We start from the raw sequence: 144,179 nt of genomic DNA, 5'->3' as shown, positions 1-144,179 counted from the left end.
TTATGGCCAGGTCCCAGTTTTGACTGTTCTTCTACAAAAAAATGATTATTCCGCTGTTTTTTTCTGACTACCTACTTCCAATTTCAATGTAGAAACTTCATTCAAACATTAAAATGTTCAGCTCAATTAGGATATGATTACTGTGACTTTTCATACTTATACACCTCATACTTAACAAAATGTTCAACATTTTACATAAAATTTTCCCCAGTCAAATGAATAGATAGAATATTTCTACTTTTTCCACACTATTTCAGTCATATTCAGTTCGTCACAACTCATTCGGTCTCACAGATAGAAACTAGATTCAAACATCAAAACATTCTACGTCTTTTATATATTTTCTGTTATATTCAACTTTTTATAGCAAAATATTAATCTTTCTTTGAACCTTAGTTGCTACTAAAATCCAGTCATCTTCAACCTCTTCCAATTCCTTCATACATTCATGTAGAAACTCCATTCAAACTTTAAAATGTTAGTGCTACTAGTACTACTACTACTACTACTACTACTACATACAGTAGAAACAAACATTGGGGCACACACAAACACACGCACATACCCCCAGATGGTAACAGGATGAGGCTGGATTTTCAGAATAAGACCTCAGATGTAACAAGAGCTTACCGTGGGAGGAGGGGGGCACAGACCAGGCTGGAACTTCAAATTAAGTAATTAATTTCAGAGATCTGTATTTTCAACAGTGTTTTTCAATTCATCCTTCGTCCATATGTTTTTCAGTCAACTAATGCTTCTGCACACTTCAGGCTAAGTAAGAAAATAAACTTTTACAATGTTGCAGTTTAGCTTCCAATGTTTCTAGCAAAGTATTTCAGCTCATAGCTTCTTTAGACTAAAAAAAAATCTCCTCTTCCTCTTACACCACTTTGAAACTCTACTACCTCAGCATACTTTTAGTTACAGAAACACTTAAATGTTATGCTTAGCTGTGCAATGCAATGCAGTTGAGCTCTCAGCTTTTCAGGCAAATTCATTTTGCATTGATGCATTTTAGATTTAGATTAGATTTACAATGTAAGGATGGAATGTTTAAATTGTCTTCAACTTATTCCACTTTTAAATGCTTCTGCTTCTTCATACTTTCAGCTACAGACTTCATTCAGCCTTTAAACAAGTGACAAGACATTGAACTATTAACCTTTGATTTACTTTTGTGAAATCTTTGATTTTGATTCTTTGATTGAGATCTACGGTTTTGAATGATCACAGCTAAGTCAGTTTATTGGTGTGTATTGTGCTGGCCAGAGTGGGTGATGTCATCAGTGATACTCTGTCAGTGATATCACCCACTAACTGCCTTTCTGCCGCTTCAAAAATTTTCTCACTTTAACCCTTTTAAACTTCCAGTGAAATCCAGAATAGAGTTTAAAATCCTTCTTCTCACCTACAAAGCTCTTAATGGTCAGGCTCCATCATATCTTAAAGAACTCATAGTACCGTACTACCCCAGTAGAGCACTGCGATCTCAGAATGCAGGCCTAACGGTGCTTCCTTAAGTCGTCAAAAGTAGTGCAGGAGCCAGAGCTTTAATGTCTGTTACTAACTTGGTATCTTCCCCAGAGCATTTTTGTGCTTTTCTCATCTCTCAGGTTCCTGTGGATCCTGGTCCTGGTTCTCCTGGCTGTGGTTCTCTGGTTTCATGAATCACTGCTGCGGATCGTCGGCCACCACCACTTTTTACTGATATTAGTTGTTCTATCATTATTCATATATTAACTATTGCCATGCTTTTCAATGTCACCATATTGCTAATTATTAGTCATATTCCTACAGTCAGTACTATTGTTGCTGTCAACATTTTGGTTGCTGTTTGTTTTGTCTCTCTCTCTCTCCCTTTGTCCAACATCCATCGACAGAAAGCTGCCCACCTCTGAGCCTGGTTCTGTTCAAGGTTTCTTTCCGTTAAAGGGGAGTTTTTCCTTGCCACTGTTGCTTAATATATATCTGATGCTTGCTCATGTGGGGATTCTTGAATGCTTAATTTTGAATTCCTGAATCGTTGGGTCTCTTAATTAAAGAGTTTGGTCTAGACCTGCTCTTTATAGAAAGTCTCTCGAGATAATGCTGTTGTGAATTGGCGCTGAATAAATAAAGATTGATTGAGATTGAAATCTGGGGTTTAATTTGCAATCCAATATTCCATTATTTTAATATTTTTGTCAATACAATGTAGTATATTTGGTGGACCCAGCACAAACTCAACCGAGGATATGGACTCCGGTTGTGGTGCAAAAACAAATACCTTACTTCTACATTAATGAATAAAGTGGTATACTGACCAGGTATAATGGGTGTAGATATTGATATATGTCAAGTGATACATGCTTACTGTATCCTAGCAACTATAGACTGAGATGTTATAAAGTGGTCATTCTTTACATTTCTTTACTGTTGTAAAAAGTTGTTAGTTGTTCTGGATGGTATGATGTGAATTACATTTGTTTGTGAACATCTTGCACACATTTAAGTCTGTGGAAACAGAAAGAAAGTTACCAACTATGGCAAAATGATTTCGTAAGAATCATACTTTAGTATTACTTTAGCTTTTGATTGTTTTGTTAATATATATAATTGGGTATACCACCTGGGGTTTTATTTAGTAAATACATACAGATGAGCAGAAGAAGTCATGGCAAAAATGGATTGGGTGGATGTTAAATGGAAATCATCATGGTAAGATGAGTGTTTGAAATGTAACCCTAAAAAAAACAAAAACAAATCTAGGTTTATCCCATTGTGTTCATTCCAATTTCTTCTCTGCATGCTTTTGTTTTCATCAACCCAATTTCCAATTTAGTAATAAACTATCTGAGTAAACTCTGGTATTACAAAATTTAATCTGGGTAAAATTTATGTGACTTACATCTGCGGCATTGTAACAGGCACTCTTGTATATATTGCAAATTATGATTGTATAGATGGCAAGGGCAGTGATGGAGGCCTCCAAAATTACATTCCTCCTGTATGAATGATGTGTGAATGGGTGAATGAGGATGTCATATAAAGCGCTTTGAGTAGTTGAAATAACTAGAAAGGCACTATACAAATACAGACCATTTACCTTCCTTCAATCCCTGAAGTTTGGGACAACAAAAAAGAACATGTCACTGAAAAGTGTGGCTCTTGAAACACTGAAGGCATCGTGTATTTGAGATTGTATGTAGCTTTACAGTATATGTTTTACATGTAGTATTTCCCCCTTAAGTGTTTGAAGCAGAAAGTAACAATGTGTGCAATGTGTTCTTTGGGAAGCCTCTAGGATTGGGGACTCCAATAACAGACTGTAGTATAAGGCTGTCGTGTATTACTTGTGTATCTACTTTGGGTGAGGAGACAATGACAAGTTTCCAAAGGAAACAGTTTACTTCTTTATTGAGTGAAATGAAATCCAGACAGGTGACCTTCAAGGTCAAATGATCACCAGAACACCACAACACCACAAACACTTGGCATTACAAGTTTGCATTCTTACTGTTATGTCCTTCTGCAAGACCCTGCACCAAGAGCTTTGGCAACTTCATCTGTTAACTGAAAATAAAATTTAAATGTAGCACAAAAATGTGGGATGAAAGTCAAACTGGTAAAGAATAGTTGTCAGTAATCTGTTTTTGTCTGTTCTAAAGCAGAAAGCTCAAACAGAGGGTGGGGAAAATGTAAACATTTCAACCTGGGTAAAAATCAGTTAATGTAGAATATTTAAATGACAACTTTCATGTCTGATCCATTCTTCTACCCACTACTGACAATCCTGCAAGGCCATCTGTTCCATCAACAACAGAAAAAAAACCTTGTTGCCTCATTTCTTTATGATGTTAATTTTGTTCAATTTTTAAGTGTACATCATCTCAGCCATGTGAGACATCTTCTTGGGGATGAAGAGATAATACTCCATGTAGCCAGAAAGGTCCTCTATTGTAATGTCGTCAACATAGGCCCGTGCCTGCTCCGAACAAGAGCGAGGGGAGCCTGATGGCAATGTTGCTGACGACGATGAAGGTGACAAAGCTGTGGCAGCATTACTGTTGGTGCTCAGAGTTCTGGGGCCATCCTTCTGGTTCGGCAGGCTCCTCTCGCACTCGGAGATGACACTGCGGAACCCAGTGAAGGAGTACACCTCCACGCCAGCCCAGCTCTGATGATTGGACTGGCACTGAGATTCAGCCCCCTGCTTGCTCTCTTCCTGAGAACTCTTTCTCCAGCCACAAGAGCAGGAAGTGGCGTGGGGGCCTTCGGCTGTGCTGTGGGTTAGGGTTAGCTTGGATAAAACTCGGAAGTCAGTGGCTTCTCCAGGTCCAGATATCTGAGGTGCTGCTTCTCCATCACAGGCACTTTTCTGTGGGCCACTCTCCTCGCTCAATTGGCCATTTCCAGAACTTCCTCTATCTCTGGGTGAAGTCGCGACTGTAGTAACAATAGTGGGGAGCTCTTGGGAGGGAACCACAGCTTCAGTATGTGTCTCGTTCCCAGCACGAGATCCAAAAACCAGTGGGGAAATGTGGCTGGGAGTACCTGAGGAAGAGAGCTCCTGGACATCTACAGAGGAAGGCTCCACAGGTTCTGGCATGGCCAAGCGTTGGTGCTTCAGGCAGCCGCATGGGGTAGACAGTGCAGAAGCTGAAGCTGTGCTGCAGTAGTTAAACTTTGAAGGGTGGAGGATGGGGGACTTGGATCTCCGGCGCCGCTGGGTTCTCGATGGTCCCCTAGAAGTTTTCTTCATACAGCTAAGGATGTAGGAAAGAAAGAGGAGGGCCAGAAGAGGAAAAATGGCAGGGAGAATGATGAGAAAAAGACAAAAAATAAATCTTCCAAGAAGCTAAATGACATGAAAGTGGCATCATGTGCATTATGTGTACCTTTAGAGAAATTTTATTCCATCTCAAGAGGCAGATCTTGCCAGGATGTGTCAGCAGCTGTGCCTGCTCATTAATAGTTCATGAGCCACTTTTTAAAGCATGTAAAAGCCTTTTAAAACAGCCTTTCATGGTACATACCCATGAATTATGAGTTAGTAATTACAAGTTGCTATATTAATCAGTAAGATGCTTAAACTGCACATAAAATGGTATTTTGATGACATTTTAATCACCATCTGTTTCTAAAATGTATTATGAGCCACTTGAAAATGTTCTATCAAACCACAACGTATCTAAGGTAAATAGTCTTGTATCCCCACTGTCAGAAAAGGACAGTCGGGTTTTAACATGCTCAAAACCTTAAATTATTATTTCACAGGGTTAGGGTTAACACAAAGAGGTTTTCAGTACATTAAATAGTATTTTCTGCTGACAAAGAAAATACCCATCTGGTCTATCCTGCTAAGTGAAACTAGTTTAAGCTCCCCCCACCATTTAGATTTAATTATTTTTCCAATACAAACAAAACAACATAAAAGATGAATACAAGGACATGGCCATAGTTCAAACAAGACAAAAATTGAGAGAAATGGATGGGAAGGGTTACAGTGTTGATTTATTTTATGCATGCGTTTCTAATCACCACTTTTGCGATTCACTAGATAAACATGCACGCACACAATACTTATACACAATCTCACATCATACAGCAGAGATGCAGCATCCTCCATGCTTGTGAGACTCAGAAAGTCCTCTAACCATCTATTTAAACTGGTTTTCTAACGTTTTGGTTCCAGAGCCATAGGGAGTGTACAAGCGTGCTGACTTTCCCACAACCATGCCAGCATAAGTCTGAGAGTGTTTGATTTGATATTTTTAAATCAAGAGGGGGTAATGTATGCATTGTGCAGTATTTTCAGTTGTATAATTCCAAATCTTACACACTGATGTTGACATGAGAGTGATGCTGAATACTTCCAAATTCTATCCCACTCAAGTGGTGTGGGTGAGATGCCCAAGTCTTCCTCCCATCTTTTCATGTGCTGTGACCTTGCATGAGTGTATTGTTCAAAGGGTTTCCACCTGCTGTGAATAGCAGATTTTTCCATAGTGGACATAAAGGGAAGGGAGTGCCTAATGTAGAAGTAAGGGGAATAGCGGATATGATATAAGCCACTTTTCAAGTTATCCCTAATAGTTCTTAACAAGCCTGGACCATTGGATCCAAAAATCTTGTTGATTAGTGGTCTGATGTTTATACCTTAATATCTCATTCCTTTGGTTTTCCAGACAAAAGTGGTGGAACCTAACCCTAAATGATTTAGTTACCTCAAACACCTTAGGTATGGAGGTAAGTGCATCAGTCAGAGTCAAAAGGATATCAAAGTATAAATTAATTTCAAACTGATGGACACCTTACTAAGATACCTATATCATATATAGCACATGCCAAGGGCTGAAGTACTAAAATACACTGCTCAAAAAAAAATTAAGGGAACACTTAATCATCACAGTATAACATCAAGTCAATTCAACTTGAGGGATACCAATCTGTCCAGTTAGGGAGTATAAGTGATTGTGAATCAACTTCACCTGTTTCGGTGCAAGTGAAAGTAAACAACAGGTACACTGGAGAGGTAACAGCAAGACAACCCCCCAAAAAGGAAATGCTCTCCTTATCCTTCCTGACTGATTCTTTAATTTTCCATTTTGCTGGTGTCCTTGTCACTACTGGTAGCATGAGGCAATACCTGCAGCCCATTCAGGTTGCACAGGAAATCCAGCTCCTCCAGGATGGAAAATCCATATGTGTTATCGCAAGAAGGTTTGCTGTGTCTCCCACCACAGTCTCAAGACCATGGAGGAAATACCAGGAGATAGTCTGTACACAAGGAGAACGGGACAGGGCCGTAGAAGGGCATCAACCCAGCAGCAGGACTGGTATCTGCTACCTTGTGCGTAGAGGACAGAACAGGAGGAGCACTGCCACGTTCACACTGAGCACGTGTGACAGAAGTGAACGAGTCTGGAGATGCTGTGGTGAACGTTAGGCAGCCTGCAACATCATCCAGCATGACCAGTTTGGCGGTGGGTCAGTGATGGTCTGGGGAGGTATATCCTTGGAGGGTCACATAGACCTCCATGTGCTAGCCTGACTGCTGTCAGGTACCAGGATGAAATCCTCAGAGCCATTGTCAGACCTTACGCTGATGCAGTGGGCCCTGGGTTCCTCCTGCAGGACAATGCCCGGGCATTTTTTTGAGCAGTGTAAATACTAAGGGGGATATTGGACACCCCTGCCTTGTCCCCCGGAATAAGTGAAAGGAATCAGAAAGAATGAGTTGCATCTAACTGAGGAGATGGGTTCATGATAAAGTATGTATGTAAGTTCTGAACCTTTATAATCATTGTTTAGAAGACTTAAAGGTCGGAAATTGCTCATGACTTGGTGACCCTTCCGCATTGTCAGTGGCATTGACTGATTTAACTACTCAGGTCATCTGCTTCAGCAGCTTCCTTAAGCCCAGTGAGTCTGATGTTGTTCCTTCTTCCTTTGCTCTCAAGATCAATAAGCTGTTCACGCACAAGTTACACTTCTTTAGAAAGATGTTTTGCCATGCTGTTCGAGCAGGGCCGCTGTCTTTTTCTTCTGTGGTTTTGCTGTCCGCCTTGTTTGATGTTTTTTGCCAATATTGGAAGACAAAATATGGATAAACTATTCAGGGAAAATAATATCGATTTAACAGGTTATTTTCTACAAACAAATTACGGTCTCGAGAGTGAGTAGCAATCACCTAGCACGCCATGTTCACCTGTCGTGTCATGAGTTTGATCGCTGAATGTGTGTTTAAGGTTTGAGATTGGCCAGTGAAGCAGAGAGTTTGAACACTTAGCTGAGTTCCACTCAGAGCCTGACCTGTATTTAGTTGACAGAAAATTGAAATTCAAATGACATACCAAAACCTCCCTCCTCTTCTCTGAGTTCATTAGTACATCAAAACAATAAGTCTCAATTTCTGTCAAAAAAGCACAATTAAAATAACAACAACTTGGTTTTATAACTCAGTGAAAGTGATCAACTCAACCTACCCATGCCAGTTGTCCTTTGGGCAGCTGAGTTTGGGCTTTGCTCCGTTGGTGTCAAGACAAGCACGAGACGCTACTCTGGGAGCCAATGCCTCCGAGACAATCACAGCTCCGGATAAACTGGAAAGAAAAGAAGAACTTGTGAGCTTTTTCTAATTTTTGAATTTTCTTTTAACTATTAACTTTTAACTCGCAGCAAGTGTGCCACTTACTAACCACAAAGTCCTCAGCCCTCATCGAAACACACATCGTCTTAACCTTTGTATTGTGTTCGGGTTTGTGGACCCGATTTAGTCCGTTTTCATGGTCTTTATCAAAAGAAAAATGATACGATTAATCATTAATCATCAAACTCAGAATATGAACCAAGGCCAATGAGTCTGAGTTTGAAAAAATAATTAATCTTATCATTTTGCTCTTGATAAAAAAATGAAAACGGGTCCCACAGACCCAAACACCATTAAAGGGTCAAAGCCTATATTTGAATATAAACTGACTGTTATGGGTCAATTGCAATTTTATTTTAATCTAAAGTTTACATGTACATGAAAGTGCTCTGTAGAGTAGCTAATTAAACCCAGCAGGAATTACTTGCTGGCTTATGATTTGAACCAACATAAACGTGGAATGGGAGCCTGGAAACATAACAAAGTACCTTGGTCTAGCAAGACAAGGGTGGCTGCTCACCATCAGCCCCATATTGGCACCTTGGTTGGTATGTAGAGGCGGCCAGTCAGCAAGCCACTCAGACAGAGATCAAAACACAATATTTATGAAACTAATATTGATTACAATGGGCAGAAGCTTGTGGTTTTTCCATAGTTGAATGCACAGAACAGAAATTATGTTGAATGCGTGTTAAATCTTGTTTAAAAATTTGAACTTTATTCTAAAGGCATAGGATGACTACTTTTAACATTTAGCCTGGTTCTACAGGATCTGTTGGACAGAAGTTTTTGGGTAAAATTCCTTCACATACAGGGCATGAATTTCAGTATGGGACCGCAGGTATTGCACATCCCTTATTTCCGCAAATCAAGCAACATCTAAAAATTTTTGCAGCTGTGGGGAATGTGTGTGTGCCATTCTCTACAAGGCTACTAGCCCCATCTGCTGTTGCATGCCCTGTTGCAATGACTCTTGCTATCAAATACAGACAAGTTTCAATTATATGAACCTGAAGGTATGCAAACATTGATTGCTGGCTAAGACATAAATCATCATCTGCAGTGAAACCCACTCAAGAAAAAAAGACACTGGAGCCTGAAAGGACTCGCTTTATTGGCAGTGCCACTGACATCAAGGTTCGTAACAGTAATCCTCACTATTCTCAGACAGGTATGGGTGACATTGCTATAGTAAAGCAGCAGTCCAAAGACAAGTTTCAGGCTAACTGACACAGAACATATCAGTGGCTCAAACTTAAAGGCATAATTTGCAGATTTCAACTGTTTTGTTGATAATCACCTAATCATTACAATATTGGTTAAAGTGTCCACCACATGACGCAACACAGTTAAGAATGTAATAATACAAAGCTTTATCAGTGGTGAAATGAGCTGCAGTAGCCGATGTTACAAAACTTTAAAGGTCCGATATTATGCTAAATGCACTTCTTCCCATGTCTTTTCAACATAAATGTGTGTCCCCATTTGTGTCTAGACACCCTCAAACTATAAGATTTTTCAGTAAATGTGAGTTGAAACATTTGGCTTCCCTTATAATGTCATAAGGGAATCTGTTAAACATGCAACCTCCTCCAGCCCTTCAGCGGGCAGTACCAACTCAATGAATTTTAGGCTTACATCAGGAAATCGTTCAGTGAAGAGATACGCTTTTAGTTTCATTTTTTAAATATTTAGAGAGCCGATTTCCTAAAAATCTGTAGCTAGCGTGTTCCATAGTTTGGGGGTATGATTGACAATGCATTGCTGATTTTCTTGCTGCCATTGCTGGGAACCTCCAAAAAAAACAGCATCAGATGATCACAGATAAGATGCATCTTATCTCTCTTATCCTATAAGTTAAGATCAGATATTCCTTAATCAGTCCCACAGTGGGAAAATTCACCGATGACGTTTGTCGGTTTATCTGTATTGGTTAGCACCTATCAAACAATGGTGTGCGTTCCTCCTCTCTCTCAACCACTAGTTCAGTCTTGCCTGAAACTAGTGAATAAAACCAAATGCTAACATGGACCAATAAATCAACCTAGGGAGTAATGTTGTAAGAGGCATTATATTTACTTGTGATGGCACGAGCCAACGTGAACAGCATGTGGCAACGACAAACTAATATTTCCAACAGACCACGTAAATGACAGAAAGTCAAGAAGCTGGGTTCTGTCAGTGGTGTAGTTCACTGTAATTTACCTCTCAGCATCAACTCTCAGCTTCTTAAATGCAGTCTGCAGTGTTTCCTCTTCACAATCCTTCCCTCCTGCCTCCATGGTGGAAGGAGGCTGCTCTGACCAGCCACCCAGCTAAAACACACAACAACTTTAATTTTTCACAGAAAATTGACTGATCATGCAGAGGCTTATAACTTAGTTTAAAATCTTTGCTGGAAAATCATACATCTTATATTACAGACATCCAATATTTTCAAAACTCACAGCTTTCCACAACACATTGCCAAAATATTAAGAAGCAGGTACTAGTCAATAAAGCCCAGATGGGAAGGCTTACAATGCAGACTCTACAATAACGATTGCTTAGTATATTAATACAGTGCTGCTCTCAGATTTATTCGTTGGTAATTTGCTCATGTATAATTGCTCAATGTGTATGCCAAATTCACTGCCAATTGTGTTTACCAGCATCACGTGAATGACAAGCTGGTGGTGCCACAGACACACAAGCTGACAGTTCTGATGTTGAAAGTTAAATCACATCTGTGTGGACTGTTTGAATTATGAAGCGTATTCATCAATCCCTCAGCAAAACCACAGCGACTACATTGCCTACTACTGCTTGTAAAAACGGGATTTCATACGCATTCCCACCATTTTGAAGCTATCAAGTTACTTTGGCTGCTAAGCTAACTAGCGAGCTTGCAGCAGAGCGTCGTTTAACACATTTTAGAAACATTTTAAAAAACACCGGAGGTGATACTCACGGTTCAGGATATCCTGGTCGCAGTGCAGAGAGATATGCCCAGGGCATTAAGGTGTTACAATCGCAACAGGCCCTTCAATGTTGACAAGCTAGCGACGCTGGCGAAAGCTAAGGCGAACTAAAAGGACTGACTGGCTAGTTGTTGCTAGCTTGAAAGGCTAGCTAGGTATTAGTCTTTCGGCGAAAACACGACTCGTGCCTCTACTAAGATAGATGGACTCCTACCACGAAATCACTCACTGGATATCGATTCTGAAAAACATCAGCAATCAACAGTGCAAGCAATGAGGGCTAGCTTAAATCGCGACTTTTCTTTCTCTTATCCCTGTTTACTGATGTACCAGTCGCAGTGACTCTGCAACAACACGCAGGGCTGGTGACGTAAACCGCCCCCATACTGACGTCACACTCTGTTGTTTTGACCGTTTAACGCTAGTAAGAAAATATCCAGATACACTTTTAGATGTCAGACAACAGCCAAACTAGACAAGGCTCGACTTAATGTCATATGAAAAAATAAGCTTTTCATATGAGTGTCTAAAATTTATAACCTAAGGACAGCAAGTCTGGTGTATTACATCACTGTTACATAACTGCCAAACCTGGCGTTAGAATGCATCCCCACATGCGTCTCGAGTGGCCATATGTGATCGGATGTCACGTCCCTGCTCTGTATGCAAATAAACATAATATATTTGCAAAGTTATTGGCAAAGTTTTGGTGATCTGGCATATGGAGAACGGATATGCGAGGCTTCAGATCCATGGAAGAGAGGCATTAAAGTCCAGTAAATGTGTTTTCAGTTTGTCATAACACAGACAGTTATTGAATTTGAATGATTTGAATGATGGTTTCAAAATCCTGAATAATTAAGCAGTGGTATTAGCAGAAAATAGAACACTGACTGATTTTTGCAAATGTGCACTTTATTTATTTGCTGTGGTTGTGCTCAGTACTCTGCATTACACAGTGGCACTAAAGTATGTTGGGCTTTGCACCATTTCTGGGGCAATTTGGCTATCAGAAATAATAATTAAAGATATTTAATAATTATATTAATTATTTTATTATATTTTAAAAAAGCCAATTTAACTGATTCAGTCTCATTAAAATAATAATAATAATTAATTATTTATTAATTATATATAATTCTAAATAATAATTTTTTAAACTCAATTTGGTATTAGGGCAGCATGGTGGTGCTGTGGTTAGCACTGTTGCCTCACAGCAAGAAGGTTCGGGGTTCAAATCCCGGTTTGAACTCAGGGTCTTTCTGTGTGGAGTTTGCATGTTCTCCCCATGCTAGCGTGGGTTCTCTCCGGGTACTCCGGCTTCCTCCCACAATCCAAAGACATGCACATTAGGTTAATTGGTAACTCTAAATTGCCCGTAGGTGTGAGTGTGAGAGTGAGTGGTTGTCTGTCTGTCTGTCTGTCTGTATGTGGCCCTGCGATTGGCTGGCGACCAGTCCAGGGTGTACCCCGCCTCTCGCCCGAAGTCAGCTGGGATAGGCTCCAGCTCCCCCCGCAACCCTGACGGATAAGCGGCATAGAAAATGGATGGATGGATGGATGGAATTTGGTATTATGATTAATAATTAACTTAATAACTAAAGTCAAAGTTACCACATTGATAGCTAGATAATGGATTTCGGAATTCTTGACAGAGTAAAGGTTGGCAGTATTCACTCTTGTACAATATTATAGCAGACAGCATGTGTATTAAAACATTTATTAAAACATAACAAGTCAAACATACAAACAATCTAACTAAATGTACCAAGCTAACAAGCAATAGGGAGAATATATGTGTGTGTGTGTTGTGAAGGGGTGTAACCAAATGGTTAGTTGCATGCAAGACTAGTGTCTGTGTGAGCAAACAAACATCAACTTATCTTTATGGCTATACAGCAAACTACAACACATCACAATAATCAAACTAAAGCCAGGGCTGTTTCTAGCTTTGTGGGGGCCCTATGCAAGATGTTATTTGGGGGCCCCTAGTTTGTCAAACTACGATGCAGAAATTCCTAACCCTTTAGATCAGGGGTGTCCAAACTTTTTTCCCTGAGGGCCACATACAGAAAAACATACAAAGGGCTGGGCCACTCACTAGAAGTAGGCTATATTGCTAATTTTAATCCACTAGTCTGTGCTAAAGCCCTGGTGCTCGAATCAACAGCCTTACCTTCACTTTCTTGCCCCTCGGCGGACACCGTAGATTCCTTTGCGCTCCTGTCCCAGCTGGAGCCCCATCTGTCGTACCTCCGCACAGCTCGTCCCATTTAACTCCGATCATGCCAAATGCACCTGGCACAGCTTCAAAAACATCCTCACCCATCATGATGCTCTTTAGACTGCTAACATCAAGCAGCTCCTCCGTGATGCAAAAGTCATCGTCATTAGTTATTAGCTGTGCTCTCATCGCACACCGCGTCTGAAACTTTCTACACTCGCTCTCTTACGTTTCCTTGATTCTGCCATTTTGGGTCATCTGTAGCAAATTTCTTCTTCGAGTACTCATTTTATAGAGAAGCTGCCTTGTTCAACACAGTTACTCCACCTAGCGGTGAGACTAAGAAGTACAATACAGTCCAGCACAAGTTCCATGTGTGGGCCGTATTACAATACATTTTTACAATGTCCTGTGGTCCAATGAAAATTGGACCACTGGCCGCACTTTGCCCGCGGGCCGTAGTTTGGATACCCCTGCTGATGATCTACGAAGATGCCACAATCTATTACACTTCACAAGCAAAACAGGCTACAGACATTATAATCTCTCATATTGAAATTAAACATCATAAATTGAGCCACTCAGGCAAGTTAAACTGATAAAAAACATGATACACGGAAAACAACAATCCTCTATACGTCAATAAAACAGATAGAGTGTTTTAAAAAAAAAAATAATAGTAATTCGAAAGCCTGGAGTTGAAATACAATAAACCAGCATCTATTTTAAGAATTAAGAATTTTCATTCAATCATCAATCTTTATTTATATAGCGCCAATTCACAACAGCGTTATCTCAAGACGCTTTACATGAAGAGCAGGTCTAGACCAAACTCTTTAATTAGAGAGAGACCCAACAATTCATGAATTCAAAATTAAGGATTCAAGAATTCCCACATGAGCAAGCATCAGGTATTATATTATATTGAGCAACAGTGGCAAGGAAAAACTCCCCTTTAATGGGAAGAAACCTCGAACAGACCCAGGCTCAATGTGGGCGGCTTCTGTAGGGGTCCGCGTTGGGTGGAGGTTGGACAGAGAAAGAGAGAGAGAAACAGAGAGAGAGAGAGAGACAACACAAACAGCAACCAACGTACTAGCAGTGACTATAGCACTAACAATAGGAATGTGATTAGCAGTATGATATTATTGACAAAATCCAGTATCTTTCTTCCTTGGCTCTTGACGAAGGTGGCCGCATTCTCCCCTCTCTCTCCTTCCCTTATCTTTTCCTGCTCTGCTCTCAGTCTTGTCTCGTCTAGGAGCCTCTCTCTGCACTGTTCTCTAAAACTCTAAACCTTAACCATGGAATTAGTGAACTGGTCTCTCCATGCAGTTGATAAAATTTTCAGCACCAGAAGAGCGGTGCCTGGGGAACCGGCATGCCCTCAAGGAACGTTTCCAGCTGGCTACATTGTCGACTCGTGGGATAAGTGGAGGACCATGTGCCTGGCGGACCTGTCCATTGAGGACGTGGAAGATGTTTATCTGTTTGGAACCATGATAATAGGTGTTCTGCTGATTGAATTATGCTTTGCACTGATGTATCGCCAAAACTGGAAGACGGTGGCAGCAGTCAAGGGCCCCACTCCGCTGCTGGCCATGATTGAGGGTTTAGGCAGGGCTCAGGCCGCGGCCGCGGTTCTCAACTGCATGGATAACATCTTGGAGAAGCTTTTGGCTCTGCAAAAAGGATTGGATCGATTGAGTGACCAGAATGGACAATAGAGTAAACCAAGTCCATTGAATACGGCTGTCTTGCTCTAACCCAAATAATCTAATCTGAATTGGCCTCCCCTAAGCAGTGGCCTTGGCCAAGGTCACTGCTGGAACAATCTCCCCTCTGAGTTCACTGCAGCTGAGACGCTCTTCCCCATCCCACCCCGATCCACCTGGTGCTTGTTGGCTTGTCTGGAACCAGACCAGGGACGTCTCCATGGCAACCGCCTCTTCCAATAGGCAATATAGGCAAATGCTAAGGGCACCGTGGCCTCCAGGGGGCACCACAAAAGGGGGGAAAAATACCTTAAATATAATTATATTAAAACTAGTTATTACTATTAACTCTTAAAATGGAAAAGCTCACATTGATTCAAATGTAAAGCAATGTGGGGGCGCCCCCTTCCCTCCCCTCCGGCTGATCGTTACCTGCTTGCTCTCTGTGGGGGGAGGGGCGAATTTATTGATGTGACCCCAGAGAACCTTATAAACATGTCAAAACGACCGAAACTGTCCGGAGCACAGGGAAGAAAAAAAAGAAAAGAAGAGGAAAAAATGGGAGAAAGAAAGAGGTAAAGTAAAGATCCAGTCATGACATGAAGCAGCATCAGGTGTAACAGTTATCACAGTGAGCATCAGGTGTAGCAGTTATCACAGCGAGCATTTAGCATTTAGCATTTAGCATTTAGCTGAATTTAGCAGCAGAAAGTTGCTGCTCATCCAGGACTTTATGTCCTTAAGGCAGATTTGAAGTTTAGCCAACTGATTGGATTCATCTGGCTTTATTGATAAATATAACTGTGTATCATCTGCATAACTGTGGAAATGAATGGAGTGCTTCCTGATAATATTACCCAGAGGAAGCATATATAAGCTAAAGAGTATTGGTCCAAGCACTGAACCTTGGATTCGTTGTTAACGTGTACAAACTGAAATCGATCTAATAAATAGGACTTAAACCAGCTTAATGCAGTTCCTTTTATACCAATGAACTGCTCCAGTCAGGTTTAACGATTGCTTAGCCATGTTTACAGTTATGTAAACATTTTCTGAGAGTACTCAGGAAGAACAACCTGGACACTTAACTGCTGCTGACTTTCTACCACTCGTCCATTGAGAGCCTGCTGACATACTGTATTGTAGTATGGCTCCCTGATAGACATTTACACCTCCCGCTGCCTCAGCAGAGCACAAAATATCATCAAGGACAGCTCACACCCTGGTTTCCACATGTTTGACATGTTGCCCTCAGGCAGGCGCTACGGGTGCATCAAGGCAAGAACAAGAAGCCATAACCACTCTGAACTCGCACATGCACTGACACAGACTAATCCCCTAACATTCACGCACTTCTTTCCCAGCTACTGTACAATATATCTATATATGGATACATTGAATAATAACAATAAAAACATTCTATTCTATTATATTCTTGCTGATTATAGGGGCTCGATGGGCAGGACATCTCCAGAAACATCTCTAAATGCACAATAGGGTGCAGATTATTTTATAACATCTTTTAGTTCTGACAATAAGTTAAGTTTTACCTTAATATTGGCCTCCGCTTAGAGGATGTCAGTTGAGTGGGCAGGCCTTCAGTGTGGCCTCGGACATATATACGCACAGAGGCCCAGACCACATCTGAATGTGGTCTGACCAATCTGGTCTTAATGCATCCTCAGTGCGTGAGTGCACTTTGTGAACGGACAACAAAAGACACATATTAATGCCAGGTATAAACACGCCTCTTCTCGATCCACGCCACTCTTCTGGAGGCGCTTTTCTGCCAACAGATTAAAACTAAAGTTTGATCTGTAAACATTAACAAGCCACAATAAATTGCCATAACTACAATAACTGTACCTAAGAACAATATTTCGATGCTCATGCCTTATTTCAGAATTTACATAGTAGCCTCTTTCCACTTTATACTACTCCATGTTTCACTCCAATAGATGTTTTTGTTAGCTGCTACCAGTTACTTTACAGACATAAATAGTAAATATAATTAATAAATACATTATGAGGTATCAATATAAATGTAGCTACCCAGTAGTAGGCCTATATGAAGTAATTAAAATTAGCTTCACCATTAAGTGAACACCATGAGTACTTTTTCTTTTCGTATTCGAAGCGTATTTTAAATCATAATTCTTTTGTACTTTTACATACGTTCAATTTTGACAAGAGAGAACTTTGACTTGTAACAGACCATTTCTACACTGTGGTCTTGCTATTTTTACTTAAGTAAAAGATGTGAGTACTTTTTCCACCTCTGGTAAACTGTAGGCTATGCTGTCAGAGAGTTTGTTTACTGTGATCAGTTTCTGCTCTGCTGAGTTCATTATTGCTGTTCTTCATGTGGAAATGAAACCTGATTTTTCATGGATGGATTACTGATCAGACCTACCAAGGGGTCATGAGGCACAATCAGCCTTGTATATAGATTAGTGGTAATACACCTGTTCTTCCAAAGGACTGAAACCAATAGATTTGAGGGTTAAAAGACACGTAACTTTCATGATAATTTGTTTCCTCCATTTGACTTGCTGAAATAAATACACAAATAAGGCAACACCGCCATCAAGTGACAATATGGGGAAAGAGCAATGGAGGAAACGAGGAAAAAATAAAAGAAATAGAAAGAAAAATATTAAGAAATGGGACGAGCAAGACAACAAGTCTTGATAAAAATGTGATAAACATTATAAATATAAATGGTTCTGGCAGATTTCTTATTCAAGGAGAGTGAGACAGTGTCCAACACAGCAGTGGGATGTTTTTTTCCAGTACATGTGAAATTTTCCACAATAAGTATTACTTTTATAAAGAAAACATGCTCATGATCTTTATTTTGAAAACAAAGGTTTAAATGTATTATGTCTGAAGGAAAGGTAAATGTCTTGCATCATGTTATGAAAGTCTCTCAAGGGTTAAGAGCGAGTCTTCAGGTTTTAGGCTTCAGTTTTAGGCTGCAATTCATAGAAAGAACACATAATATCAGCTTAGGTTTTTTACCTCTGAAGGAAAAGTATAATTTATCCTTTGTTTATCTTCCCCAATGTCAACAGGCCTGTCCTTTGTTTCGCTTTCCTACATGTTTACATTTCTTTTGGAATGCAGGGAATTGTTATTAGAGCCACAAGCCACAAGACCTATTGTAATTTAAAGAATCATAATTATCACTGGGGCCCGAGCATCAAGTGACACATTCGGTGAGGACCCATTGTAAATAGAAGAATTATTAGGGCCCGAGCACCGAAATGGAGTGAGGCCAACACGTACCAAATTTTGGAGGCATATGTATCTCCTCAAGACCTACAAAAAAGTCACTTGGTGTGATGACCTGAACCCTGCAAGACGTTGGCCATTTTGGCCATTTACTGTATTTTTGGCCATTTGGAGGGATTTTAAATTGACAAACTAGTCCAAAGAAGTTAATCAAATTGACCTCAAATTTGGTCATTGTGTGGAAAAGATCTTAATGATGGAAACTACCTCATGGTTTTGTATTGTAAAATAAATGGCTAAACGAAAAGTGGACTTTGAAAACAGAGACTTTCAAAGCAGGTGGGGGGCAGAATTTTACCTGTTTGTCGATACTGGAGGTAAACCTGTGTGTCTTGTTTGTGGAGCTGATGTGGCCATAATTAAAGAATATAAATATAAGATGACACTATGAGACAAAACATCAGGATAGTACAAAAAAGAAAAAAAATATTTAAAATTCAATTCATTTTATTGAGGAAAAGTTGTTGAAGTTTGGCTGTTTAAATTCATATTTCTGGATTATATATATATATAATTATTATATCATATTATATACTATAATAAAAGAGTCACTATTAGAGTCTTCACTAAATGTTGAGCCCGTTTGGCCCGCGACTTAGACCGTGTTTTAAATTTTGGCCCTTTCTTTGATTGAGTTTGACGCCCCTGCCTTAACCCTTTCATGCATAGAGGTCACTACAGCTATTCAAAAGCTTTTTGCTTTCTTGTATATGCATGAGTTTTGATGGCATAGTTGCACATCAGCCACTGCAGTGGATGCTACTGCATCATCTCATACACTGCTACCCAGTGGGAAGCCATTGCAAGTGAAAAAAAAAGAGTGAAACCAAGATGGTCGACAGACAGCCAGAAACACCAAGTTGCTCATTTTTTTCTGTTCAAACCTTCTATAAAAAGAGGCCCTTGCAGGTAAGAAAAATATGGTGACATCAAATAACATCTAAGGAGTCATGCAATTGCTAAAAGTATTGATTTTATATTGGGAGGAAATTATGATTAATCACATGCCCACTGAATTGTACATCATGCATCACTAGCTATATTTCAATTACTGGACATGTAAATATATCTTAATAAAATATGGGTTGAAAAAGATAAAGTTCAAACCTTGTTTTTCATTCCTAAAGATGAATAAAAACACTGGAAAAAATCCTGACTGAGGTTATCATAATTCATGCATGAAAGGGTTAATTTTGAATTATTTAATTGTTGGGTCTCTCTCTTAATTAAAGAGTTTGGTCTAGACCTGCTCTTTTTGGAAAGCGTCTTCAGATAACACTTAAATAAATAAAGATTGGTTGATATTTTCTGCAATTTTATGCGTCCTCTCTGTTTCTCCCTCTCTCTCTCTCTGTCCTCTTTTATACAGTTTAAGCAGTGTCATTGTCATTACAAACTGTAGGCTTTTGTTATTTCATTAAACAGAAAGAAAACGACCATTACAATGTGAAATTACATTGGTGTAACAGTAACATTTTTTAATCAAGTAGTTATTTTAGTACACGCAAGTACTTTTTGACCGCACGGGGCGGACATCCATGGATGTGGCCCAATGAGACGGCGCCAACTGGCCGTTGTTCCCGGAATGTTCTGACTTTGTCCAATCAGAGGGAACTGCGTGGAAGACAACAGGAAGAGTCGGGACTCTTCACCAATGAGGTGCCGGTGTTGAATCGCATGGCACCGGAAAGACTGTACAATCAGAAGCGTTTGCGTGCTGTCTTTACCGGCGTCTACACTTAAGCGTAAGTGACTCATGAGTACGATTCACATACATAGCCAAGTATTCTGTTCTAGCAGCGGTTAGAGATAAGTCCATCGGAGTTTTTCGTGCCGAAATGTTGTATTTAAGCGGGTTGTCGGCGGCTCTGGCGCTCGTTCTGGTGCTTGGTTCCACTGAAGCCCTGAAAGAAGGAGAGTGTGAAGGTAGGTTTGTCTGCTAGCGTCAGTTAGCTAACTAGCTAACTAACAACATCAGCTGAATAGCTGCTTGGCTTCACCAACTTACATCCTACCAGTGAAGGCAGAAATCTCCCATGAGCTTTCTCTTCAGTGTTGAAAAAGCTGGAAACAATGGGGAGGTTGTGTGAAGCGGATGTGTAACATTTCTCTACAGTGTTCTTAAAGGGAAAAACTACCAAAGCTGCCAGTTTGGCGCTTACAAAGAGCTTTTTGTCTTAAAATCCTGGGACTGGAAAAAACAAATCAGATTAGATGTAAAAAAAGAGATGCACAACCACCCATTTAGCCCATGTCACACTTCAATGAAGTTGTAAATAGTCATGTAATTTCTTAAATAAACCCATATCATTTACATATAATGTTACATCTGCAACTATCCCAACTTTCTACTATCAGATATGAGTATCAGATATACTACTAAGTAGCACTATAGTAGCAAAAGCTTACATTTGAGCTGATGGAGGCAGTGAATCTTCAGTGGCTTTTTTTCTGAACAAAGCCTGAAATTATATCGATTAATCAAAAGGAGTGCCAATTAATTTTTTTTTTTGATTAGCCAATCAACTAGTCACTTATTAGTTTCAGTTCTAAATTCTCTATTGATTCATCTCCCCATATGATCATTATGATCACATTCAAAGGTGGCTGACTGTTTAGTCACAGGGACAAACAGTCAGCAAATGGCATATGGTGGATATGCTGTGTTCAGTATGAGACAAGTCCTTAGTGACGAATCCTTAATGTCTCTTTTCCATGGATCCAACACCCTGCATCTCAGTTCGCCATATGTATACTCACAGAAACTTTGCTGTACACTCCAACAGAGTAGTTAACATCACTATTGTGATTTTAAAATGTGTTAATGAAAATGTTAAATGGTACATGATATGGCGATATTGTTGCACCAGGCATAGATACAGACTTTTAAAAGGGAGCCATTGTTTAAATAGAGACATGGCTATTAAATCAATTCTTTAAATTTTAAATAATTTTTTTAAAATGTTAAAACAAAGACAATGTTCACATTCTTTTTAGAAGTGTTTGTACAAATTATGCATGTACACATTTACAATCCAGGCAGGGTAGTGAGATCCCATCATAAGCAGTCAGTTGAGACCCATCAGGTCTAATCAGATGTACTCAGAGCTGTCTGGTTGTGATCGGATCACCCAACACACATTAATGCCAGGTCTGAACAACGCATTTGTCTGTTATTATTGAACAGTAACAGTTGTTGATCCACTTCAGGCACTCATTTCTATATATCTGGATGTAACTTTGTGCAGCCAGCTAACTTTAACGATAAGAAACTTAGAAACCATCCTTTACAACAGAAATCAATTTTGACTAATGGCTTGTGTTCTTTCTTTCACCATGTTTGTTAAGATGAAATTTCCAGTAGCTGCCTTTGGAAAGTTGATTAATATATATTTTCCTCTTATAGTGTGTGTGAACTTCCTTGGGAACTTTTACCAGTTACTAAAGGACAACAACGTAAACTTCAACAGTGCAGACATCGAGAAGGCCATCATAAAGAGCTGCAAAGATGCTAAAGGCAAAGAAAACCGCTTTGTAAGTAAATCACAGATTGAGATACTTTCAAACAAAAATTGTTAGTCCTCTGGTCCAGTGTTTCTGGACATTGGATGTGTAGAGAGTTAAGTTAAGTAGCTAGAGCTCGACAGTCTGTTCACTGTCGTGAACGTGCCTGGTCGTGCTTCGACGTATGTGTGTTTGATTGGAAAAATAATCACAATAAAAGTTCATGATTGGACAGAGCCTCAGTAACTTGCAGGCACCAGAATTTGAATTCCCTTCATGGCTCGATCACGAAAACTGTCCAATCAGTGAGGTTATTATTATGTTTCCTCCTCGTGATTTGTTTGAGAAAGGTCAGTCTGGACATTTACCGGACCAGATTTAAGGGCAACAATGGATCTGTTGCGGATAACTTGGTGTGGACCAAATGAACCAAACTACAGGTGTGAAAGTACCATAAGTCTCTTGTTGTAAAGCCTCAATATTCCTTGGTGGTGATATATACAGTATGAGTGAGTGAACAAATGAAACGGAGGGAAGATGAAAGGCACTGAGAAACCCTCATATATATTTTTTTATGATTTTTATAAAAAAAATTTTCTTTCCATTTCACATCTAGTGTTACTATATTGGTGCAACAAGTGATGCAGCCACCAAGATGATCAACGAAGTGTCCAAGCCTCTCAGCTACCATGTCCCAGTGGAGAAGATATGTGAGAAACTCAAGAGGAAGGACGGTCAGATCTGTGAACTGAAATACGGTAAGGAGGTTTTAAAAACACTTAACCAAAAAAAATAAATAATCCTTCAGTTGTGTTTTTACAAATTCAGTCATGAGTGCAAGTCATTATTAAACACAAAGTCATACAAACTGAGCCGGCAGCAAGAATATAAATTTCACTGCCCAAGTTCATAAGCATTGTGCATGAATAATGAAGGTAATGAGACATTTGCTGTGCTGTAGCATTAATGGAGGATGACAGAAATAAGCAAATGCATTAAAGGTGCCCTGTGGAGTTTTCCTGTAAACAATTCAATGTCCGTTTCCCTGAGGTAATCTCGTGAATGCATTTCTTTCCTCACAAAACATTTGCACCTCAACCGCAAACAAAACTGGGACTCACTAATAAAATAAACATTGGCTAACTCTCAAATTTGTTTATTTTCTTGTGTCCCACAAAGACAAACAGTTGGACCTAACCACGGTGGACCTCAAAAAGCTTAAAGTGAAGGACCTGAAGAAGATTCTGGAGGAATGGGGCGAGTCCTGCAAAGGCTGTGCTGAAAAGTCTGATTTCATCCGTAAAATCACAGACCTCATGCCCAAGTACGCCCCTGCAGCTGCAAAAGCACGGACAGATCTGTAAAGAGGAGCAAAAAACAAACAAACAAATAACCATACAATTTTGGACTTGACTTGGACCAGACCGCTATCCAGGGAGGAGGAGGAGGAGGAGGAGGAGGACTAGGAGAGGACAAGAGTGGGGGATTTTGTGTGACATGTTTGTCTTAATCTTTTGGGTATTGGTGGTGGACCCTCATCTGATAATCGTACACTGATCCAGAATTAGAAATATTAGTTTATACACATAGGCTGAAGTCCGGTACTATAATTTTGAATGAACAGTGTTTTGGTAGGGGGGGAATCAATTACACAGGAGCACTGCTTTTAAGGCAACAAATGAGCATTGGGAGCAGGTCTTACTATGTAGTGAATTTCACAGTATGTTGGCTAAATAAGTGACATTTGGCTATATTGCCCAGCAACAGTATAACCAATGTGACTCTGTGCTGAAGCACTTGAGAGTTGTGTGCTCAAATGCACCATAGCAGAGCATTTGTTAATCACTGTACAGCCTGGTGTTCACAAGTCCACTTCCAGCCTCTGAAACCAATGCCATCTGATAAGATATTAACAGCAATATGCTTTTTGGAAAGTCATCATGTTTTGAATGTTTACATTCTTGTAGTGTTCTTCAATCTTTATCCTAATTGCTATGATGAGGAGGGTAAGTGAACCAAGGGACTAGTGTCCCCGCTGCCGTCTTGTTCCATCCTATGCGCAGCTTCAAATCGTACTGGGAGCGTTTCAGAAGAAGAGTGTTTCACCTAGAAATGTAGCCTGCTATAGGCAAGCTAGATTTCTTATTTTCTTTTTTTTAAATTGTGTTTATTGTTGGTATTGTTTATGCAGTTTCTTAGTCTGCTTTCCTTCCCAGCTCATCTTCTCTGTGCTGCTTGACACAACCAGTCTGCTAGTTTCAGAGGAGTGTTGAACTGCTGCTGGAATGCTTTCTGAGCAGTATTTCTGGTGAAATTCAAAGCATTAACTAGAAGGGGTGAGATTAGCTCCAGTGGCTGTGACGCCTAGTGTGCTTACTTAAAAGCTGTCTTGAAACAATACTGACATGCCCACATTTAAATTTGATTAATTATCAGTAACTGCAATGATTCCACCTCTGTGCAAAAATGCATTTTGAAATTTAGTTTACTCAAATCAAGCAGATATCTTCCAAAGCCTAGCCTAAGAGCGTTTAAAGTAAGAAACTCCGTCACTTGCATGGTAATGTATGCTAAGTATGAACAAAAGGGAACAACCAAAAGAGATTTTGACATACATATGAACATGTGATTTGAAAAAAACCTATCCTTTAAAGCCTGATTTAATGTAAGCCCACAACTAGAGACTTTCAGATCTTTCAACCTCCTATTTAGTCTTTTTGTCTTAATTTACTGTTAACTAAGTCACCGATATCCCAACCTAGAGGCATATTAATTGTGCAGTTATAAAAATAAACTGCTTGTTTTTTGTTTTTTTATGGTACATGTTGAAGCTTTTTGCACCATGTGGCCTGGGCCCAAGGAATTTATTAAACATTTTTCTCAAATGTACTTTATAAAAGACATGAAGTATGGGTGAGTTATTTTAAAGTGCAATTTGCTGGCAGTACAGAAAGAAACATTTCGGTAAAGTTTATTTTTATTTTTTTAGATTTACCTTCTGTCATTTCCTGCTGTGTAAGTGTTCCTTTTTTCTGCTTTCTTATGAAGCTTTGTTCTGGTCCAACTGATTACATCCCAGATGATTTCTGTTGTGCTGCTAAATCTTGTCAACACTGTTATGAAAAACTCATGAAATGCGACTCTGCTCTCTGTGCCTCTAAGTCAAACTTTCAGTATGAGTACCAGGTATAAGATAAAATAAATCCGTGGAGGAAGATTGTTTGAATTTTAAGGAAAAAAATGTAATGCCATATAGTTGACGTGAGTATTTCAACTTCATTCTCAACTCTTTTTCTATTTCTCATGCCTGGCACTAATACTTTCCGTTTTACGGTTGTTCTCAACATTTTGACTTTATTCTCAAATTGCAAAAAAAAGAAGAATCCTCTCCTCACTTTGTTTTACTTATATCTTGCCCTAATTCTCATACAGCTCTCCTGTTGTCCACCTTCCACTTCAAAACAACGCTTTATATTTTCGTCTATATGTCGCACTGTCATGTGAAACTAAACTTGTTCTGCCCCCGCAACCTCCCTGGACTTTCACGTCTTTCAGAGGGGATATACATTTTGTTTGTAAGCAAATGGTGTGTACTTAAAAGTAAAATGTTTGATGCTTAATATTGGAAATGAAAACTTGATATGCTGTTGTTTCACAGTGACCTTTCATGTAAGGCCCAGGTATTTGTTACACCTGTACTACTTTTTCATTAAAATATCAAAAGTCCATCTGGAGTAGGGGATATTATGATTTCCTTAACATTTCAATTGTGTGACAAGGTGAAATTAATTTTGTGTTCTCAGTAAAACAAATATCCTCTTAACAAGTGATTCCAAATAGGTTTGAACTATATCCAAAAGGACAACCATTTAAATTGTGGAATCAATTTCTGTATTAAAATATTTTGAGATTTTCTTGTAAGGGCTGTGTAAAGCAGTAATAAATGTGTTCTGAGTTTGTCACACTCCATAAAAATGTCTTACTAACCAAATTTGCTGGGTGCTGAAAGTGCTGAACCAAGAAGACTGCCTTGAAACCACGGCCACCTTGAGTTCAACAAATTTGACAGCTATTTACTGTCTCCTTCCTCCTTTGTTTTAATTTGTTCATTCTCTGGTTTTCTTTCACAGTTCCACTGGAACTATATTGGTGCTAACTTTAACCCATCACTTTAGACAGGCTTTGGCGTTGGGAGCATCTTTGCCTTGTTAGCTCTCTTGTAGAGAGACATGTCCGTGAGCAGCTTCTCTCTATTAGCACTACATTATTATATTACAGGCTATCAATTTAGTTTGGAAGAAGATTTGGTAATGGTGAAGTTGGTGCATGTATGAGTATTTATGAGTCTGTGACATTACCTGCTGCAAGGAGGATAGACTAGTCATCACTACTCAACCCCAGGAATTTTGTTTAAAAAGTTAGTCAGCCAAATTCACATTCGAAAAGCATTCATAGGTTGATCAGCACACATGCCAACCTGCAGACATCTGTGCCTGAACAGGGAGACCACACCTACAACGGGGATCTGGGGAGCATTTAAGTGAATTGATGGATTAATTTTGTTGCCGAAATGTGTAATATGGAGGGCAGGGGAAGGGGCATGGAAAAATTGTTCTCAGGAGAATCTGAAGGATTGCTTTAGGTACATCTATAAATATCAACAGTGTATGAATGATAAATGAATGATAAATGAAAAACACATTGTTCAAAGACAGTGGATCCCCCAGGATAATTTTGTCAAGAAAACAAACAAAACTAGATTTTATTAAACTAGAGAGCCAATCTAGAAGCAGAAGAGAGGGAAAAAGATCTCAGGAGAACTGCTTCGCTTGGATTTGTCATGCTTTACTTACAGATTATATCAAAAGGTGCTTTTACACACATTTCCGGATAAGACCACAAAGGTAATTCATTGTCTGACACCTTGAAAGCCATATAACGTTACTAACCAATGGTGGACCTACTGTCTGAATAAGAGCTAGTGAAAATACCAATGCATGACACACTATTGCAGCATAATGTAATCATTAGATGATGGCCTGCCTGTCTGCTGGACTTTTAACTAGCCTAAACGGTTATTTTCAACAAATCACACATTTGCATGGCTGTTTAGATGTCAGTGGAACTGAACTATCCATCAAATCCATGTAAGATACTATGTTTTCCTTAAATGCTAAGGGCTGTATGTGCAAAGACTATAAACACACTGGGTTTGTCTTCCACTTCTTACATTAGATACATACAAACTAAAATTAATGGATTGTTGAATATAACATATGTGCAAACAAAAACAGGAAAATTGCCCACATCTACAGGGTCAATAAAAGGATGAAAGACACAAGAAACGGTTGAATGGCCAAAAATTGTTAAATTCAAATGCAATACCATTTTGAACTCCTAAATTAATTTACAGTACTGAACTGTATGAGCTGTACAGTATAAGTGAATCTCATTTGTGTTAAAGTTTGTATGGCATATTGCTTCAACTCTGATGCACTGTGTTGTAACTACTTATACCAGACAGACATCATGGCATTATCAGTGCATCTCTGAGAGATTCATCCATGACCCATACTGGAGAGGCAACTGCAGCAGCAGCTGCTGACAAGACTACACCAGTGCCAACAGGCCTGCTAAAAAGCATGCAGCTAAACTCAGTGGCATGCAAAAGTTTGGGCACCCCTGGTCAAAATTTCTGTTAATGTGAACAGTTAATCAAGTGGAAGATGAAATGATCTCCAAAAGACATAAAGTTACATATGACACATTCCCTTTATATTTTCAACAAAGTCATTTTTTTATTTTCATCTTTTACATTTTCAAAATAACAGAAAAGGAAAAGGGCTCGCAGCAAAAGTTTGGGCACCCTGCATAGTTAGTACCTAGTAGCACCCCCTTTAGCAAGTATCACAGCTTGTAAACGCTTGTTGTAGCCAGCCAAGCGTCTTTCCGTTCTTGTTTGAGGGATTTTCACCCAGTCTTCCAGTTCTGTGAGATCCCTGGGCCATCTTGCACACACTGCTCTTTTTAGACTGCGACTGAGGGCCATGGCAAAACCTTCAGCTTGCACCTCTTGATGTGTGGATTTTGAGGTATGTTTAGGATCATTATCCATTTGTAGAAGCCATCTTCTTTTCAACTTCAGCTTTTTTACAGATGGTGTTATGTTTGCTTCCAGAATTGGTTGGAATTTAATTGAATCCATTCTTCCCTCTACCAGTGAAATGCTCCGCATACCATTGGCTGCAACACAACCCCAAAGCATGATCCATCGACCCCCATGCTTAACAGTTGGACAGGTGTTCTTTTCATGAAATTCTGTGCCCTTTTTTCTCCAAACATACCTTTGCTCATTGCGGCCAAAGAGTTCTATTTTAACCTCATCGGTCCACAGGACTTGTTTCCAAAATGCATCAGGCTTCTCTGGATGTTCTTTTGCAGACCTCTGATGCTGAATTTTGTGGTGAGGATGCAGGAGAGGTTTTCTTCCAATGACTCTTCCATGAAGGCCATATTTGTGCAGGTGTCGCTGAACAGTGTACCACAATTCCAGAGTCTGCCAAATCTTCCTGGTGGACTTTTGCAGTCAAACGGGGGTTCTGACTTGCTTTTCTAGCAATCCTACAAGCAGTTCTCTCTTTTATTTTCTTTGGTCTTCCAGACCTTATCTTGACCTTCACTTTTCCTGTTAACTGCCATTTCTTAATTATATTCCAAACTGAGCTTTGCTAGCTTCTTATAGCCTTCTCCTGCTTTGTGGGCATCAATCATTTTCATTTTCAGAGTGCTAGGCAACTGCTTAGAGGAACCCATGGGTGCTGATTGTGGGGACAAGGTTAGAGGAGTCTGGGTATTTATAAAGCTTTGGAATTTGCATCACCTGGCCTTTCCTAACGATGATTGTGAGCAAGCCATGACCCTAATTAAGGTCTGATACCTTAGTCAAAGTTATCTGAGTGCTCAAATATCCTGGGGTTCCCATTCTTTTACAGGGTGCTGCTTTCCTTTTTTCACTCAAAAATTGTACAAAACAAAAATAATACACTGATATTGCTTAAAATATTGAAAAGATTGTTTCATGTTTAACTTTATGCCTTTTGGAGATCATTTCATCTTCCACTTACTTAACTGTTCACATGAACAGAAATTTTGACCAGGGGTGCCCAAACTTTTGCATGCCACTGTATCTGGAGATACCTGCCAATGCATACCCAATGGAGTATTGGCAAATGGCCCAAGTAAAATGTCTTTTACTTATTCTTCAATGCATAGCTCAAAATAAATAAAAAAAATACAAAATATACAACAAAAGTGATCAAAAGTCTAAAATCTAGTAAATAAAGTAAACTAAATATAACAAAAAAATAAATAAAGTGCAAACATTGTGAGAGAGTGTGAGAGTGCAAAATAGACCCATGCCTTAATGGGGCCCTAAGCAAAATTTGATTTGGTGGTCCTCCACTGCCTCGGAGCCACCAATAGAATTAAGATCAGAATTAGAATCAGAATCAGCTTGTATTTGACTGTAAATGTATCACACCCATTAGACTGTCTGATGTTAAATTGCACTTTGATATTCAAAGTGATACAATACCAAGTGGCATACTGAATGTGTACAACACCAAATACACACGTGGACAAAATTGTTGGTACCCCTCTGTTAATGAAAGAAAAACCCACAATGGTCACTGAAATCACTTGAAACTTACAAAAGTAACAATAAATAAAAATTTACTGGAAATTAACCATTGAAAATCAGCCATTACTTTTGAATTGTGGTTCAACAGAATTATTTAAAAAAACAAACTAATGAAACAGGCCTGGACAAAAATGATGGTACCTCTATAAAAGATTGAAAATAATTTGACCAGAGGGACATGTTTAACTCAGGTGTGTCCTTTAATTGGCATCACAGGTGTCTTCAAACTCATAATCAGTCAGTCTGCCTATTTAAAGGGTGACAAATAGTCACTGTGCTGTTTGGTGACATGGTGTGTACCACACTGAACATGGACCACAGAAAGCGAAGGAGAGAGTTGTCTCAGGAGATTAGAAAGAAAATTATAGACAAGCATGTTAAAGGTAAAGGCTATAAGACCATCTCCAAGCAGCTTGATGTTCCTGTGACAACAGTGGCACATGTTATTCAGAAGTTTAAGATCCATGGGACTGTAGCCAACCTCCCTGGACGTGGCCGCAAGAGGAAAACTGATGAGAAATTGAAGAGACGGATAGTTTGAATGGTATCCAAAGAGCCCAGAACAACCTCCAAAGAAATTAAAGGTGAACTCCAAGGCCAAGGTACATCAGTGTCAGATCGCACCATTCGTCGTTGTTTGAGTCAAAGTGGACTTCATGGGAGACGACCAAGGAGGACACCACTGTTGAAAGCAAATCATAAAAAAGTGAGACTGGAATTCGCGAAAATGCATATTGACAAGCCACAAAGCTTCTGGGAGAATGTCCTTTGGACAGATGAGACAAAACTGGAGCTTTTTGGTAAGGCACATCAACTCTATGTTCATAGACGCGAAAATGAAGCATACCAAGAAAAGAACACTGTCCCTACTGTGAAACATGGAGGAGGCTCGGTTATGTTCTGGGGCTGCTTTGCTGCATCTGGCACAGGGTGTCTTGAATCTGTGCAAGGTACAATGAAATCTCAAGACTATCAAGGCATTCTGGAGAGAAATGTGCTGCCTAGTGTCAGAAAGCTTGGTCTCAGTCACAGGTCATGGGTCTTCCAACAGAATAACGACCCAAAACACACAGCCAAAAACACCCAAGAATGGCTAAGAGAAAAGCATTGGACTATTCTGAAGTGGCCTTCTATGAGCCCAGATCTAAATCCCATTGAACATCTGTGGAAGGAGCTGAAACATGCCATCTGGAGAAGACACCCTTCAAACCTGAGACAACTGGAGCAGTTTGCTCACGAGGAGTGGGCCAAAATACCTGTTGACAGGTGCAGAAGTCTCATTGACAGTTACAGAAATCGTTTGATTGCAGTGATTGCCTCAAAAGGTTGTGCAACAAAATATTAAGTTGTGGGTACCATCATTTTTGTCCAGGCCTGTTTCATTAGTTTGTTTTTTTTAAATAATTCTGTTGAACAACAATTCAAAAGTAATGGCTGATTTTGATTGTTTAATTTTCAATAAATTTTTATTTATTGTTACTTTTGTAAGTTTCAAGTGATTTCAGTGACCATTGTGGGTTTTTCTTTCATTAACAGAGGGGTACCAACAATTTTGTCCACGTGTGTAACAGGCTAACAGTTACTCTCATTTTCTAAATCCTACAAAAACTGAAAAAACTGAATTCAGACCCATATTATTGTTCCCCTGATTGATTAGAATAGCTGAATCAAAGGATGGACCCAGCCTGTTTCCCAGCAGTTTACAATGAAACTTTATAAACAGACTCTGTCACAAGACTTCAGGGCTGAAACGAGTGTCCATTAGATTCCGTCTGCGAACTGTGCTGTTGTTCTTTCCACAGGGTGCCATGCATGACATGTATAGGTAATTCACTGGTTGCCAGTTTTGGATCAAACAAACGTGAGATCCTCCGCTTGTTGACCTATCATAGAAGGCTGAGATTGACATTACATTAGCAACAAGAAGTACCAATGCATTTTAGATAGGTAGGGTTGCCAGGTCAGCTGTTCGGTCAATTCAGCGAACGAAACCGAGAAACCCATTGAATTTGTACCACTAAAGGTGTGTCGAAGATGCAAATAGATGCAAGATGACGCAAAATTGTCGTGGGCTGTGCAAAAGACACAAGTGCCGCAAATTTGTGTACCGCCCACATAAATCACTTGGGCAATACATCATCTAGACTAGGCTCTCAGCACCACGTCCCCATAACCCTTCACAATGAGGCCATAGAACTACAAGATTTCTCCAAGCCAATCAGCAACAATCAGGCTACATGACAAACTGGCAAGAAACCATATATGGTAACTTCATTGACCTTGATTTTCACCATAATTTGTTTGTTTTTTTTGAAAAACTCACAAAAATAAAAAAGTCTTGTAATAACCACCAATTATGGTCTAGGGTTGAAATTTTTAATTTCTAAGTATTTCAATGAGTGCCCTATAAAGGATTAAGGAGGAAAACAATCCATTGTTGCACATAGGTAACAGCATCCGCACTTAAAAACAAGTGAATTTAAATTAATAATGATATGTCAAAGAGATGTTGTGGAGTTGATTGCACCAAGATGACCTACATCGCCAATCACTGCTCGATTCCACATTCTAACATTATATGCTTATGTGTTAGCAGCTGCGCTGCTCATCTGCCAGTGTGGATCACCTGTGTTTCTTGATCCTACACCAGCTTAGCTTATTTTAGGTGCACAGAGCCAAACCAATTTTATTTTCACAAATTTAATATTAACAACTGTAGACTATTGTGACACGCACAGAACCATAGCACATGCAGTTTTCTTTATTAGTGTGAATGCTGAAAGCATTCATTTTGGTTGCTGTTTGTTTTCTCTCTCTCTCTGTCAAACCTCCACCCAACATGGACCCCGACAGAAAGCCATGCTGTAAAGCGTCTTGAGATAACGCTGTTATGAATTGGTGCTATATAAATAAAGATTGATTGATTGATGCAGTGGCAGAGAGCCTGTGGGCCAGGGCCGGCTCTTCCAATAGGCAATATAGGCAAATGCTAAGCGCGCCGTGGCCTCCAGGGGGCGCCACAAAAGGGGGGAAAAATACCTTAAATATAATTATATTAAAACTAGTTATTAGTATTAACTCTTAAAATGGAAAAGCTCACATTGATTCAAATGTAAAGCAATGCGGGGGCGCCCCCCTTCCCTCCCCTCCGGCTGATCGTTACCTGCACGCTCTCTGTGGGGGGAGGGGCGAATTTATTGATGTGACCCCAGAGAACCTTATAAACATGTCAAAACGACCGAAACTGTCCGGAGCACAGGGAAGAAAAAAAAGAAAAGAAGAGGAAAAACGGGAGAAAGAAAGAGGTAAAGTAAAGATCCAGTCATGACATGAAGCAGCATCAGGTGTAACAGTTATCACAGTGAGCATCAGGTGTAGCAGTTATCACAGCGAGCATCAGGTGTAGCAGTTATCACAGTGGAACAGCAGGTTGTTCACTTGCTTCTGAGCAATCAGCCTCAACATCGTATGCTAATCAGTAAATAAGCAGTTTTATATTTCTGTAGCTGAGCGGCATGGAGAGGTCTTTACTGTTAGGGATCATTTGTATAGATTAAACCTACTCAGTAGGTGTCTACATTGGCCTAATCTATGCTTGTTTTATTTACATCTGGCATTCTGGCTAGCTAACGTTTTTCCTGCTTTTAATAGTCAGTCAAAATGCAATTCCATTTTCAACCCTTCATGGATCTGATTTTTAACTTGTGTTACAGTTCATATTATCTAAAGCATGTTAATTGTTTTAAACTTTAATAATGTGTTAAAGTACACATTATTATTATTATTATTCTTTATTCACTTATTTACAGGTTTTTATTTTGTGGTAAGAGTATTTATATTGTATTTCAGATTTTTTTGTATTAATTTGTGATTTGTGATTTACAGTATGTAAATTTGGTGACATGTTACCTTACAAATTAAAGACAATGGTAACAATGCTATTCGATTTCTTTTGTAAGTGCATGTAAATCACCGATGGAGGGGGGCGCCATCTAAAATCTCGCCTAGGGCGCCACATTGGGTAGAGCCGGCTCTGCTGTGGGCAGTCATCCTCTTTGCAGAATCAAAGTAGCTAATAGTTGCATAAAATTTCATAGCCTGTTTAACCCTTTAACGCCAAATATATCGTATTTGATACATGAGTTTTTGAGACCTCTACATCATCAGTGTGATATTTTTTGGTTTTTTGTATCTTATCTGTGTTTTATATGTTTTTGTTTGTTTAAGATGACCAAACTGTGAGCAATAAATTGCACAAAAATGCAGGATGTAGCAAAAACAATACAAATTAAGACTTTTTAAACTTAATTTTTTTTTTGTAATTTGTCAGAAGGTTCAATAAACACTCCAGTTTCAAAGAAATTTGAATTTTCTGGCAAGTTTTTCATGGTTCAGGCATTAAAGGGTTAAGTATAGATTGTAATTGGACCTGTGTTCTTTGTGTGGCTACAAACAGTTAACTACTAGTTGGAGCTCAGGCTACACTGACTGGGCTAAGATAGGTTAACCTTTACTCATATGCTATAAGATAACATTAGCTAGGTCAGCTGAGTACAGTGCTGTTGCTGGCTCGCATACTGATGGTAGAGCAGGACTGAAAAGTAAAATGTATCATTGGTAAATTGCTAACCTGAAGACTCAATAAAGTAAAAACAGGTGTCTGGGTAGGAGACCTCTGGCTACTGAGTGGAGTTGACGGACCTTAAAACACCAGCCTGATGCTGGAGAATGAAGGAACATGACTGAAAGTGGATCAAATTAATCTTTTCTGGGTATCTTGAGCTTTCTAGGTCAAGCAGAGTGTAAGTATAAGATAAGAGATAAGATAAGAGAGACTTTATTTATCCCACACCAGGGAAATTTACTTGTTACAGTGACAGAGGAGACAGAAAAGGTGCTGAAATAAAGTGTCGGTAGCAGAATTAGTGCAAAAGCAAGATATATTACAAAATATAAAAATAAATGCAAATATAGACATATGAGAGAAAAAATAAATATATATGAAATACATACATGTGTGTATTGCACATGATATTGAAAGTTGAGGTTATTATTCACTTTTTAGGTGAAGATTTTACATGAACACACCTGTAACACTTGGGGCCCCTTGTCACATTTCAGATGTCTATGAATTGTGAGTGGTTGACATTTCCCCTCCAAGCTTCTCATACGGTTTTATTCAAATAACAGTTTCAGTCTCAAAGAGGTAAAATTATCCAACATTTCACAAAAAACAGTATAAATTTGTGTATCAGAACTTTGTTTCTTATTGTTTCCTCTCACATTATTATTATCTTACAACCCCTCAGATTTATCTAGTGACACCGTATAGGGGCCCAACCTCAAGGTTGGGATCCACTGGACAGCACTAACTGTGTATAATAGTTGAAAATAGCTCCATCTTGAGGTGCTATGACAGTAAAATGCTGCTCACACATCAAAGCATCAGTATTAAGAATGTCAGGTAGAATCATTTATCCGTCCCATAAGACACTTTACTGCAGAACCAGAACTTTTGATACTTTAAGTACATTTTGCTGATAATACTTCTCTTACTTTCAAGAGCAGGATTTTCAGTGCAGGACTTTTACTTGTAGTTGAGTATTTTGTTCTATGCTATCAGTAGGCCTACTTCTACTTAAGTAAATGGTCTGAATACTTCTTCCTACACTGACATTAATAATTTTGTTAGTGAGTATAATGCAGTTGTGACAGTACACCCTCATGGAAAAAATATTACCTTAAGAAACAATAGCAAATGGTTTGCCGTGATACCATCAGATAGCCTTTGGTATCGTTTTCTACAAAATTAGCCTCCAAGGTGATATATTTCCAGTGGTGAAAAGTAGCTAAATACATTTAGTCAAGTACCATACTTGACTACAATTTTAAGGTACTTCATTATTTCAATTTCATGCTACTTTATAATATTGCACCTCTCATCTCTGCTAAATTTACAATTAATATTTACATACAATTCTTCTAAAATACAAAACATTGCATAGAATAATGAATATAGAATATAAAATGGTTGGTTCATACATTCAGACAATGTCACACAAAAAAGGAAAGGAAAAGAAAGGGAAGAATATTTTAGTTTAAAAAGGGATTTCGTGGTTTTTTGACTTGTTTGTGCTTGTAGTGCTCCATCTCAAGTCTCATCTGACTCTTGGGTTTTCTTTGGCATAAAACCTGGCATTTTTTCTCTTTCTTGTAAATGACTGTTGGACCCACACAGAATTTAGAATAAATGCTCCACATCAATCCACAGTGTTTCACATAAATAGAGTGACAAAATATTTTTTCCCTTTGTCTGTAATTGGCGAGCTGTCTTAACATGGCAGTTTAATAGTTAATAGCTAGACTGGATGTATATTGGATATATATTGTTAATATATAATTCTTCCTTGTCAAAAAGAACATCCAAAGACATTCGTCCTATTCTTCCTAGGAAAAATGATGTCACTTTTGCTATTCACGTATATTGGGCTTTCAATTTCAGTTATCCACAATTGCAATCTTGATATCAAGAATGATATTACACTAGTGCAATAATTTTACTAGTCATAAATGAAGTGAGCCAGTTTGGCATTTACTTTTTCTCTCCAGTAAAAATAATGTCAACAGACATCCACAACACATTAGTAGATATCTGCAAATGCATTGCAAATGCAATAGAAATATCTGCAGATATCCACAAAACATTTGGAGATAACAAACTCTAACAAAGCACTGAAAAACATTTAGATATTAGAAGAAAATGAAGTTAGCAGGTTCAATCATCCCAAGGTAGATTGTGGTTTTGATGCTGCTATGTAACATTACAATTATCCACAGCTGCAAGCCTAATGGCTTGGTTAATGTTACAGTTAGGGGGCTAAACTATTAGCATCATTCAACATAGCCGCTCATTGCCTGTTTTCACGGTAAATCTAGGCACACAACACATGTATAAGAATGTAATGTAACATTACATTAATGACACCAAAGCTATGCTTCAGGAGCAACTTGGGGTTCAGTGTCTTACTCAAGGACACTTCAACATGTGGACTGGAGGAGTGAACAGCTGATCTTACCTGCTCTACCTCTGGCTGAAAACAGATTTTTTTGGGGTATCCGCAAATGGCCTACCCTCAATGCCCCTGCCCCCATATAACCCTACACTAGAAAGAGAATAAATATAAGAATGTGAACATAAAATAATTTAAATTTGTTTTAAATTCATAGCTCACAGTAACAAATCATACAAAATATATTTATTTAGGCCTAATTTATTAATGTAGCTATTACTAATCTAATGATGGCTATATAATGATATATCAAAGTATATAGATATATAAAGTATATAGTGACTATTTTACTTGGTTTAAGAAAAAAAATTAGGACTCTTGATAGAAAGACTCAGATGGAGAGCTTTTGCAGCATAGAGATAACATTTGTGGATATATGGTATCAAAATGATCACATAGGTGAGATGTGTAGGGATGTCTCCAATTCATTTGGAAGCATATTTCTTGATGGGTCCTGTTTCATCAACATTGGAGTGGAGGGCTTGAGCGAGCGCAGTGTCAAGTGATGCTCTTTGTGAGGAGTGGTGACAGGTAGGGTGCATGTGCATCTACATTTGTAGAGCAGCTCATAGGAACGCCCTCCCTCTGAAAGGACCTGAAATGGGCCAAAGTCTAGAAGACTAAGGACTAGATTCTCATAAGCCTGAAAACAGCCAAGAGGAGGCACAGAAGTCTAGTTTTCTCTCAGATCGCCTCCATGGCAATATGCTGAAAGGGTTTTTAAACACACCAAAAATAAACTGTCTTTAAAAAGATCCATAAAAAAACGTGACACGTCATTACGGCCGTCCAGATGCGTCACCGCAGTGTCCGCCCACCAAAGAGAAAGCGCACATTCCTATTGTCCAAGATGGCGACGTAGGTGCAGATCCTCTGATGCTGACATGTTTTTAAACGAGTTTATCCTTTCATTTCGATATATATTTAAGTATTCAGCGCTCAAAGTTGTAGGGTTTCTTTGCTGAAATTCTCGTCAGCCGCGTTATTTTGGCTAGCACCCTTGGAATTCGCTTCCCAGGCTGGATTCCCGTTGCAGGCAAAGAAAAGTTTGAGCTCCATCATCCTTTGAAAATGAAGAGGCAGGCCGGGAGAGAGACTAGTCCGTCCAGGTCCGTCGTTAAACGGATACGGGAAAGGGAACGAGAGAGTTCGCGGAGAGAGGAGCTCCCACCGCCGCCGCTGGCTCTGCTCCTGGCTGAGAGCCGGGGATATCACCGACGCAGTCGAAGCAGGGAGCGAGAGAAGACGCGGATCCGGGAGGAGCGGGCGGCTGCCTTGGAGCTCCACCACCGACATGAGCTTAGTCTCCTTGGTCGTCCGCCACTACGGACCACGGCGGCGGAGCTTCCCGCCGCCAGGCCGGGAACTCTGGAGTACAAAACACTGCTCATCAGCAACCTCGGCTCCCAGGTCGCGGACGAGGACGTGGAGGACGCACTGTTTCATGAGTTCAAAAAGTTCGGAGACGTCAGCGTGAAATTGTCGCACACGCCGGAGCTGGGCCGGATCGCCTACGTGAATTTTCGGCATCCGGAGGACGCCAAGGAGGCCAGGCACGCCAAATCCTCCAGATTAGTTTTGGGTGACCGACAGCTTAAAATTGAACCCATGTATGTTAGGAGGCGGAGTGTCACGCCGCCAGACGTTGGTTATTTGCCCCTACACGCACCGTACCCCTACAGACAGCGCTCCCTCTCCCCTCCGGGCCCTGGTGTGAACATTCGAGACCTCAGAGCGAGACATTATGCCTTAGAGACCCTGGGTCTTAGCAGAGAGAGGGAGAGGCTGCTGGATTATTATGGCATGTTGGATGAGAGGGGCCGGCCCTATGGATTTCCTCCTATGCCAGTTGTGGAGGACTTAAAACCTGAGGATGATCAGAGGGCGACCAGTAACCTTTTTATTGGAAATCTGGATGGTAATGTTACAGAAGCAGAACTAAGGAGGGGTTTTGACAAGTATGGCATCATTGAGGATGTTGTAATTAAACGCCCAGCTCGCGGACAGGGTGGGGCATATGCCTTTGTGAAGTTTCAGAACCTAGACATGGCCCACAGGGCCAAAGTGGCCATGCAGGGACGGTTGATTGGTGGCAATCCAATAAAAATTGGCTATGGCAAAGCTAATCCAACCACACGCCTCTGGGTGGGTGGTCTTGGGCCTGGTAACTCCCTTGCTGCCCTTGCTCGGGAATTTGACCGCTTTGGAAGTATAAGGAATATTGACTATGTTAAGGGGGACAGTTTTGCTTACATTCAATATGAAAGTTTGGATGCTGCTCAGGCTGCCTGTGGCCAAATGAGGGGGTTCCCGTTAGGTGGGCCTGAGCGGCGTCTGAGAGTTGACTTTGCTAAAGTTGAGGAGACCCCTTCTCGACCTTTTCCTCCTGGTTACCAGCCCCCTGTCGCACCCCCTTCTCACTATGACCTCCTTGGTGAGACCTACAGCCGCCATCACAGCCTGGAACGAGAGCTGAGGGGAGCCAGAGATCGCTCATCGCCGCCCTCCCACAGCCTTCTCTCCCAGAGGGATAGAGAGCGGGCCCTGCTTGAGAGAGACTTCCCAACCAGCCCCACCCGTAGTTTAGAGAGGAGAGCAGGGGGAGTGGAGGCTTTTGGTAGGAGTGGGAGAACAGTAAGGAGCCGCAGCAGGAGCAGGGAGCGGTGGCTGAAAGAGAGGGAGGAGAGGAGGAGTAGGAGGAGGAGCAGGAGCAGGAGTCTATCCACTGACAGGCAGACTGAGGAGAGGGAGAAGGAGAGGGGAAGGTCAAGGGTTCGAGGTCCGGGTGGAGCTGTGTCTCCCGATGTGAGCCCAGACAGAGCACGGGTTCGAGCTCCCGACTCCACCACAGAACCAAGACACCACTCCCCTGACAGTGGTGCAGGGGGGCGCCACCCTATCATCAACGAAGAAGATCCAGCATCTGGCCGCCATCATAGCAAGAGGTGCTCCAGTGAGCATCTCAACAATCATCACCATCGAAATAATGAGGTCATTGCCATCAGCTCTCCTGTGATCCACATGGACACACACACGTCATCCTCACCGAGCACACTGTTGGAGTTCTCCCAGGCCTCACTTTCCAAAATGTGGCAGGGATTCTTTGCTCTGAAGAACAGCAGTTTTCCCACAGACCTATACATGCTGGAGGGCAGCTCCTCATTCTTTAACACTGTGATGAAGGACAGCCTGAAGCTGCAGAGTCAGAACCATCCCAGTCAGCTGAAGATTGCCCAGAGGCTTCGCATGGATCAGACCCGACTTGATGAGGTGGCGCGTCGTGTAAAACTCGGACGACCTGATGGGTTTGCCATCCTGTTGGCTCTTCAGGGCCCCATCGACCGCCAGGCCCCTGCCCCTGAGCCAGGGCTGCAGGTGCGCTTGCTTCGCCACTTGGTGACCTACCTGCGGAACAAGGAAGCAGCTGGAGTCGTGAGCCTCCCTGCTGCAAAAGAAGGGGGTCCTGGGGCGATGCTGTATGCCTTTCCTCCTGGAGACTTCTCACAACAGTACCTGCAGGCTGCCAAAAGGACTGTGGGTAATCTGGAGGAGGAGCACATGGTTATTGTAATTGTCACTGACACTAATTGATTACACTGAACAGTACATGTATGTACACTTAAAGGCACACACTAACAAAGAGTGAGCTGAGAGGAAACCTGCTTTGTGACTACAAATACTTCCATGTTGTTTTTATTGTTTTATTCAGTATCTTTTAAATGAAACAGAAAAGTACACTAATTCTCTCTGTACACTATTCCTCATTTATTACTCCCTCCCTCTCTCTGATGTGCAATTGGTTGTCACATTCATAAGGCAGATAACAATTTTACATCAAGGGTTTCTGGGGAGTGGAGTGTTCAAATGACCTGTGATAACAAACAGGAGAGAGGATGTAAATGTATAGGTCTGCTGCACATACAGGCAGTACTGTCACTTTTGTTCTATAAGCTGTAACAAACAACACTAAATCTGAGGGATTTTACTCACATTTATTTTTGTTTTCCTTTATTGGAATTTAGAAAGTTGTTCTTGTATATCCATTATACCTTGGACTGATAGGCTTTATACAAAGTCATTGTACTGTATACTCAATGGATAAGTGATGCCAGCAGAGTCTTGTTCAGGCTACTCCTATACTGGCCACAACTTGCAGGTTGAGACTGTTGTGATGCATTGTAATGTTGAAAGCACCAGTAGACACAAAAGTGAATTTCCTGACCCGTCCCTGCAATTGTATATTTTACATAGTGTTTTATCAGTCATTCCAGTTTCTTTAAAGGGTGTGTGTCTGTTATTGCATGCAAGAAAATGAAAAAAGGTATATTTTGTCTGTCTAAAAATGTATGCTTCCCTGTCAGTAAACTTGTCGTTACTTGAGATGTTTGAGTTTACTAGCGATACATGTTCAGTTGTCATACTGGTATGAGGTCTGACCACAGTACTGGTTTTAAACTGTTTACCAACTTTATTTCAATTTAAATACATCAGTCCATCCCTCTTATCTATCCATGCATCTCTTCTTTTCATCTATCACTTTAAATTCAGATTGATCATCTCAGCCTTGCTTCTGTCTGTTAATGCAAACACTAGGAATTTTTAGTTGAATAAAACGATGAAGTATTTGGGAAATCAGAACTGATGAGCTTCAAGTAGATGCATCAACTCAAAATTTACCTCTAGAAATATACAACACGTGTGCGGTAATTTCATTCATTCTCACCTCAGGCATTTCCAAATTCTTTTTGAACATCTCAGAGATTTGTTTTCAGCACTAATCTCTTCGTGTTTACTGAACTGTCCCTGATTTAGGTTTTCTCACTTCGGTGTTCAGTGTACGTTTGTGCAAAGAGAATATTTTAGAAACAAGAACACTTACTTAAATTTTAATCTTTTTCTCACCTAGATGGTAATGAATGAAATATTAGAGTGTGAAATTAAAACGTGTTAATTTTTCTACTCACTAAAGGTTCATGAAAACGAGACTGAACACAGTAGCTGCTCAGTGAACATTGTTATTCATTCCAGCACGGTTACATGTATGTTAAGACGAGGGCTTCAGCTAATGATTTATTTTCATTGATTAATCTATTGATAATTTTCTCGATTAATCAATTAGCTGTGATGTCAGAAAATGATCAGAAATGTTGATCACTCTTTCCCAGAGCTGAAGGCAATTTCCTCAAATGTTTTGTTTTATAAGATAATCAGTTTACTGTCTGTACTAAAGAAACCAGAAAATATTCATATTTGAGAAGCTGAAATCAGAATTTGGACATCTTAAGAAATAACTAGAAACCAATTAATAGCTGACAACTAATTGATTAATTGACTAATGCAGCTTTGTAAAAGCTACAAAGTTTTTTCAAATTTAGCGGTAAACACTACTGAATGATTTGAGGACTAATCATGAATTAGGTGACATGTCAGACTGAAACTTAACGTATTTTAATTTCTACCCCTTCTACCATTACCACTTACAATTGAGTCAAGATGACTTGATGAAAACTACAGAGCTTTTAAGTTGTCTGCAGTTTACAACAGCAAAGCAACTCAAAGTGCACACAAAATAAACTAAAAAAAAGCAGAAGAATCCCAGTGCAGTGAAGTGCAAAAACTAAATGCTGTCTTTCCAGGTTTAGTTTGGACACTAGGGACCTGTCCCTAGATTCCAGCTGGCCTGATCTAGACCATCTTAATGTCTATGTTAAAACTTACATCTGAGTCTCAATTAATGGACTAATTGTTAAGATTTGACGAAGACTTGGCTCTTGTGTGGAGGCCCAAAGAAGTTCTATGCGTAATATACAGGAAAAAAGTAAATATGGAAGCAATACTATCTAGACGGAGACACTGAAATATTAATTTTCATTGTTTTATTCTGTTCTATCAAACAAATGTTAATACCACATGCTGTGTTAGTAACTACCAGTGGTGGAAAGTGGCCAAGTACAATTTTGGGATGTTTATATTTCACTTGAGTATTTACATTTTATGCTACGTAATACTTCTACCCAACTATATTTCAGAGGGAAATATTGTATTAGCATATTTAGCAATTTTTGTTACTGAAACACAGGATTAACCTGTAGAAACATTTATCTTTCAGTGAAAAAAATCAAGTAATTCTAGCCTGTAATTGTGTTTCAAGTTTTCCTTTGTAATAAAAAAGTGAGACATCTGCCACTGTAGTAGAAATATTTCAATCTGTTTTCAACATGCAGCAGCAACAGTGCAGCCTTATTCTTATTGTTTCTTGATTCAAGACACAGGCTCTCCTTTCTAGTTTCTTTAAAACAAGATGGCATTAAAACAGGTCGAAATATTTTCACTGCACTACAACATAAGGTTTTAGGACTCAGTGACAGACAGAAGTGCCTTGGTAAGATTTGTAAGGTTTTTACAGGGAAGAAGGGCTCGGTGCTTTAATCATTGAAATCAATTCCAACTGAACAAACTACAACAAAAATGCTACTCATGCATTAATACCTCACTGATTACAATGCTATATATAATAACTATGAAAGGAGCTCTCAAATGCAGTTGCTGTTAATACTTTCATACTGGTTCTTTTACTTAAGTTGAACGCAGAGTCCTGCATGTAATGCAGTAATTTTAAATGGTAAAGGATTTAAGTTCCACCACTAGTAGCTACTATTTTCACAGATGGCTTGACAAAATGGTCTGTTGCCACCCTACTTTTAAGACAGAAGGGTTCTTCTTTGTTGTTAATGCCACTGCATGAGTTATGGTGTTTTTTCTTAGTCTGAAAGTTGCTCAGTCCAACAGTTATGGATCCCTGGCATGAATGTTTATGATTTAATAAATTGTGAAAAGAGTTACGTTCTTAAGAAAACTGACGTGGAGAGGTTGTAACTGTGAGGATGGCTAGCCAGAGAAGCTTGTGCTCCTAAATCCCAGTCAGAGAGCCACTTAAAAAGATATTATGTAACACGTAAACTGTTGCTGAATGTTCATCATGACCAATCATATAAGTATACTAGTGTTCCAAAGAAAATCAAATAAAAATATCAGCTATCAGCAGAAACTACAAGTTGTGAATTCACTTCCCTTTTTCTGTCTCATGTAAACTCGTGGTGTGCTGTGTTACAATTGATAATGTTTCACAGACCAGGTGGAGTCAGATCCACGACCAGTTTTTGTACATAGATTCCCTCTTTGGTTTGTTTTTGTGTCGACATAGAAACATGCATTCTGTATTGGAAAAAAAATGTATTAAACATTTTATGCTCTTTCTAAGACTGGAAGGCGTCTCATATATTTTCTGTCCATTATAAGGTATTCTTATACAGTTGCTCATGAGTTTACATACCCTGGCAGAATTTGTGAAATATTGGCCATTTTTTGGAAAATATGACTGATCATGCAGAAAACTTTTATTTAGAGATAGCGGTCAGGTGAAGCCATTTATTATCACATAATAAAGTGTGCCCTTTTTAAATCATAATGATAACTGAAATCACCCAAATGATTTACATACATGATCAAAAGTTTACATACCCTTAGTTCTTTATACTGTGTATTGCCCCCTTTCGCATCAATGATGGCTTGCAGTCTTTTGTGATAGTTGTGGATGAGGCCCTTTATTTTCTCAGGTGGTAAAGCTGTCCATTCTTCTTGGCAAAAAGCCTCCAAGTCCTGTAAATTCTTGGGCTGTCTTACATGAACTGCATATTTGAGATATACCCAAAGTGGCTCAATGATATTGAGGTCAGGAGACTGATGGCCACTCCAGAACCATCACTTGTTTCTGCTGTAGCCACTGAAGGGTGGACTTGGCTTTGTGTTTTGGATCATTGTCATGATGGAAAGTCCAAGTGCGTCCCATGTGCAGCTTCCAGGCCGACGAATGCAAATTGTCTTCCAATATTATCTGATAACATGCTGCATACATCTTGCCCTCAATTTTGACTAAATTCCCTGTGCTCACACTGACTATTTATACACAGACACTAATTACAATCAAACAAGTCACAGGTGTGGACACTTACCCCTAATCGCCATTTAAACCTGTGTGTGTCAACCTGTGTGAATATTATCAGGCCAAACATTCAAGGGTATGAAAACTTTTGATCAGGGCCATTTGTTTGATTTCAGTTATCATTATGATTTAAAAAGGGCACACATAATTATGTGATAATAAATGGCTTCATCTGACCACTATCTCTAAATAAAAGAAAAGTTTTCTGCATGATCAGTCATATTTTCCAAAAAATTATTATTTCACAAATTCTGCCAGGGTATGTAAACTTATGAGCACAACTATACATGCAGTGTTTGAAATATAAACCTGTACAGTTTATTGAGATTAGAAGTTTAATGTCTTACATCATATCTGCTAATTATTTAGCCTGCGGGCCATTCATAGTATTTTCCAAATGTGCCATGTGAGTGGATTACATATGCATATTTTTGGACCAATAGAACACAATATCTGGAAACATGTCACTTTTATTCAGTGGTGGAAGCAGTACTCAGATCCTTTGCATAAGTAACAATACTACTTCCTAGCGAATCAAGTACAATATATTGTAAAATGGATTTGCCAATATCCCATGGATAGATGGGATAACTATATTCTCAAAACATCTCACTATCAGATTTACCTTTACTCCGTCAGACAAGATCCCTGTTTTAAGAATACTGTAATCTCTACAACTCTGACAGCCTGGTGGAAAGTCGTCAAGATTTTAAACTCAGCACATACACCTAGTAAATACACTCCTATTTGGCACAACCCTGACTTCCAACTCCATGAAACCCCTCATCACATGGGCACAAAAAGGCATCACACACTTTCACCACCTATTTCAAAACAAGCAGTTCATAGTTTTTCACAGATCTCATACAGAAGCACGGACTTGGAAGACACCAAGTAAATCCATAACAAAAACAAAAGTTAAAATAATGTATACCTAATATAACATAACTCTTGAACCCATAACTCAACTGACAAATTAGACTAACCTCTAGACTCTACAGATTTTTATTAACCTAAAATAATTCATTAACACTCCCATCAGCCAGCTGGAATAAAGACCTAACCATCTCTCCCTGAATTAATGAAAATATTTTTACCGATACAAACCTACAGCTAATCCAATATAAAATCATCCACCGAACACACATCATTCAGTACAAAATTATTTCCACGCACTCTGGGCTTGCCATCCAGTTCACTCTTTTTGGAATTCAGTAACAGAAAAACTCCCTCCATCCCCACAGCTCTGCTTGCTCAGAGACACTCAAGTTATTAGTATACCCAACAAATATAAAAACAGCTTGCTCACTTCTCTAACTTTTGCCAAATAACAATTATTTTCTACTGGAAATAAAAAAAAATCAATTCATATTAACCATTTGACCAACCTCCTCTCAGAATACATATCTATGGAAAAAAATCACTCCTCACAATAACAATACATAATAGCCTTTGAGGAAAGATGGTCCCCAGTCCACCTTGGGGCTGGGCTCATGCCACACACATTCCCACATTCCTACACACACATAGCTTTTCATAGCACAGAGCTGCACTAACTAATGGTTTCATTACTAATTAAATAGTTTATTCTCTTTATGGTTTGTTGATTTGTCTGTACGACTCTGTGTCTGTCTCAGTTTCCCGAACTTCAAGGTGACATTTTTCAACATTTTAAGGTGTATTATTTGGTCTGACCGGCGGGCCGGGGCCCATAGGTATTCACTTTACTATAACATTAAACTGACATACCATTCCAGTCACACATTGACTTACATAATCATTTGCACGGACACACCCACACACAAAAACACACTCACACATACACACACACACACTAATTTATTTACTTGCTGTTATTGTCATTATTAATGATGACAGTAATATCACATCTCTCCCTGCCACATACTCTATACTCTTCACTCACATATTTAGCTCTCCAGGATCAATAAACACAGAATTCAATGCCTCTCATACACCCACACGTGCACACACACTCTACCCACAAATACCCTTATCTAACCTAACCTAATCTAATATCTAATCTCTATCATTACATATATATATACTGCAACTACTTTATGTTTTTGTCTGTTTCTCTGTCCATTATGTTTCTTGCTTTTCTCCTATGTCACTAAAATTCTAATTCTTTTTAGTGATATATTGGACAATCTGATCTCTTTGGGATTCAAACAGTAACCATTCACATTTTAGCGTAAACTGTTAATCTGCAGTGAATGATTGTCTGTCTCTTTGTGCCAGCCCTGTGATTGACTGGCAACCAGTCCAGGGTGTACCCAGCCTCCCGCCCAAAGTTAGCTGGGATTGGCTCCAGCCCCCTTGCAACCCTGAGGGATATATAGGCAACGGATGGATGGTTGTTAATCTGCAAAGTGCCTGACTGAAACTGTCAGATAAAAAAAACTGGAAGTACGATGTAGCAGAAAATCAAAATACTTTAGGAAGTACTTCAAGATTGCCCTTATTTACAGTTCTTAGATAAAAGTGAGTGAATTACTTTCTCCAATTTCGAGATCCACACATTTCCATCTCTATGTGGGCTGTATTTCCTGTTAAATTACATTGGGCAGTATGAACTTTCTGAGTGATTTCTTAATTGCTTCTTGTTTCTGTGAATATTTTCTTTCACGGTTTACTTTAGAGATCAGAGAGGCACTGTAGTAACTGTAAACGTTTCCATGCATGAAGTAAGGTCACAGCAGCAAATGTTGTGGGACATTTAAGCAGTAAAACTAAAAACTATAGTTACAAACTTGACAGGACAGAAGAAACTCTCTGGGGAAACAGAAATAAACTTTTAGCCTCTGAAATAGTTTTTTAGACTGCTCTGATGGAGCTCAGGATTTATTAGGAGGATGCAGCTTTACTCCAGTCTCTAATAATAGTTGCTTATTGTTTCTGACGTCGGAATGTAAATTTTTATGACCCGACCCACTGCAATCTGTGCATGCATCGGCGAGTGATTGTGAACTAGGAGCTACTTAGGTAGCTACTTAAGTAGCTTTTTAACACTTGTAAACAACTGTTATTGTTTTTGGTTTGGGGAATGTGTCAGTGGGAGATTTGGTACTTTTATGTTGCGCCCCCTAGATGTAACAATTAACAGCAAAATGCACATAAGATATCAAAGCAGTCACTACGTAAAATGGCCCCTCTCAGACTGTTATGTCCCCCCTTAAGTTCCCGAACGATAATATGTATAGTTTTAATCTTATACACGCAAGATAATAATTTGTCATTATTTTGGGCAACTAAATAAAAAAAATGTTTAGAGGTCAAATTAGCAACATAACTGAAAACACATTATCGCATATGACCATCCATTTTGATTAATTTGTCCTTCCATCCTCCTGAGACCCAGCAATTCATTTATGTCCTTTGTACAGGACATGCATTATAGCCATTTAAGTTAAGCACCATTTATGCAGTCTGTTAAAATCTACTGTACTGTCAAGAGGACATCCTGGGCTTTCTAGTGATGTCAAACTTGTGGGGGTGTGGCCATCAGAGCACATGAACTTTCTTTTCAAAATGGCTAGAATCTCACCGTCCACATTTTATGGCATCAAGGGAGGTAAATAATACATTTTTGCAGATATCATGTTTCTCTTGAAAATAATCAAATTGATTCTTCAATATAAGAGTTTTATCCTCAGTTTAGTAAGATTTCACAAATGTACAGTAATTTTAACACTTTGAAAACACAACTTTTATTCAGTGTCCTTTGTAGTGGACAGCAGGACTAACTACCTATGTGTTCAATCAATTTCCATACTCCAGGAAGCAGAGCGCTGAGTGAGGCAGAAAGGATTTTACTCAGAATTGTGGAAGGAGAGTCAGAAGATGAGGTGGAGAAGGGCCAGACAGTAGAGAAGGAAGGTGAAAGCTCAGAGGAGGACATATCAGCTTTTGAGGAAACAGAGCAGGGACATTATGGATAAGAAGCAATGTGTAAGTTAGGGCTCTGTTAGGTTAGGGCTTATTAGTATGACAGACAGTTGCACACACATGCACACACAAACACATGCACACACACATGCACACACACAATGAGTTAAAAGTTTGATGAGGCAAATTATTGACCCTTAAAATAATATGTTAATGTTCTGATGTGTTCCTTTCATTTAACTGTTTTAATGTTCATGAAATATCCAGAAGCTTTAACAGAAATACACAAAATACATGAAATAAAATCATTGCACTCGGTGGCTTAACAAGACCTGGTGTCCACTACAAGGGACAGATGATAAAAATTTAATAAACAAAATTTCTGAAAAATAATTTGCTGTAACATGTTTCTTTCAACCACAATACTTAGATTATCTAAAAAAACCCCTTAATATCAAAACCTTTTTTCAGAATCAGAATCACTTTAATAATCCCCAGGGGGAAATTGCTTTTTGTTACACACAGCTCCAAAAGAATAAGAATACACTTCAAACACAAAGTAAAATATAAATATATAAAAGTATGACTAAAAAAAAAGATGTATTAAAAAATATTATTACAAATTAGAGGTACAGAGGTAAATTACTGCACCAGGTGAGCCCAGAGTCTTATAATAATAATAATAATAACAATAATACCACTACTAATAATACTAATAATAATACTACTAATAAAAATATATAAAAACATGCACAATCATAGTAAGGCGCTGTACTATATAATACCAATAATACTACTACCACTACTACTACCAACAATAATATATAACAACATGTACACTCAGAGTGAGAAGATGTATTATATAATACTAATAATACTACCACTACTACTACCACTACCACCAACAATAACACATAACATGTACACTCAGAGTGAGGCGCTGTACCATATTATAATAATAATGATACAAATAATACCATTACTACTAATAATAATATATAACAACGTGTACCCTCAGAGTGAGATGTGTTATATAATACTACTACTACTACTACTACCAACAATAATATATAACAACATGTACACTCAGAATGAGATGTATTATATAAATTATAATAATAATAATGATAATAATAATAACGATGATAATAATAATAATAATAACAATATAATATATACAACAACATGTACACACAGAATGAGGAGCTGAATCATATAATGATAATAATAATAATAGTAATAACATACAACAACATGTACACTCAGAGTGAGGAGTTGTATAGATTAATGGCCACAGGCAGGAATGATTTCCTGTGGCGCTCTGTAGTGCATTGTGGTACAATTAGTCTGGTACTGAAAGAACTCCTGTGTCTAACCAGCACTTCATGGAGTGGGTTGGACACATTGTCCAAAATAGCTCCCACTTTGTGAAGCATTCTCCTCTCTGACACCACCGTCAGAGAGTCGAGCTTCACTCCTACAACGCCACTGGCCCTGCGGATCAGTCTGTTCAGTCTATTGACATCCTCTACCCTCAGCCTGCTGCCCAAGCATACCACAGCATAGAAGATAGCACTGGCTACCACAGACTCATAGAACATCCTGAGCATAGTCCTGCAGATGTTGAAGGACCTCAACCGCCTCCGAAAATAGAGGCGGCTCTGGCCAAAAGGGCATCAGTGTTCCTCCCCCAGTCCAGTTTGTTATCAATGTGTACCCCCAAGTACTTATAATCCTCAACAATGTCCACACTGACCCCCTGAATGAAAACAGGGGACACCGGCACCATGGTCCTACTCAGATCCACCACCAGTTCCTTTGTCTTTGTCACATTGAGCTGTAGATGGTTCTGCTCACACCATGTGACAAAGTTGTCCACAACAGCCCTGTACTCGACCTCATCACCCTTGCTGATACATCCAACCACTGCTGAGTCATCAGAAAACTGATGACAGGTCTCCGTGCAGTAGTTGAAGTCCGTGGTGTAGAGGGTGAAGAGGAAAGGAGAGAGGACAGTCCCCTGTGGGGCCCCGGTGTTGCTGACCACTCTGTCTGACACACAGCGTTTCAGGCGCACATACTGTGGTCTGCCAGTCAGATAGTCCACAACCCAGGACACGATGGCGGGGTCCACCTGCATCGCTGACATCTTCTCACCCAGTAGACCTGGGCTGATGGTGTTGAAAGCACGGGAGAAGTCAAAAAACATGACTCTCACAGTGCTCGCCGTCTTGTCCAGGTGAGTGTAGATGCGGTCAAGCAGGTAGATGATGGCATCCTCCACTCCAAGTTGGGGCTCGTAGGCGAATTGTAGGGGGTCCAAAAACGATTTGACCATGGGCTTGAGCTGCTCCAAGATGAGTCTCTCCAGGGTCTTCATGATGTGGGAGGTCAGCGCCACAGGTCTGTAGTTCCCAGAGTCACCAGGGTGTGCCTTCTTCGGCACAGGAACTAGGCAGGACGTCTTCCACATCACCGGGACCCTCCGCAGACTCAAGCTCATGTTGAAGACATGCTGAAGAACTCCACAGAGCTGGATGGCACGCTGTCATCTGACATCTTAAGCTGTGATAGTCACTGAAGATGGGGGTGAGGGGGTAGGGATAGAGGTGAGATTGTGGCCTTCCCTTGAAGATGAGAGGCTGCAAGGAGGGTGAGGGGGAGAGAGTGGAGTAGGTGTTGTTGGGGGCAGAACAATCGAGGTGTTGATGGTAGTGTCTGTAGGGAGTGCAGGGGCCTGGGCATCAAATCTGTTGAAGAACAGATTAAGTTCATTGGCCCATTCCACACTGCCTTCAACTCCACTGTTGCCAGCTGACTTAAAACCAGTGATTGTTCTCATCCCTCTCCAGACCTCTCTGTTGTTATTTTGCTGGAGTTTCCGCTCTAACTTCTTCCTATATTCCTCCTTAGTCTCTCTGATCTTGTGCTTCAGGTGTCTCTGTGTGTTTCTCATCTCGTCCTTGTTGCCAGCCCTGAAAGCCCTCTTCTTATCATTCAGGAGGGCCTTGATGTCCTTTGTTACCCACGGCTTGTTGTTTGGGTAACAGTGAACAGTCTCTACTGGAACAATGGAGTCTACACAGCAGTTCATATAGTCCGTGATGCACTCTGTGAGCCCGTCGATGTCTTCTCCATTTGGCTCACAGAGTGCCTGCCAGTCTGTGACTTCAAAACATCCCTGCAGTTCCACATACACCTCTTCCGACCATCTCCTCACTGTCTTTATGGTCACAGGCTGTCTTTTTACCAGAGGCAAATAAGTGGGACTGAGGTGTATGAGATTGTGGTCAGACCTGCCCAAAAGGGGGAGGGGAGAGGAGCTGTATGCACCCTTCACATTAGCATACATTAAGTCCAGGATCCTCTCCTCTCTGGTGAAACAGTTCACGTACTGTGTGAAGTTGGGCAGTGCTTTTGACACGGTGACATGGTTGAAGTCACCCGAGATAGCAATGAATGCACTCAGGTATAGAGTCTGTAACTGAGCTATGGTGGAGTGGATGACGTCACACGGCGAAGTTGGGTTGGCAGAAGGAGGAATGTAAACAGTCACCACAACAACATGTGAAAACTCCCGTGGCAGATAATATGGACGAAGACCAACAGCAAACAGTTCAATGTCCAGGCTGCAGATGTGCTCCTTGATAGTAATATGAGCAGGACTGCACCACCTGTTGTTCACCAGAACGGCAAGCCCCCCTCCTTTCCGTTTACCGCTCTTGGTGCAATCCCTGTCGGCCCGAACAGTTTGGAAGCCACCGATGGAAACATTGTCGTCGGATATGTCCTGACACAGCCATGTCTCCCTAAAGCACATTAGACTACACTCCCGGTACTCCATCTGACTCCTGGCTAGCGCTGTTAGCTCCTCCATCTTGTCTACCAGCGATCTCACGTTGCCCATAGTAACGATGGGAAGACAGGATTTATATTTCTTTTCCTCCATACGCATCCGTTGACTCCCTCTGGTTTCGCTCCTCCGCTGGTTCTTCTTTCCTCTGCAACCTCAGTGTGTTTTCCTCCACAATTCTTCTGGAATTTATGAAGATCTTGTGGTCAGGATGCCAGCAGGTTTCAGAGCGATCAGCTGATCACTCGTGTAGACAAAACGGCTACCAACGGCCATACTTTTACGGCACCCGGCAGAGTTAAAGTATTTCTTTCACAGCAAAAAGATGACAAGATCACTCTCCAACCAGCATGTATTGGAGAGAGAATGTCTTAAAAAATATTACCAACAAAAAGTAAAACAAATATTTTAAAAATATAGTTAAAAGTAAGAAAAAATAAGAAAACTAGCAGGAGCAATCGTAACAGGCATATACTCAGCACATGCGCACTTCTGGGTCTCAGGAAAATCTGTTTTTTGTCAGCTTTTAATAGCAAAAGCAGCTTGACGGTTTCTATGGAGACCAAGATGCTTCGCTTTTCCTCACCATCGCTGCTTCCTGTTAGACATTTCTCAACATGAAAATACGATAGTGTTCTTGACAGCTAAACAGTATGGCAGACTACCATTAAGGCCATCAATCTGAATTATTTCCTCCTTGATTCAAAAAACAATCAAGCTTTTTTTTTTCTTGTGGCAATGAAGAGAGAATGGAATTGATGCCTGACACAACTGGAGCTGCAAACACCAAAGTGTTGTTGATGGCTAGGAAATCCTGGACAAATCACCATTAATTAGGACAAATTGGTTTTGGAATTGGCAAGATTGGTGTGTTACCTGGGCTGGTAGTTTGAACCAGCACACCTTGATCCCATAGAGAACATTTTCAGGCAAGCAATATTGCCTGATCATTGGCAACTTTTGCAGTCCCATATCATTCTAATTATTATTATTAGTAGCCCATCTATCTACTTCATGTATTTGTAGCACTTAAGATAGAATATTTACTACTGTATTTATTTATTTATGCTAGGCTAAAATGAACAGCATATAGGGCGATAGTGATAGGTTCGGCTCAGGACCTGATTGAGCATCAATAAACACATGAGACAGTATTGCGGTTACCGGTATTGTATTGAACTTTGCAAACAAAATTTACAATGAACAAAATGAAATAGCAAAAACAAAGGCCTTTCAATATGGCAATGTAACTATATCAATAACTTTAAACCTCAAGTTTCTATTTGTAGTTTAAAGTTGTCTTTTTTTTTAAAGTGCACCTTTAACTTTCAGATCACTTTCAGTCTACATTCAGCAATGATCGTGATAATAAACATGCCAAGAAAACACATTCAAGGGTTTCACAGTGATTCAGTCTATCCAAACCACATATTCAGTATAGCACTCATTAAAGCTTTTGCCGTTATGTTTACACACACTAAAGTGTCTTCAGTGTGGGAGCTTTAAAGTGACTTTGTGCTTCACAGTGGTGTGGGAAAAGTCAGTGCTAGTCTTGCACTCTCCAATCAGTTCAGTGTTCACTAAGATACTTGTACTGGTGTACTGGGCTAGGGTTTGTACAGTCCTACCTACCGCGCCCTCGGGGAATGATTTAAGGCTGCTGGGCTCCATAAAAGCCTGACCGGGTGAGTGAATATTCAGGAGAAGGTCCAGCTCCAAGGGGTTTCACTTCACAGCCTCCATGTGTTCAATCAATTTGGTGCAAGCACGCCGAGGTGTAGGTGTGCTGCCGGTAACAGGTGTCCAGCTGTGCGAATGAATGAAACGCCGCTTCCAAATCAGGGAAGGGAGGGCGGATACCAGGTGGCACAGCCGGTATCTGATTGGTTCAGATAGTGCGACTGACAGCTCAGCAACAAAGGGTTGTGATTGACTAAATGTGGGTGAACAACCACGAACTATACCGGAGTGACAATGAACCATGCAGACAGACGACAACAACCGTGGCAGCATAACCTGTTATCAGACCAGCGCTACATATTTCTGAAGATTGCCCATATTGTGTTAAAATGGGGAGCTATTACAAAACAAATGTGCTCTGCAGCAACAAAAGTTCATTCAGATGTATCCTGTACAATCCGTCACCTAAATGTGTCACATTTCGTGCATGAGAGTCTTACAGCTCCTCTCAAAGTCTGGCAACATGCCATCATTTCTTCAACCTGCTTAGGCTCACAGCCACAAGCTGGAGATGTTTTTGTATTCTTCTGGTTATGTGACACAGTGAGGGTGTCCTGCATATTAAACTCTGGCAATGTCCAGAAAGTCTGATTGTTGGTGCTTGTGTTGGATAATGTCTCCCCATGGTCACCCTATGCCTGATTGTAGTATGGCATGACATGAGTCTGTAGAGTTGCAGATGACAGAAGAGGAAAATAGGGAGAGTCATGGTTAGAGGAACGATTTCAATAATAAGAATAATTTAATTTAGCCATGGCAGACTGTTTTGGGTTACCATGTCTATCAGGGCATGGTGCGTTTCTGCATTCTCAGGCCCAGTGTCCCTGTCTACCTAAATTATAACAGGTACGCCCCTCCCTGTTCGTACAGGGAGAATTCATGCTTCAGACCATCTTAGCTGTTCTTCCGTTGTCTGTTATTAACTCGGTATCTTCTCCAGAGCCTTTTTGTGCTTTTCTCATCTCTCAGGTTGGTCGTGGTCGCTGTTCACCTGGCTGCGGTTCTCTGGTTTCCAGGGATCGCTGCTGTGGATTGTAGGCCACTGCCACTTTTTACTATTATTAGTCCTGTTATTATTATTATTCATATATTAATTGTTGTCATGTTTTTCACTGTATTGCTCATTATTAGTCATATTCATATTATCAGTAATATAGTTACTATTATTATGGTTATTGTTTGCTGTGCAAACTCCTTATTCTTGTCTTTCTGAGGTACTGAGGAAATCAGTGGATCCTGATCTGGACTCCCCTCCCACTTTGGTTGGCTGTCTGAAATTTTGAGCAGTTTCATGGTAAGTTTTCCCAACATGGCCACTGTCATAAGATCTGTTATAAACTTAACAGAGCCTGTTTTGATACTATTAACATTATTATTGAATTTTACATGTTGTGGCTAAAATTGTAGTCTTGAATCAAACTGAGCTAAAAAGAGATCATACTGTAGACATATTCCAGCTCTAGTTTCTTTCTTTGATCTGGTCAACCCTAGAAATTATATTCATATATTACCAAATTTGCTGTCACGACTGTGGCTCACAAACCTCAGACTGGGCACAAACACACACAGACGAAGACGCATGCACATACACATTGCAGTAAATGCTAAATAGACTGTACATGTATATTGCCTTTCTAGTCTGCTCAACCACTATAAATAAATAAAGTGTTTTAACATTACATTTACATCCCCCTATTCACACATCATACTACAATAGTGGTTGAAATATAAAATCTTTCAAATATTCAGCTCTTGCATTTCATCATTTTATCCTAAAAAACAAAGTTGATCATGTTATCTAAAACAGCACAGATATTGTTTCTCCAAGCATCCTTCTCCAAAAGTGCATTTAAATGACTTGTTGAGTCATTTGATTATGTTTGATTATGATAGTTTTGGTCCTCCATACATCGAAGCTGCTTCCAGTAAAGAACAACCCTATAACTGTAAATTTACTCTGGAGCTGCACTTTGGCCAGCAGTATGGTTTTATGACCTTGAATGTATAAAACTGAATTTGAAGGAAGAAAAAGAAAACAAAGAAAGAAGGCCAATCACTGATTCTTTGTGGAGAATCCAGATTGTGACACAGGAAGGACTCAGAGTTCAGAGGCAGAAGGAACCAAAGAGTGAAGGCTTTGGTTTTTATGTTGGTGTTCCTTACATCTCAATTCAGACGCGACAGAACATGTACAGTAAGAGCCAACAACTTTGGCACCTGGTGCAGGATGAACCTGGATGAAGGAAAAAAAGAAAGGTTTCTGTTTTCTCAAATTCTGCACTTATTGCAACTTATTTTGCTGCCCTAATTAATGACCATGGTGAGCTTGAAGAATGCTCACTGTGCTTTTATCAGAGATATATTTTGTGGTAGGTACGTGCTGTATTTAAAACATTTATTTATCCATACAGTTGGCTTAAAGTTTAGAACAAAGACAGCTGGTATGATTACTGCTATCAAGGTGCATTTTTCCTAATTAATTCAATATACAATATAAAATTGTCTCATTTACAGTTTTCATCAAGTATTTAATCTCTCTTTAAGACTTGGAAAAAGTACCTGAAAGACCTGAAAGTATTACAACCATATCACCAGGTCCAAGCGAATAAGATGGCCATGGTGACTTTTTCATAAAAATGACACGGGGACTTATTCAGATGTGACATTGAAACTGAAACGTAAAGAACGAAACATTTACGTAAAGAGGTGCATGTCTGAAAGTGGCTCATACAAGACAAAGACAAAAAACACTGCTGAAAAGTGGTCTGATAAGCTAACAAAGCCAAAGAGGTTAAACTCAGACAAGATACCTGCAAGACAGGTGAGGGATAGCAAAGTCTGGGGATTTATTGGTCAGTAAGTGGCGCTTTTATTGTGTTGATCTCTTATGACCCCATCATAACCACATTACTTGTGCACAAGTAAACACATTCTCTGTGTGTTCTTTACATGTTCATTCTGTGTGGCACAGGGATGGGTATTGTGGGACTGAAATAAATTTAAATATCAAGTAAATCTGGCTACAGTGCAAGCTGTGTTCAGACATAACATGGACTAAATGTTCAGCTCAGTTTGTGTCTTTTGTTTTCTCACAGTAAGTTTTCTGACTGACAAGTGTGTATGTTTGCTCAGACAGACTAGGAAAACTTACTTGGAACTTAAGTTTCTTCTATCTTACTCAGTGCCTGTGTGTTCATGCTAAGGTTAAGTGGCACATTTTATTCAAGTCGATCTGAACCCAACCAAAGTAGGTCTGTGTTTGTTTGCTTCTGCTAAAATATTTCTGTTGACCATATTTGGACTCATGGTGCCTCTTAATATCGCCTCACATGTGGCTGAACGGCAGCATTCACCTCAGAACAGTATCTTCGCATGCATTCTTTGCTCCCATTTGCTCATGACAATTGGAGGCAAACTTTGTGTGCCTTGGTAACTGTCACAGACAACCACAGGGATGTGTTTACAGTTCAGTTAAGAACTCCCCTTCAGGTATTTGGACTATTATATAGTTAAATGTACAGCAACCTACAGCATGCAATAAAAGGCAAACAGGTTTTATTGGTAAATTGTGTGTGTATCACGAATCTCTGACGTTACGTTTTGCCTTGCCTATTGAAGCTAATACTTGACGAAAAAAAACATAGTGTTATAAGTGGGATTTATTTATTGGAACATGACATGAATGACAAGAAATCAGAGAATCACAAAAACATTAGGCTGATATACAAACAGCAAACCTCCTCACCTCCACAAGGAAGTCCAAACTGAAATGGTTTACTCAGTGAATGACTTGTCATAATGTATTTTTTAGTGCAATACAATATTCATAACTGCCCATAACTTTATAACTTGCTCAGCACTTGGGTCAGGGTGAATATATGTGTTTGCAGCACAAGCTATGTGCGTACTTGTAGTACAACTTGGAATGAGAGCATTATATAATAAATTCCATAATAAAGTCAAGGTTTGAAAAGACTTGCTACATCCTACTGTCCTGAGGGTCTGATTCTGGCAGTACATTTACCCTGACGAGCAATTGTTTACTCTTTGTGTTTCCAGACAAACAATACCTTTCCTGGTTGTGTATTCAGCAAAGTGAGGCTCTATAATTATTTTCCACAAAAACAATGAAGGACTTCCAATTTAAAAATGAAAGTGAAAGAAATGAAAGTGGAGTCTGTGTTTTGCAATTTTCATGAATAATCGATTAATAGATTTCCAGCGAATTTTGCACTGCATGTGTAGATACATAAGACAAGACCCCTAGTCATAAAATGTATTCATTAAAAATCAGACCGAGGTAGCAGTGTGTGACTATTTCAGATTAAAGAAGGTTGGACATTGTTTCTGCTAAAATTCACGATTAAATAAATAATGGGTGGTAAAAATGGTAAATGGACTACACTTTTATAGCACCTTTCTAGTCTTCAAGACCACTCAAAATGCTTTAACACTTCTTTCTCATTCACCTATTCACACAAAAATACAGGAAACATATATAGGAAACTAATCATTCACACACACACACACACACACCGAAGCACAGCTTCAGGAGTAATTTGGGGTCCAGTGTTTTTCTGGAGGACACTTCGACATGAAGACTGGATCTTATAATACATTTGCTGTAGAGTTACCATCTAGATGGAACTCTTGTATGGCCTTCAGTGGGTGGTGCTTGCGTTTGGAGATGATTCAGTTGTTATCACATGAGGGATGGTCTCTGTGATAGCCCTCTTTGATCTTGCTACAACCACCTGGTATCACATAACCGATTCTCCATACTAGTCAACAACTCAACTGTCTCCCTTGACAACAAAGTAAATTCCAGCTCCAGGAAATTTCCAGTTAGTCAACCTCATACTAAGATTTTTTTTTATTACAAACTGCTGTGGTCAACAATAACATTTCAAGCTCAAGAAAATCATTGCAGATGTTTTAGAGTATGGCTCTGCAGCTGTGGAAAGACTCCTATCTATTGGTTTAGGTGTATATACTGTAAAGTACTCATCAAAAAATAATAATACTTGTGTTGTGATGTTGGGGCCAATCCGAGCATCTTTCATCAGCTAAAATTATTCTGATCAAATGTTGATCCTTTCTTCATTGAACTCTGCTGTATTTTGTGAGCTGTGCCACAGACAGATGTTTTTGCATAGACATCAATTCAAGTTAGACTCATGCCAATGGGACAAAAGACATGTAGAAACAACGAAAAAGATACAACCAAAAAAAGAAAGTAATGAAAACATTGAGTATGGAATGGACAGATAAGTGATATTATTTAAACATAATGGCAACAGTTCCGTTCCGTTATCTGACTTTATAAAAATAAGTGCGCTTGTTTATATGCCACACTAATGTCATTGTTTTTAAAAATGAAAAAACAAAAAACAAGGAACTCTATGCATCAACAACACATCAAGTTAAATATTAATATATTTGTTACAGCTGAAAAGTACACACACACACACACGTAAAGCCAATGTCTAGCCACTCATCCAGCTCTGTTAAGTATTGCTTTTAGTTCACACTGTGAGTAAAGATGGAATCAGTGCAATGATAGCTACTACAATATACTAGACACTGACACAGTCAGTTGGTTATATCTGTAAGTGTGTGTTAAACTAATCATGAACAGCTTTGTCTGCATTTTATTTGTGTGTGTTAGTGATGCCAAACAAACCTACAGCATTAGTTACTCTGACACTCTGGCAAGGTTAGTAAAGTGAGCTGAGCATCAGATTACCAAAAAAAAACCCCAAAAAACAACAACAAAGAAACAATGAAATTAAATAAACAATGCTTTCTACTTTCACACACAGAATTATGATAATTAGAATATCTCCAATCCTAATCACCAGAATACAGTAGGGATCCATATCCAACAGTAAAATTAAATTAGTCTGAAAATGCACTCAATTACTTACAATCAAACTCCCACTTAAATAAAAGTACAGTATTATCAGCAAAGAATTGAATAAGCGAATTAGTAGATGGAAGAATATTAAGTTGAGTATTGGAAGAAGTATTCAGAAGATTTACTGAAATAAAAGAACCAATACACATACATACAAGTAAAAGGCCTTCATTCAAAATCCAAAAAAGAAAAGAAGAGGAAACAAAGTTCTGATACACAAATCTGTGTTCACTTTTTAGACTTTTCTCTAATCTTTGATTTTTTGTTATTCAGTTATTGCACTGAATGGTGGTGGAGTAGAATTCAAAAGTGGCATAAAATGTAAACACACAAGTAAAGTACAAATATCCCAAATCTGTACTTGTACTACAGAACTTGGCTTTGCATCACTTATGTACAGTATTGACATATGGTGTATAATGAAGTTTCAATCCAAAATATGAATTAGCTATGATCTTATTGTGTATGCGTAGTCCAGTTTTGTGGGTGCTGAAAAGTGAAAAGAAGGGCAGCCATTTACAAACACACATCCCAGTTAGAATGTGTTTGTATGGTTTAAATTTTCCAAAGTGAAAGCACTACTTTAATATCTAACAAAAACATCCAGTTATTAGCATAAGTGGTGAAGTTATTCTTTTTTTCCCTAAAACAAAAAACTAATTTTGTTCACACAATTAAAAAATGTTGGTAAAAGAAAAATATTTAGTTTTCTGAAACTGTAAAGGTAATACTATCAATAAGTATAAATAAAATAATTTAAAACAACACGTCAAAAAATTACTATCAAACCTGTCGTATGTTTTAGAACAAATACTAAAAACAAAGAATAAGGCAGACAGGAAACAGAAAGGAAGACGTCATGTACAAGTAGACATCACTTTATACAAAGCTGAGGGGATATTTCATATTAGTCAATGAATATGAGAGTATACAATAGAATAAGGAGTAGGGCACAAAAGAGAGCAGGAAACAGACAAGGAGGGAAAAGCTGAATAGTCTATATGGCTTTTATAGGCTTTGTGGCCATAATAATGTTTAATATCAATATCATCGCGCAATAATAATAGTAGTAGTAGTAGTAAAATCACCCACCAAACCGCTGAACAGTCACTCTAATTAGGGCAGAGCTACAAACAAGTTATGATTAAAAGTCGTACAAAAGTGACTATTAGTGAGAGACATGAAGTGGGATTATTGGAAAACAATGATGTGGAAGCCTTATATACTCAGACTTTCTTGCCTTTTCATGTCTCTGTATGCACTTTACAGTATATTTATCTATGAGCTCATTCTTTCTTATCTTAATTCCAGGATGTTTCTTGAATCAAGAAGCATAGCTTTAAAAAAGCAGGGAAATTGCCTTTAAACTTACTAATAGATTCTTTAAAGGAAGCCACCAACAGTTGTTTTGGATTTTGTTGCTGGACAAAAGAAAACCAGATTGAAGATCTTTACTAAAAGAGCCTGAGAACAAATAACATTAAGCACATTTCTAGATGTAACTAATGAGCTAACAAGCTTTATACCTTTCGCTCACAACAAATGCAGATGACTTCATACGATAGATGATGGCTCATAAACCAAAACACAGGCAATATAGTCACACAGAAGCTGTGATTTTAGATGTAAATCGTGTCTTTGCATTTCATATTGTAGCTCACATTTTAGATTCAAAGTAGAATAGATCATTTTGGGTTGCAGTTTATGTTGGTGGTTTGTGATCCCATGTTTCTTAGCATTTTTATTTGCAAACCAAAATAACCTGATAATTTTACCTCTTAATTAATCACTGAGCATGTTCCATTGAATTTGAACTTTGATTGTTTCTTGTTTAGTTATAAAAATGTAATGTTACATAAAACCAATTTAAAAAGATTAAGTATTTATTATATGGTAACTCCCCTGAAGACTGTCAAGTATTAAGTACAGCAAAATGTATGTCATTCATCTTTAAAAGTATATTAGTTCATTTTAGGTGGACAGGCAAAAAACAAAACGAAAACGGTGGCAGGAATTTGAATGGGATATGTGCACATATCTCGCAGCATGCATGAAAATTTGACATGTCACATTGCTGTCAAATGCTTGTTTGATTACCTTTGAGCCACTGAATTTGCGTATGAGTTTGGCAGGAGGTTCTGAGTTAATTATGGCTGTTAGTATGAGTTTGCAGAGGAAATGAGTAGTTCTTTTTGTGGTAGTTTCTGATTTAACATATGAAATTGAAATCTCACCCCTTTGTTCTCTTGCCCTTTTAGTTGCTTTAGTTGCTCTCAAGGTTTTTACATGGGCCTAGGCCAGTCCTTTCTAGCTGCACTGTGCCATGCTAAGCCATGATGACATTACAGCCACACAGAGGGGAATAACTGTGTTGGTAGCAGAGCAGGCAAACAGTGGTCAGGTTGTGAAGAAGTGCAAGAGGACATGAGGAAAAGCAATGTATTTGCCCCATTAATGGCACTAAACCTCAATAAAAACAGGTCTAATCAAACTGATATGGACATATTCTGCACCATTTGGTAGGCAGATCAGTTGGAAATATAACAGTGAGGACAACAGACACAGTGACAGTGATCAGATGAAGAATTGCAGGCTTTTACTGTTGTTTGTGACCAGTGTACCTCCAACACGTCATCACAGTAAAAACCTTTACCTTGCTGTGCATAGCTCAGTTTGACTCACCAATGGAAAAACCCTATGTGTTGCTGTGCATGGCTTCCATGTCATCACATCTGAAATTATACATGTTCCAATTATCCCACCTTGACATTTTTGAGTGATTAAAAGAGAAAGGAATAAGAGGTGTAGAGGCAGAGAAATGGAGCAGAGGAAAGTAAAAGAAATAAAACTGCCCTTCCATCTAAAAACCAACCTGATTCCCAGAAGCTACCTCAGTGATGCAAACTAATCCATCTCCTTCATTAGTATGGAGCAAACTTCTGTCTCTCTGGCTTCTTCATCCCGTTGGTGGAAGAGATCTTGGCTGTGTAGGACGCCAGGGCTGCCGCTGCATGAGCAGGAACCTGAACGGATGCTGTCGCTGCTGTCTGCATCGAACCTGGTAACATAGGAGCCCTGATTGCAGCTGCTGCTGCTGCAGAGGCAGGAGGGGTGGTGAGTGCCAGATAAGGGATGGATTTCATTCCCAGGAGGCTGGAGAGGGGAAGGGCGTAGGGAGCACCACAAATGGGAGCGTGGGGCAGTGCAGCTCCCATTGCTGCCAGTGGGGAGGAGGAGGAGGACGAGGCAGAGGCAGGGGGGGCGGGCTGAGTGAAGCTCATGGTCAGGTCAACGGGACACGGCATGGAGGAGGACTGGACAGTGGATTTGGCGGTCTCTAAACTGGAGGAATGCAGGGATGGGAGGTGGGGAAGGAGAGATTGGGAGAGGAGATGGAGGGAAGGGAGGGGACGAAGGGTGAAAGGAGGGGAGGAGAGGGGTAAGGGAGAGGGAATTTTGGATGGAGAGGGGTCAGAGGGTTAAATAAAAGACATGTTAAAAAAAAAATCAAGATTAAAAGCCAAAAAGAAAATTAAAGCTAAACCAAAAAAAGAAAGTGTAAAAATGCAATAAAGGAAATGTGGCAAAAGAAAAATCACAAGACAGGTGTGTTTTGCTTGAGGTTGCGACAGATTATTGTAGGGGAGTTTGTTGTACAAATGAGGGATGTGCTCTATAAATTGGGGTGATGGCTTGGGAAGGGGCTTAAGGGAGGAGGGAACAAAATCATTATAGGTAAATTAGGATGGAAGCTGTGTCAGAGATAATGTTATTTCAAAAACAAAAAACAAACATAAAAAATCCAGCTTTTCTTTTAGAGAACTGAAGTCCCACTTCAGGGTTTAATATTTTGTTAAATATGTTCTCTTTCATTAAAAGATCATCAAAATGGATATCAATAATTACACTGGACATTAACATTTAAAAGCATTACAAACCAGAATTCAACAGTTACAGCTCCAGTGAGTTTTAGTCAAGAGTTGTTGAATGTCCATTTAACTTATGATCCTACAAATCCCCACTATTATTTTTCAGCTTATTAGAGAGACCTGTGGACCATGTGGAACTTCAAATCTCTAAATAAACATTTTTTTTAAATACTCAATCATCAATAGCATCAATAAGAAGTCAATAATGTTTTTTGCCAATTCATTTTTCAAGAGATACATTTTTCAGTGTCAGCATGATGACTTGGGAAAGATTATAGCAAAAAAGGCATATAATCCTGTTCTCATTGCCAAGTCGTCAAATACCACTGCAACCCCCCAGTGATAGTCCAGTGAAGGGTGGTCTGGGTATTATCGGATAATCCCTGATTAATTTGTAATTTAAAAAACGAAAAAAAAAAATTCAAAACCAAAATGGAAAAAAATGTTTTTGGTGTCAAAAACAAAAAACGGACCAAAAACGGTCTGTTTTTTGTTCTTGCCAATTCCTTTTATCATTATTATTTTTGATTGAAAAATGAAAGGTCTAAAATGAATGACAGAAGTCACATGGTTTTTGGTTTTATGTCTCCAAACCAAAAATGTCAGTCCTATTTTGCTTTTTGCAAGTGGGCAGACCAGAAGTGAAGTGTAACAAATTCAAAAAGAGAATAGAATAGCCATTCTATAAAAGTGTAACATTATGCAAACACATGAAACCTGAAGGCCCCAAGTAGTCCCAATTCCCACGGCGTTTTGTTGTAATTATAAACGCCGTCAGGTGTTATTTTAATGACAACTGCCATCAGGTGTCACGTACATGCCGTCTGATGCCATTTAAACGCCTATTGGCACTTGGCTCCATAGTGAAATGGATAAGACAATTATCTGATGTGTTGATGATCTTAGGTTCAAAACCCACTCTAGGTAGGACTTTGAAAATGTGCGAATGGTAAAATCTTCAATCTTTTCCACAGTTATCTTTACTGAAAATATTCAATCAATTCACATGATTAAAAACGACAGTCAAATCCAAATCCCAGTTTGGAATTTCAAGAATTTTATTTTTCAATAAACTTTAAACAAACAAACAAGAAAAAGTGTTTAGTGAGACAGTGGTTCGAAACTTCTAATTTAACCTTGAAACAACAACTTATGTACTTTAGGGTTATTGTTCAGGAAATATTGGCGTGAAAAATTTGGTTAAAAACATTTGATATTCATAGCCATGCCGACCACACAACCATATACATTATAGATAGACTACAGATAAAACTTCTAATTAATGAATGTGCATAACTATTACTGCAATGTAATCGAGACTTCTAACCATGGTATCAACATACATCTAGTAATGCACTTGGACACATCATCAGTGATAGTACCTGGGGTCCTAGGGGTTTTTGGGTATTTCAACTGCAGACCCCCTCACCCAGGTGATCAGTTCCGAGCCTGTGTCCACAGCTTGACTACAGCTTGACCCTTGTGATCCACTGCCACCTTGAAGTCTTTTCTGTAACCTCTGAGGCTCCGCTATTGGTGCCCAGTGATGCCCAGGAGACTGTAGGCTTTGCACAGTGATTTTCTTGCAAAGCCCCTCTGACTTTGATGCCAGACATGTGCATTTCTGTGGCATTTCTCCACTAGCTCTGAGTATTTTGCCTTCCTCCTCTTGCTGACGTCCTCCATCCATGCTCTGAAACAATGTTTCAGAAAACAGCACGTCTGTCAGGAATCTGAGCTACCTTCCCAGGTCCACCCTTAACTTCCAGAACATGTGCTCATCTAGGGAAGCCCTCCAGGGGTCTTGGTTGGTGGATGGTGATGGAAGCAACATCTTTTAGCGTGGAGTCAAAGATTTTTCCAAGGCTCTTTACAAATCTTTTCAATGACAAATGGGATTTGGGTACCTCCGCGCGATAGGTGGACCTTCCCTCTCTTCAGAACCAAGGACCTGGATTTTGCTGGCTTGAAACACATCATAGCCCAAGTTATCAATCTCTCCAAGCTTGAAGGATCCATTTGCTTCTTGGAACTGATGAGGTTGTTACAGTCATGTAATTCATGAAAAGCTCTAATGGGGGTTGCTTGACTTCCAGACTTGTTTACTTAGCCCAGTAACTCGGCACTCCACCTCAGCTGACTTGACTAGCATGTTCATAGCAAGGGAGAAGATAATAACTGAGATGGTGCATTCTGTGATAATCTGCTCTCCAGTTGATGCCACTCAGTTGAGATAGTCCCAGATATGAATCTCAGATTGAAATTGCAATAATAATCCATTATATGGCTCTTAATGTTGCTCGGGAGATGGTGCCGCAGCAGTGCCATCTCCACTAGTTTGTGTGGAATGGAGCCATATGCCTTGCACAGCAAGGTCTCCTTTCCCTTCTCATGTCTCTCTAATCAGCTGTGCCTCTCAGTGGCTGTTACCACTCTGCTGTGTTCAAGGAAGTCTGGAAAACCTGGGATCCCTCCCTTCTGCACAGAGGAGTTTATTCAGGAGATACTCTCTCAGTCACTGGGCTACGTTACTGAAACACATCTTCCTTTCAACGCTAAGCAGCGATATGGTCCTAGCCACAGACATCCAGCACACATCTCTCTCTCACCACTGTGATTGCATGCAACAAAGATTTATGTTCTATATATGAAAGGTCTCTGGTTCAAAGTTTGATGTGACCTATATCTAAACAAATAATCAGAACTCTTACCTCAATGTATTTGTGATTTATAACCACAGATATCCAGCAGGGGTATTTCCCCACTGATGTGACAGGATGTATGGTTGTGTGGTCTTCATAGCTATGAATGTCAAATTTTCCACCTAATTTGTCACCAAATATTTTCTATATAAGTACATAAGTTGTTGTTTCAAGGTTAAGTCAGAAGTTTTGAACCACTGTCTCACTGTCTATTGAACACATTGAGTTTTTTCTTGTTTGTTTGTTGAAGCTTATAGACAAAAAAATTCCAATCTTTTGGTTGGACTTTAATCATATAAAATGATATCATAATATTTTCAGTAGGATAACTGTGGGAAAGACTGAAAAAATTTTACCATTCTATTCTGTCCTCTTGGATCCTTTAAGGATTCTTGAATCCTTAATTTTGAATTCCTGAATCGTTGGGTCTCTCTCTTAATTAAAGAGTTTGGTCTTGATTCGTTCTTTATGGAGATAACACTGCCATGAATTGGCACTATAGAAATACAGATTGATTGATTGAGATTGATTTTGAATTTGTTACACTTCACTTTCGGTCAGCCCACCTGCAAAAAGCAAAACAGGACTGTCGTTTTTGGTTTGGAGACATAAAACCAAAAACCATATGACTTCCGTTTTTTGTTTTAGGCCTTTCGTTCTTCAATCAAAAAGGAATAACGATAAAAGCAATTGGCAAAAACAAAAAATGTTTTTGGTTGTTTTTTTATTTTTTTGATTCTTTCCATTTTAGTTTTGAAACAAAAAACAGATTTAGGATTTTTTGTTTTTAAATCACAAATGAATTACAGATTATCCCAGGGGACCCAGGGGTAGGTAAAGCAGTAGCTCTGAGCGTCTAAAATTGCCACAAATGGGTGCCTTGTGCATTAGTATTGGATGCCAAGGGGAGTGAGAAATCTGCAATATTTAATGACCTGGGAATAAAAATGGATTGGGATACATTATCTGGATAATGACATTTGATGACAGACCTTTGCATTTATTCTGCAGGTATTAGGAACTGTCCACCACCTTTCATTAAACATAATAGTCTTGAAATCACATGTTGCATAGCTTTACTTTTTGGGCTAGAAATAAAACAGTTTTTGGTGAGTAATCAATTTCCTAAACATTTTGTGGTAAACAATGTGACCCACTTTAATTCTGCTCTATGGCGTGTACTGTGTGTATGTGTTAGTGATGCGCAAGTCAGGATTTTTTAATACCACCCATTATAAGAGCCAATTCACACTGCCAAACCCACAAATCAACCGACTGAATTTGAGCTGATGGGCAAACTTCCAACTTATGCATTAGAGTGGCACAATTGTATAATATAATAATGAGTGGACAGACAATACACTGATGGTAGACATGGTAAAAACATTGTAAAAGTGAGTGTGTGTTTAAAAAGGTGATATGATATACCAGTATTGATGATAACCATGATATATCAAATATAAAATGTTGATATCATGTTAAAAATACACATGATATGTGTAAGTAATCCAGTGCCTCTGAAATAATAAAAACAGATACACACATACATGGTGTAAAGCCCTGACACAGCAACTACCTAGCTAGCCAGCTACTACAACAGCATGTGGCTGACATTTCAGCTGCACAAAAAACACAGACAGATGTAATTTATTTACCAAAAAGGAAACAAAATGTACAACAAACAAAATGAAGATGAATGTGACAGATAGCGTTATTATCATCATTATTTTAGCTGTAATAGCTGAGAGTGAAATGATGAGCTGGACATAAAATGTAAGATGAGAGATGATTGAGAGGTTATTGGCCAATTTCAGCGTGTTATTTTGCAGTCTACACTGCAAAGAAGCATTTATAAACCTTAAACTTATATTATTTGGGCATGAATGTCATTACTCTTTTTATGTCAAGTCACGTCAGATCCATTATTTCCCTGTATAATCTTGTCATTTGATCCTAACTATGAAGCTATAAGTAAAACACACTTATAAACACTGTCTATAAACAAATAGAGAAATGAATCCATCCTACTGATATTATGGCTCATTATGAAGGAAAGTAAACCTTTTTCCATGCCCACCATGGATAGCAGTTAAAAGTAGCATATTAGCATTCAAATTACATTTATATGAATGACCTCAGAGCCACATGACACATATTTTAGAACCAGAAGTTGATTCTAATGGAAATAATGTCTGCCATTTTCCACACTCACAACGGCGGAGCCGGAGTAGCTCAGGTGAACAGAACAAACTATACGCTACATAGTATACACAGCTTAAAACAAAAACACAGGAGATACCAATTCACTATTCTCACTATACTTTTCTACTTTAGTACGTTTAACTTACCTGTAAAACAGGAAAAATAATGAAGAAGAGAAAACCTGCTGCTGATCATCTAGTTGGTTTGCCGAAATAACAATGTTATGTCATTTTCAACACAAAAACAGACTTGAGGTACTTCACTATTCTATCCCTATCACTGTTGTTGTCCTTTTTCTGGCTGCTCCCTTCCGGGGTCCGGGGTCGTAGATTTTGGGGTTAGTTTTTTACACCGGATGCCCTTCCTGACGCAACCCTCGCCCATTTTTGGTAGCCGGGACTGGGAGGGAGTCAAATCTGGGTTCCCCAGGCCGATGGCATGCGCAATTATCCACTGCGCTACCGGCCGGATGAAATTAAGAGTCTGTGATTGCAAATAAACATGAGGCAGTGAGCTGCACTTCATTGCCACTTATTAACTGGTTAATTATTTAATTGTATTAATTTGATTTCATATTTTAGACCCCATTAAAAGAATAAAACCATCTTTACGCAGTTCAGCAACATGGAGCAAAAGTTGTTACACCCATAAAGGTAATTGATGACATGGCTTCACTTTGGATTTGGGGTGAAACTCTTGCATTTCCTCTCCAGTGCACATGCACATGGTGGCAGGGGAGAATATAATGAAAAACATGCAGAGATGTCTGTGTAGGTTAGAGTTCAGAAAAGCAGATGTTGATGGTATTGCCAGGTTTCTGTCCGTCCATGCAGGACAGGTGAACGAACAAGGGGGCTTCCAAGTCCTGCTTTTCATTCCCTGTGTCACTCCTAGCCGGTATTCTATCCCTATCACTATTACCTTAATATACACTGTATCACTTATACAAAATAAAGGATTACAGTGAGTTGAAAAAAATGCGACCACATACTTTGTGTGAGTAACACGATGTTGTTTACTTTGTAGTATTTAGCTGCATTTGTGGCAAGGACCTTTCTTCTATTCAATCTGTCCCTCCAGACGAGCTAGCAAAAGAGAGTTGGACACGTCCTAAATGCACTTAAGACCTTGCGGTATAGATTGTTTAAATAAATAAATAAAAACACAATCTAAAAAAATCACTTGCCACTGCATGTATCACAGTGTAGTCTGGGTAATGATGGCAAATGGTTGTACATGTTTTCGCCTTCATTCCGTTGAAAATCATGTCATCTGTTCAGCCTTTTCAATTTGATCAAACTGTTGTCGTATGATAAAAGGCATTCCAATATTAATAACGTAAATTACAGAGATTAGCATCTACCACCATCAAGTCCTTTACAGGTTGCAGCCAGAGACACAGGCAGACACCAGGATGTGGTTTAGCTTGCAGCACTTTTATTTCTGTATTTAATATAAACAAACCAGCATATATTCCCTCTCTCAAGTCTGTCTGCACTAGGGGTGTGTTACGAATGTTGGTACATCATTGTTACATCAATATTCTTTTATATAGTAATCTTTCTAATCAACAAGATTGAAATGTATGGAATTACACCAATTTGTGTTCTTGCATTATTTGGCATATATCTGATTACACCACAATATCTGTACGAAAACTATGTTGTGTTTCTATCATACCATTTTGTATTGGCCTCAATCAGTAACTTGAAGTCCTCTAATAAAAAAAATAGAATGTGGTGTAAAGTTTTCCATCAAGTTTTGAATTTTACTTTCCTACTTCAGGTGAAAGTGTTTGTAGTTAAAGACAGTGGAGGAGTGAGGGTTGTGTAGTTTTTAGCTGTAATTAGTCTCTTTGTATACTACAAATGATGACAAATATTCTTACTAGATTTTGCCATCCATGTGGCAAGATGGCCCGCATGAGTGACTGTGAGTTTTCCTCCTGCTTTTTCCTACGTTTGGGTTATCTAACTACTTATTTTAGTGTTATTTTATTGTTTGTTTTTTTTTATCAGAAGGTGTTAAAGTATGCAGCCCAAAGTCTTCATGGTTGCTTTGGCCCTTCTGCTGTTTTTTTGCACTTTTTACTACCATGGGGACCCCGTGAGTGGCAATGGCCCAGTTGTTTAGAGTAGGGATCAGCTGTTGGAGCACCGTAACACAGCGGTGCTGCCCCAGAGAAGGGTTGAGCACCGTGCCAGGAGGAAATACAGACCCGTCCTCCCATCCTGTTGCGACACAACTGTGTGGGAGGAACTTTGTGATCCCCACGGAGAGGACATTGACAGTCTCACAAACTGCATAACAGACTATATCAACTTTTGTGTAGAAAACACTGTGCCTGCCAGGACTCTATGGTGCTTTTACAACAACAAGCCGTGGATTAATCCTGATAAGGAGGAGCTAATGCCAGAGAGGAACCACCTCCGGATCAGTGCGGGGAAAACCAAAGAACTGGTGGTTCCAGTGAGCATCCAGGGAACGGACATTAAGATGGTGATATCTTAAGTACCTGGGTGTTCACCTACACAATAAACTGGACTGAGATGACAACTCAAATGCACTTTATAAGAAAGGGCAGAGCAGACATTATCTGCTCAGGAGGCTCAGGTCTTTTGGAGTGCAGGGGGCACTCCTTAAGACCTTCTATGACTCTGTTGTGCCATTAGCCATTTTATATGGAGTGCTCCGCTGGGAGAACAGCATCACAGCTGTGGACAGAAAGAGACTGGACAAGCTCATCAAGAAGGCCAGTTCTGTCCTGGGTTGATTCCTTGACCCAGTGGAGGTGGTGGGAGAGAGGAGGATGATGGCAAAGCTATCATCCATGAGACTGAACGACTCCCACCCCATGAAGGACACACTGACAACACTGGAGAGCTCCTTCAGCAACAGACTCCTCCACCAAGTGTGTGAAGCAGCGATAGCGCAGGTCCTTCCTCTTGACAGCTGTCAGACTCTATAACCAGCACTGCTCCAAGAAGACCACACATGCACAAAAAACTCACTAATGGCAAATAATGGCATGACAATGTACACCAATGTGCAACAACCTCATTCTGTGCAATATATTTATTCATCTTTTAACTCACTACACAATACTTTTTCTCCCCCCTCTTTTTTTTATATGTTCATAATTTTTTATATCTCCTCCTGTCTGCCGTAATGTTGTAAATTTCCCCGTTGTGGGACTAATAAAGGAATATCTTATCTTATCCTATGTGAAGGCTTCATTAGTTGCATAGGTTAAGTCAAACAAATAGTATCATTCTTTCATAACTTAACAAAAAAATCCTGGTTTTGGGTCTTATGAATATGTCTCATATTACATGGTCGATGCTTGACAGGCTGGACTGAAGAATCCACAGTCATTCCATGGCCATGGAGAAATTGTAATGATATTTAAACTGTTTGGTCTAAACTGTGAACTGTATAATTGTACATGTGAATTCCTTTCAGCAGGAGCATGTGTTATGCACAGCTTAACAAAGTAGGATATTATACAAAAATGCTGATGGTAAAAAGTTTTTGCACACTATACCCTGATACAATATATAAACGTGTTTCATTCCATTTATGGAATATTGAGTGTCTTGCCTAGAATTTAAAATAACTGGTAATGTGGATTGAACAACACTGGTGTGTACGTCATGTGTTTCTGATGATGCAACGACTTGAAATGTGAAAACCACTGTGATCTGGATGGTGTCTCTTGTGACTGTGACTTGTGATGTGTGTTTGTTTCACTCTTATGTCCATGCCTGGGTTTTAATCTGGCACACAGTGATTAAATCAATTTGCTCATGTCCAATCATGAATTTGCATATTCACTAACTTGTTTTAAAACTGCCTTGCAATCTGTGTCTCTTATGTTGAGATCCTGATTACATGGGTGGACGAATTACATAGGTGGATGAAGGAGAAACTAACTTGTTCTCTGCAGTAAATGTAGAGCTTAATTTCTATTTATCTTGTAATGACTCACGATAAATGCGATAAATTACTATTACTATGTGGTGAGTGCACTTGTGCTGCAATGTTGCCCAATTCAACCCATGATAAAAACAAAAAAATAAAAAGTTAAATTCCCCTTGCTGCCATCATGATACCAAGCCATGTTACTGCTGTGTGTCAGATTCTGCAGGAAATTCATAATTGGCTACATAAAAATGAAACGTATTAATAATATAAAATCAATATCACCCAGATTTGCCCTAATATTAAACAGAATCATGTTCAACCGGGCCTCACAGCAAGAGGGTTCCAGGTCGAATCCAGCTTTGACCCAGCATGTTCTGTGCTTGCGTGGGCTTTCTCCGGGTACTCCGGCTTCCTCCCACAGTCCAATGACATACAGGTTAGGTTAATTGGTGACTCTAAATTGCCCATAAGTGTGAGTGGGAGCATGAATGGTTTTATGTCTCTATGTGTCAGCGCTGTGATTGACTGGCGACCTGTCTAGGGTGTACCCCGCCTCTCGCCCAAAGGACATTTTCCTGATAATACTTACACACATTTTCATTAATTCCAGAGTTTGTAAGAGAGTATTTCTTAAGTGTGGTACTTTTACTTAAGTAAATTATCTGAATATTCCTCCAACACTGACCATAAATAGTGACAACCCTGTGTTATGGTTACATGTAATGATGGCTGTATTGTTAGGGTTGTATTGTTGGTGACCATCGCAAATGCAATGCAAATGGTGAATTTTGTGCTACATGTTTTTACTTCATCATCATCAGCAATTAAGTGCATGAATTGATTACGCATAATAATTTCAGGAAGAAAACTTGACAGACTAATATTGTCTGTGGTCTCGACTCAGAGTGTTAATTAAAAAAAGTTATCAGACTTTCAGGAAGAAAACACCTATCAAGGAAATATAATACATTTGAATTCCTGGTTTCCTGGTTTATGAGGGAAGTTATTGAAAGAGAAATATTTGCTTTGTCTTGTTTGCCTGTCAGTTCTGACATTAGTAGCAAAGTTTGTACTGAGTATTGTATGCATGTATTTTGACATCATGTGGTTCTGAGGTAGATTTTGAGGCATTGTGACAGACGGCAGTTGTTGTTCCCAGATCCTTCCCTTTCAGTTTGGATGCTTACCATGAAGTGATCAAGTACTGAGCCAGGTTGATGGCTATCGGTGTGCCGGAGATTGTGACATGACGGTCACTGGTGTTGTCAGTCTGACTACCGATCTTGATCTGAGCCCCTGACACCTGCCGTATCTCATTTATCTTGGTGCCCTGGCGACCAATGATTGAGCCAATCAGCTGTAGGGAGGATAAGACAGAATATTAGGAATAGAAACATTTTTAAGTGAAGACTGTATTTTCAATAAATGTTTTTGCTGTCACGTTGTTGTTGGTACTTTTCTTAGAACAGTCAGTTATCAGGTCTTTCTGTGTGTCTGTCAGCCTATGTAGCAATTAACCTCTCTCCATTTAAATGAGTGTGTGCTGATTTTTTGTGTCTATTTTGTGTAAATTCTTATTCAACATACTTTTCAAAAATGAGCAAGCATTTTAACAGTTGTTGAGATATTTCATTCAAAACTACAAAAATAGAACAAACGTAAATGGTGGCTCTAAAGAGAAAAGTATGATGATCACCAATTCATTAGGATTCATCAATTCAGTGCCTGGGAACTATGAACAGCAGTAAAAAAAACTGTGCCAATACATCCAGTAAATGTTGAGATATTTCACAAAACAAGTGATCTATTGATGGTGCTACAGGAAAAAGTGTAGAAGTGTTGACAATAAAGGCACTCTAACATCCATTTCCCTGTCACCTTATGCTCACTTAAACAGATGTAATTAAACATGTGTCCATCACAATTGATATAGAGGGGTGGACTAAATATTAGAAACAATTTGAATGAACTCTTCTCAGTCACTTTCAACAACTACAAAAACTGAATATTATTACCTTAATAAACCTTGCTTTTTTACAGATGGATGGACTCCTGAGCCTACCTACACCTACCTACACCTTTGACTCTCCATGTTTAAGATATATACTGTAAGTATTTTGTGATCTGTAAAAATAAAAACACCAGATATTAGAAGGGCACTGGGAGGGGACATCCACTAGGGCTATTAATTGTTTATTCATGAGTTGGATCCTGATCCGCTTTAAAAGTTCTTCCTTGGACACCACCAGGTTTCATGAAGATTGGGCCAATAGTTTTTCTGTAATCCTGGTTACAAACACAAAAACAGCATTGGCATCGAAAACAGTCCAGAAATTTAATATATGAATTTGTGTCTCTCTTTTTGTGTCCGTGAGCAGAATTTCAAACTAATGTATTTATATGGGATTATCTTTTTGTGTCTGCATGACGTCTTCTTTCCTGTCAGTAGGTCTTCTCTAGGACATGGGAGCACAGAAGCTGTGTTATTATTTCTCATTTTATGTATGCTTTTTAACAATAACTGCTACATTGACTAAACTCCAAGTCTGCCTTAAGGACATAAAGTTCTGTGTGACAAGCAGTTTTCTGTAAAAACTGAAGTTATTGTGCTTGGCCCAAAACACCTTAGAGACACATTTTCCAACAATATAGATACAGGCATTACTCTGGCCTCCAGCACCACTGTAAGGAATCTGGGAGTTATCTTTGATCAGGATTTGTCCTTTAACTCCCACATAAAACACATTTCCAGGACTGCCTTTTTCCGTAATATTGCTGAAATCAGGCCCATCCTGTCTATGAATAATGCAGAAAAATTAGTCCACGCATTTGTCATTTCAAGGTTGGACTATTGCAACTCGTTATTATCAGGCTGCCTCAAGTCCTTAAAGTCTCTCCAACTGATCCAGAGTGCTGCTGCTCGTGTACTAATGAGACCTAGCAGAAGAGATCATATTTCTCCTGTACTACCCCACTAGAGCACTGTGTTCCAAGAATGCAGTTGGTTTCCAGTTCAACTCATAACTTTATTGCCATATGGAACAACTACTAATCCAACATACAAACGTTACCTCGTGCCTGATCATGTCTCCTCTACTTTCTTTTGGTTCCTACCAGACCACCACCTTTCTTAACCCCTGTGTAGCCATAGTGACACCTAGTGGTCGGAGTGTTAAGCTATCTAATCATCACATCCCCCTTTCTTTAAGGTAATAACAAACAAGTACTGTGTCAGCAATTATTAACCTTACATTTCTTTTTACATTTTCAACCATGTCATAACATCTGGCTTCAATATATTCAGCATGAACAAACCAACATGGACTTTTCAACCTGCTTTCTTTTTATGTTAAAATCTCACGTTACAAGTCAGGTTTTCTGATTTCCCTTGCAGATCTTCTGACTGCAGGTTGAGTTGGAGTCTGTGTGCTGTTGTTACAGTCAGTGTGTGGTGAAAACGCTGACTCAGACTCGGTGTGTGATTCACTGGGCGCTTCTGGTGTCTTCAAAAGACTGCAACGATTCCTTCTGAGGATTTGTCCTTCTTCAGTGCTCACTGTGAATGATCTTGGTGCAACTTCTTCAAGAACAGTGGCTTTTGTTCTCCATCCATCAGGACCTTCAATCCTGAGTATGTCACTACATGACAGTAATGGAAGCTGCTTGGCTGTTTTGTCATTGAATGACTTCTGCTTCATCTTTTGTTGTTGTAGTTTTTGTTTCAGCTTTGGGTGCTCTTTTTGTTTCGAGTAACTTGGCAGTTTTCGATTCAGGAGTAGTTCAGCAGGTGATAGTCCACACTCAAGGGGTGATGCTCTGTAGCTGAGTAGAGCAAGATATGGATCTGAGTTACTGTCATCAGCCTTTTTAAAGAGTTGTTTGAGAATGTGGACTCCTTTCTCAGCTTTTCCATTTTATTGACGATAATGTGGACTTGAGGTCACATTCTAGAAGTGATACTGCTGTGCAAACTCTCGCCATTCTTTGCTGTCGAAGCAGGGTCCATTGTCATTCACTACTGTGTTTGGAATACCATGTCTGGCAAAGATGGATTTTGCATGTGTTATGACACAGGTTGATGTACTTGTCAGCAGTGCCATTTCAGTAGTAGTAGTAGTAGTAGTAGTAGTATGACCACTAAATAGTTTTTGCCCTTGAAGTGAAACAAATCCATTCCTACTTTGTACCATGGTACAGGTGGCACAACTGTCACTACCATTGGCTCTTTGGTCTGCTTGTTTTTGTGTGTCTGGCATGTTTCACACTTGTTTATCTGTCTTTCAATGTCTCTGTTTATTCCAGGCCAGAAAACACTGTCTCTTGCCCGTCTTTTACATTTCTCGACACCAAGATGACCTTCATAGATTCCCTGTAAAATGTCCTGTCTCAGTGTTTGTGGAATGACAATTCTGTCTTGTTTCAATAACAGTCCATCAATTACACTCAGCTCACCTGTGATGTGGTAGAAAAGTGGACAGGATCCTACAGGCCATTCATTCTGCAAGTTTGTGATGACACTCTGCAGTTCTGTGTCTTTTGCTGTTTCCTCAGCTATTTGTTTGGACTTTGTGTCTGATACAGGAAGTGCAGCTGATATCATGTTGACATGAATTTGCACTTCCTCCTTAGTGGTATTCACATTGTTCACTGTGGGTGCTCGTGAGAGAGCATCTGCAAGGACCAGGTGCTTTCCAGGCGTGTAGATCAGCTCAAAGTCATATCTTTGCAATTTCATCATGAGACGCTGAATCCTTGGTGACATCTCATTTAGATTCTTTTTGATGCTGGAGACTAGTGGACGATGATCTGTCTCCACTGTGAAGGTGGGTAGCTCGTATATGTAGTTGTGGAACTTTTCTAGGCCAAACACGAACCCAAGACACTCCTTTTCAATCTGAGCATATCTGCATTCAGTTTCTGTCATGGACCTGGATGCATAGGCCTCTGGTTTCCAGTGTTCATCTTCAACTTGCAGAAGCACTGCGCCTATTCCATCCTTGGAAGCATCTGTTGACAACTTTATTTTCTTTGTTGTGTCAATGAATGCCAACACAGGTGCTGTTGTGCGTGTCTTTTTGAGTGTTTTCCACTCCTGCTCATGGTTTGCTGTCCATTTGAACTCATTCTCTTAGCGCAGGAGCTCACATATGCAGGATGTCTTTGCAGATAAGTTAGGAATGAATTTACCAATGAAGTTAACCATCCCATCACGCGTAGCATGCCTGTTTTGTCTTTCGGCCTTGGCATGTCTTGTATGGCTTTGATTTTTTCTTGGTCAGGTTGTACACCTTGTGCAGAGAGCTTGTCTCCAGGGAAAACAACCTCTTGAACTCCAAACTGACATTTGCTCTTGTTGAGCTTCAGTCCATACCTTTGTATGTGTTCCAGTACTGTTGTTAGCCTTTGATTGTGCTCTTGAACTGTGGAGCCCCAGACTATAATGTCATCAACATAGGCCTAGACACCATCCACTCCCTCAATGATGTGCTCCATCGCTCTGTGAAAGGTGTCTGATGCCAATATGATCCCAAAGGGCAGTCCGAGGAAACAATATCTGCCGAATGGCGTGTTGAAAGTGCAATACTTTGTGCTGCTTTCATCCAGTTTCAGTTGCCAAAAACCTTGAGATGCATCAAGCTTTGAGAAGTATCTGGCACCTGCCATCTCACTTGTGATTTCTTCACGCTTGGGTGTCTGATCACGTTTGATGTTCTTGTTGAGATCTTTGGGATCCATGCAAACTCTCAGATCACCATTTTCTTTTTATTCACGCACACCATGGAGTTTACCCAGTCTGTCGGTTCTTCAACTTTTCTTATTACTCCCAGTGTTGTCATTCTGTCCAGCTCTTTCTTTAGCCGATCTTTGAGTGGTGATGGAACTCTTCTTGCATTTTCTTTCAGTTGGATTTTGTATGTGAAGGGTAGCACACCAAACCCTTTAAACACATCAGAAAATGTCTGCACTATACCGTCAGTAGAGTCATTTCGTGCACTCTCAGCTATGTTGATGTAGTACACTCTTTTCACAAGATTCAAATCTTCACAGGCTTCACCTGTCACCTAGCAGTGAATCCATTCCTTCGGGAACGACAGAAGAATAGGTGATGCACCTTGTTCTTCGCTGTTACTTTCAATCTGCATGTGCCTAAACTGTTGATTCTCTGTCCAGTGCAGCTTCTTAACTCGACTGTTTTTCTTTGTATTTTTGGCTTTTCTATCATTGCTTTGATGTAAGACATACCAATCAAGTTTGCTTTGGCACCAGTGTCCAGCATTGTTATTTCAGTCCCATTTATTACTAGTGGTGCTATCCATTTGTCTTCTTTAATCGTTTCTTTTTCTGCCTCATTTTCATGATTCACCAAGCCAACAAGAAATGTCTCACTTAAATCAATGTCCTCTGCAATGTTTATTGATTTTACAATCTTCTCCTTCCTTTTTGAGAAGCACTGTTTAGCAAAATGGTTATTGCCCTGACATTTAGAGCATTGCTTACCAAAGGCTGGGCACTGTTATAGCTTGCGCTTGCAGTTGAACATGTCATCATCTGGTCGCTGTGTCTGTGAGCGCCTTTTCCCGTGGCTGGAGCTTTGGCTGGAGACAGCACAGACACTCACGTCCGCCATCCTCTCACTGAATGTCTTAACATGCACTTGGGAGAGCTCACTTACATGGCAGGTTCTTTACAGCTCTGTCCAGAGCCAGTTTCGTTTCCCGCAGTAGCCGTTCTGACTTTTTTATCCTCCACGCCAAAAACAATCTGGTCACGTATCATGGAGTCCCTCAGAGTAGCAAAGTTGCAGGATTCTGCTTCTATTTCGTATAGGCTTCGCCCTTTAAGAGCTGTCGCTATTGGGTTTATCCCTCCCGCATGCGCAGTACTGAAGATTTCTTTTGCGCCCTTATGCCCAGCATTGGCCCTTCCAGGTCCGCACTGTACATACTGCTTGTTATAGTCATATTCCTATTGTCAGTTGCTGTTATTATTTTGGTTGTTATTTGTTGTTTTTGTTGTGGTCTGGACCTGCTCTTTATGGAAAGCGTCTTGAGATACCACTGTTATGAATTGGCACTATATAAATAAAAATCGATTGATTGACATTACTCAACATTTAATCTTGAGATTTTTTAATCTTGTTTTCTTTTCCTTATTTCACCAGTCCACATCAACCGGTTAATGCTAACCATCCATTTTGATTTATTTTCCCTTCCATTCTGAAAAATCATGTGTCTGTGTCAGTTGTTGTGTCAATTTTTAATAGAGGAAGCGGCTCGACTATTTCTACGGAGATGAAGAAGCTCCGATATTGCTCATTGTCAACACTCTTGTTAAACATTTCTCAACATAAAAATACAATGTCCTTGATAACTCAACAATACAGCAGCCTATCGTTAAGGCCATCAATTTGAATTATTTCCTCCTCAATTTTAAACACAGTCAAGTTTTTAATCCATTTTTTCATTGCGGAAGTGGTGTCATTATCCATGAGCCTCATCGACCGTTATTATGGAAACGAACACATCAACATTGCATTATGTTACAAAACCTTTATTATTGCTACGATACTATCATATCGTTTACTAGATATTTGCTATAGTCAATAGATATATCTATTTACCAGTCTACTTTGTAAACTGTAAGAACTGCTAATCCAAAAGCTAATTTTCTAGAATCCTAGCTTAAATATCTGACATTAACCAACATATGTAATTTTTTTCAATATAGATAATCAATAATAGATTTATATGCAGTTCATCTCCAGTACTTACATCGTTTGGAATGAGGAGCTCCTGAGATGTGGTTTGTGAATTGGTGTCCATCCCTCCTAAGAGACAGAGACAGAGAGGAGAGAGTAGTAAGTTATATTGAATGAGTGGCCACTTTCCACAGTTACACCAGGCAAGCACAAATACATGTAGCTGACAAGTTGGAAAAAGCAAAACTGGAGGACAAAAAGAAGGGATGTGAAAAGAGGGGGATAAAGAAGCTTTAGGTTCAAGAGAGAAATAATATTAATGTAGAGAACAGCTTACCATGACAAAATATTTCAATACTGATATGGGTTTCTATTTTACTCTTTCTAAGGCAGCACAATGTGTCTCTTTCTTTTCCTCCTTTCCTTTTTCCATTTCTACTTTCCTCCCTTCCTCCTTCCTACACACAAGCTAAAACAACAGCATATCTAAGAGTGTGTGCGTGACTGTGATGTGTGTGAAGTTGTGTGTGAGGGTGTATGAATATGTATGTATGAGGTTGTGTGCATGTTTGTGTGATAGTGGTGTGTGTGTGTGTGTGTGTATGTGTATGTGTGTGTTATACATAATAAAGTGGCCATGTCTCTTTCATAGTGGGAGAAGTGATCAAAATGTGAATAGACTCGACTAACCCAAGATTTATTTCTCATGGTCTGCAATGCATGTACAAATACCCGCAGCACTGGAGCAGTTTTGGAAGTACTTAGATACTTAAGTGAGAGTAGAAATACCACCCTATAGAAATCCACTTCTGGTGACAGTAACTTTGCTGAAATGTGCTTGAACCCAATGTCTGAGCTCTCTGAAGAGGGAGGTCACATGACAAGCTTTTCTTTCAGATCACTTAAGTGCTTATGAGTGTTTTTATGAGTAACGATAAAAATGTAAAGGCATTAGGAACATTCTTCAATTTTGGAAAAGTGGCTGCATATGGCATGTCTCATTGTTCTGACTGTAGCACATGCAGTGTTTGCAGTGACTTTCACAAAAAAGCAATGGAAACCAATTTTCCACTGTTCCAATTTGTAGAGTTACTCAGACAAGCATGTAGCTAACTCTGAAATCTTTGGAAATCTAGCAATCCAAAAAAACAGGTTTACAACAAAAGATTCCCTGCAATCAGCATGTAAGCCCGATTGGATGCTCACATTCAAAACTCAGAAATAATGCAGAACTGTGCACTAAAATAAAGATCATACAGCATAATGTTCATTATCTCATTCTCAACATCTTTTATCTGAAGTGCTTGAAAAGTTTCTCACAAAATGGGAGGTTGACGTGACGTGAATAACAGAAAGGATTGTATATTTTAAAAGCTAAAGCCAGAGCATGTCTATTGCAACTCGAGGTAATGACACAATTCTTTCTGAAATGGAAATACGTTTTTTAAATGAAAAAATTAATTCTTTTTTTTCTTTTCTGTTTGCTTTAATATGTGCAAAGAGACTGAACTGAAAAATCTGCCTTTTGAATCTCCATTGCATAACACACACATATACACCTAAGTAAGCATCTACACAAGCACTTGTATGGTCTTATACACATAGATACATGCTTCTTGCATGAAGAAAAATATTGCACTTTACACATATTTACATACTTAAGTTACTAGTTACTTTGCAGATTCTGCTTCTAAAAACAAAATATAAATAAACTAATAATCATGATGTAGGCATATTATTCTAGGTTAAACAACGCAACAGTATATTAAAAAAAGAAAAAGGGCTCCACCTTAACAGCTGCAATATTAAAATGACATTAATGCACATCATGCATTACTAATTACAACCCACTTGTGTAATTCTGCATAACGAGTACTTTTACTTTTGGTAATTAAATGTATATTTTGACGCCAATACTTTTGTACGTTCACTTTGTGTGTGGTGGTCATTGCCTCACATGAAGAAACCTATTTCTACCATTTTCATCAAGTGACAATCCTGCATCTTACTTTTTGACTGCTCCCTCCCTCAGCAAAGTTCAAACCACCCGCTCCTGTGAGATTTGCATCGGTAACCAATGCAGCCCTCTACTGTCAGTTCAGTGTCCCCACACTAAAGTCCTGTATCAGCCTACATGACTCTCCTGCTTTACTTGCAAGAGTGAAGTTTTAATGCCTTTGTTTATCAAACTGTGATGTGAGAGCATGTGTGTGGAGAGAAGTTAGATGAGATGTAATGAGAGGAAATATATTTACGCAGTCACATTGCATCTTAGGGACAAGCTCTCTTTTGTGACAAAAGGCAAGTTCCCATAAAGTAATCACATAATTTTACAGTGAAAACTCGGCTTATTGTTAGGGATAGGTTTTGCCAGGCAGTGGTTAGGGGTAGGATAAGTCCTCTTGAATGAATCTCTGTCAATGTAATGCCCTCCAGTGTGATGGAAACATGACTGCGCATGCGTATGTGTATGTGTATGTGTGTATGTGTGTGTGTGTGTGTGTGTGTGTGCGTGTGGACATACCAGGTAGAACTTGTGTAGCTGATTGGCTGATGGGGGCCAGGCTCTGTTGCTGCACTGACAACTGATGGAGCTTTGTGAACTGAGAGAAGAACAAGTGTGTATGAGTCAAGATCATTCACAGAAAACATCTAAATTGAAAAGTTGTTACTAAGTCTTTTTACCTCTGAGTGTGGAATGCCAAAGTGACTCTGTACTGCATATGTCTGAAATAGAAAAACAAGGAAGAAAAGTATTACTAAAGTCAAGGTCTACGTGAGCATTTCTGTGTCCATACAGCTCCTGTGCCCAAGGGCATTGTTTCCACAGGGGAAATCATTATATATTATCCCTGTGTTTTGCACCCAGGCTACATAGAAACTGTTCCCATTATGATTGTTGGAGACTGTGCCTACAGTATGAGAGCAGGACTGCAGACAATACTCATGGCTGTAAAAAATGCTGCAAACTTCTCTGCACATCTTTGGGTAAAAAAACACTTGATCCACATTATTATTTCTAGAATTCATTTTAATTTATAACTAGAAACGTTGGTGTGTGCCCAGCCTGATGGCTATTTCAGGTACACAAATGCCTTTAGATTTTATGTTTGTGGTGTTAAAAATGTGTTTGAGTTTTTATTGTTGGGTCAGAATCAGTATCAAGATTTTCACAGACAAATTAATGGCGGTGTGTAACATGCGAGCTGAATGGATGTGAGATGATCTTTTGTGCCTACTTCACCCTATAAAACTGTTAATCTGATTTTCCACAGTGTCAGTTTTTCAGGATAGCAGACAAAAGCTCCAGATCACGGGGTCACCCCAGTGAACGGGAATCATGGATGTCAACAGTTCAAAGACATCAGTGATCATGTGATCCAAAGTTTACGTGAGTTCCGAGGGGATCAGTCTCCTTGCAGCTTGTGTGTCTCCATCTTGTAAGTGTTCACTGGAGGATCAGTGTTACAATTGCTGTTGGAAATAAGCTAGCTTGGTAAGGTGTTTCAGCAGATTGTAAACAGAGGCTCTGACTGTGTTGCTATGGTTACTCCAGCCAGTGTACTAATTTAGAATGGTGAAGAGACAGTTTCACCAGAACATCATCTCTTTTGTACCTCATACAATTTAGTAATGCCCTCTGCAGCTTCTGTAGCCCCACAGTGCAGTTTTGCATTGCTGAGGGTAAGTTGTGTGTAAAAATGCTGATGCACTATTTGATTTTTTTCTTTAAATTGACCTGTAAAAGTTGTAACCTTTAATGCACATTATTTACTGTTAATACCATTGTGTTATCCAATTGTTGTGTGTAGTTTTATTGATTTTTTAAATTTAGCTTGATAGAGAGGCACCTTTTGTATAACTATAGACTGCCCTGTGTGATGGGGACGAGGTACATAGATTAGATTAGTACCCATTTCCTTGAGTACAATCTGTTATTTTGCATCTTCAGGGAGAAAAAGTGCAACTAAAGAGACCAGATGGTCAAGTGAGTATATGTCTAAATCCATGTTTTTCTTTGTTGAATGTTGGAATTTTTGTCATGTTTAGTCACCCCAATCCATGCACCTTTTTACTTTGTCCACCAGGTGTCGCTGTTTTCTTTTTTCCATAACATTTTCATTATTTTTGAGATTTGTCATAAAGAGGTTTATGCTCTCCTGTCAGTTTTGATAGCTCTCTGATGTAATGTGTAGCCTGACTAAGCTAAGTACACACTGTTTGTTAGTAATGTGCCTTGTGTATTGTACTGTGCATATAAAATATTTTAAGAAAAAAAGAATATATCCCAAACAGTGCCGTTTTGCATTGTTGAGGTGAGCAGCTAAAGAGACCAGAATGGGATATACGTCTTCTGCAGAAGCAAATAAAAGCTGGAAACAATCCATTGAGTCACCAACGGTAGCCCTGAACATTCTGCCCAATACAGACTAATGAAAAAAGGCGTAATGATAATAATAAAGATTTTTTTTGTAGAGGAACATTACATTGTCAGTGCTTTCATCATTCACACCAATAATATTTTTGGAACTTTTGTGAACTGGATACAGTTACGGTAGCTTGTGAACTTTGCAAACTAAAACATTAAAATTGTCCTGTAAAAACAGATTTTTACAAACTAATGTCAATTAATTAAAAATATAGTGTTTGCATAAATATTTACCCCCTTTTAAAGTGACCTAATTCAACATAGACCCAGCTAGTTGATGCCAGCAGTGTCACAATTAGTGAAATGGAGATCACCTGAGTGCAGTTGTCAAGTGATTGTAGTATAAAAACACCTGTCTGGGAGGTCCATTCTCTGGTTCATCAGTGTTTCTGCTACAATTGCAACATGAAGACAAAAGAACACTCCAAGCAACTCAAACAAAAGATCATTGAAAAGTATAAGTCAGGAGATGGCTACAAAAAGATTTCCAACTCACTGGACATCCCACAGAGTTCAGTTAAATCCATCATTAAGAAATGGAAGGAGTATGGCATTTGTTTAAATCTGCCTAGAGCTGGCCGTCCTCACAAACTGAGTGACCAGGCAAGAAGAAGACTGGTGAGGGAGGCCACCAAGGACTTAAAAGCTTCAGTGGCTCAGATGGCCCGGGTTCTTTACCAGGCGAAAGAGAAAGCCACTGTTGAAGAAAACTCATGAAATCTCGCCTGGAATTTGCCCAAAGGCATGTGGGAGACTCCAAGGTCAATTGGAGGAAGGTTCTTTGGTCTGATGAGCTTTTTGGCCTTCAGACTAGACGCTATGTTTGGCGAACACCAAACACTGCACATCACCACAAACCCACCATCTCCACCATGAAGCATGGGGGTGGCAGCATCATGCTCTGGGGATGCTTCTCAGCAGCAGGCCCTGGAAGGCTTGTAAAGGTAGAGGGGAACATGAATGCAGAAAAATATCGCCAAATCCTGGAGGATAATCTGACTAAGTCTGCAAGAGAACTATGCCTTGGGAGAAGATTTATTTTCCAGCAAGACAACAACCCCAAGCACACTGCAAACGCTACACAGAAATGGTTCAAAGACAACAAGGTGAATGTGTTCTGGAGTGGCCAAGTCAAAGCCCAGAGTATTTGTGGCTGGACTTCAAAAGAGCTGGTCACGCCCGATCCCCGAGCAATCTGACAGAGCTTGAGCAGTTTTGCAAGGAAGAATGGAGAAAAATTGCGGTGTCCAGATGTGCCAGCCTGATTGAGGCATATTCACACAGACTCCGTGCTGTGGTTGCAGCCAAAGGTGCATCTAATAAATACCGACCTGAAGGGGGTGAATATTTATGCAATCATTTACTTTACCTTATATATTTTTAATTAATTGACATTATTTTGTAAAAATCTGTTTTTACAGGACAATTTTAATGTTTTAGTTTGCAAAGGTCGCAAGCTACCGTAACTGTATCCAGTTCACAAAAGTTCCAAAAATATTATTGGTGTGAATGATGAAAGCACTGACAATGTAATGTTCCTCTACAAAAAAAATCTTTATTATTATTATTACGCCTTTTTTCATTAGTCTGTATTGGGCAGAATGTTCAGGGCTACAGTTGGTGACTCAATGGATTGTTTCCAGCTTTTATTTGCTCCTGCAGAAGACGTATATCCCATTCTGGTCTCTTTAGCTGCTCACCTCAACAATGCAAAACGGCACTGTTTGGGATATATTCTTTTTTTCTTAAAATATTTTATATGCACAGTACAATACACAAGGCACATTACTAACAAACAGTGTGTACTTAGCTTAGTCAGGCTACACATTACATCAGAGAGCTATCAAAACTGACAGGAGAGCATAAACCTCTTTATGACAAATCTCAAAAATAATGAAAATGTTATGGAAAAAAGAAAACAGCGACACCTGGTGGACAAAGTAAAAAGGTGCGTGGATTGGGGTGACTAAACATGACAAAAATTCCAACATTTAACAAAGAAAAACATGGATTTAGACATATACTCACTGACCATCTGGTCTCTTTAGTTGCACTTTTTCTCCCTGAAGATGCAAAATAACAGATTGTACTTAAGGAAATGGATACTAATCTAATCTATGTACCTCGTCCCCATCACACAGGGCAGTCTATAGTTATACAAAAGGTGCCTCTCTATCAAGCTAAATTTAAAAAGTCAATAAAACTACACACAACAATTGAATAACACAATGGTATTAACAGTAAACAATGTGCATTAAAGGTTACAACTTTGATAGGTCAATTTAAAGAAAAAAAATCAAATACTTTGACATGAAAGAAGCTTTTTTTTTTGCAACTTCTTGTCAAGAAAGTCATAATTTGGCTTTCTTGACCATGATTTCATGTATAAAAGCAACAAAAGGGGAAAACATCCAAGGAGGGTGAATACTTTTTATAGGCATTGTATGTCTTACTACTTGGTTATTAACAAACTCTCTGAAAGTTTTACATACTCAGATGTTTACTTTCACTCACTCTTCAATGTACTTATTGTCTGCCAGCATTCAAATTTGTCATCACAAGTGATATGATTAAGTGATTTTACCAGAAAGTACACAAAAATTCTCTCCATTACTCCCTCCTTCTGTCTCTACATGATTGTAGCCAAAATAATGAATAAAAAACATGAATGGCCTCCCACAGCCACTTAACTCTGGACTAACCCTACTTCCAGCCCTTCCTGTCACCTCCACATCTTCCTTATTTCATACCTTTTTTCTCTCTTTCTCCTTTGTCCCATTCCAATTCTATCTTTTTCTTCTGTTTCTTTTCTCGTTTCTTCCTTCCTTAATGCATTTCCCCATCAATCCTTTTCTCTTTTCAGGCTCCCTGTATAACCCTCTCTATAAAGAGCTTTCAGGTAATACAATGAAACTCGTGATAGCCATATTGGTGGTAGTGACTGAGAAACCTAATTGTGTGGCATCTCACTATTTGATAAAATGATCAGTTTAGACTTTTTCTGTCTTTCACACAGAATGTGCAAGAGTGTGTAGCTTGTGCTCTAGCTGCTAGGATACTTTGGACTACACTGGAATCAGAATGTGTTAGATGCAAAGCACAGCATTAAGCTAAGTTAGTATGGTCATCCAATTTTCTTGACGTTTGACATTTTTAAACTCGAGACTATTCAGTGGTTGTCTGGCCACTGGTGGTCTCAGAGTCTTAAGGTATCTCCTGTCAGTAATTACTGTATGATCAACGACCATACAAGCGGTGGAAATTGGGGACAAGACATAACACGAAAAAGGATTGGATGGTGTAGAAAATATTACTGCAAGATGTAACTAACGAACTTATGAGGCCACTAATAAGGTGCAACCTAGCAACAGGGACATGACAGGTGTACTATTGGGCGTGGTTAGCAATATAGTGTGCAATAATGGTAGTGAGGAAGAGGATAATGGGTCAAGAACCAGCAAAAAACAGTAGCAAGTACAATGTGCAGGGCTGGGTAAGGAAGCATATGAAGCAAATGCCCCTACAAATGGCACGTTTACACTGAAATGACAGTGCCCTTCAAGTGGTCACAGTAATAATGGAGTTGGCATGGAGTTGGAAATGAGTCAACGTTGGTTTCTCTTAACCATGACCTCCACTAATGTAACTATTTTGGAAGGAACTGGGACTTCAGATTTGAAATCATTTCTATTGTTGTAAAGGTCAGTTAAAAATATATATTATTAATATTTTGTTGTGTAATTGCAATTGTAATATGTTCCACCACATTTCTGCTCGATTATGAGTCATTTCAGGCAGAAGGGCACTCTATTAAAAGTATAGGGAATGTTGGGCTCCAGACAATTTTGTGCTTGGGCCCTAATAATCAACAGCAAGGACTTCAACAGAAATAATTTGATTCTATATTAGGCAATGGAATGTTGCAATATCACACCGTCAGGTGATCACTATGAGTTGCTGTGGGTACAAAGATAAAAAGTATTTAAATGTACAAGGAATATGGGCGGAGGCCTGACTCCCTTGACATAAAATAAATGTTTCAGCAATGATCATGGGTTCAGTGGCTGGTTGAAGGACACTTCAATGCTAATGAAACTTCAATGCTAAAACTTTATATGAAAGCTAATTGTGCAACAGTATTTGCAGAATGTACTCTTGTCTTGGAAAGATTTGCAGACATGGAGTCCACAGTGTTCCAAGCAGGAAAAGGAAAGCTGCTAGCTTTCGTGCCTGGGTGCGCTTTGTGCACGTGAAGAGAGGGGACAAATAATTTTTCCATCATTTTGGACTGGAGGATTATTTCCCTGGCGATATGGTCAAGTTTAGGATTTGATATCAAAGCAAAGGCCATGTAAGACTTCTTCAGTGCACGCAGCAGCTTCACCAGGCAGTGGTCATGGAAGCATGCTCTGTGTAATGAAAGTCTTGTTTTCCAACTTTTGCTAACTTCCAAATTTGTCAGTACAATGATTTCAGTAAAGACAAAAAATGTCACACACAGTAATGATCTATAGGCCAATGCTGGTCACTCATGAGACCTGCCCAGTTTTCCGCTGGTTCTCTTCACACAACACCTCGATTTCTCTTCTATGACTGTTATTCTTTCTAACCCTAGTCTGTTCCTGATCTCTTGGATGCCTAACAGGCTCATAATTACACAGCTGTGATCTGTAATAGTTATATGAACTGAATGTTATTTGAACATTTACAACCTCCTCAGTATCAAAATTAGCTAAACCTGATGTTACATTACCTCTGGTTTGACTTTTTCAGATGCTGAAGTAAAATTCTCTGACAAAAACAACTCCAGATGTAGGTACTGTGTGAGACTTCTCTTTGTTTTTAACATAACGTTTTTAAACTCTTCCAGAAGAATAAAAGTGATGTGACTGAAGATATTCTAGAACTTTATTCTGGCTTCACTTTTTTCCTTCTTTTCTTTCTTGTATCTCTTCCTTACCTTTTATATTTCCATCTTATGTTTCACCGTATGTGTTTTTTGTCAGGCAACTCTCCATTTGTCACCTTTAATGCTTCTTCTATTTCTTTCCATCTTTGTTTTCATTACTTGCTCCAGGGCCTTCATTACCCTGTCCCTGCATTTTTTAGATTTCCACATGAAAAGGAAGAGTCATATTTATTGAGTCTCTCTGTGTAAAGTGCTATACTGAAATCCTTGACCATGTTATACTGGAATCCTTGACCACTCAGATCATCTGTTTTTCAGATGTCATTGTTGGCTGCAGTGTGAATTCACAGCAGAATCATGGCATGATTGAATTCAGGTCCTTTGGCTCTGTCCCTGGTCGGAGAATGCTTAACTGCAATATCAACAGCTCAGGGCACCATATCAAGAGATTTCTTACAAAATGAAATTAAATTCAAGTGATTTGAGTATATTGAAAATGAAAACTTAAGCCCTGTGATGAAAATGACAATAAATGAGATCTTTCTGGCAATGATTTAAGCATTTAAAGCCTGGGTCAATGCAACTTGTTGGTAGATGAAAAAAAGACAGAGATTAAGTGACATTTGACCCTTTGCCCATTGCCCCTTGCTGGCCATACGCACTTGCTGCAGCTCCACTCCTGCCTGCGCCACTGAGAAAAGGGGGTGAGAGCCAAAGTCTGGCGTCTCGAACACCTTCAGAGAGACACAAAGACAATGAACACAACAGTTAGGGCTCCAAACTCAAAGTTAAACAACCGTGTCAGTGCAGAACAACCTAATAAACCTGAAACAGAATTTATGACTGTAGCTACTGCTGCACTCTTTGGGCCCTGTCACACCTGTAATTTGATTCATTTCTCAGCAGAGAAAATAAAAAAGCCCATTGTTAGTTCTGGCCCAATTCAGTTCACACTGACTTACAAACAAAACCAAAAGCTGTAACCATGGAGTTACACAGACTTGAAAATAACTCGTTGACCAGACAGTTTTGACTTCCATCCTACATCGTCATTATCATGACACAGGGAAATCAAATTCTGAAGACTGACCTGCTGCTGTAACAGGCTGCCCCAAGCGCGGTGCTATTCTTTGAATTCTGTAATTAACCTAACCTGCATGTCTTTGGACGGTAGGGGGAAGCCGGAGTACCCACAGAGAACCCAAGCACCCATGGGTAGAACATGAAAACTCCACATAGAAAGGCTCAAACAAAGCCCCAGGCAAACTGCATTTCTGCAGCCTGCAGGTTTGAAACTTGAAACTTGCTGTGAGGCAACAGTGCTAACCACGGCACCACCATGCTGCGATGTGGTTTAATCAAAGTTTTCTGGTTTCAAAATCAACTAACTTCATTATTTAATGGACAATAGATGAATTTGTTAACATTTTAGTGATATCTCGCAGGAGTGTACTCAGTTTTGTATATACTGAAAGCACAGTCCCCGCATTGCCTTAAAGTCACCACCATCGTGACAGTTCTCAAAAAACGTAGGGTAACCTGTCCCAATGACCATCGCCCAGTCACTCTAACCCCTGTCATTTCAAAATGCTTTGGACGACAGGTACTCCCCCACATCAAAGACACTGTCCCAGCTGATTTAGACCAACACCACTTTGTCTAATGGGCAAACAGAGCGACTAAAGATGCTATCTGTGTGGCTCTCAAGTCAGCCTCTCTAACCTTGAAAGACACAACACCTACATCAGAATTCTCTGACAACAGCCCAGCATTTAATACCATCATACCCAACCACCAGACTAAGCAAGCACACCCTGTGTAACAGTTCTCAGAACCTGAAAATGTGGTGTGCCAACAACGACATGGGCTTACACAACAAAAAGACCAAGGAGATCATAATGTATTTTATATCTGAAAACATGGGGGCTGGGAAGAGAGTCTCATCTTCAGGTTCCTGGGAGTCTCTATCGCAGAGGAAATTTCCTGGGCAAACACCTAAGCAGGGCTGGGTAAAGCATAATACCTTTATTTTCCGAGGAGGCCAAGGAGAGCCAATCTCCCCTAAAAGCTGCTTGTCTACTTTTACACATGAACCACAGATAGCATCCTAACAAACGGCATAAAACCCTCCACCATGTTGTGAGAACAGCAGAGGTGCCATCACTAGAACATCTTCACAGCACTCACTGTTTGAGGAGGGCTAAGAACATCATAAGAGACATTGTACACCCTGGACACTATCAGTTTAACCTCCTCCCATCAGGCAGGTGCTTCAGATCAATACACACATGCACAAACCTCCTTTCAGAAAAGCTGTGGCACTATTGATCTCCATCATTGGAGTATGTGCAATATATGCCTTTATTTGCCTCAACTGCAGACTGCCAGGGCTTTAAATGAAGCAGGCTTGTATTATAGGCAAGCTTTATTTATAATCTCCTGTTTTGATAAGTACATTTGATCATAGCTAAGCCTCCTTGATTTCTGATCTGCTCCTGTTTGCCCTGTTACTTCATTATGTTAATACAAACGCAACACTTCCTGCATCGGTTTTAAATTAAAAGCCTTCTAGTGTTTCGTGAAATTCAGTAATTTGCCTGGTTTCCATACAGTACTTCAAATGTAATCACTGCCACCCTGTGTCACTTGTATTATGACAAAATATAGTTTGGCTGAGATATTAACACAAAGTCACCAACCGTGTTTGAAATTGACAATAACATTTATAAGTAATCCAGAACACAATTTTGAAAATAACATTACATTTTTGAATTTATTTTTTAACAGATTTTTTAATTAAAGTGATACATATGCATATTGTATTGTATTGTGGTGCTGATTTGAATCAAATTGCATGGTGCAGCTCTACGGTATTGTAGTTTTTGATAAGAGCTTGATTTTATGAACACAATGAATCCCAGGTCTAGTTTCAGAGAGCACTTTGAAGACCCACTTTATAAAATGAAAGTTATCAAGAAGAATTTATTTGCAGAGTAAAATAGTAATAACATTATGAAATGTAAAATAAATTAAAGCTGCAAGCAGCATTGGAGGGCCCTCGCACCTCCTCGCACGTCGGGGCGTGCGGCGGCTTCGTCCCGTTGCTGGACTCTGACCCTTTTACGCGGCTCAGAATTTTCATGTATTTTGGACAGTGCGTGAAGGAGTTACACGTCACTTCCTGTGTCCCCTATGTGGCGCCAAAGAACAGCCGCTAATGACATCCTATATTCCAGTATATGAAGTGTTGACTACACTGTGAAAATGTCGCGCAAATCAAATGATCATTGCCATAGACGTGTTACTTCCTGTTGCCACCAGGTGGCGTAATGACTGTGGTCAGTAATTGGCATCTAATGTCTTCAGACCGGGACTGTTATTAAGCGTGACAAGTTTAAAACAGATTGGATAATGTACACTGTAGTTATAGCAATTTCCTGTTTCATGGCGAACAGCGTTGCCATGGTGACAGCGTCTGACGAAACGTCAACAGCTTCATAACTTTGCATCATCCACATCTTGAGAATGTTTGGTCCAAATTTGAGGTGTCTGTGGATAACCTGCTGAGAGAGAGACGTCCGAGAATAAAACATGCACTTCCTCCCGCCACTAGGTGGCGCTATGACTATGGTTCAAAATTGGCATATACATGTCTTCAGAGCCGGACAGTCATCAAACGGTATAAATTTGGTGAAGATAGGAGCTTGTACAGTTACAGCACCTTAAATGCTCATGGCGAAGGAAAATTTATTATCGAAATCGCCTGGTCGTCATGGCAACAGCTTTTGACGGAGACTCACGGTGTTTGCTCCAGACCAACATCAACATCTTGAGGCTTCCCTGACCAAATTTGAAGTGGATCTGATCAACTGGCTGGTCTTGAGCCATCATAATGTAAAACATAGCATTTCCTGTTGCCACCAGGTGGCGCTGTGACTGTGAGTGAATATTGACATGTAGACGTCTTCAGGGCAGGACTCTCATCAAACAAGTTTGGTGCTGATTGGATCAAGTAGAGTCTATTTATTAACAACTTCCTGTTTGACTGCGAATCATGGCAAGACACTGAACTTTGACAGCTCGCCACGCCCAAACCGTTCCAAATCTGTAGAGACTTTTAATAACTTTTCATCGTTGATGCCTTCTCTACCAGCTGACCAAGTTTGAAGTCGATTGCTTCAACCCCCTCGGACTAGTTCGTTCATTTACGTCCCCTGTAAATGGCAAAAACTGCGTGAAAAATCCAATATGGCCGACTTCCTGTTGGGTTTAGGTCATCCCTCCAAGAGACTTTTTTGTACATCTTGAAGAGATTCATGAACCCACCAAATTTCGTACACGTACATAAAACGCTGTTCTGGGGCTTGACATTAGGGGCGCTACAGAGCCATTTTGCCACGCACATTTACGAAACCTTTAAAATACGTAATTTTCCACCACAACTGATGCATGTGCAAATTTTCCTGACTTTTCGTGCATGTTCAGGCCCCCAAAAATGCAATTCATTTCGGAGAAGAAGAAGAAGAATAATTCCTTGCATTTCAACTATGTTTTTGGCCCCCTGGTCGCCTGGTTTTTTGCATTTGTTGTATTTTTTCATCCCCTTTGTGCTCGGGGCCTATGGGGTCCGTACACCTCTTGGTCCCTTGCATGTTTTTCCCCCACGCAGTTTCAATAGGGTCCTCGCACCGCTTGGTGCTCGGGCCCTAATAAATATGCACTGCATAGATAAATATGCATAGATAAATATGCACTGTCCAAAGGAAATACGGACTATACAAGGGATAAACAAATGAAGTGTAGGTCTATGAAATATATGAATCTGACAAGAGCAAAAATTAAATGTGACGTGGATAAATAATTAGATTGTCTAAAGTCCAGTTTGATGAAATGTATGAAAGTGACAAGTGCAAGAATTGGGAGGGATGTTAAGTGTAAAATTCAGCTTGATAACCACATCTTCATCCCATTTTACAACACCATTGTACAAAATTTGATTTGATTTATATACACACACCTAACACACTTATAAGAAAGTTAATTTCATTTTAAAAATCCTCAAATCCTATAAAATTAAAACTTTACATTTTCTTTACATTCATAGGCTGTAAAAAGTCTTTTCTCAAAAGATACACAGGTGTTTGGATTTGGGTTATGTCCGACCGGCAACATTTCTAAATGGAATGAAGCCCACTGACCCACAATTATAGTCGAACGCAGATACAGCTTTAAGATACAGCTATCAAATATATCAAATATCTACTAAAGTGGAATTAGTAATGACACTGCATAAAGATGATCAATGATTTAATTCAGTATGTAAAGAATATAATAGTATCATAGTAATAATAAAGGTTTGTAACATAATGCAAAGTGGATGAGTTAGTCTCCATAGCAATGGTCGGTGAGGGTCTTGGATAATGACTCAATTTTGGCTTTGAAAAATTGACAGAAAAACTTCATTGTTAAGAATCGAGGAGGAAATATTTCAAACTGATGGCCTTAATGGTAGTTCACTGTATTGTTGAGCTATCAAGGACCCTGTGGTGTTTTTATGTTGAGGAATGTTTAACAGGAAACTGCGACAGTGAGGAAAAGTGAAGTGTCTTTGCCTCCATAGAAACGGTTGGGCTGCTTCCACTGTTTAAAAACTGACAAAAAACATGATTTTTCAGGATGAAAGGAGAATTAAATTAGAATTGATGGTCTTAGCATTAACCTGTCATATTGTTGACCTATCGAACATGTCTCGGACCTGCAGCGGATCCTCCGGACCATCGCGGACTGATGTGGACTACTAAAGTAAAGACAGGAAATGAAGAATAAAATCGCCTAGTATATTTTTGTGTAATGTAGCGGTTATAATTGAAAAATGAATTTAAAATGAGAAATAACAGCGCAGCTTCTGTGCTCCCAGGTCACACAGAAGTCCCACTGACCACTAATCCCGTAGAAATACATTAGTTAAAAAATTGTGCTCAGTAACATGAAAAAAGAGAAATTCACAAACGTCTGTGAGACTGGGTTGGGTGTATAGTACACCCTGCTCCTAATGAAGCTGTGAATAAGTTTCTGTAAATTGTGTCTGTACATGAAAGCTCCAATTCCTCCTTTTTGTTTGATATATTGAATGATTTAATTATTGCTTTTGTGTGGACGCGGAAGCTCAGATCTGAGTCAAAACAAGATTTCTAACGTGAGCTTTTGAAAGCTGAGCAATGACAAGCCTGCATACACTTTTCCTTTCCCTTTATTATTCCACTTAACTATCACACTCTTATCTTATTTTCCTGTTTTGTTTTATCACTAGATACCTCCCCAGTTCTTGCATATGCCTCATCCATCATCTATTTAGTCGTTTTTTAATGTACTGTGATGGTACATTTAATGTTTAGTTCCACGTTGTTTTAATTCATCTGGTGCCAGTCGGTATCCTGCACGACATTTAAGGTAGTTTTCATCACCGTCTGTTCTCTTACCTGGTTTCCTGCCATCAGCACAGGTCCTGTGGTTGGGCTGGGTCGATATGGAATAGTTGCTCCCTTTGGTGGAGACTAAAGAGAAGGAGTGATAGAGAAGGGTTGAAAAGGGAAAAAGAAACCAAGAAATTGAGAAATGAAGAAGATAGAGATGCTCAACACAGAAGGGCCCCTGAGGACGAAATAAGTCCTAACTGGACATAAAGTGTGAGTGATGCATATTTTGCATACTTTTAGTAAGTAAAAGTATATAGTAATAAGTAAATAGTAATATAACCTTTTAGAAGCTGTGTTGAGGCAGAAATAATTGGTGAAAGATGTTAAAATCTCATCTCCCTCCTTGTAAGTTTCACAGCTGGGCTGTGACACTGAGGAGAGCGAGAAATTTGTTCTAGAAGCACTTGATGAGCTTGATGACCAGCATCATATCATAAGGTTTCCTTTGTTTTGAGTTAATTTCACCTTATTTTTCGGAAGTGTGTCATGTGTCCTAAGTTTCATATACAGTAGATAGAAAACACACCGTTTAACCAAACAACAACACAAATACAACGTAATATCTTCAGTGCAATCAATTTAATTGTTCGTGATGGGGGAAATGAGCAAAATAAACTTTTATTCTGAAAACAAATTTACCCTGGCTTGATGTCACCTGCTTAACTGTGACGAAACATATGTCAACTGAATTACAACAGGTCAAATTTAATATAGGGTTTTACAGTTAATTTATTCAATAGCTGAGCTATACCAGCTATACCAATATACCATTGGCATATTTCCAATATTATAGAAATAAACTTTCCCACCTATAGGAGACAACAAGTTGAAGAGGAAGTAGAAGATTACATGTGGGCTGTAGTGCAGCTCAAAGAGAGCTGAGTCAAATAACCTACAATTTCTAAATTTTATATTCACTGTAAGGTGTATTGGTAAATATCATTATGACACTGAGCTAGTCATTTTTGGCATAATATTTTTGCATATGTAACCGTCAATAAATATAGTCACGTCATCACAATTTCTTCTATGTAACTGAGTGTCATAAAACAGCTACACTGTAGGTCAATGTAATTATTTTTACTTGGTGTATTAAATTATGAGTACACCTCAGACACCAGCTTTTGTGTTAAAAGGAGGCACAGGACTACTTTTGGAGATTCATTATCACATAATCTAATTGTCGTTTTTACAGCTTTCGTCCCTAACTAAAGAATTCTGGCAACATTCAGTTGACCTGAAGCTGTATGGCAGAACTCACTATATGGATGTCAAATTTCAGAAGTACTGATGCACACTGATGCTCTTATCAGTCTTCTCTGGATTATTATACCCAGAGGAGAATGGTCCATTCATGAGCCACATGGTCACTATTTAATAGGTGATAAAACATTAATCATGGCCAGTTCTCATATCACAATGGGTTGAATGCTTCTGAAGCTGGAAATCTGCCATGCTCTCTATTCTATGTTTCATTTTCAACAGTTTTTTTTTTTATCTTGCCTTGCCTCATCTAGCATTGTGATGTCATGGATGTTGTTTCTGGATCACAAACTGTCAGCCCATATTTCACACAACTTTCTGTTTATGTGTACTTGATATGACAGCAAGGAGATGAAGAGACATCAAATAAGTAGCAACATGATTTCATTTTACTATTTTTGCACTGTTAAGTCTTATTTGGAACTTGTTCTGCCGCTGGATTGTTGCTGTTTGTTTGATTTGGTTGAGTGGCTAAAATCATTGCTTTTGGTCATAGGTACACTAAGAGAGTGCAGCTTTATGATTTGCAATCTGATAGATTTGTTGTTTCTGTGGATGGAGACTGATGATGCTTTTAAATGGTGACCTTTCAATGCTTATTTTACTTTTGACTTTAAGTCAGTGTGGTGCTATTATTATACCTTAAAAAACACTTTTTTAATATAAACTACAGGCTTGTGTTTTTTACCCCATTTCCAAGACATTGCATCTTTATGGCACTTAATTGCTTTCCTTATTCAGTTGTAGTGAGAAACTTAATTGGCTAGATTATGTTGATCGAAAACTTTTTTTTTTTTTTCGTATGGATGAATTGTTACATGTATTTATATGATGGCATATCACTGCCAAAATACACAAGTGCAAATGAGATCCACACACACAGATGCAGAGGAGGCACACAGTGCAATTTACACTGATGCGCACACATATTCTTTTAAAATGCGTGCAGAGCTGGGTAGAATAGATAGAAAAATGGATAGAAAGAATAGATAGATCAGATATATTCTATTACTATTGCAGAGATAATAGCAATATCATAGCCGGATTCATGACGTATTCTTAAACTGTCCAAAATTGTTCACACCTGTCTTCTAGTAATGATGAATCCAGTTCTTAATTGCAATAGGTAAATGCCCTTCCAATCACCATAAAGCGTATAAGACTGCAGGCTTGTGTGCGCACACACAGAGATCACACACCTTTCCATTTTCAAGTTATCCCACTAGGTTATTTTAACTTGTTATCTCTTAGGTTAAGTTGTTTGTTGTTCACTGTAACACATGAAATTGCATTACCAATATGCCTCAAAATAAAATAAAATAAAATACCCCATAAATTTTAAAATTCAACTTAGAATTTCACTGTGCAGTCCATGACCTCAAATTTCATGAAGCAATGAAGTAGCACTTTGATTAAGGCTCTTTAATGTCCTTAAGCTTCCACTGTGGTTTGCAGTATTCAGCGGAAAATAATCTAAACCTACCACTTTCCTGATGAACAGAGCAATATGTAGTGTGAAGGCAGGTACAGTTCACTGAAGGTGCTGTTTATCCAGCAATTCGCCATCTTGTTTCCGCATTGAGAGAATACAACGCTGAAACTATCTTCAACCCCGAAAGCTGGCCTGTTGTTCAACAGTGCAATATACATAAAAACAATTCAATAATAATTTACTGCTAAATAGCAGAACTGAACTAATTTTACAACTAGCGATACAGTTCACACACACATCACAAAATGGAGGAGCAATCAGGCTACTAGCACGACATTATTTTATGTTGCTGCATGTAGCTTCTGCTTTTTCACAGCTTAGCATTACAACTGTAACTCCGTTATAAAGGAGAGAAATTTACAACTTACAAGTACAAAGAGAATAAAATGAATGAATTAACTCATCAAGTCCTGTTCAACTAAATTACATAACATCCTCGGCTTGAAAACCATGCAAAAGAAAAAAAGAATCATCCCAAAACCAGAAACAATGAAGTTTAAAACATCAAAGAAAGAAAGCAAAAGCTATTTTTCTGTTTTCCTCCTGTTGTCCTGTTGAATGCCATATCATATAAACAATGCCGATCATATAAACACAAGCAAGCAGCAGCCATTAATGTAATATATTAACATAACTGGTAAGACCTGGCCCGAAGGTGCGTCTCAGCAGCTGCAGGACTGCTTTGAGACAACAAATTGGGATGTGTTTGAACATCAGCACCTGGAGCAGTATACAACAGCAGTCTTGGATTACATAAAGTTCTGCACGGACATCACCACTGTGGACATGAGCATCCGGGTTTATCCCAACAAAAATGATAAAACAGGTAAAACAGGTGCAGTGCCTGCTCAGGTCTGGTGACAGGGAGCTGTACAGCACTGATAGAGCCAACCTGAAGAGGGGAATCAGGGAGGCAAAGGCTGCATACAAGAGGAGGATAGAGGACTGCTTCAAGAGCAACGACTCCAGGCAAGTGTGGTGAGGGGTCCAACAACAACATAAACTACAGACCCAGCAGCCTGTCAGCTGATGATGGTGGCGCCTCACTGGCGGAGGAGCTGAACTGCTTCTTCGCTCGCTTTTAGGTGCCGTCACTAGAGACGGCCTCACCACATCCACCAGCCCACAGCAGCAACGCCCTCACGGTGGGGGAGCACCAGGTGAGGCACACGCTGGGTACCGTGAACCCGAGGAAAGCTGTGGGCCCTGATGGCATATCTGGACAAGTGCTGAGGGACTGTGCAGCTCAGCTGGCTGGGGTCTTCACAAAGATTTTCAATGAACCACGCTCAGGCCAGACACGGTCCTAATGTCCAAGGCAACCAAGCAAGTGGTGCTGCTGGAGTTAACAGTCCCCTGGGAAGACAGAATGGAAGAGGCGCAAGAAAGGAAGAGGAAAGGAAGTCCTGGGACTCTTAGGGATCTGTGGGCAGCAGAGACGACGAGCCACCAAGAACATCTTGGAAGCCGCTGAAAAGGCTTCCCGGTGGCTCTGGATTAAGAGGGGTGATTAGTGGCGCAATTAGCTACCTGGACACAGGTCTGGGCTGATCATTCCCGACTGGGTTGCCTGATGATAAGACCTGAATCACCCTATGACGCAAGGTCCATCACTGACGATGTATCCACACACACGCGTACATGCGCGCACACATGCAGCCAACCTCTATTCTGTCAGGAACAGGTAATTTTGGTAGTAGTTATTAAGTTAATTATTAATCATAATACCGAATTGACAGATTAGTATTTTACGAGACCGAATCATTGAAATTGGAAATTGAAATATTTTTCCCCGTTTATCGAGGTGGTGCCCCGATCGAGGTGGACTTTACACTAAATCCCATTAATCAATATAATTATTAATTATCTTTGATAATTATTAATTATTACAATAGCCAAATTGCCCCAACATTTATCTGAGTACTAAGCATAATATCTCTATAATATCTCATATGTGTAACCCCTTGTGATGCTGAATTATAAGCCTTCAAACATACACTGAGGTCAAGGTTCAATGGTTATTATTACACAGCAGGAGTTATGTAGAATCTTCATACTGATCTATGTTACTCCCCAGGCCATCTAATGAAATATTTGACTTAACTCTATGACAAAGCTTTAATTTTTAAATTTCATCGTCCCAAGGCATCCCAGGTCCAGTTTCAGAAAGCACTTTAAAGACCCACTTAATAAAAGGAAATAAATAAAGCAGCCCAATAGTAAAAATAATTTGAAAAGTTTACATTGATTTTCAGAGTGGAATAGTAAGCTTATAGTTAGAAAATGGAGAAACTTGAAATATTGACTGCACAAAGGAAATATGGACTGTACTATGGATAAACAAATGAAGTGGTCTATGAAATATATAAAGGTGACAAAAGCAAAAATTAAATGTGATAAAATAATTAAATTGATAAATGATTAAGTTGTGTAGCAGACTTGAAAAGATAATCCCATAGAAATATATTAGTTTGAAATTTGTGCTCATGGACATTTGTATTTGTATGTACAAACACAAATGTATAGATACAATTCTGTGACTATAAACTCTAAAAATTTGTATTTTTCTACATTTATAACTAAGAAAATGTGTATGAAAATGATCCTATTTTGTGGATATGCACAAATTACATTCAAATATGGGAATATGAAGATTTCATGACTGAGGCCCCTGTTTCCTGACAAAGCCTGATGACAACTTAGGTGGCCATGAAATGTTGTTTCATAAAATACTTTGAGATCTATTATTACAGATCATTAACCCTTAGAGATCCTACTATCAAATTAAAACTATCATATCTCCGGTTTACATGGCCTATCAACGAGTTTCAAATCTGCACTTTTGAGTGAAGTTGACAGCAGCGCCCCAGGTCACCTAGTTTTTTGTTACGGCGCTTTGAAAACGTCACGTGATCTGATCGCCGCCGTGATCGCAGACCTCTAAGGGTTCATGCAGATAATGAGTACATAGTGAACTGAATGACCAGTGAGTATGAAAATACTTACTTTTTAGCTTTTTCATGTATACACACCTCTAGGATTATTGTGCAGATGAGTTTAACACACTGGATGATGGTGTCCTGGCTCCCTGATATTGTCACTTCTCTCTCTGTGGAGTTGGGTAGGAGGTCACCTGCCACTTGCACCTGGGCACCTGTCGTCTGTGCACACACACACACACACGCACTGAGCTATAAGAACATTTGTAATGTTGTTTATAATTCATACAGTTGTAAATCATGATTGTACAAGACTATAAAATACATAATGTACAATAAATCTGGCCTCTTGCTGTCTCTGAAAACATTCACCTCTCTGATCTCCTTGATCTTAGAGCCGCCCTTGCCAATGAGAGACCCACACTGGCTGGCCGGGATTACCAACCGTAAGGTGACGGGAGGCTTGCTAGTCAAAGTGATATTGGCTACCAAGGCTGCCAGGTCCTGAGAGAGAGAAAATCAGATAGGTTTGTTGAGTTAGAATTTCAATATGACCATAAAATGTTTTACAGTTACTCTCTCATTATGAGAGTGAAAAGATAATGTCAATCTGACCTCCACAGGCGTGGCTTCTCCTGTATTGTTTTGAGAAGCAGATAGACAGAATGTACCAGACAGACCGTGATTGTAGTGCTTTTGGTGTGCAAAACATATTCTAAAGTTTGATTATAGATACACGCCTTGCAAACAGCACCCACAGCTATTAGATTGCCATAACATCACTACAGGAACGTGCTATCTGTGACGCACGAACCTAAACAGCAAATCAGATTTCATGATGTCCAACAAGCATTTAAAAAGGAGATGTTTGAATCAGAAAAGGGGAGCTCCTCTGACCGCCCCCCCCCGGGGTCCGTCATGAGCCCAGCGCTGCGAGTACTTTACCTGTGACCAGTGACCACAATAAACTGCTTGTGAGACCTGACTGAAAACCTCCGTTGAATTCTTGGGCTGTCAATATAAGAATCGGGAAGTTTCTAACAGGTTTACATCAAAAAGTCATAAAAGCACTCAAGCTATTTCCCTTTGTGTGGCCTCCTCCCTCAGTCTGCCTTGAAGTATTACAGTTAACGCTGATCTATGCCTCATTGTACCCACTTTCCTGTTTAGTTAGCACAAATGCTTCCAGCCTTCACACTCTAAACATTATAACCGTTATCAGGGGGCCAAGCAATAACGCTTGCTGCAGGAGCCCTACTGTTTTTGTTCTCGTTAATTGGGGCCCAAGAAGCAATGCATGAGCACCTTTACCATGAATATTTAATCAAACGCCGCAGCCATGGTGGCATGACAAATTTCAATGTTTCACCATTAAAAATCAAACTGTTTCATACAATGTCAGATCGTTACCAAACTTCATGTATTGGATAAGAGTCCTGGCCTGCAGACAACTTCAGCCCAATTGCAGCCATACACCTGGCTGTTCAAATATAATCAAAAACCAAAAGGTAGATGTTGCATTATTGTTTTTCAGATCATGCAAATTACAAAACGAAATTAAAGCTGCAAGCAGCATTGGAGGGCCCTCGCACCTCCGTGCACGTCAGGGCGTGCGGCGGCTTCATCCAGTTGCTGGACTCCGACCCTTCCACGCGGCTCAGAATGTTCATGTATGTTGGACAGTGCGTGAAGGAGTTACATGTCACTTCCTGTGTCCCCTATGTTGCGCTAGAGAACAGCCACTAATGACATCCTATATTCCAGTATATGAAGTGTTGACTACACTGTGAAAATGTTGTGCAAATCAAATGATCATTGCCATAGACGTGTTACTTCCTGTTGCCACCAGGTGGCGGAATAACTGTGGTCAGTAATTGGCATCTAGATGTCTTCAGGCCGGGACTGTTATCAAGCGTGACAAGTTTGAAAGAGATTGGATAATGTACACTGAAGTTATAGCAATTTCCTGTTTCATGGCTAACAGCATTGCCATGGTGACAGCATCTGACGAAACATCAACAGCTTCATAACTTTGCATCATCCACGTCTTGAGAATGCACTTCCTCCCACCACTAGGTGGCGCTATGACTATGGTTCAAAATGGGCATGTACATACCTTCAGAGCCAGACAGTCATCAAACAGTATAAATTCGGTGAAGATAGGACCTTGTACAGTGGAGTTAGTTACGGAACTTTTAATGCTCATGGCGAAGGAAAATGCATTAGCGAAATTCTTTTGAAGGAGACTCACAGTTTTCACTACAGACCAACAACCATGTCTTGAGGCTTACCTGACAAAAGTTGAAGTGGATCTGATCAACTGGCTGGTCTTGAGCCATCATAATGTAAATCATAGCATTTCCTGTCGCCACCAGGCGCTATGACTGTGAATGAATATTAACATCTTGAGGGCGGGACTCTCATCAAACATGTCAAGTTTGGTGCTGATTGGATCATGTACAGTCAAGTTATTAACAACTTCCTGTTTCATGGCGAGTCATGGCAAGACACTGAAGTTTGACAGCTCGCCACGCCCAAACCGTTAAAGTTTTGTAGAGACCTTTAATAACTTTTCATCGTTGATGCCTTCTCTACCAGCTGACCAAGTTTGAAGTCAATCGCTTGAACCCCCTCAGACTAATTCGTTCATTTACGTCCCCTGTAAATCGCCAAAAATGCGTGAAAAATCCAATATGGCTGACTTCCTGTTGGGTTTAGGTCATCGCTCCAAGATTTTTTGTTCGTCTCGAGGAGATACATGAACCCACCGAATTTCGTACATGTGCATAAAACGCAGTTCCGGGGCTGAGTTTAGGGGGTGCTACAGAGCCATTTTGCCACACCCATTTATGAAACCTTTAAAATACATAATTTTTCACCACGACTGATGCGTGTGCAAAGTTTCCTGAGTTTTCGTGCAAATTTAGGCCCCCAAATTAGCAACTCTTTTCGGGGAAGAAGAAGAATAATTCCTTGCATTTCAACTATGTTTTCGGCCCCCTGGTTGCATGCATTTTGCGTGCATTTCGTGGGGCATTGCGTGGGGCTGCCTCTCAAGGTTTTTTGGCTTCATCATGACGCCAAGTTTAATTTGCTCATTCTAGCTTGCGCAAATTAAGAAAACAGGCCACGCCCAATGTCACCAATCAATATGGCACTTCAGATTTTGATTAATACTTGTGATCAGAGCATGCATACCAAATGTGGTGAAATTCTGTCCACCTGATTTTGAGGTATACATATGTGGCATTTGTGGCACCGCTATAGGTCAGACTTTGGAAGACATACTCTCTACTCCTATACTGGATGTATCTACCAAGTTCCATGATGTTTGGACAAGTGGTTATTGAGCTATGACAAATTTCTTGCTAAGACATTTTCATTGATGGCAGTCGTGTTTTTTCACCAGTCTCTCTCATTTATAAGAGAAATGTGTTTTGCAGTGCTGTATCCTAAAATTGGTGTTTATACAGTCAAAAACCAAAAACTAGATGCCACATTACTGTTTTTCACAAAATGCAAATTAGTGAAAAATCCATTTTGGAGGACTTGGTCCAGAGGCTTTTTGCAGAGCACATTGAGCTGGACTTGTGTATCAAATGTCGAGTCAATCGGAGTCACGATTCAACTGCTAGAAATAGCTTTACATCAGTCCAACAATCAGAATAGAGGAGCAAAGTGGTCATCATCAACTGTGTAACTGCCAAGGATTAAATGAAATTAAAATCATGAAATTATATAGACAAGAGCCAAGTGTTCAAATTCCCCTGAAAAACACTCACTTGAAGGCCTGTATGCACATGTGCTTGCATGAATTTGTGTGAGGTCAGACAATCCAATTTAGACATATAATAAATGGCTTCCTGGCAGCCAGGAAGTAAAAGTTACTCACTTCACAAAGAGCAGCTCGGAAACACCACTGTGTTTGTGTGTGTTTGTGTATATAACAGCATATACGGTATGTACCTCCTCCAGTTTGAACGTGATCATGGTAAAGGCTCTGAACACACAGTCAGTCTGCCCTGAGATAGTGATGATCCTCTCTGGACTGGAGCCCTCTGAGATGTTGATCCTTGCATTGCTCTGTGGGTCCACACAGAAATGGAGAAACAAAGGAGGGAGGGGTGGGATTGTGGGAAATTATTTTTAGGGGACAGGAGCTGATTTTGCCATGATGCTCCGCAATCCCTAAAAAAGATGAAAAGGAAGAGGTGAAGGATGAGGAAGAGCAGGGCACGAATGTGAGGGAGAGGATCACAGGGACAGTAGAGAGAAACAAGGCACTGCAAACACTTGAGCAGAAATATGAGGAGAAGGTGAGGATATAGAATAGGTAAGGCAGGTAATAGGCAGTAATAACTATACAAGGATGATGGAGGATAGGAGAAAATTGAAGTGCGAGTTAGGGCGAGTACAGATAGAGATGATAAGAATCATAGCAGAAGGCTAAACTATTAGCAACATTCAACATAGCCACACATCTCCTGCTCTCATGGTCTCGTGACTCTCCGCCTTCAAATCAGGCTTTCACCTGCATCTGTGCCGACGTTGTGAGGGTACAAGCTGGCAGCCAGGAGACAGGTGGATTTTCAAAATCCATAATAATAATTGCATTATCATCATTATACAATTTACAAGAGCAACCCCTTTAAAGTGCAGTAGCACATTTCAATCATGCATATTAAAAAGAAAAATATAATGCAAATTTGAGGAGAAACGGAGGAGGGGGCATCAGTGCATGTCTGAGTTCAGACTGGTGATTGCTCTGGGGAAGAAATTTTCCCTGAATCTATTTTTCCTTGTGTGGATGTACCTGTAGCGCCTGCCAGAGGGCAACAGGTCAAAAAATGGAAACCAGGGTATGAATTGTCCTTGATGATGTTTTTTGCTCTGCTCTGCTGAGTTGTGGAGGTCCCTCAGGGAGGGGAGAGGGCAGCCGATGATCTTCTGTGATGGATTTATGACTCTCTGCAGCCTCTTCGTGTCTGCCTCAGTGCAGCTAGCATACCACACAGTCATACCGTATATCAACAGGCTCTTGATGGAGGAGCGGTAGATTGTCACCAGCAGCTTTGTAGTCAGATTTTCCTTCCTGAGCACCTTCAGGAAGTGTAGCAGCTGCTGTGCGTTCTTGACAAATCGCTGTGGTGTTCTTAGTCCAGGAGAGTTTGGCAGAGAGGAGGACACCAAGAAATTTAGAAGTGGACTCTCTCCACAGGGTACAGTGTTCTCCACGCAGAAGTTTATGTACCTCCTCAGAAACGATCGCTTCCGCTAACCGTTTCCACTAAAACTGACATGATTTTCCATGATGGAAGATGGATGGTCATAGTATTAACCGTTCGTATTGTTGACTTGAGATGAAGATGTAGTTTATAAATCCAATGTAATTGTATATCCAGTGTTGTGGTTAATTTTTGAGAGGTAAATACAAATTTGAATATTCATGCTTTGTGTTCTATTTATGTCAGACAGAAATGCTTGGGCAAAAACATGTTTTCTTATGTTGTGTGTCCTTTTCTTAATGTTTTCTGTCTCTGTTGTTTGCTGCCTTTCCCAAAATCTCTTTATGAAGGTGATATCCTTAGTTGGCCTTTGATTTGAAGGTGACGTTTCTAATTAGACTTTGGCTGAGAATTGTTGCTGAACCCCTGTGCACCCCTTTATGGCCACAGTCTATCCATCTTCTAATGGTTACTTCCAGGCAGGATAAAGCTCCATGTTACAAAGCACAGGTCATCTCAGGCTGATTCAATCAACATCAGTCAACCATAAAAGTGTCTTTCCACATCCACTGTCTGTTGGCTATTGTTGTGCTTCACTAAATAGTGAATAGCACATGGTGAAGACCGCATGTTTCTTTGTCTGTGGAACTACGGACTCCATTCCACAGTGTTCCCCAGTTTCACAGATAGGTGTGAAATCACCCCCGCACCCAGCTCCACTGTCACCATTGGCCGGAGGGGACACATGATTTTACGACCTCAGGCCAACAAAACCAGTTCACCCCCACTGAACTCTCTCTTTTCCGTCTTTTTGTCTCCTTTGCCCCACACCCTAGGGGGTCTGGCCATCACCATTTGGGCTCTCCCCCACCTTTGTGGGCCCATCTCACATTCCTCAGCCTTATCACACACACACACACACACACACACTCTATTATTTGTTAGTTTAGTCATAGAGACTTAGTTAGATTGTTTGATTGATTTTGTTTCTGTAACAGCAGATGTCTTTAATACCTACTCTGCTTCAGCTGTACTTGCAACCAAAGTACAAGTCCTTCACCTTAACGCGTAACAAATGATGTCCCTGCGTTTTGTTCTGTTTTAATAAATGCTTTAATACCTACTGTCTCCTTTAATGTTGTACAAGGGTGAACACTGCCAACCTCTACACTGTCAAGAACTCCAAAATCCTTCAGCTAGCTATCAATGTGGTAATTTTGGTAGTAATTATTAAATTAATTATAAAACATAATTCCAAATTGATAGTTTAGTACTTTTATGAGACTGAATCAATTAAAACGGCTGTCTTTTCCTCGTTTTTCGAGGTGGTGCCCCAATCGAGGTGGACTTCATTCAAAGTTCCATTCATTTTAATAATTATTAATTATCTTTGATAATTATTAATTATTTCTGATAGCCAAATTGAACATTACCACTTGTTAAAGCACAACACTATGTAACACCTCATCCTTACTTCTCCTGTGTGAGGAGGTAGCCACTTTACATTAAATGCATACACATCGACATATTCTTGCTCATGCACACATTCAACTGACCATTTCTTCTATATTGTGTGTTTGGAGGACAATCTTGGCTTTACAATGTCTCCCCTCTGGGAACCTCTTTAAACCTACATAAGTCTCACTGGCATTTACTTCAGGTGTTAAATACATTAATAATTTACTGATGTGCCTGTACTGTACGCGTCCCAGAAGCATTCCAGAAGCAGCTCGGTGCTCTGCTCCGCTAAAGATATGTGCCTTGTCTATTTTTGACGGAAGCCTCGGCCTGAACCCTTCAAGCACCAGAGAACAGATGAGGCAGGCAGAGTGTCAGGCAAACAAACAATGCAGAGAATCTGGTTAGTTTTCAAAACAAAATCCCCTGTGCAGACTTTCAATCATATACTACCACATCAATATTATTTTATTATTGGTGGCACCAGGCCAGATGTTAACGGGTCAGAGGACAAGGAGAGGTTAATCTTGAATATGAAAAGACACTCACTTTTACTTTAACCCCCTTGTCTGTAGGCTACAGCTCAACCAAGTTGTAAATGCATTCAAGAAACATAAACGGAGCCTGTTTTCTCAAATCACAGGACAATGACCAAATCAACAAAATCTGAGCAAGTGAATTAACCAGTCAGGCACAACACTCCACCTTTGAAACGCTTCTGAAACACTCCTGATGGGATTTCAAGCCGCACTGAAAATGGAACAAAACCTGACTGTAGCCAGGGCACACCTGGTACTAGGTACTTTTTTAGTACCTACTCAGCCGGGGTTCCAAGCGAGCTGAGTCGAACCGAAAATGTGATGTCAACAGACTGCAGGCCACTGATTGGCCAGGGAGTGACGTCACTCGATGAGTCATGAGAGCGACTCGTTAGCAAGAATCAAACCCGCCATTTTTAAAACCCTGGCAACAGTGACCGTGCGTTTTTATTATATAACAAGGTAAATGGCTACACGCAAACCAAACGCCGTGGTCCAACAATTCTTTTATCTTGAATCTGACAAAAAGCCACAGATCGAGCAGCAGGTATACCATCGCCTCCATGTCCTTAGTTGTGTTGTGTTTGTGTCGCATACAAATGACTTCACTGAAGTTTTGTCCGCCTTAAGACGACCCCACCACGTTGAGGTGGTACTCAATTGTAATGGAAAACGACCGAAATCGAGTAGAGTCGAGTTGAGTAGAGCTAAAACTGTGTAATGGAAAAGTGCCACATATTTCACTCACTTTTTAATGAAGAATTGCTAAAGTACACAAACAAAACACACCTCTGTTTTAACTCTTAATGCATGAGATATCTAAATATATACAACAGCTAATGAGGTTTAAAGTAATAGTAATTAAGCTATTGAATTTATTGTACAAATTTAATATTTACACCCATAAAATCCTGCGATTGTTGAAAATGTTTGGTTGTTAATTCCACACCTCAGCTCCACATCTCTGCTGGATGTTTTACTTTCATTCAGGTAGTGGACTGATCCTACATCATGACTAATGCTTTTAGAAGTGCTCTGTTTCCATCTTTTTTCTTTCTAAGGCGCTCTCTTCTTCCTCTCACTCATTTGTCTCAATTTCCTTCTGGCTCTCTACTGTACGCTCACTCGCATTGGTGTCTGTCAGCTAAATATGTAAACGTCAACATGGCTAACATAACGGTAGGCAGCAGAAAATACAATATACGCCTTTGGGTATTTAACTTTTATTCTAAAAATAGGTGGATATGACAGGAATGTACATACAGGGAACAGGTTTCTCATCCTCTGACAGATTTAAAAGCACTCTTTTATGCACAGCATAATTGCAGCAGAACTGGGCACTAACAGAATATATAATCATGTTGGATACAGTTGATTTTCCTGCTACAATTGTGTATAAAGATTAAACAGTCCTCATGCTTTCTGTTTCTCACAGTTTTAGAATGGGTTTGCACAGTATTGCACTGCTCCTTGATTATGGTGGAATTAGTGGGATGAATGTGAGCTGTATTTCACGGAATATCATAGATTAATAGGAGACAGGAAAGGGCAAGGGATGAGAGAATAAGCAGGGTGGGAGTGGGTGGTGTGGTCTTACCTCTTCTCGTATCCTCTTCACTGTTTCTCCCTTCTGTGGAGGGACAAGAAATATAAAAGTGAATCAATATAAATAATAGAGAAGTTTTTTAACCTGTATTTAAGAGAACAAATTGTCTTAGACAACGATACCTTTCAAGGAGACTCATACAGTGCGTTTGCCACCTGTGCGATTAACCCTTTATAGGGCAGTCATTGAAATACTTAGAAATTCAAAATTTCAACCCTAGACCATTACTGGTGGTTATTACAAGACTTTTTTACTTTTGTGAGTTTTTCAAAAGAATTTTCAATTTTATGGTGAAAATCAAGGTCAGTGAAGTTACCATATATGGTTTCTTGCCGGTCTGTCGTGTAGCCTGATTGTCGCTGATTGACTTGGAGAAATCTTGTAGTTCTACTGCCTCATGGTGAGGCAAGGGGTGGGCATTTTGAACTCCCACTTAAGTTACCAAATATGGTCCCTTGCCCGATAAAGGGTTAAAGTAGAATTTCATATAGGCAACTACATCCAAGTGCAGAATTTTAGACAATTTCTCCTTGAAAGTGTTTTGTAATTTGGTGCTAATTATAGAGAAAATGCAGACAATGATCCACAATAGTAATTCCTTAGGAGATGAGCAAAAGTCAATTGGATCTGTTGGAGGTACTTGAAGACGTTTCGCCTCCAGTCCAAGAGGCTTCCTCAGAGAACTGAAAAAGCCTCTTGGACTCCTAAGGAATAACTATGACCTGGATGTCTGAGAATCTTCACAGACATATTCTAATATAGTTGTTAAAGTTTAGCTAGTTGCTTGAAATTAAAAGCAGGTTTTTGATTTCCAAAGTTCTTTATTTAACTGTTTACTAGTTAAAGTCCAAATGCTTAGAGTTTCTGTGAACAATAGAACAATAGCACAGTAGTGCAGTGTTGCTCAAAAGAGGAGAATGGGCAACAATGGAAACTGTACTGAAAGCTACTACTGGCAGTTGTTTTCAGCTCCGAAATCCAATGACACAGAGCCAGTTCTTCTTTAATTGTTATTCTCTTTGTAAACTGTTGGGAAACAGACTGGGTCTGTGTATCATCCATTCATTTAGTGACGGGCCACCACATAGACTAGGCCTGTCTCTATAGTATAACGGTTCAGACAATTGCCTTTAATGCCAGTGGTTACAGACCCACTTGGAACGAGACTATGACAAAGTGAGACTGTTAAGATTATTAATCTTTTCCACAACGATATACATTTTACTGAAAACATTTAATTCATATCAAAAAAACACTCTGAAGAAACAAACAAAAAACTTACTCTGTTCAATAGACAGTGAGACAGACATTGGTTCAAAACTTCTAGTTTAACTTTGGAAAACACTTTCAAGTACTTTCGAGTTACTGTTAAGAAAAAAATTAGGTTGAAAAACATTCAATATTCATATCTATGAAGACAACACAACTATACATTCTGTCACATCAGTGGGGAAATACCTCTGCTGGATATCTGTGGTTATAAATCTCAATTACATTGAGATAAGAGTTTTGAGCACTAGGTTATTTTACAGAAGGGTTTTATTATTATTTTTATTACATTTATTACATTACATGGGCAGCATGGTGGTACTGCGGTTAGCACTGTTGCCTCACAGCAAGAAGGTCCCGGGTTCGAATCCCAGGGTCTTTTGTGTGGAGTTCGCATGTTCTCCCCATGCTAGCGTGGGTTCTCTCCCACAATCCAAAGACATGCACATTAGACTAATTGTTGACTCTAATGCCGCGTTTCCACCGGCTCGACTTGGCCCTACTCGACTCGACACAGTACGCTTTAGGTAGCGTTTCCACCGGCCCTAGTACCTGGTACCAGGTACTATTTTAGTACCTCCTCAGCCGGGGTTCCAAGCGAGCTGAGTCGAGCTGACAATGCGACGTCACCAGACTGCAGGCCACTGATTGGCCAGGAAGCGGCGTCACTCGATGAGTCATAAGAGCGACTATCAAACCCGCCGTTTTTAAAACCCTGGAAACGGAGACCAAGCGTTTTTATTATTTCTGTAAACAAGGTAAACGGATACACACAAACCAAACACTCCACGTCCTTAGTTGGGTTTGTTTGTGCCGTATACAAATTACGCTACTGGAGTTTCGGCCCGCCTTGCTATGATGACCCCGCCCACGTTTGAGGTGGTACCTGGTGTAATGGAAACACAACCGTACCGTACCGTGCCGTGCCGAGTCAAGTCGAGTAGGGCCAAGTCATGCTGGTGGAAACGCGGCTTAAATTGCCCGTAGGTGTGAGTGTGAGAGTGAGTGTTTGTCTGTCTCTGTATGTGGCCCTGTGATTGGCTGGCGACCAGTTCAGGGTGTACCACGCCTCTCGCCCAAAGTCAGCTGGGATAGGCTCCAGCTCCCCCGCGACCCTGACGGATAAGCAGTATAGAAAATGAGATGAGATGAGATGAGCCATTACAGAACACAAGAACATGCAATCACACCGTTACATAATTGTGGTTAGAACCATCTTGCTGCTCAGCGTCGAAGGGAGGATATTTTTCAGTATCACAGCCCAGCGACCGACAGAGTACCTCCTGAAGAACAAGTACATCAACTCGTCTGTGCAGAGGGGAGGGATCCTAGGTGTTCCAGGATGCCTTGAACACAGCGGAGCGGTAACACAGCTGATTAGTGGGGCATGAGTAGGGAAAGGATCTGGCTATGTTATGGTTGGACCTCGCCAATGCAAATGACTCCATACCAGTGTGGCACCATGTCCCAAGCAATATGAAGAACCTCATAATGGATTATTATAACAACTTCAACCTGAGATACACATCTGGGTGGCATTGATTGAAGATAAGAATTATCACCAGGTGCACCATCTCAGTTATCATCCTCTCTCTGGCTATGAACATGCTTGTTAAGTCAGCCGAGGTGGAGTGCTGAGGCCCACTAACCATATCTGGAATCTGGCAACCCCCTCATCAGAGCTTTCATGACTGACTGTAACAACCCCTGACTAGCTAACAAACAATAGGGAGGGTGTGTGTGTGTGTGTATGTGTGACTAAGCAGGAGGACTGTGAGATGAAGGAACCATAAAGGTGGGGGAGAGCGCAAATGGTGATGGCCAGACCCGGGGTGTGGGGCAAGGTAGACAAAGGAAAGCTAAGTGCTGTAGCTGTTAGCTTAGCTTTGTCTCTCAGTCAAAGCCTATTGTAAACTGTATGTGTGTGTGTAGATAAAGGTGCCAGGTTAGAGAAGGGGATGGTTAGTCTGTAGACCCCGTGTCTATGTGAGCAAACTAACATCAACTAAACTTAATGGCTGCACAGTAACTACAACACATCACAATAATCAAACTCTATGAACATTAAAGCAAATCAAATACATTAACAAGGTTAAACCATGTATGCAGTAATGTTATGCTAATTATGCCCAGTTAGAGTTTCACACCTATCTGTGAAACGGAGTTCAGGGAGGGAGCCCTTTGTTTGACAGACAAAGAAACATGATGTCTTCACCATTTTGTGAGGCCCAAACACCCTGTATGATATCAGGAACAAATTATGCCTGCCCATCAGACGCCTGAGCAAGGAGTTCATGGTAGCCATGCCAGAGAGGTATTCCAATACAGGGGATCCGGTGGCCTGAAAGTCTCCAAGGCTGGTAATGAGGTAAAGACTGGATGAAAGTGGACAGTCCAAGAGGCAGTAAACCAGGCAGAATTAAGACTGAGGCACAGTGCTGTTGGCGCCTGTAGCAACTGGCCTTGCTGCATTATGCAGCACTTCAACAGGCAGCACAGCAACAAAGAGAGACAGGACCTTGTCCAAAAAGAAGTGAGAGCTTTGGTTGAGGAGGTGCATATAAGCCAAAAGGTGGGAACAAGTCATGGACAAGTTGTGGTCCCATTTGTGGAAGACTGAACCTTTCCGCATCAAATTTCTCATCCATTCTGGGTAAGATGCTCTGCCCGTCTAAAGTCTTCTGTTGGGGCAAGGTTGAATCTCCACCATGCTCCTTGTACCAAGGAAAAGGAACTCCAGAATACATTCTCAGCAGATGTCCTAAAGCAGTGGTTCTCAACTGGTCTGGCTTCAGGACACACCATCATCCCTGAATGACAAGCCATGACCCAGGAACATTTTCAACTTCTCAAATGTATTTAATGAAAAGATGGCGCAGTTTGAACCTGAGATAGTCCAGAATATCACAGTATGCCAACACAAGAAAAACAACTTTAATGATAAACCAAAACATCCAGCAGGTGGCGATGCTAGAGAGACACTCAATTAGCTGCATTTTAATTAAAACCAAAAAGTGCATCTTAGGGACAAGACACAAGGTTTCAAGAATATCAATGTAACTGTAGCTGTAATAACCCTGCAGCAGTGGATCCATACTTAACAGCCCTGTATTAATAATATTCAATCAGTAGCACTTAATAAGCCATTGATCCTGAGGCTGTTACAACATACACAACTCTTCAGTAACTCCAGCCTGTTTTAACAGACTCAACAGCACTTTCATGCACAAACATGAAATAAAAAACTGCTGAGAAGTATTTTGAAAAAGACTTTTGTCGCTTTGGCTGAGAATACTCACTGACTGAATCTATGACAAAAAACAAAGCACTATGGAAAAAAACCTGTTTCTTCAGAAGCAGTTTTTATCCACAAACTCAAAATAAATCAAACAAAAAGTGCAATTCCAAAAAATTTAAGTATACAAAATTTACTTTTCCTCTGATTACCTTATCAGTAGATACTGAAAAACATTGTGCTTTGAAGAAAATTAAGCAGCACTCACTTCAACCTCAGGTGAAACACCTCGCTGCACAAAACTGGGGTTTTTGTCCTCAATGTAAGAAAATCCATATCTCATGTAGTGGGTGTCGTATTTGCCTTTCGCCATGCTCAATTAGCATGAAAACAAACTTTGCGGGTCTTCTTCTATACTGTCAAATGGCGGGTGTCAATTCGCATTACAGGGCATTATTGACACCTACTGTTGAGGAGTGTGAATAGACGGCACTCCGCTGCATAAAAAATCCCCTTCAGAATAAAAGCACAGGACTTTTTTCTTAACATTTTTGCCCAGGCAAAAGCCTTTTGGGTCGTGACCCACCAGTTGAGAATCACTGTCCTAAAGCACTAGCTGAGAATCACTACCACTGGCACCTGAGATTTGTAGAGGAAATTCCAAATTTCACATTGTTACAGAGGTCCATGGAATCTGCAAATGCAGGCCGGTAGGTGACATAGGACATTGTAACTGCAGACTGACCCATTACTTTTCTATCGTATCTTTATCTTATTTGCAGCTATAAAACTCTTGATGAACCCTTAAACTTGATGTGACCTGTTCCCTTTTCTGTGTCTATGCTTGGTTGTCTGATACAGACTATTGTGCCAATTCAAGCATCTCATGATCATACGATAGGCTTATGCAGTTATAGGTTAAGGATCTTAGATACCACTACAATAGGAAAACTCATACTTTATGGTCATGAGTTTGAATGGATGTCCCATGGACAAGGAATTCATAATTTGCATGAAGAAGCTGCAAATATAGACTGCCCTTTGTGTTTAATGTATAAAAAACACTGCTAAAGTTGCTTCATCATCTATTCTTGTGCAAAAGCTATGTAACTGTGAGCTGGACTTGATCTTCTTGCGCGTGAAAGCCTTAATGAACCAAACTAAAGACAACTTTTGTCAGATTTTCTGGTCTTTCATCAGGCTTCCACTATACAATTCACTTCTCCTGCCTCTAATCAGCTGTGTTACCACTCTGCTGGCTAAAGGGAGTTGCTGATTCCATCAGCAGCACCATCAGCCAGATCAAATGTCTCCAACCATCAAGGCAGGGGATCTCAATTATGCACACAGGAGAACCACCAAACCCTGACCAAGAGCCAAGGAAGGCCTCCATGGATCAGCACATGACTGGCAAATAAGGGTGGACCTGGGAGACCAGCTCAGATGTCCAGGAAACACCATGGAGACCACCCTCAAACCAGATATTGTGCTGTTCCCCTTCAGGAATATGAAGGAGGGGAAGGGGGAATATGAAATATCCAAGCACGTGGTGTTGCTGGAGTTCACATAACCTTGGGAGGAGCCAATGGAGGAGAGCAACGAGAGGGAGAGGATGAAACATGCTGAGCGACTGGAGAATTGCCACAGAAGGGGATGGCATGCTCAGTACATTCCCATCAAGTTACATTAAGAGTTATGCGCATTTGTTTATTTTACAAATAGGTTTTCATTACAGGCAACTTAAGTTGTTCTTCCAAAGTTAAATTAGAAGTTTTATCTGTAATCTATCAGTAATATAGTATGTATGGTTGTGTGCTCTTCATAGTTTGTTTGTTGTTTTCAAACCTAATTTTTCAACCCAGTATTTTTTCGAATAATCACCCTAAAGTACATAAATTGTTCTTCCAAAGTTAAATTACGGGTTTTGAATCACAGTCTCACTGTCTGTTGAACACACTGTCATTCTCATTTCTTTGTTCAAAGTGTATTGACAAATAAAATTCTTAAAATTCCAAACTTTTGTTTACACTAATTGCTTTTTTACTTATATAAATTCATTGAATATTTTCAGTAAGATTTATATCACCGCTCAGTGCATTCCCATCAAGTTACATTAAGAGTTATGCGCATTTGTTTATTTTACAAATAGGTTTTCATTACAGGCAACTTAAGTTGTTCTTCCAAAGTTAAATTAGAAGTTTTATCTGTAATCTATCAGTAATATAGTATGTATGGTTGTGTGCTCTTCATAGTTTGTTTGTTGTTTTCAAACCTAATTTTTCAACGCAGTATTTTCCAAACAATCACCCTAAAGTACATAAATTGTTCTTCCAAAGTTAAATTAGGGGTTTTGAATCACAGTCTCACTGTCTGTTGAACACACTGTCATTCTCATTTCTTTGTTCAAAGTGTATTGACAAATAAAATTCTTAAAATTCCAAACTTTTGTTTACACTAATTGCTTTTTTAATTATATAAATTCATTGAATATTTTCAGTAAGATTTATATCACTGCAGAAAAGATTTATATTCTTAGCAGTCTCACATTGTCATGGTCTTGCCTGAAGTGGGTTCTGAACCTATAACCATTACCACGAAAAGTCATTGTTTAGTCCATTACACCATGAAGGCAGGCTACCAGACTGACTAGGGATTTAAATATTTGTTTGCGCCTATATACTATATTTATAATGAGTTAAACCATCGTAAATATTGTGATTAATTGTGACCTTCTCATGTGGTTTCATGTGCTTACATATTGTAACACTTTTCTAGAGTGGCCATTAAATCCTCTTGGCTTTTATTTTGACTTTTTTACCCTTCACTTCTGCTTCCTGTTGATGTACTGTCTGTCCCAAATGAGAAATTAAAACAGGTATTTGCAAATAGCCAACTAGGACTGTCATTTTTGGTTTGGAGACAAAAAAACAAAAACCATATGACTTCTGTTTTTCGTTTCAGACCTTTCGTTCTCCAACCAAAAAGGAATAATGTAAAAGGAATTGCCAGTAACAAAAACAGACTGTTTTTTGGATTCTGACACCAAAAACTGTTCTTTCCATTTTGGTTTTGAAACACATAAGTGTTATTTTTTAGGAAAATTGATGATACCTGGATCTGAAATGATTCTACATGAATTTGTGCAGTATTGTACTACTAAAAAATCAATTTAATGACTATTACACAGATACATTAACTTTCACGGTGCTTTAATATGTTCCAGAAATAAAGCCATAGAACTGTACCTGAGAAATTGTTCTGTTAGAATGGTCATTTTAATTGCCTGACATTCAAACTTTTGTCTTTTGCTTGCAGTTGAACTAAAAGAGAATATTTGGTTTTCTCTATGCAGTAAATTAAGAAAACGTATAAACCACAACTCACCTTGCCAATAATGCTTCCCACTTCCTATGGAGAAAATACAAACAGTACATGTCACTGAAACAGAACATGTTACAGACAGACACACACACATCCCTGACCTTTCTGACTTCATATCGTTTTAAGAAATTCTGCTTTTTGGGTATCAAATTTGCACAGGATGGTAAACTGGATGAAAAGTCAACATTACATTTTTTACCACACTGGAACACAAAATCAAAAGTAATACATTTTTGTACGTACATTTTCAGGTTTATAGTAACACTAACGCCAGTTGTTTGAATAGTTTAATACTTATTAGCCCATTGGAAACAATAGAGCTCTCAAGAGAAAGAAGATATATCAAACTTAGGCTATAGCACAGAGAAAGAAGTTAAATCAAACTTAGGTTAAACAGTCAAATAAAACTTCTCAGTAGGATTAATATAGAATATTGCAAGCCTGATCATATCTCTCACTTTTCCGTGCATAAGCAGACGCAGTGTTAGTGTGACTCCAATGGCCCCATCTCCAAACTCCTGTTTACAGCTCATGGTAGTGATGGTGGTGTGATGGGTGGATGTGTGGGTGGACTCTGCCGCTGGGAGACGCATGAAGGTCCAAGGCCCCAAGGCGTATGGAGCTTTCCAGAACACCACTAAGGACCCTTTGGAAAACCCGGAGAGGAACTTTTGGAGAGAGCCCTGGAGCTGTGTGGAGTAATGGTGAGCTGAGGTTGAGTTTGAGGTTGGACTGTGGGTTGGACTCCTGTTTCTTGCAACTCTGAAAAGGAGAAGGAGAGGAAAAACTGGGCTAAATAGTTGTGATGATTTAACTTTTATCAGTGATCTTACTCCACATGAATGTCATGTTTTTAATCCACATCATCCTTACAATTTAATTACTTTTGTATGATGAAGATGTCAGGTATGTGCATTTAAGGATTTTTTGCTAAACTTCGACAGATGTATCAATAGAACCACATCCTTCAAAAAAAATTATTCAAGTAAGTTAACTACAATGCAGTGCTAATATAGTTCCAAGAAATCTGTATTCCAAATTGTCAACTACTCTACTGGTATTCAGCATATAGAGTTATCTCAACACCAATCACAGATAGAGATCAGATCAAAATTAACAGATTAACATCAGAATTTACACCTGAGGACCCAAACAGTTATTTTCTGCTAAAACATATTGTCAGTTCAAAATCATATCTACAAGAATACAAATCTAATAAAGCTCATGGTTTTTGGATCATGGATTACATTGTATGTTGTGTGCTTAGGTTTGTGTTAAACTTGTAGTGGTCAAGTTTAAAGTTATAAAGTAAAAACAGTAATGATCCCCACAAAGAGTAACAAACATTGGTGTGTGTGTGTGTGTGTGTGTGTGTGTGTGTTCATTTGCACAAGTGAGGGTGCATAATCAGGTGTTGCCAAAGCACAGACATGGCGAATGTAAATTTTAGACATTCAATCTGCACTGATAAATCAGATGCAGCAGCTATTTGTTTTAATGTCTATTCCCTCCTCCCAAATTTTGCAGGAATACCTTAAATACATATAACATGAAGCCAAATGTGATTTTCAGTGGACTAAAAAAGGGGATGCTAATAATTTTTAAATACTCCCCACATCATTTAAAGCAACATAAAAACAATAATTCAGAAAACAAAACGACAAGGCAGATCAGTCTGAATATTTGCACACCATCTGATCAATCTTTGCAATGAATTTGATTACCAGGTATATATATACATACATACACACACACACACACACACACACACACACACACACACACACACACACATATATATATACATACATATATACATACATACATACATATACATATATATACACACACACACACACACACACACACACACATATATATATACACACATACACACACACACATACATACACACATATATACATACATACATATATGTACATATATACACACACACACACACACACACACACACACATATACACACACACATACACACATATATATATAAATACATATACACACACACACACACACACACACATATATATATATGTGTGTGTGTGTGTGTGTGTGTGTGTGTGTGTGTGTGTGTGTGTGTTTGTCTTTACATCGGTGTGTGGACCGACCCTTGGCGGAACAGCCGCGTTGTGTGGCCGTTTTTCTTTGTGTGGACATTTTGCCTGGTCCACACAAAGAAATGCTGGAATGAGCTCCTATGGTTCCAATACATCACCTGTATAAGTTTCAGGAGAAGTCCCCAGAGACATAGAGAAGTCTGAAAAGTGTGTGAAATAGAGCTCCTCTGGTGGACACACTCCAGTAGTGCAGGCGAAATTTTATTCTGCAATCCAGTTTTCTGATTGGCTCAGGCTGTGAATTTTGGCTCATGTGACAACATGACAGTGAGGCTGCACAGGAAGAAACTCACAACCTGGCAGGCAGTTCATTTAGGCAAAGAGGACCTTTGTCAAATATAACAACTTCATTATATAACAGATTACAAATATCTCACTATCCTTTTTAGACATTTTAACAGTATATTTACCCAAGTAACATGCCTATTGCACTTGTATTAACAGTAGTTATAGTATAAGTACTTTAACATTTTTCTGCAACTTCCACACCATCTATTAATTTAACTAAAATTAATAATTAATTAATTATTAATAATAAATAATATCATTATTTGTGTTATTTATATAATTTAGTACTGAATAAAAACCACCATATTTCTATATTTTGGGTATATGACATTGAAATGAATGGATTTCGAAGGTGCTCCTTAATACTTTTGATAAATTGAAATGATCTTTAAAATAAATTCCAAGTCATCACCACTTTCAACTGTAGCCACATCAATAGTGCAAGTTACAACGTATCAGGAAACAATTACGTTTCACAAACTGGTATTTGTTTCAAAGATATTGCATTACAGTGTTTTTCACAAGCAAGAAAGGAGTTTTGATATAAATATGAGGTTAATAAATAAGCAACAAATGTAGTTATTTTATTAGTATTATGTAGATGTCTGCGCCCAGGTAGAGCAAACTCTGGTATGGTACAGACAACTTCACCTGTTCATCTGTTGAAACGGCCAACTGTCAGCTTTCTTAAAGAAGACTCACAAACATCCTTTTCATTCATTCAACATCCATATCGAGCAAGTATTACTTTTGGGGGGTTTCAAAGTATTTCAGCTTTATAATTAGTATGTTTCAGTGTCTGGTTTCATCTGCTTTTTTCTCATTTTCTGTTGCTCATTCTAGTGACAATGCTTTACTAATCTCTCTTATCATTCCAGACCCTATTTCTTACCTGCCCACTACTGTACTGTCCTAGCTTGTCACCTAATCAGTCTCCTGCCCACAGTCCTGCTCCCCACAGACGCCAACCATAATATTCTCTACCTGTTTTAGATAAAGCTACCTGTGTGCTTGACCTCTTGCCAGTGCCCTCTCTGCTTGCCATTGTGTATATTACTTTATTTATGTACTTTTCTATATTTTTCTTATTTTTTTTTTAATGTTTGATCAAGTGGAGACTGTCTCATTTATATATATAAATGAGACAGTCTCCACTTGAAAAAACAGTGTGATATGAACAGCCACTTTTAAGTTCAGTGTGCATTATTGTAATGCAAATTCAGTCTTAACATTTGTGTCAAGTGATTGTGGGGCTGGTTGAGAGACCGTGTCCTATTGTTGATGTGGCTGGCAGCATGGAGGAAGAAACTGTTCCTGTGGCTGTAAGTTTTGGTCCTGATGGACTGCAGCCTCCTGCCGGTAGGGAGGGTCTCAAAGAGCCTGTGTCCTGGGTGGGAAGGGTCGGCGTAAATCTAACCTGCATGCCTCGGGGTCCTGGAGGTGTACAGGTCCTCAAGAGATGGAAGATTGCAACCAATCACGCTCTCTGCAGAGCGGATGATACACTGCAGCCTCCCTTTGTCCGTGGCAGCAGCATACCAGACGGTGATGGAGCAGGTGAGGATGGACTCAGTGATGGCAGTATAGAAGTGCACCATCGTTCTCTTTGGCAGGTTGAATTTCTTCAGCTGCCGCAGGAAGTCCATCCTCTGCTGCCTTTTGTGGACGAGGCAGCCGACGTTCAAGAAGCAGAAAGGCTCTAGAGTGGAGACAGTGGAGCCACTTGGGGTGGTGGGGGCAGGTGTGGCTGCATTAAGTCCACAACCATCTGCACTGTTTATAGAGCATTAAGCTCTAGGTTGTTCTCAGTGCACTGAGATACATCCAATGAGGGTGGTGTCGTGAAATTCTGGAGGAAATGACTGGACGAGCAGCTTTTAGTATACAGGGAGAGGAGAAAAAGGGAAAGATCGCAGCCTTGGGGAGCCGGTGCTGATGGTCTTGGACTCAGACAGCTTCATGTGCTGCCTCCTGTCAGACAGGACGTCAGTGATCCACTTGCTGGTGGAGTCCGGCACGTTCAGCTGGGAGAGCTTCACCTGAAGCAGAGTGTGCTGAAGGCAGAGCTGAGATCCTGGCGTGGGTTCCTGCTGAGTCCAGATGCTGGTGGATGAAGAGGGGGGCCATGTTGACTGCGTCATCTGCGAACCTGTTGGCTCTGTAGGTGAACTGCAGGGGGTCCAGGAGAGAGGGCTGGTGTTACGGTATGAAAGCACAAAAGGCGCTCAAAAGGCCACAGAGGTCAGGGAGTTAGGTCTGTAGTCATTGAGTTGTGTGGTCTTTGGCTTTTTGGGAAGAGGAATGATGGTGGAAGCCTTAAAGTAGGCTGGCACACAGCAGGTTTCCAGTGAGGTGTTAAAGATGTCTGTGAACACCGGAGACAGCTGATCAGCACAGTGCTTCAGGGTGGAGGAGGAGACAGAATCCAGTCGGGCTGCTTTTTTTGGGCTTCTGTCTCTTAAAGATCCTGTTACCAGCTCTGTCCATGACAGAGAGAGCTGGCTGTGGTGTGAGGGGAGGGGGCCGTTGAGGTGGTGGAGGTAGAGGTGGTGATCTGACGCTGCTGGTGTCAGGACCGCCCCCACTCATGAATGCCATAACCGTCTGAGTTTGGCTTTGAACCAAGGCTTGTCGTTGTAACTCATGACGTGGTCAGAGTGTCCCAGTGCATGTCCCAGTGCAGCATGGCGGACAACGTGATAAGCACTGCTCACCATGGTGTAACAGTGAAATGAAACCTCTCCTCTCTGTCTGTACTTTGGGAGCTCATGGCTGAGGACAATGACTAAGCAGTCTGGGTTTGTCAGCTCCACACACAGTGTCTGGTCAGTGAGCGTGTGCTGTGGCTCCTGCACGTTGGCCTGTGGTGGGATGTAAACGCCAACCAGAATAAATGTCCAAACAAAGTGAATTTGTTTGGAGAGTAGAAGGGTTTCCAGTTAATGAGAAAAGATTCCAGACCAGGAGAACAGTGTCGTTGTTAAGGGATCCACCTCCATCTTTTCAAGCTTGGCTCTAAGCGTGGAAGGTTGGATGGCGTTGAAAGCGCTTGAAAAGTCAAAGAACATAATGCTCACATAGCCACCTGGCTCATCCAGGTGAGAGTCAGCCCGGTGGAGCATGTAGAGGACAGCATCTTCCACCCACATATTTCCTGGTACACCTACTGTGGAGGTTGAATGTGTGTTCACACGGCCAGGCCAACTAATGTAACCAAGTCACTGTTATACAGTTATCAGTAATTCATTTGTTGACAGTGAACCTGAATTTAACTATCCTTTCAGTTTCACATGACCAGCGCGAAGCGGTAAAAAGTAACAGCGATAAGGCAGATAAGGTTGTGCCTAGGGTTACTGTACAGACATTCCTGAAGCTAATGGGCTAATGGTGAAGTCTGAGCCAAACTTAAAGGCCAGACTGACACTACAATTTAAGAACTGTTATGGAGGAGTTCTGGAAGTTCAGGTACACTCCAGAGAGCTGTTAGTGCAAAGAGACAATACAGGGACAGAGTAGAGTCTAACTGCCAGGACCAGGAACATGTGGTCTGGACTAAGAACAGTTACAGACCACAGAAGGAAAACCAGCAGGTCTGAGATGATGCTAGCATCACCTTCTATGGATGCTTTGAAATCAACTCTCCTACTGTCATATCCAGGGCAGATGTGTGCAGATCCCTCAAAACAATTAATCCCACAAGGCACCTGGACCTGATGACACCCTTGGCCAGCTGTCAAGGTGTGTGCAGCTAAACTGATGGACTGCAGGCTCCCCACATGTTTCATGAAGTCCACTATGTCCCTGTTCCCAAAAAGACCAGAACCCTCTGCCTGAGTGACTCCCACCAGGCAGCACTCACCTCTACCATCTACCAGAGAAACACATGTTGAGATGCTGTTCTTTGACTAAGTTCTGCATTGAACAGAACTACAGAACTACAGCTCACAGCTCGTCATCAAGCTGAGAGACCTGGGAGTCAACACCACCCTGTGTGTCTGATCCTGGCCTTCCAGGTGGGCCGACCCAGGACTGTGCAGATAGACACCACCACATACTCCACCCTCACTGCCAACACCAGCGCTGGTTTATCTGAATGCATTTGATAATCTGGAGCCCTGACCTGCAGAGCCTGTTTTGATGATTAGGGGCATCTGATGTCCAAAGACTCTAGTTTAGTCCAGATAAACTTTGCTCCTGTAATGTCCATCATAAGAGTGACTACACACCTCAGTTGGTTTTGATGGAAAAAAAGAACTGCTCTACTCTAATCTAATCTAAATCAGTGCTTGCTCCTATGGGACCTGCAGAAGCTCTCACTAGGAGCTTTACGCCCTCGTTTGAGGATTCATTTCCAGTAGCCACCGCTGTCGGTGTGATCCCTGCTGTTACTGGTAGCTGAGCTCTGAGCAGGACCACTTTGGCCTGTGTGCCATGTCAGCATGGAGGAGAAGCATATTTAAAGTGTCACAATTCCTGTATTTCAAATATTAAGTTTAAATAGTTTATGCTCTGAATGTTCATATGACATGATTATGTTATAAACATACATTATTCTATAGATCAGAATCAGGGACTCAGGGATAAAGCAGGTCTGAGGCAGTATCAGAGGTGAGAGAGGAGGGGGGGCCAGAAAAAGAGGGAAACTAGTGCAGTGGGGGAGGGGAGCTCAACGAGCTGAGCTGCTCCAAACTCCTCAAATCAAGTTCAGGTCAGGTCTCCTTATACAAAGACCTGGTAGTCCACTAACGGAGAAACACCTGAAATAAGTAAACCACAGTGTCAGAGTCTCTAAAATAATTCCAAATGTAGACATCAAATCTAAAAATGTACATTTTATTATAATATGTGCAGTTTATTTTATAAACCAGAGAGAGGGTGCCTGTATTAATCTGGATTAAAACAAGCATCCCAAAGTGCTGTGCTGGGATGTGAAAGTGTGTTGGGATGAATCTGAAGCTGAACCAGACCAGATTGCTGCACCTGCAGAGGTCACAGCCAGGTCACCCTCCTGCTGCATTCAGGGCTCAAAGGAATTATCATTTACTAGCATTGACTCAACCTTCAAAGGCACCTTTTCTGTTTACCGTTTTCTTTACTGTGTGTGAGAGTTAAACAAAACCTGTCCCAGTGACAGTGCCACCCAGCGGGACGGATTCACTTCATCGGTACTATTTTCCAGCTGAAACAATTGGGGAATTTCCCCGCGAACATGAATCAGCAAAGTTGTGTGCTGTCGGTGTGCACCTGAACGCACCGTCACGAACGTGCTGCGGTAGCGCAGAGGCACGAGCAGACAGCGGAGCACGCGACACCTGAGGACCAATTTTTAATGTTTTCTCAGTGTTTTATTAGTGTTTTTAGTGTTTATTCAGTGTCTTTTTGGTGTTTTATTGGTGTTTTTAGTGTTTATTCAGTGTCTTTTCGGTGTTTTATTGGTGTTTTTAGTGTTATTTCAGTGTTTATTCAGTATCTTTTCGGTGTTTTATTGGTGTTTTTAGTGTTTATTCAGTGTCTTTTCGGTGTTTTATTGGTGTTTTTAGTGTTATTTCAGTGTTAATTCAGTATCTTTTCGGTGTTTTATTGGTGTTTTTAGTGTTATTTCAGTGTTAATTCAGTATCTTTTCGGTGTTTTATTGGTGTTTTTAGTGTTATTTCAGTGTTTATTCAGTATCTTTTCTGTGTTTTATTGGTGTTTTTAGTGTTTATTCAGTGTCTTTTCGGTGTTTTATTGGTGTTTTTAGTGTTATTTCAGTGTTTATTCAGTATCTTTTCGGTGTTTTATTGGTGTTTTTAGTGTTTATTCCGTGTCTTTTCAGTGTTTTATTGGTGTTTTTAGTTTTATTTCAACGTTTATTCAGTGTCTTTTCGGTGTTTTATTGGCGTTTTTAGTGTTATTTCAGTGTTTATTCAGTATCTTCTCTGTGTTTTATTAGTGTTTTAGTGTCTTCTCTGTGTTTTATTAGTGTTTTCTCAGCGGGACGCTGTGAGCTGTGAGCTAGCCTCGCCGTGTTTAGCTAGCTCCGTTAGCTCGGTGCCGAGTTAGCTCAGGCTAACAAGGCACAGAGCTAACGGTACAAACATGGTTCATGTCGGTCTAACTTCTCAGAAAGTGATGTGACAGGAGCTAAATATGTCAACATGACTGGAGTCCAGTGTATTAGTCCAAATATGGTGCCTGATGGATAAATTCACATTCAGAAGTTACATTAAGTCACCTGTGTGTGCCCCAGGTGTTAAACCCCTAGTTCAGCTGAGCAGACACCCCTCACTTATTACTGACACGTGCGGGTCAGGGCAGAAATGGATGGTTTAAATGATCAATCTCTGATAGTCATATTAAAATGATCTCCACCAATATTACACACCTGTCACTATAACTTCAGTGGTTATACCTGTTGAATATGATTCAGACATGGATAGAATCTTTTGGATCAGTTTACAACAGAGATCCCTGCAGTGTCTCTGTGGACAGGATCCTTTTTTGATAGCAGGGCTGTTATTAGATGGTCATTGTCAAAGCCAAACTCCTTGCAGAGAGGCTGCAGGCAGATATTACAGCAGCACCACGGTCTGATTAGACAGCACATCACCAGCCGTGTTTGAGAGACTAGAAGTTAGTGCAGCTTTTCGTTAGCATTACTGGCACACCAGTACAAGGTACCTCTAATGAAGCCCCCCCCCCCCCCCCCCCACAGAGAACACTCCCCAGTATAATGCAGTCCAGTGCATCACATTTAACTATGACCTCAGTAAGTAACACACAAATGCATTTACACATTTTCGACAGTGAAACTAAAAATGCAATGTAATGAAAGGTGGAGTTCACAGCAGAGCTGCTGTGCTCACTTACAGTTCACTGTAAAAGCACTTTGAGTAGTCGAAATGACGGATGGAAAGACGCTGTACAGAATATAGACCATTTACTGTGTGGCCTCTGAGAGAAGCTGTGATTTATGTGTTTGTTTGTTTGCTGGTTGGTGACATGGCTTTTTGAAAATGTTTCAAATGTTAACTGAATTGTATTTTCACGTCATCTTTTGTTTTACAGATGATGGACAGGGTCGAGGAACAAGAGGAGCTGGTATGTGTTTTCCTTATTGTGATGAGGGCAAAAGCCCTCAAATACTCTTTTAGCAGGTTTATCACTTGTATATGACTGCTGACCGTCCTCTAACTCAGCTGTTCAAGTCATCAGGCCACATTTGAAAAAATACAAAAGTTTAGAGAGTTAAGTTTAGTTTAGTTAGTTAATACTAACACACAGCATCCTGTACATCAATCAGTTGTTTTTAGAAACATTAGAGTTACTCAGTGCTAACAGTTTGTTGTTGACCCCATCAGTCCCAGCAGAGCACTATCATCATCATCATCATCATCATCATCATCATCATCATCACACTTTTGAGCATCACTTTAGTATGTGTCCTATTCTCTCTATACAGACTTCAGCTGATAGTTATGTGTCATTTTATGGTTCTGATATTTTAGTCAATCATTCATACTATAGCTGTTAATCCTTGACTTCTATAGTGACATATTTTGTTACTTGGAGTAAATGTTAATAATTTTTGCCTGATCAGTTTCACCTACTCTATCAGTTGGTTGTAAGGCTGTTCTGAGCACCTGTGTCACTGTAATCAGCTGTCATGTTTGACACAGTTTTAATAAAATGCATTTTCTCGCATTTTTTGTAGCTGAACCTACATTTCATATACATAAAATCCAATATACATCTCCACTGGAACTATTCAGTTAAAATAAATTTAATCAGTTATTATGAAAAAAAGAAGCATTTAAAGCCAGTAAGACTTAAAGAGGTGGATAAACGGAAGAAGTAAAAACTAACAAGTTTCTCGTGTTAAATACCATAATTGCAATTGTACAAATACCACTTCTAAGGGGGTATGTACTGCCCAATGAATGTTTTCAGTTGTGTAACTTTTCCCACTGGTTTGGCATTGAATATGGGTAATATTTCTTAAATGGATAATGCAGGTTAAAGTTACTCTGTTTTTTTAGCATCATCTTCCTTGAATTCTATGTGAATTTGGTTTGTAAGTTTAGGTTTAAGTTTAAGTTTGGTTTGTACTTTTTAGAAAGTAACTGGAAGTTTGGTTATATATTGGGTTTTTTTTACATTTTGATCTGTTTGTTTCTTTCAGGTGGACTCTGCTACTCGTGATTCCCTTTCAGAACAGAGTTCTGTTTTGGATATATATGCACCATTCTCAGATGATGACCACAGCTGTCATGAAGATGACAAAAATCTGACAATCAAGAAAAAAAAGGAACTCCAAGAGGTTTATCAAACTTCACCTACCAAAAGCATGCTTCATGCTGAGGAAGAACTCAGCAACACAGACAGAGATGATAGCGAGGGTTGCAATGCTGACAATGAAGGTGAGGGTAGATCACAAGTAACAGTAGCACGCTGCCTCAATGGAGAAAAGAGAAAGTGGGAAAGGAGACATTACTGTGTTTACTGCAAAAAACCACAGAGTAAAATGGCCCGGCATCTAAAAGGGCGACACAGCGATCAGAAAGAAGTGGCCAGAGCAATGTGTTTTCCAGTGACGTCAAAGAAACGTCGCGATATATTAGAGGGACTTCGAAGGAAGGGCAATTTCTTCCATAATGTTGAGGTGCTTAAGAAAGGACAGGGTGAGATAATACCCCAAAGACGAACACCAGGACATGCAAATGCAGAAGATTATTTACCGTGCAACATGTGTTATGGGTTCTTCTTGAAATATGAACTCTGGAGACATGAGAACGAGCATCATAATATGAAGAACCTAAAAGATAAGTCCAGGAAAAGAGCAAGAGCAAGAGCAGAGTTCAAGCATCAGCTTCATTTCTCCTTCCGTACAGTGGAGAGTCATCACAAAGGCGCTCAGACATAATCAGCAGAATGATCATTGATAAAGTGTCAGTTGAAGTCCGAAATGACCCACTCATATGTGAATTTGGTGATAGACTGCTGGAGAAACACGGGAGTGATCGGTCCAAAGATTGTCATGTCAGTCAAAGGATGAGGGAGCTGGGTAGATTTGTACTTGCAGCCAAGTCCCTTAACAGCCAAGTTAAGATGCTGCAAGATGTCTTGGTGCCACCAAACTTTGAGCTAGCTGTGCGGGCAGCTGAAGAAGCAGCTGGTGTCAACCGCCCTAAATACAGGTACGACGCACCATCCCTGGCTTTGAAATTGGGACACTCATTAAAGGCAGCTTGTAATATAGTCATTGGGCAGCATGTTAAGGCAGAAGATGAAGCGGCTGCAGTGAGAGTAAGAAGTTTCAGGGCCTTGGTCTCTGCAGAGTGGAACCTCTATGTGTCACGCCAAGCACGAACAAACTTGGAGGAGGACAGTTGGAACAAAAAAGTAATGTTCCCTTTGACACAAGATGTAATGAAACTTAATAAAGTTTTAAAGTCCACAGAGGAGGATGCAATTCAGAAACTTCTGGAGGGCCCTAACCCCAGTGCATGCAGTGTCTTAGTAAGTGCCTTCTTTCACAAGTTGTACTTTTTAACCGAAGACGGGAAGTTGAGACAGGGAGAATTCCTCTGCAGACCTACAAAACAAGAGTCGCAGAGGGACCGAACGAAGAGGTCATGCAGTGCCTCTCAAAACTCGAACAAGATTTGAGTCATGAGTTCACCAGGCTGGTGATCAGAGGCAGGAAGGGGCGAAAAGTGCCCGTGCTTCTTACCAGGGCCATGACCAAATCACTTGACTTCCTCATTGAGCACAGGGGCGAGGACAATGACATTTTGGACAGTAATGAGTATGTCTTTGCAAAACAGAATTCAGATTCCTACATCCAAGGTTCTGTCTGTTTGCGGAAGTATGCTGCTCTAAGTGGTGCGAGTAAACCTGAGACACTCACATCAACCCACCTGAGGAAACACGTGGCTACACTGAGCCAGATAATGAACCTCAAAGACAATGAATTGGACCAACTTGCTAAATTCATGGGACATGATATTCGTGTTCATCGTGAATACTACCGGCTAACAGAGAACACACTTCAGCTTGCTAAGATTAGCAAATTGCTCATGGCAATAGAACTCGGAACTGATGTCTACAAAGGAAAGTCCCTCGATGAGATTGATTTAGACTTAGGAAGTGAGTATGACAGAGATTCCTCGATTATACTCGTCACGCTCTATATTCAGCTGTCAAGTGTTTGTTTTATTTTCAATATTCGAGTAGTATGATGAATTTAATATAGCTTTGTCTTCTAAAGTGGAACTACAGGAAACTGTACAGGACACACAGGTCCGTAAAACCGATGCAGACGTCTTGAGTGAGACGTTCGTGGAACCAGCTCAAGACTCGGATGGTACGAAGTTAGCTTGGAACGAACTGTTTTTAATTAATCTGCAGAATACTTTTTCTGAATGGATCATGTTGTCTCGATGTGTCAGAAAACTGCAAAGATATTCATTGTGCAGCCTTTTTCTCATTTGGCATTGGGATCTGTCAGTGAGATGGACTAACTAATGCTGAGGCGATGTACTCTTGTATTGTAGAAGAATCAGACTGTCTGAAGGAAACATCCTCATCTCCACGGCCATCAGCAAAACTGAAAAGACCCAGTGAAAAAGGTAAACTTCTCCTGTCAGCTGTTTTGTGTGTCCTCCTGCTCCCATGTAGTAACTGTCCTGTAGAGTCTGATTATGCTCTGTATCCCTGATAATTTCATTATTGCCTGTCACATTACATGTAGTGCTGGTAAAACGTTATGTTGTTAGATCTAGTTAGTATCTAGTAGTACCACTAAGACTCGTGGCTGTGCCAGCCATAAAAATATTACAGTATAAACTGGTATGATTTCCTCTCATGTTCTCTTCTTAGCATTGGTTTCAGTTCATTTAGCTCAACAAACAGACAAACCCAGGGACTAACTCAGAATCCCTTGGTGTTCATGAGGTTATCCTCCATTGTCTAATGTTCTTATCTCTACACTTTGTCTCTGCATGGGCAGACAGATCCACATGCAATATGACTTTTGGTGTTAGGCATCAAAAGACAAAAGACAAATGACAACCTGTGATCTTGTCATTAAACAAAGCCTGTGTAATTTTACCCTCTAATATTTTCTCCTGCCATTTCCTCTGTCGAAGAGTCCTCCAGAGGAAAGAAACCAAGGATCATGACTGAACCAGTTGAAGATTCAGACGGTAATAACTGCAGTTTTACTGCAGCAGCATTGGAGATGTTATACTAGTGAGTCTGTCGGTGAGATTGGCTGTAATTCATCAGGTGAAATGGTCTTTGATTGTAGAAGAGTCTGATCGTCTCACCCAAAGGCCCTCAACCTCTCAGCCATCAGCCAAGCAGAGCAAGACCAGGACAAGAGGTAAACAGACAGCACAGCTACAGACAGCACAGCTACAGACAGACAGCACAGCTACAGACAGCACGGCTACAGACAGCACAGCTACAGACAGACAGCACAGCTACAGACAGCAGTTGCAGACAGCACAGCTACAGACAGCACAGCTGCAGACAGCACAGCTACAGACAGCACAGCTGCAGACAGCAGCTACAGACAGCACAGCTACAGACAGCAGCTGCAGACAGCACAGCTACAGACAGCACAGCTACAGACAGCAGCTACAGACAGCACAGCTGCAGACAGCAGCTACAGACAGCACAGCTACAGACAGACAGCGCAGCTACAGACAGCACAGCTACAGACAGCACAGCTACAGACAGCAGCTACAGACAGCAGCTGCAGACAGCACAGCTACAGACAGCAGCTACAGACAGCACAGACACACTGCTGTCAGGTGTTGCTGCTCCTACAGTCAGGGCTCTTACTTTCAGCATTTACAGGATTTCTGCATCAATATGATGAGGTGCAGTGATGTCTATATTTATACTGACTTGGTGTTTTTCAGTTTTGTCAGTTGCTCTCATTGTCAGTGGTCCTGTACACAGAAGCATCAGCCTATTTTCCAGCACAGTAAATTCATGTAAAGTATTTCACAGACATCACAGACTGATAGTTGCTCAGTGTCACAGTGTTTAAAGCTGCCCCATGACTACTTTTAGTAAAAAACATGTATGACTGTACGTTTTACTGTAGTGATGATGTCTGTGCCCTTTTACATGAGTGATGTGCAGACCCTGGAGTGGCAGAGAAAAAGCTGCAGTGATGCGCCAGCTTGGACAATTTGTCCCTCTCCGGAGAGTTCCTGGCAAAGAACTCTGCTTAAAGGCACTCCAAGCAGAACCAGTGCTTCGACATCGGAGCTGGAAACAAGTAAAAAATCAAGTATACAACTTCATCAAGATTCTGAAAAGAAAACTGAAAAGAAGACAGTAGTCTTGTAGTAGTTCCTGATCTTTTGGTTTGGTTTTGGTTTAACCACAAAGAGCCGTTCTATCGCTCTCTGCACACACACCAGACTACATTCACTAAAACAGGGATTTTAGCTCCCAGGACACAGGAGCTGCTGCTCTGCTGCTGCCTCCATCAGTCAGTGTTACTGTGGGACTTTGGCTGTTGTGTCCGTGAGGTAAAATCACAGATTTTGTCAATGGATTTTGGTGATTTTTTGTATCTAAATGCTAGGTACAAAAAGTGTTGGAATTGATCAAGTCAGCCAACAGCCAAGAAACAGGCTCAGAGTTTAGGTTTAGGTTATATCGTTCTCTGCACACACACCAGACTCCATTCACTAAAACAAGGATTTTAGCAGCGGCTGCTCTGCTGCTGCCTCCATCAGTCAGTGTGTCTGTGTTATTCTGTAACACAATACAGTTGTTGTCAATTATGATGTTTCACATTTCTGCCGTCAGTGTAGTTATGTTTTGAAATAAAGTAACTGTGGCATTACCTCACGTGTTTCACATTTCATCAAGTCATAAGACAACTGTAGTAGTGATGGAGCCAGAGCTTTCAGCTATCAGGCTCCTCTCCTGTGGAACCTCCTTCCAGTCTGGGTTCAGGGGGCAGACACCCTCTCTACATTTAAGAGTGGACTAAAAACCTTCCTCAGTGATGAAGCCTCTAGTTCAGGACTAGAGTGGATGTAACTGTAGTTTATTAAAATCTTGGATAGACAATGTATTTAATGGTACTGGTGTCAGGTGTTAAAGCTGTATGTGAAAGCTTGAAAATTTAATTTTAAATTGTAGATTTAAATGAATTCGTTCAGATTTTGCATTCAGATTTTATTATCAGAGATTAAAGCAAAGACCCTAAAATTAAAAAGCATGCTGCAAAAGCCCCAAAGCTGCACCTGAGGTCAGTCAGTCAGTAACTGATCAATAGTCCCACTGTGCATCAGTGTGAGAGAGCTGCTGTTAGTCAAATGATAAACTACTGTTATAACTAAATAATCATGCTAGTTACTGTAAATGTGAGAATTTGTTGCTTTCTTGTCATGTGATAGTTAACTGAAAATCTTTGGGATTTAGACTGATGGGTTGATGAAGTTAAAAAAAAAAAAAAAAATCTGCAGATCAATTAATGATAAAGATAATAGTTCTAAACAGTGTCCTGCACCTTTACTGACATTACCTGAGCTGTCTACATACTTCTGTAAGTGTAAATAGTATCTTAAAACAATAATTTGCATGGCGATGGATGACTTCCTGGTTGAGGGGGTGTGTCACCAATTCCACCTAGCAACAGGAGCCGGTCCACGCAAGTATCTAAGAAAAAGATTTTTTTTACTTTGAGTTTTTTGGAATCTGAAGTGACTTTCTGGTTCTCCATTTCCACCTGCAGGTAGATTTGTGTTTTGCACCATTCTAGCTCTAGTGGAAGTGGTGGCCCACACAATGTAGTTAAATGTCGTGGTCCTCACAACGTGATAAAGACATGTATGTGTGTGTGTGTGTGTGTGTGTGTGTGTGTATGTGTGTGTGTGTGTGTGTGTATACTTACCAGCTGGCAGTTTTACCCAATTCTAGTGTTATTCATCTCACAAACCCCGTAGATTTATCTGGTAACACTTTGAAGATGTCAGACTTCACAACTATGTAAGTTAAATGCTCCCTACATATATATGCATCAGCACTTACACATACTAAAACAAAATTTTACAGCTAATACTTTTTGTACCTAAACTTAAGTAGGATTATGATGATTATGAATGATTACTTGTAAAAGTGTGTGTGTGTGTGTAAGTATTTTTGAGTGCATATGTGTGCGTTTGGGTGTGTGTTGTGACTAACAGCATCAGACGATGACATGTCATGGGATGACAGAATAGGGAGAAAAAGAGGGAGAGAGAGACAGCGATATCACCACCAATGTATGTCTTGTGTGTACGTGAGAGAGAGAGAGGCTGACACCACTGCCTATCAGTGTATGTGTGTGTGAGAGAGAGAGGGGGTGACACCATTTTTTTTTAGACAACAAATACACAGAAACAAAGAGAGAGTAAGTCTTTGAATGACAGGGATTTGTGAGAGAAGAAGGGAGAGAGGAAAACCCAAAATAAATAAATAAATTTGAAATCCATCTGCACTTAAACTTTGGCTGGATAGAGTGGGTGAGAGAGGGGGAGGTCATTTTCTGCCATTTGTGTCTTCTGCCCTGCTGCCGCAGTTGATAATCACAATAATTACAAGGGTGGGCTAATGCTAGGATGCTACTGCTGACACTGTAATAGAATGTGTAACTAAAGCATTTAGATAGAAGGCCACGAATGATAGGATAGTAGCACAAACATTAAAATAGAAACAATCTCTAGACAGCTGGCACAAGAGTTCCTCATCATTCAGCGATTCATTTTGATACTTTGATGATACTGAACTGAAATGATCATTTGCTGATTCTTGGTATCACAATTTGCAGTATGTGTCGATTAGTTTCCTTGGTTGCTTGTATTGCTCTTCGGTACTTAACTCTGCAGTTAGCGTCATAGTGTGTAAAGAATCAACAAAATACTTCATCTTGAGTCTACAAAGTTTACTACTAAGTTATAAACTACAAAATGAGGTCAAACACTTGGCTAAAGATGAACTTTACTGTGTAAGGTCTTTGTCCATTTCAATTCCGACTCAATTTCCCATAGTCCTCAGGTTTTCACACCTTCAGTGAGCTCCATAATTACCTAATTACCATTGGTGAATGTGAATATGACCTATGATGTCATCAGGTCAACAAAACCAGAGCTCAGTTTTTGTTTTTCTCTCTTTTCTCTTCCCTCTTGACTGTGCAGTCTGTTTGGACGCTTGGAGCAGATACACTGAACTCTTTTTCTTCCACCAGCGACACAAGAGCATGCCTAAAGATTTCTGGTTAGCTAAGCACCCATTGCTAACCAAGAGTAAACAAGTTTATTGAGCACCAGCAATTATAACACAAAGTCTGCCACCTAATTGTAACAGCAGCAGGAGCAACAAACAAGTTAGCGCCAATGCCGCTGAGAACAAAGGAGCGACTGGTTTCCTCTGCTCTCCTCATCATTCCACATGCAACATTAGAACAATGCACAGCAACATCAGAACAACTACTCTTGTAAGTGCAACACTCAAAGATCCCTCTCCCTTTCTGGACTGGTAATGTTAACATTAACTGGGCATAGCATAGTATTGGTGTACGGTGTGCACGGCTAGGCACAGGACTGAACCCCAAATTTCTCCATAAGCTGTGCTTTGGTGTATGAATTTGTCTAAATGCTTAGCCTCTGACTGATCAGCCTTATGTTGTAAGTGGTACTGTACATGTGCAGTGCCTTCCTAATCTTTTTTGCCACTCAGAGCACACCACATTTACATTCATCCATTCACACACCATTATCATACTGATGGTAGGGGCTACCATGCAGGGGGGAACTTTGTGTTGGTGTTCAGTATCTTGCCCTAGGTTACTTCAATATGGTGACTGGAAGAGACAGGAATCAAATCACAGTCTGTGATTGTCCATGTGTGTCCAAGACTGCTTAAGGTCTGTGCTGCCAAAATAGTGGAGCCTCTCCAAAAGATCTTCAACCTGAGCCTGCAGACAGGGAGATTTCCAGTTCTGTGGAAAACATCAAGTCTCATTCCAGTAACCAAAGTAGGGCACCCAGCCAAGCTAAACGACTACAGACTGGTGGCCCTCACATCGCACATCATGAAGATGCTGGAGCAGCTGCTTCTCCACCTCCTTAGACCAGAGTGTGAACATGCACTCTACAGTTTGGGTACCAGGAAAATATGGGGGTGGAAGGTGTTCTCCTCTACATGCTCCACTGAGCTTCCTTTCACTGGAATGAGCCATGTATTATTTGAGGATTATGTTCTTTGACACTTTGAGTGCTTTCAACACCATCCAGCCTTCCACGTTTAACAAAAAGCTCAAAAGGATGGGGGTGGATCCCTCCTTCACTTCCTGGGTCACTGATTACCCCACAGGACGATCATAGGACATGAGGCTAGGGAAATATGTCTCTGGGACAGTGGTAAGCAGCACATGGGCCCCACAGGGGAATGTTCTGTCTCTGTTCCTGTTCAACCTGTGAACATAGGACTCTAAATATAATTCTGACACATCTAGAAATATTCTGACAAATGGCTATTGTGGCATGCGTGAGGAAGGGACAGGAAGGGGAGTACAGGGACCTGGTGAGAACCTTTAGTGACTGGAGTCAATGTAGGTGACTGAACACCTCCAAGACCAAGGAGATGGTTGTGGACTTTCAAAGGTTTACGCTCCCACCTCACCCCGTCAACATTCAAGGAAAGGACATTGAAGTGGTGAAATCCTACAAAATACATACAGTGGGGCAAAAAAGTATTTAGTCAGCCACCAATTGTGCAAGTTCTCCCACTTAAAAAGATGAGAGGGGCCTGTAATTTTCATCATAAGTACACTTCAACTATGAGAGACAGAATGGGGGGAAAGAATGCAGGTAATCACATTGTAGGATTTTTAATGAATTAATTGGTAAATTCCTCGGTAAAATAAGTATTTGGTCACCTACAAACAAGCAAGATTTCTGGCTCTCACAGACCTGTAACTTCTTCTTTAAGAGGCTCCTCTGTCCTCCACTCATTACCTGTATTAATGGCACCTGTTTGAACTCGTTATCAGTATAAAAGATACCTGTCCACAACCTCAAACAGTCACACTCCAAACTCCACTATGGCCAAGACCAAAGAGCTGTCAAAGGACACCAGAAACAAAATTGTAGGCCTGCACCAGGCTGGGAAGACTGAATCTGCAATAGGTAAGCAGCTTGGTGTGAAGAAATCAACTGTGGGAGCAATTATTAGAAAATGGTAGACATACAAGACCACTGATAATCTCCCTCGATCTGGGGCTCCACGCAAGATCTCACCCCGTGGGGTCAAAATGATCACAAGAACGGTGAGCAAAAATCCCAGAACCACACGGGGGGGGGGCTAGTGAATGACCCGCAGAGAGCTGGGATCAAAGTAACAAAGGCTACCATCAGTAACACACTACGCCGCCAGGGACTCAAATCCTGCAGTGCCAGACGTGTCCCCCTGCTTAAGCCAGTACATGTCCAGGCCCGTCTGAAGTTTGCTAGAGAGCATTTAGATGATCCAGAAGAGGATTGGGAGAATGTCATATGGTCAGATGAAACCAAAATAGAACTTTTTGGTAAAAACTCAACTTGTCGTGTTTGGAGGAGAAAGAATGCTGAGTTGCATCCAAAAAACACCATACCTACTGTGAAGCATGGGGGTGGAAACATCATGCTTTGGGGCTGTTTTTCTGCAAAGGGACCAGGACGACTGATCCGTGTAAAGGAAAGAATGAATGGGGCCATGTATCGTGAGATTTTGAGTGAAAACCTCCTTCCATCAGCAAGGGCATTGAAGATGAAACGTGGCTGGGTCTTTCAGCATGACAATGATCCCAAACACACCGCTCGGGCAACGAAGGAGTGGCTTCGTAAGAAGCATTTCAAGGTCCTGGAGTGGCCTAGCCAGTCTCCAGATCTCAACCCCATAGAAAATCTTTGGAGGGAGTTGAAAGTCCGTGTTGCCCAGCGACTGCCCCAAAACATCACTGCTCTAGAGGAGATCTGCATGGAGGAATGGGCCAAAATACCGGCAACAGTGTGTGAAAACTTTGTGAAGACTTACAGAAAATGTTTGACCTCTGTCATTGCCAACAAAGGGTATATAACAAAGTATTGAGATGAACTTTTGTTATTGACCAAATACTTATTTTCCACAATAATTTGCAAATAAATTCTTTCAAAATCAGACAGTCTCTTTTTTCTCATTTTGTCTCTCATAGTTGAGGTATACCTATGATGAAAATTACAGGCCTCTCTCATCTTTTTAAGTGGGAGAATTTGCACAATTGGTGGCTGACTAAATACTTTTTTGCCCCACTGTAGCTGAGAACAGCTGGCGGCTGGACAAGCTGGTTGAAAAGGCAAGCTCAGTGCTGGGTAGGAGCCTGGATTCACTGGGGATGGTGGTGGAGAGACGCACACAGAGCAAGATGGAGGATTATCTATCTATCCATCTTACAGTCGAATTTAATTTAAAAATGCTATATTTATATAGCGCCAATTCATAACAGTGTTATCTCAAGACGCTTTCTATAAAGAGCAGGTCTAGACCAAACTCTTTAATTCAAAAAGGAATTCAAAATTAAAGATTCAAGAATCCCCACATGAGCGAAGCATCAGATATTGGCAATGGTGGCAAAGAAAAACTGCCCTTTAACAGGAAGAAACCTTGAACAGAACCAGGTGTGCAGTCCCCTGAAGTGCAACATAACAATATAACATTAACATACAAAATTTGACTTTTGGAATTGCAGTAATGACAAAAAACTATAAAAACAAGAACTTCGTTGTTATAAAACGTAATTATCATTTAAGGCTCCTTAAAAGGTTTGTTCTCAGAGTAATTCACGTAGCACTGCAGCCTAAAAAAAACAGCTGATAAGTGTCTGTTAAGATTCTCAGTCATCCAGGTCATAGTTATTCCTTAGGCGTTGAGCAAAAGTCAACTGGACTTTTCGCCTCCTTAGTCTTCTCAGTCACATATCACACAAGTCCATTGTTCGAACCATCCAACCACCTCCATAAGCTGAATGTTATTGCTACTGAAAGAGCCATAATGTGTTGAATTTTGATAAACTACTTGTAATATTAGTTGTGTTGAGCTTTTTAAATTGTTCTTGTTTGAGTTGTTCATTGAGCACAGTTGACAGTCTGTAAATTTTGCCAATACACCCAATTTGCAATGTGGTTTGAATAATTTTGAGTGCAACTATATGTACATGGTTTGCTGGGGCTTGCTGTTACAAGCATCTCTTGTCTGGAAATATCCTTTCTAGTATCACCTTGGTGTAGTGTGTGTTGTGAAGGACACTGCATTGTAATGAGCGGTGTCTGGCATGTTTGAGCGTGAGGGGGCGGACAGGTGATTGTTTAGAATTGGTGCATGGCTTGAAGATCATCAAGTCCATAATGTTTTCTAAACTGGAGCCAGATCTTGACAGTGTTTGTGACCACAGGGCTATTAGAAATGATGGACACTGCAATAGGAAGCTGGAATCAGACAGAGGGCAGTGGGGAGTAGAGGAGTTTTGTGATGTTGCAAGGCCAATAATAATGTCTAAAGTTTGGCAGGTTTCGGCAGTTGGAGAGCTGATCTCTTGAGAAGAGCAGGTTTATTGTTTCCCAGGAACACAGATAGTTGACCAAAATTATCCAGAATATTGAATACTGTGGGGAGAGAAGAAAGAGCGTATATAAGAAGGTCATTTGCATAAAGACAGCTTGCCTGCCTTGTCTGCCCCTTCAAAGAAAAGTTGTTTAGTTTGTCTCAGCTGTCTGCGTTCTGAATGTAATAGAAGCCGTTTTTTGTATCAGTGGAGGAGATAGTTGCCTATATTCCATCAAGATTCGCTTTCAATTGTTAATAGTCTTGCGTCCTGATTGTTAAAGCTAGGACATCATGAGCTATATGCAATGTATTGTACACTACTGATGGCATCACACATCACCGTTCTAATATCTTATACATGACGGCCTATTGTTACCTCTACAATGTCTTGAATCATGGGATTAGATGTAGTATCACATTCAAAGTGGTTGCAATGTGCCTTAACAACCAGAATGTCCAAACAGTCGGCATGCATCTGTGTGTCTTTGAAGGTATCATCTGCTAGTTTCTCCTCAACAGAGAGGAATGTCAAATTTCTATATCACACTATTAGACCAGAAACGAACATAGAGGTGTACGGGGGCAAGTTTTGTCACTTTGGGGATCAAGTTTTTTTAATCATCCCCATCAAAAAGCCTTCAATCCTCGTTGCACTTCTAGGCCTCATAGCATCTGAATAAGGTATCAATGCACGAATAAACATCTAATGTTCTCCCCTCATCATGCCACCTGACTAAAAAAAGCAACCTCACTCTGTGCAATATATTTATTCATCTTTTACCTCCTTTACAATGTGCAATACTTTTTTTTAGATCTCCCCTTTCTTTTTTGAAATTCTATACTTCCTCTTATCTAAACTGTACATATTTTTATATCTCCCCCTGTTTATATCACTGTCCACTAGTTTATTATTTATTGTTTGTATTGTATTGTACTGAACACTCCATTTTTGTTACCCACTGCTGCTGTAACGTACATTTCTGTGCTTTCTCATCTCTCAGGTTCCTGTGGATCCTGGTCCTGGTCCTGCTGCTGTAGTTCTCTGCTTCATGAATCACTGCTGCGGATCGTCGGCCACTCGTCATGTTTTTCAATAATATCATACTGCTAATCTTTTAGTCACATTCCTATTGTTAGTGCTATAGTAACTGCTAGTACGTTGGTTGCTGTTTGTGTTGTCTCTCTCTCTCTGTCCAACCTCCACCCAACGCGGACCCCTACAGAAGCCGCCCACATTGAGCCTGGGTCTGTTCGAGGTTTCTTCTCGTTAAAGGGGAGTTTTTCCTTGCCACTGTTGCTCAATATAATATCTGATGCTTGCTCATGTGGGGATTCTTGAATCCTTAATTTTGAATTCCTGAATCGTTGGGTCTCTCTCTAATTAAAGAGTTTGGTCTAGACCTGCTCTTTATGTAAAGCGTCTTGAGATAACGCTGTTGTGAATTGGCGCTATATAAATAAAGATTGATTGATTGATTGATTGATTTCCCTGTCGTGGGACTAATTAAGGAATATCTTATCTTGTGCTGAATCATAAGCCTTCCAGCATCCTCAGAGGTCAAGGTTCAAAGGTCAGTATTTCAAAACAGTAAAATCTGTAAAATCTCCATACTGATATATGTTACTCTCCAGTTTGAGACCTTCCTAACAATGTATTTGGTTTAGCTCTATGACAAAGCTATAATTTTCTCATGTCATGGACATAAGGACTCTTGCTGGTGTCCATCCTGTTGGACTGTTAGACTCAGCTGTTTTTCCACCTTTAAGGTGCAGTGTGTAGGATTTACAGGCATCTTGCTGTGAGATTGCAGATTGCATCCAAGTGAGTATCCCTTGCCTCACCCCCTCTTTCAAAGCATGTTGGAGAAGCAACAAGGATTCACACTCCTTCACTTTTTCTTGCGCTAAACATCAAGAATTATCCTCCATTTGTCACAACACAAAATGGTATTCCGCCAATTTGTTCTGTAATCCTGCTGAGGAATTTGTGCCGCCAAATTCAAGCTGCCACCTCCAAAAAAAGAGACACAAAAGGCCTTTCTTTGTTCTGCTAGCTCAGAACCATGGCAGTGTAACATGGCAGACTCCGTGGAAGAGGAATCATCCCATAAATAGTAATGAAAGGCTCATTCTAAGCTAACAAAAACACGATTCTTCGTATCAGGTGATTATATACCAACATAATTATGATTAAATGTTCAGTTTCTGCCAACTAATCCTCCTAAACACACTGCACTTTTCATACACCCCAGTCACACACTCATCTGAGTGCAGCAATTATTGATGAGACTTTCAAACTAAATAACCTTTTAGTTTAATTTAGGTTATCTCTTTAACTTGTGTTTTATCTCCCTTTTTGTTAAGCCACAACACACAGACACGCATACCATATTAATATGCCCACACTGTACATTCCTGTGTACATATGTTTGAGATTTCTGTTGCATATGGAGTATCTGGCTATCAGGAGACATTGAAATAATGATTACTGACTCCACAAGGTCTTTTAATTTATCTCAAGCAAAGCAAACAATGACATTGTTTACAATGACAAACTAGAACTGGCGAGCGAAGTCCTCTGAAAAAACCAACAGTCTGGTCTTCTATGAAATGCAAATCTGCAAGCGCAACCTCTATAAATGTCTAGATGAATTTTCTAAACTGTAAGAATTAAGTCATGAAAAGAGTATCGCCTGTTTGATTCAGAACTTGGTCTGCTCCAAAATTTTGTACGTTCTTCCTTGGCCTCATTGGTAGTTTTTCTGTGATCCTGCTCACAAACAGAAACATGGCAAGGAAAACATACACTTCTTGACAGAACTAATAACAGAAAGAAGCAGGAAATCATCACATTGGAGTAGGTGGTACTAGAAAAAAGGCAACCTGATCATACTGAAATACGGGGTATAACCATGACTTCTTAACACCATATTCCGTGGTGGTGCGTGCCATCAACAACCCCTAAAAGTTTGTGAAATGGTCACAGAATTTAATCTATTCTGAGGGCAGATTTTTTTTTTTTTTCGTGTCCCTCAGCACTATTTTCAAACTAATATATTTCTGTGGGATTATCTTTGTCTGCATCACTTCTTTCAGTGGGACTTCTGCAGGACCTGGGAGCTCAGAAGCTGTGCTGTTATTTCTCATTTTATATACATTTTTAAAATATAAAATATAACCCCTACATTACTCAACATTTAACCACAACCTCTTTTTAGTTTATCAGTCCACATCTGTCGACAGTGGTCCAGACGTTCAAAAACGCGTCCTTTATAAGTTAGCAACACAACCAGTTAATGCTATGACATCCATTTCAATTAGTTTACCCTGTGATCCTGTCGCTCCGCTTTTCCTCACTGTCACCGCTCTCCTGTTAAACATAAAAACATGATAGTGTTCTTCATAGCTGAACAATACAGCGGACTACCATTAAGGCCATCAGTCTGAAT

General features: G+C 40.0%; 4 protein-coding genes across 4 annotated transcripts; 2 read left to right on the top strand and 2 right to left on the bottom strand.

The window, feature by feature from the left end:
* Positions 1–3,379: 3,379 nt before the first annotated feature.
* oser1 (oxidative stress responsive serine-rich 1) lies at positions 3,380–11,439 on the bottom strand. Its single transcript, XM_070851905.1, has 4 exons — positions 11,082–11,439; positions 10,337–10,446; positions 7,968–8,084; positions 3,380–4,745 (listed from the first exon to the last, which is right to left on the bottom strand). Exons 2-4 carry the CDS (start codon positions 10,411–10,413, stop codon positions 3,854–3,856), a joined length of 1,086 nt encoding a protein of 361 aa, XP_070708006.1. The 5' UTR covers positions 10,414–10,446; positions 11,082–11,439; the 3' UTR covers positions 3,380–3,853.
* An 8,624-nt stretch (positions 11,440–20,063) lies between these two features.
* Positions 20,064–23,463, top strand: manf (mesencephalic astrocyte-derived neurotrophic factor). The gene is made up of 4 exons (XM_070849379.1): positions 20,064–20,250; positions 21,731–21,858; positions 22,445–22,586; positions 23,008–23,463. Exons 1-4 carry the CDS (start codon positions 20,163–20,165, stop codon positions 23,190–23,192), a joined length of 543 nt encoding a protein of 180 aa, XP_070705480.1. The 5' UTR covers positions 20,064–20,162; the 3' UTR covers positions 23,193–23,463.
* A 14,003-nt stretch (positions 23,464–37,466) lies between these two features.
* rbm15b (RNA binding motif protein 15B) lies at positions 37,467–41,164 on the top strand. The gene has a single exon (XM_070843457.1). The coding sequence runs from the start codon at positions 37,669–37,671 to the stop codon at positions 40,186–40,188; it is 2,520 nt and encodes an 839-aa protein (XP_070699558.1). The 5' UTR covers positions 37,467–37,668; the 3' UTR covers positions 40,189–41,164.
* A 21,772-nt stretch (positions 41,165–62,936) lies between these two features.
* On the bottom strand, positions 62,937–119,225 carry pcbp4 (poly(rC) binding protein 4). The gene is made up of 13 exons (XM_070843955.1): positions 119,151–119,225; positions 118,696–118,719; positions 110,799–110,831; positions 105,946–106,062; positions 102,352–102,483; positions 102,073–102,201; positions 96,289–96,363; positions 90,472–90,543; positions 83,157–83,198; positions 82,996–83,074; positions 80,545–80,600; positions 73,960–74,129; positions 62,937–63,357 (listed from the first exon to the last, which is right to left on the bottom strand). Exons 1-13 carry the CDS (start codon positions 119,223–119,225, stop codon positions 62,937–62,939), a joined length of 1,425 nt encoding a protein of 474 aa, XP_070700056.1.
* Between the last annotated feature and the right edge of the window lie 24,954 nt (positions 119,226–144,179).

Source organism: Pempheris klunzingeri, chromosome 2 (assembly GCF_042242105.1).
Source record: "Pempheris klunzingeri isolate RE-2024b chromosome 2, fPemKlu1.hap1, whole genome shotgun sequence".
NCBI lineage: Eukaryota > Metazoa > Chordata > Actinopteri > Acropomatiformes > Pempheridae > Pempheris > Pempheris klunzingeri.
This window is presented reverse-complemented; position numbering and strand designations above follow the sequence as displayed.

Excerpts from the sequence above, each read along its gene's own strand:
- pcbp4 (XM_070843955.1), bottom strand. The coding sequence starts at position 119,225 with ATGAGCTGTAAACAGGAGTTTGGAGATGGGGCCATTGGAGTCACACTA. Across the intron at positions 96,364-102,072 it reads TCTGCACAATAATCCTAGAG|TCTCCACCAAAGGGAGCAAC; the intron begins GTGTGTATACAT and ends CCTTCTCTTTAG. Across the intron at positions 63,358-73,959 it reads CAGTACTTGATCACTTCATG|TTTAGAGACCGCCAAATCCA; the intron begins GTAAGCATCCAA and ends GCATTCCTCCAG.
- oser1 (XM_070851905.1), bottom strand. The coding sequence starts at position 10,413 with ATGGAGGCAGGAGGGAAGGATTGTGAAGAGGAAACACTGCAGACTGCA. Across the intron at positions 8,085-10,336 it reads CTGAGAGTTGATGCTGAGAG|TTTATCCGGAGCTGTGATTG; the intron begins GTAAATTACAGT and ends TTTTCTTTCCAG. Across the intron at positions 4,746-7,967 it reads CCAAAGGACAACTGGCATGG|CTGTATGAAGAAAACTTCTA; the intron begins GTAGGTTGAGTT and ends CTACATCCTTAG.
- manf (XM_070849379.1), top strand. The coding sequence starts at position 20,163 with ATGTTGTATTTAAGCGGGTTGTCGGCGGCTCTGGCGCTCGTTCTGGTG. Across the intron at positions 21,859-22,444 it reads AAGGCAAAGAAAACCGCTTT|TGTTACTATATTGGTGCAAC; the intron begins GTAAGTAAATCA and ends TTTCACATCTAG. Across the intron at positions 22,587-23,007 it reads GATCTGTGAACTGAAATACG|ACAAACAGTTGGACCTAACC; the intron begins GTAAGGAGGTTT and ends TGTCCCACAAAG.
- rbm15b (XM_070843457.1), top strand. The coding sequence starts at position 37,669 with ATGAAGAGGCAGGCCGGGAGAGAGACTAGTCCGTCCAGGTCCGTCGTT.